Source organism: Ranitomeya variabilis, chromosome 2, assembly GCF_051348905.1.
Source record: "Ranitomeya variabilis isolate aRanVar5 chromosome 2, aRanVar5.hap1, whole genome shotgun sequence".
Taxonomy (NCBI): Eukaryota; Metazoa; Chordata; class Amphibia; order Anura; family Dendrobatidae; genus Ranitomeya; species Ranitomeya variabilis.
The window spans coordinates 1,096,162,563-1,096,306,741 of record NC_135233.1 but is presented as its reverse complement, the minus strand read 5'-3'; positions in this window follow the sequence as shown (position 1 = coordinate 1,096,306,741).

The window sequence follows — 144,179 nt, the reverse complement described above, 5'->3', positions numbered from 1 at the left end:
AATCCAAACCCTAACCCTAACTTTAGCCCCAACCCTAACCCTAGCCCTAACCCTAGCCCTAGCCCTAGCCCTAACCCTAACCCTAGCCCTAACCCTAACACTAACCCTAATGGGAAAATGGAAATAAATACATTTTTTAAATTTTTTAATTTTTCCCTAACTAAGCGGGTGATGAAGGGGGGTTTGATTTACTTTTATAGCGGGTTTTTTTAGCGGATTTTTATGATTGGCAGCCGTCGCACACTGACAGACGCTTTTTATTGCAAAAAAATATTTTTTGCGGTACCACATTTTGAAAGCTATAATTTTTCCATATTATGGTCCACAGAGTCATGTGAGGTCTTGTTTTTTTCGGGATGAGTTGACGTTTTTATTGGTAACATGTTCGGGCACGGGAGATTTTTTGATCGCTTTTTATTTCGATTTTTGTGAGGCAGAATGAACAAAAACCAGCTATTCATGAATTTCTTTTGGGGGAGGCATTTATACCATTCAGCGTTTGGTAAAATTGATAAAGCAGTTTTATTCTTCGGGTCAGTACGATTACAGCGATATCTCATTTATATCATTTTTTTATGTTTTGGTGCTTTTATATGATAAAAACTATTTTATAGAAAAAATAATTATTTTGGCATCGCTTTATTCTGAGGTCTATAACTTTTTTTCGCTGATGATGCTGTATGGCAGCTTGTTTTTTGCGGGACAAGATGGCGTTTTCAGCGGTACCATGGTTATTTATATCCGTCTTTTTGATCGCGCGTTATTCCACTTTTTGTTTGGCGGTATGAGAATAAAGCGTTGTTTTTTTGCCTCGTTTTTTTTTTTTTTACGGTGTTCACTGAAGGGGTTAACTAGTAATATAGTTTTATAGGTGGGGTCGTTTCAGACGCGGCGATACTAAATATGTGTACTTTTATTGTTTGATTTTTTTATTTAGATAAATAAATGTATTTATGGGAATAATATTATTTTTCTTTATTTAGGAATTTTTTTTTCTTTTTTTTTTTACACATGTGGAAATTTTTTTTTTTACTTTTTTACTTTGTCCCAGGGGGGGACATCACAGATCGCTGATCTGACAGTTTGCACAGCACTCTGTCAGATCACCGATCTGAGTTCCAGTGCTGAAGGCTTACCACAGCCTGGTCTACACCTGGAAGTAATCCCTGCAGGACCCGGATGCAGCCCCGCGTCCATTCTGGATCCGGGGCCTGCAGGGATAGGAGGTAAGAGACCCTCGCAGCAACGCGATCACATCACGTTGCTCCGGGGGTCTCAGGGAAGCCCGCAGGGAGCCCCCTTCCTGCGCGATGCTTCCCTGTACCGCCGGCACATCGCGATCATGTTCGATCGCGGTGTGCCGGGGGTTAATGTCCCGGGGGCGGTCCGTGACCGCTCCTGGCACATAGTGCCAGATGTCAGCTGCGATAGGGCCGATTGCGTGGCCGATTGCGCTGGACGTACTATTCCGTCCTTGGGAATTAGGGCCCACCCCACATGGACGGAATAGTACGTCCAATGGCAGAAAGGGGTTAAGATACATCATAAGTCTGGCCCAAGAGGGTTTAAGGTCAGGGGAATTGATAGGGTCCATTGTGGCATTGGGGGAGGAAATACCAACCAGACCCTAGCACAACTTGAATCTAGGTGGATAGTAGAATTAGGGACCATGTCCCCTGATGGATTGAATGAAAAATTTAGCTTTGTACCTTCCTTGTGATACCCCGCTTCTTAATTATGTTTTAGTGTGTTTTCAATCTTCTTCTTTACTTTAATTAGCAGTAAGCCTATCTTTTGTTCGGCATGTGAGGCCTTGGATGATGTTTGTTCTAATCCTTTGTCTGAAGAAGAACCCCTTCTCTTCATTTCCTGAAGAATATATTAATTGTGGGAGCAACTATCAATTATACTGAAGTCTATGGTCTATAACAAATGATTAGTCTCCTATATATTTGGGGGGTTTGTTTGAAGATCTTATATTATCAATTTTGTTTATTATTGTTTCATTTATTAATTATTAATATATGTGTATTTTCTGTTATATTTATGAATTATTTTCCCATCATTTTTTCTGTATTTTGGTTGTATGGTATTTGCATATTTATTATATTAACACCTATAATATCGCCTTTAATCAAAATTAAGCCAAGTGATAATTATTATCAACACCAAGAATGGACACCAGGCCATAAAATATGAAAAAGTACAAACTTTATTTTGAACATATCTAAAACCATATACCACACATAAAATTATGGAGCAACCAAAATACAGAGACAACCAACAGGTATGACTGGAACAGTGGCAAAGAACTATATATATATAAAAGGAGTAACCTTCCAATCATTCATATAGTACGTATATACATACCCGCAAAGAATCCTGCAAGTATAACCAGCAGTATCCCCAATGCAGCGGTCATAGATGACAATGCACAAAAATTATTTAAATAGAATATAAGAAATATGTATGTATTAGTGTTTATTGTTAATATATAAAAAGACAAATGAGGAATAAATATATCTTAATAACGAGTGCAATGTCACCGACAACCGCAGCATCATGGACAACCGCCGTACGGTCACCAAAATGTTCACAGTACATATAAAGGAAGGACCATAGTTACCAAATATAAGCCATCAGTCAGAGACCCACGACACCCGACGTACGTTTCGCTGAGGAAAGCTTCGTCCAGGGGTGGTGGGTAGCTGAAAAAGAGGCTTATTTATACTTGTCATTGGCCAATGACAGAGAGGCTCACTGACTCTCCGTAAAATATACCCCAAAAGAACCATTACTAAGTATCTTACTAATCGCACATGCCAAACATGTTGTACAAATATTTTAAATACATAATGACAGCATTATCCCTCATATTATGATGAAATTCTCACTGATACTAGGAAATCCCTTCCGGGGCCTGCCGCTTTACTTCCGGGTTATGGGCATCTGGTTGTTGATGTAACTATGGCGATGAAACACCAATCACATGATTAAAATGTTAACCGTTCATACACCATCTCCGGATGACCAGCTAATAATGGAGCATGGAGCAAAGCATATCACTCTGAGACATCCACCGTTCTCAGCGGGCAATAATAAGCAAATTCAAAAGTCTTCACAGCAGCCCAGCTCCAATCATATACGCCGTATAGATATAAAATTCAACGTATCTTCTGACAAGGAGAAATACATGATGACGCCAGTTGTCATAGGGACAAGGCACGCTTGCATTTAGGAATCAGAAGCCAAAATACAGGGTCCCATTCATCTTACCCAAGGCGGCTTATATCCACTGTGTTACCCAACGACAGTTGGTTCGAGTCCAACCTGAGAATAAACCATATAGGTAAGACAAATAGATAGATAATGCGATCAGCTTGTACTTAATTCCTAAAAGAATTAATTTAGTACATATAACAATTTTGTCACAGAAATATACCATTGTGTAGACACCAAAAACACAAGTGAAAAAATAATATTATATTGAAAATAGAGAATAAATATAGCAACCAGCACTATAGAAGTGGTAAGATCATAACCATGAACATATACATGAAAAAATCATGAATAAAAAACATTACATTATATTAAAGTGCGAGTAAAACAGTGAACAAAATAAACAAATAAAAAATAAAAAATCATTATATAAGTGAAAAATAAACGACAGTGATAAAAAATATCAAGGAATTATACTAATATGTATGACACGTGACATCTTGATAATAGGACTGTAGCGATCATCCCAGGATCAACTTGTGGGGTACAGCAGCAAATGACAAAAATATGCCTCTATGAAAATAGACCAAAAACAGCAACATTAAGAAAAAAACAACATAAACCAGTATAGAAATGTATAAACAACTACCCACAAAACAGAGGACTAGCCATAAACATTCAAAGGTGACAATCATACACATACATTCATTCTCACATACATAGCTTAAAAACCAATTAAACATATATATATATATATATATATATATATATATATATATATATATATATATATATACATAAAATACTACAACCGTGAAGCCGCACAAGGAAAAACTAGGACGTCCACAGATGGAAACAACCATCAAGTGAGAAAAATGTTACAAGGGCATAATAACCCATAAAAGAGGAAAAAGGAATATAGGATGGCCAATTTACATAGGAAAGAAGGGGACAAAACTATTATGGTCATTCAGACCATGTGGGGCAATTGTGTTCAATTTGAAAATCCATGATGATTCTCTTTGTGCCAGAATCCTCTTCCAATTGCTTCCTCGTGTACCTGGAAAGACTGTCGATACCTCTAATCAAAAATTTAGATGCATCACTGCCGTGATACTTCTTGAAATGATGCGGGATTGTTTTGAGACTACCAATGTCTTTAACTTCAACTGCAGCTTCAATGTCCAGGATATGTTCCCGGACACGACACCGTAATTCTCTTGATGTCATGCCAATGTATATAAGGTTGCATGGGCATGTACCATGATATATAACTCCCTTGGTAGTACAATTGATACAATGCGTGATAATAAATTTTTTAGAACCAGAGGAGTCAATAAAATCCTTGACCGTCAGATTATTCTTGCATGCGACGCATTTCCCGCATACGGTACATCCCCAGGAGGGGCCTTTTGATTTGAAAAGGTATTTAGTATTTTCCTTTTTATAGTGACTATGAACTAGTTTGTCACGGAGATTACTCGCCCTTCTGTATGTAACCGACGGAACAGTATCAATAACTTTGGCAATGGTATTATCCATTCGTAGGACATTCCAGTGTTTGGCTAAGATATTGTTCACCTCATCACTTATAGAGTGAAAGTCCAGCATGCATCTTACCTTTAAATCACTCTTAGATTTCGCTGCCCGCTTTTTCAAGAGATCAGATCGATTGCTCATAAGTGCTCGTCTGTGAGCCTGCTGAATACATCGAGGTTGATAGCCACTGTCCAAAAAACGTTGTTGGAGATCAGCTGCTTGTTTAGCAAAATTGAATTCATTGGAACATATCCTTCGTGCTCTCAGGAATTGTCCTACTGGAATTTTCCTGACAAGATGTCTAGGATGCTGTGACGAGGCATGTAACAAGGTGTTTGTGGAGGTAGGCTTCCTGAATACGTCCGTCTGCAAATATCCATCATGGTCCACCTAAATAAAAACATCCAGAAAATCGATTTCCGTCTTACTCAATTTATGTGTAAGTCTAACATTAATGGTGTTTTGATTCAAAGCTACCAAAAATTCCTCCAATTCTGACTGGGATCCATGCCAGATCATCAGCACATCATCAATATACCGGCCCCCAAAAATGTCCTTCTCACACAAGGCTACTGGATCAGTCTGGAAGATAGCCCTCTCCCACAGCCCCAGGAAGAGATTAGCATACCAGGGCGCACAAGACGCCCCCATAGCTGTCCCCTGGAGCTGTAGGTAGAGGGCATCACCAAACATGAAAACATTGTGGGTGAGTATGAACCTTAGCGCAATCAAGATGAATTGACATAGCTCCCTATCCAGATCACTCATATCCAAGTAAAATTTCACAGCATTTAGCCCATCCTCATGACGAATTGAGGTATATAGAGCCTCGACATCACAAGTCACTAGATACATGTCTGGCTCCATCTGAATCCCATCTAATCTTCTCAAAACATCAGAAGTATCATGGAGGTAAGACGGAAGGGTATCCACCATGGGTCTTAAATAATGGTCAATCCATTTACACAGGGGGATCACAGATATTATTCATCCCTTATACAATTGGCCTACCTGGTGGTGTAACTGCATCCTTATGGATCGTCGGAAGGAAGTAAATAGTTGCAATGGTAGGTTCATCAATCCAAAGTCCTCTTCTTTGTTCATCTGTTAATATCCCTCTATCTACAGCCTCCGATAATATAATCTGTAGTTCAGTTCTGAATTTAGACAGGGGATTGAATGTTAGTTTACGATAACAATCCGTTTTAAGCTGTCTATACATTTCTTTTTCGTACATCCATGATGGCCAGATTACAATGTTCCCACCCTTATCTGAGGGTTTCACAATCACTTCTTTCATTTGTTCAAGTTCCTTCAAGGCACCTCTTTCCCTCTGATTTAAATTGTCCCATTTAATGGTTTCAGGGATCGCCTGGATCTCCTGTGTCACTAGTTTAACAAATAAATCTACTTCTGGATAAGCAGAAATCTGTGGGAACTTCTTAGATTTAGGCAATAAATTAGATGGAAACTTACTTATGACAGGAGCCTCAGATTCTGCCGCCAATTCCTCCAAATCTCTTAATGTTTCTTTTTCTGCTGCCGATGGAAACATATTATCAATTGTGTGATCAAAAAACATATTTTTATAGATTAATTTTCTGGCAAAAAGGTGTAAATCTTTCACCACAGAGAAACAATTGAACTTAGATGCTGGCGAAAAAGACAAGCCTTTATAAAGTACAGAAAGTTGGTCTGATGTAAGAATTACATTAGATAGGTTAATTACCTTGGAGGTATTGTCCATCTGATTATCCATGGCATTGCCCTTCCCAGAGCGCTTCTTATTGTCATAACCAGGGCCGTATTTAGGGTTTCTGCTGCCCTAGGCACTTTTAGTGCTCCCCCCCCCCATTGGTGAGTATGACACTATAGGCAGTGACTTTAGCAAGAATCGCTGATGTGAAAGTCGCCTTTTGCAGCAGATTGGGAAGTTTTTCTGCATGTGCCGCGTAACGGATCACTTACGGCAACACAGCGTTCGGCCTCATTCATTCCTTATGGTATTTGTGGCACTTGCCATGATCTGGCAAATGCGATACCATACCTCCCAACTTTTGAAGAAGGGAAGGAGGTACAAAGTGTGCGGCGCGCTACGCGTGCCGCAGCAAATTTTAGGCCATGCCTCTGACCACACCCATTTCACAACTAGTCACACCCATATCCACGTCCCAACCACAGCCATTTAGCACTGCTGATCACACTGTTTTATATACAATAATTATAAACGAAAAAATATGGCCACAGTGCTCCATACTGTATAATGACCACACATGATGCTCCATACTGTATAATGACCACACATGATGCTCCATACTGTATAATGACCACATGATGCTCCATACTGTATAATGACCACATGATGCTCCATATTGTATAATGGCCACACATGATGCTCAATACTGTACAATGGCCACACACAGTTCTCCATGATACTGTATAATGACCCCCCCTCCTGTATGCATGGCTCATATTCCCCCCCTGTATACATGGCTCACACTCCCCCCCCCTGTATGCATGGCTCACACTCCCCCCCCCCCCGTGTGCATGGCTCATATTCCCCCCCCCCCGTATACATGGCTCATATTCACCCCCCTGTATGGATGGCTCATATACACCCCCCCTCTGTATGCATGGCTCATATTCACCCCCCCCTGTATGCATGGCTCATATTCATCCCCCCGTGTGCATGGCTCATATACACCCCCCTGTATGCATGGCTCATATACACCCCCCCCTGTATGCATGGGTCATATTCACCCCCCCCTGTATGCATGGCTCATATTCACCCCCCCCTCTGTATGCATGGCTCATATTCACCCCCCCTGTATGCATGGCTCATATTCACCCCCCCCCCCCCGTATGCATGGCTCATATTCACCCCCCCACCGAATGCTTGGCTCAAATTCACCCCCCCTGTATGCATGGCTCATATTCATCCCCCCCGTATGCATGGCTCATATTTATCCCCCCCCGTATGCATGGCTCATATTCATCCCCCCCCGTATGCATGGCTCATATACACCCCCCCTGTATGCATGGCTCATATACACCCCCCCCCATATGCATGGCTCATATACGCCCCCCCCCCCGTATGCATGGCTCATATACACCCCCCTGTATGCATGGCTCATATACACCCCCCCGTATGCATGGCTCATATACACCCCCCCTGTATGCATGGGTCATCTCTCCACCCCTCCCTCTGTATGCATGGCTCATATTCCACCCCCCCTGTATGCATGGCTGATGGCCCATCAGCCATGCATACAGGGGGGGTGGAATATGAGTCATGCATATGGCTCATATATTCCCCCGTAGGGCCAGGTATATACCGTGCCGTGGCATACACAGGGGTGGCAGAGCAGGACTTGGATGGCGTGCGGGGAGTTTGCCAGCCAGCCGGACCGGGACCCGCACGGCTCTGCTATATCTGCGCAGCACTCACCTTCAGGTCGTGCGGGTCCCGGTCCGGCTGACTGTCATACGATTTCTCCGGCGTAAGCCTCGGGGCAGAGGAGCCGTTGAACTCGTCCATGAAGATGCGAGCGTCAGCTTCCACCTTAGGGGGAGACGGCCGCCCACGACTGCTCCAAGCTGCGGCGCGAGAAGACACTTACTGGCTGGATAGTGCACCTGCTCTCCGTGCCCCCCTCCTACCTGCCCGGTGTGAGTTGTGAGTATTGTTTTCAAGGAGGGCGGGAGGTGGGGGGGCGGGGCGGGGCGGTCGGTCGCTTGTGACCTGGGACTTAAAAAAAAAACAAAAAAAAACCTTGCTCAGGTGTCGCCCCCCCGCAATGTCGCCGCTCTAGGCACGTGCCCTCGAGTGCCTAGTGGCAAATACGGCCCTGGTCATAACGGCGATACGGTTCAAATCTCCGTTTTCCATATCTTAGTGGATATCTACCATTAACCGAAAAAGAGCTCTGAGAAGTGCCGGCGGTAGATGTTGCAGTGGACTCAGACATCATTTTATCCATGTTAGAATTTTTCCCATGCTGCCATCTGAAAATCCTGTTATTTTCTTTATCACTCAAGTCCCTTTGGAATTTTTTGGTCTTCGTTTCAGAAATTTGTGTTTCCCATTCAACAAACCATTTGTCCATTTCAATTTTATATTCGTTAATTTCTTCAGCAGTACATTGTGCTTGTAATTTGTTCTGTATCTCGTCTATCTCTATATTCAAATTTTCCAAGCTCTTACTATTCATCTCAACTAGTAACTGCATAAATGTAATTGAACATAAATTGCATGCTGATTCCCACCTCAGCCTCAGACTATCATCCTCAACTGGGAACGAGGGGAAAATCTGCACACGAAGACCTCTGGGTACCAGCCCCTTACTAATATAATTCTCATTGAACGTCCTGTTCCACCATATGTGAGTTCGACGGTTCAGCAAATTTTTTAAAACCTTTTTAAAAGCAGTCTTCTGAGCGGTTTCCTGAACTATTGGAGCCCCATTGGAAAAGACATTTTGAGCCCGTACAGCCCAGGAAGCATCTCTGCTCCTGTAATCCATAGCGACATAGGGGTGCCGTGGGTCTCTGACTGGTGGCTTATATTTGGTAACTATGGTCCTCCCTTTATATGTACTTTGAACATTTTGGTGACCGTACGGCGGTTGTCCATGATGCTGCGGTTGTCGGTGACATTGCACTCGTTATTAAGATATATTTATTTCTCATTAGTCTTTTTATATATTAACAATAAACACTAATACATACATATTTCTTATATTCTATTTAAATAATTTTTGTGCATTGTCATCTATGACCGCTGCATTGGGGATACTGCTGGTTATACTTGCAGGATTCTTTGCGGGTATGTATATACGTATTATATGAATGATTGGAAGGTTACTCCTTTTATATATATATAGTTCTTTGCCACTGTTCCAGTCATACCTGTTGGTTGTCTCTGTATTTTGGTTGCTCCATAATTTTATGTGTGGTATATGGTTTTAGATATGTTCAAAATAAAGATTGTACTTTTTCATATTTTATGGCCTGGTGTCCATTCTTGGTGTTGATATTTATTATATTAGCTTCATGTAATTGAAATTATTATATATCTATTTATGATTATTATATTTATTGCTATATTTTTTATTTATGTATGTTCTCTTTTTCTCTTATTCTTGCACGTCGGCACTTTTTCCTGCAGCACGTTGGCACTTTGCTTCAATAATAGTATTATTAATATCTTTACCGTATAATGACTTCGAACCAAATGATCTTTCAAGTTCTTACTATGTCTAGCTGTCATTAAAGGGGCAGGAGAGATCTCTTTCTGAAGTACAGGGTCCGTCATCAATACTGGCCAGTGTTTCGTAAGGATTTGTCGGATTGAATGCCATCGGCAGTTAAAAGTTGAAATAAATCTAGTTTTTAAATCCTTCTCTTTGACTTTTCGGACTGGAACTAGAAGTTTCTCTCTCCGGGTACCCTTTGCCCTACAGTATCCATTCTTAAGCATTCTATGGCTATACCCTCTATCCAAAAATCTATTCTTCAAATCTAGGGCCTGTTGTGCAAAAAGTGCGCTTTGCCCTTAACCCCTTCGCGCCACACGCCATACTAGTACTGCGCTGCCGGCACTGCATTTGTGCCAGCAGCAGTACTAGTACGGCTGACACCCCGCAGCAATGCCCACGATCAGCGCTAGCGCCGATCGCAGGCATTTAACCCCTCTGATGCTGCTGTCAGTAGTGACAGCGGCATAGAGGGGGATCGCGCAGGGACGGGGGCTCCCTGCGCTCTCCCACCGGAGCAACGCAATGAGATCGCATTGCCCCGGTGATCCGGAAGGAGTCCCTGGATCCAAGATGGCCGCGGGACTCCTTCAGGGTCATAAAATGACCTGGCTTGCCGGTGCCTGCAAGAGCTGCTGAGAGCAGGCGCCGGAAAGCCTCCCTACACTTGCCTGTCAGATTGTTGATCTGACAGAGTGCTATGCACACTGTCAGATCAACGATCTGATGTAATACTGTGATGTCCCACCCTGGGACAACAGTAGAACGTAAAAAAAAAAAATAGAATGTATAAAAAAAAATTAAAAAAAAATCCCCAAATAAAGAAAAAAAAAAAACATTTCCCAGTAAATCCATTTATTTATGTAAATTAAATAAAACAATAAAAGTACACATATTTGGTATCGCCGCGTCCATAACGACCCGCTCTATAAAACTATACCACTAGTTAACCCCTTCAGTGAAAACCGCAAAAAAAAAAAAAAAAACCAAGGCAAAAACCAACGCTTTATTATCATACAGGCGAACAAAAAGTGGAATAACACGCGATCAAAAAGACACATATAAATAACCATGGTACCGCTGAAAACGTCATCTTGTCCCGCAAAAAAAATCCACCATACAGCATCATCAGCAGAAAAATAAAAAAGTTATAGCTCTCAGAATAAAGCGATGCAAAAACAATTATTTTTTTATATAAAATAGTTTTTATTGTGTAAAAGCGCCAAAACATAAAAAAATTATATAAATGAGGTATCGCTGTAATCGTACTGACCTGAAGAATATAGCTGCTTTATCAATTTTACCACACGTGGAACGCTATAAACGCCCCCCCCTAAAAGAATTTCAGGAATTGCTGGTTTTTGTTCATTCCGCCTCACAAAAATCGGAATAAAAAGTGATCAAAAAATGTCATGTGCCCGAAAATGTTACCAGTAAAAACGTTAAATCGTCCCGCAAAAAACAAGATCTCACATGACTCTGTGGACCAAAATTTGGAAAAATTATAGCTCTCAAAATGTGGTGATGCAAAAACAGTTTTTTTCCAATAAAAAGCATCTTTTAGTGTGTGACGACTGCCAATCGTAAAAATCCGCCAAAAAAACGCTATAAATGTAAATCAAACCCCCCTTCATCACCCCCTTAGTTAGGGAAAAATAATAAAATTTTAAAAAATGTATTTATTTCCATTTTCCCATTAGGGTTAGGGTTAGGGCTGGGGTTAGGGTTGGGGTTTCAGTTAGAATTGGGGGGTTTCCACTGTTTAGGCACATCAGGGGCTCTCCAAACGCGACATGGCGTCTGATCTCAATTCCAGCCAATTCTGCTTTGAACAAGTAAAACAGTGCTCCGTCCCTTCCGAGCTCTGCCGTGCGCCAAACAGTGGTTCCCCCCCATATACGGGGTATCAGCGTACTCAGCACAAATTGGACAACAACTTTTGTGGTCCAATTTCTCCTGTTACCCTTGGGAAAAAAAATGTGGGTGCTAAATTATCATTTTCGTGGAAAAAAATATTTTTTATTTTCACGGCTCTGCGTTATAAACTGTAGTGAAACACTTGTTGGTTCAAAGTTCTCACAACACATCTAGATAAGTTCCTTGGGGGGTCTAGTTTCCAATATGGGGTCACTTGTGGGGGGTTTCTACTGTTTAGGTACATCAGGGACTCTGCATATGCAACATGACGCCTGCAGACCAATCCATCTAAGTCTGCATTTCAAACGGCGCTCCTTCCCTTCCGAGCTCTGCCATGCGCCCAAACAGTGGTTCCCCCCATATATGGGGTATCAGCGTACTCAGCACAAATTGGACAACAACTTTTGTGGTCCAACTTCTCCTGTTACCCTTGGGAAAAAAAAATTGCGGGCTAAAACATCATTTTGTGGAAAGAAAAAATGATTTTTTAATTTTCACGGCTCTGCGTTATAAACTGTAGTGAAACACTTGTTGGTTCAAAGTTTTCACAACACATCTAGATAAGTTCCTTAGGGGGTCTTCTTTCCAAAATGGGGTCTCTTGTTGGGGGTTTCCACTGTTTAGGCACGTCAGGGGCTCTCCAAACGCGACATGGGTTCCGATCTGAATTCCAGCCAATTTTGCATTGAAAAGTCAAATGGCGCTCCTTCCCTTCCGAGCTCTGCCATGCGCTCAAACAGTGGTTTATCCCCATATATGAAGTATCAGTGTACTCAGGACTAATTGCACAACAACATTTGGGGTCCAATTTATCCTGTTACCCTTGGGAAAATAAAAAATTTGGGGCGAAAAGATCATTTTTTGTGAAAATTAATATGACATTTTTTTTATGGCTCTACATTGTAAACTTCTGTGAAGCACTTGGAGGTTCAAAGTGCTCACCACACATCTAGATAAGTTCTTTAGGGGGTCTACTTTCCAAAATGGTGTCACTTGTGGGGGTTTCCACTGTTTAGGCATGTCAGGGGCTCTCCAATCGGGACATGGGTTCCGATCTCAATTCCAGCAAATCTTGCATTGAAAAGTCAAATGGTGCTCCTTCCCTTCTGAGCTCTGCCATGTGCCCAAACATTGGTTTACCCCAACATGTGGGGTATCGGCGTACTCAAGATAAATTGTACAACGACTTTTGTGGTCCAATTTCTCCTGTTACCCTTGCTAAGATGAAACAAATTGGATCTGAAGTAAAAATTTTGTAAAAAAAAAGTTAAATGTTCAATTTTTTTTAAACATTCCAAAAATTCCTGTGAAGTACCTGAAGGGTTAATACAATTTTTGAATGTGGTTTTGAGTACCTTGAGGGGTGCAGTTTGTAGAATGGTGTCACTTTTGGGTATTTTCTGTCATATAGACCCCTCAAAGTCACTTCAAGTGTGAGGTGGTCCGTAAAAAAAATGGTTTTGGAAATTTTGTTGTAAAAATGAGAAATCGCTGGTCAACTTTTAACCCTTATAACTCCCTAACAAAAAAAATTATGTTTCCAAAATTGTGCTGATGTAAAGCAGACATGTGGGAAATGTTGTTTATTAACTATATTATGTGATATAACTCTCTAATTTAAGGGCATAAAAACGAAAAATTTTAAAGTTGCTACATTTTCATAATTTTCGACAAATTTCTGTTTTTTTCACAAATAAATGCAAGTCATATCGAAGAAGTTTTACCACTATCATGAAGTACAATATGTCACGAGAAAACAATGTCAGAATCACCAGGATCCGTTGAAGCGTTTCAGAGTTATGACCTCATAAATTGACAGTGGTCAGAATTGTAAAAATTGGCCCTGTCACTTAGGTGAAAACAGGCTTCGGGGTGAAGGGGTTAAATATTGGCCAATAGGGATGGCTTTTTTCGTTGCATGTGTGTGTGATGATAACGCATGCAACACTGAATTAACCGATGTTTCCTTGCGAAAAATACCTGTTTGTATAGTTCCATCCAGACTCACAGATATCGAAATATCCAAAAAATCTATCACACTTTTTTCAATTCTGTGCGTCAATTTGATATATGGATTCTGATTAAGTCCAGTCACAAAATTTTCAAAATCAATTTTGGACCCATTCCAAAAAATCAAGAGATTGTCAATATAGCGGAGCCAGCACTGCACATGGTTGGCGGCACACGCACCGTCACAATGGATAACCTTCCTCTCCCACTACCCGGTAAAGAGGTTAGCATACGACGGCGCGCATGCCGCACCCATGGCAGTGCCGCGCTCCTGCAAGTAAAAGCGATCCTTGAAAGTAAAAAAATTATGTTTCAAAACAAAATCCAATAATTCCAAAATCAGTTTGATCAACAAATGGTCCAGATTACTCATTTCAAGAAAAAAGCGAACAGCTCTTTTCCCATCCTCATGGCCAATAGAAGTATATAGGGACTCGATGTCCACGGTCACCAACCACACATCAGTCTCCTGAACAATGCCGTCAATTCTCACCAAGACGTCCGAAGAGTCTCTGACATTGGAGGGCAAGGTCTCTACAAGTGGTTTCAAATAGTGATCGATAAACTTACAGACCGGATCACATAGCCCTCCCATGCCGGAGACTATCGGACGTCCCGGTGGATCCACAGGGTCCTTAAGAATCTTAGGCAGCCAGTATAATGTTGGAATTTTGGGATATTTTACAACTAATCCCTCAAACACTTTTTTAGGGATTATGCCCATTTCAAAGGCCTGTTGTAAGATACACTGTAAAGTGCAGGAAAATTCCTGCAGTGGGTTATTAGGGAGAGTTGAATAGCTGTCTCTATTTCTCAATTGTCTATACACCTCCCGTTCATATTGATCAACAGGCCAGATCACGACATTCCCCCCCTTGTCGGCTGCTTTGATTACGACGTCATCCAAGGCCTTCAGCTCTTTAAGAGCTCGCCTTTGTGAGGAGTTCAAGTTGTCATGCTTGATGTTTCGTGTATATGTTGTATATTATTTGCATATTTATTATATTAGTTTCATGTAACTTAAATTTTTATTATATATCTATTTATGATTATTATATTTATTGCTATATGTTTTATTTATGTATGTTCTCTTTTTTTATGTTTTCTTTTTCCTGCAGCACGTTGGCACTTTGCTTCAATAATAGTATTATTAATATCTTTATATTTACCTTAATGTGGCATTACTTTATGCCCTTAATAATGTTACTCAGGCACTCCAGCACTTTTTACATTGGATACATGGATGATGGGAATAATTCTTAATATTCTGAGCCAGGAAATATGGTATCCCCCGTAGGACGTCTTATAGATGGCGCCCATGTGCACATGCGCATTCACTTACCCATTGCTCCTGCATTGATGAAGGCCTCTGTAAACTTCCGGTATGCGTCAAATGACGTCAGGCAGGCATTTCGTCCCCTGACGTGTGCCAGGAGTGAGTGTCGGAATCGATGCACCTGTGAATAATTTTCACATGCGCGACATCTCACTGGCTGATTTGTAAATAGTTTAGGGATATTTAGGAAGGAGAGGTGGGCGTAAGAGACACACTCCCCTTGAGAAAGGACGTGGGTGAAACGCACGTTGGGGCGCTTTGTGCAGTGGTGTTTGTGACTTATAATGGGTAAGCATTGATTTACAATCTCTATATGGATATCCCTAATGCTAAGTTCCCCTCATCCGGGTATGAATATGTATATGAGACTGTGACCTTATAGGATGTTTTGTGAACCTCATATGGGATTAGAATATATGTATGCACTATACAATGCTATGTGATATATGTATATGTATCACCACTGCTGTACATGGATTTTGACTTAGTCTTTTGAGATCCTCATATGTTATGATGTGTTTTTAAGATAGATGTTCAATAAACTTTATTGATTTGATATCTTGAGTGCTATAGTGGTCTATGAGTACTTTGCGCTCATCTTTAGGTGATGTAGTTTATTCGTCCATTATTTTTTATTTTGCTATATAATCAATGGAGAAGCAGGCATAGCAATGCTTCTAGCTGGTGGTATTTATTTATGCTGTTGGAATCTTTATTTTGATTTAAGACTTTAATTATCCAGACAATTTTTGCAAAGGTCATAGGATTCCTAGGACTTTATTGAACTTTCTTTGACCTCTTTAGCGCAACCACAGCCTTCGAAATGTCTAAACGGTATAACAATATATGGCAATGTTTAAATGGATGGCAATCAATGGTAATCAACAGCCTGAGTAGCATTACACTGTATTAACAGACTTTTCAGGCTTCTTAAATTGTAAAAGTGTTTCAAAAATGATTTCTTTTTGGATGCAGATGCCTGCTAACTGGTGTTTATATACGAGTGATGCACGCTGAAGAAGCCAAGAGAGGTGTTGCAAAAATTTTTGAGGAGTAGCATTAAATGTCTTGTCTGCTAAATCGAAAAATGTCATTACTTTGGGACCAACAGGAGGTTCATTATTTTGAAAATTAAGAAACAATGATATTCTATGAAGCGTTGAAAAAACTGTCCCAATATTCTGTAAACAGGAAAGCTGTCCTGAAGAAGCAATGGCTTTCGTAACAAGCAGCAGGTGAGGGACATCAGCTCTGGTGGCAACAGTGTAGGATGTAATGGACAGGCAGGAATATGCTACAACTAATATAATCATTGGCATCAGTTGTAAATTACAGAAAGTCGGCACCCATGTATGCCTGATTTATTTTGATAAATGTACATTTTCTCCTCACTTGCAGAGGATAGTCATGTCCACTTTGGCATGGTATAGAGGAAAATCTAGGTTGTCCTACACCTGGCACAACATACATAACTATGCGTCACTTAAATGGTTTGCGTAGTCATCTTCTGACTTACAGTCATGTGCCAACAAGCTGCTCTTCTTATTCTCTCATTGGTTAGGGAAAAATCTACAGCCCCTGTTTCATTGACAGAAGCAGGAAAAGAAGCTAGGTGACACATGACTAAAGATGAGCAAATATTTCAATGTTCGGTTCAGATTACGTTCTCCAAATCTGCAATACTCGCCTATTAATTAGTCGAATATTCACCGAACATTGTCGAACGCCATTCACATCAATGGGAGGCAGAAACAAACGCATGCACAACACCTTATAATGGCCCCAAATGCTGCCAAAACACATCAAATGAGGGACAGACACCAGGAAAGACACATCTCCTGCTACAGCCAACCCAGCAGATGTAGACCAACCATGACTGTTTACATTTCCACAATTTTCTGTTAACATCAGCATCAGCAGTCACAGCAGGCACAGAAGCCACACTGAAGATATCACAGATTTAGGTTACGTGACATTGATTCATCACACCAAAATAAGCAATATCACCTCATCTGTACATTCTGCGCTTGGGGTGCAAAAGTCCTTGGAGATCCATGACTTGTTCATCTTGATGAAAGGTAGGCATTCTACACTTTCAGGAGACAGCAGGCTGCTATTATCTACAGTACCTGGACACCACCAGCAGCACTGATGACACATTCAAAGAGAACGCTGGCTGCCGGGCACGATAAAACCTCCAAGGCATGTGAGGGAGCTCAGGCTACTCATCCATTTTGGAAGACCAAAATGTGAAAGGATCGAAACCCCCCTGATGGTATTGATATTCAATTCTAGATACTCTACACCATCCTCTCCATTCGTTGACCACATGTAAGGCTTGGACTCTGTTGTGTTGGTGCAGGAGCTGGTCTAAAAAAAGTGTCAAACGACTCACAGAATTTACTTAATCCACTTACACTACTGCTGCTGCTATTGTTTTGGCATTGACGAATTGATGTGCCAGAGGTTGGAAGTCTAGAGCTGAAATGCGAACTGTGTGCTTCACTGCTGTCTGGGGGAAAGCTCTCTTAAGGATGCCTAAAAGCGTGTTTCGATACTCCAGCGTTCGCGGGTCCCTTCCTGTTATGACCCCAATGGCAGAGGGTCTCAGAAATAATAACTAAGTCTGCAAACACAAAAACCAGCTCATAGGGCAGTGGTAACTGGGCTGACCATATATCTAATCCTAGCACCACAAATAACAGCAGCCGGGGAACGTGCCTACGTTGATTCTAGACGTCTCGCGCCAGCCGGAGAACTAACTAACCCTAGAAGGGAAAAGAAAGACCTTTCTTGCCTCCAGAGAAAAGACCCCAAAAGTTGGATACAAGCCCTCAACAAATAATAACGGTGAGGTAAGAGGAAAAGACAAACGTAAGAATGAGCTAGGTATTTAGCAAAGAGAGGCCCACTAGCTAATAGCAGAATATAGAAAGATAACTTATATGGTCAGCAAAAACCCTATCGAAATATCCACGCTGGAAATTCAAGAACCCCCGAACCGTCTAACGGCCCGGGGGGAGAACACCAGCCCCCTAGAGCTTCCAGCAAGGTCAGGAATCACATTTAGTACAAGCTGGACAAAAAATGAGAGCAAGCAAATAACCCAAAAAACAAAGAAGCAGGACTTAGCTTAATTTTGCACGAACCAGGACTAGCAGATAGGAGCAAACAGAAAGGATCTGATTACAACGATGCCAGGCACTGGACTAAGGATCCAGAAGGTTTATATAGCAACACCCCTGGACTAACAACCCAGGTGGGTGCAAACTGAGGGAAGAAAATCCCAGAGTCATATCACTAGTAACCACAAGAGGGAGCCAAAAAGTCTAATTCACAACAGTACACCCCCCTTAAGGAGGGGTCACCGAACCCTCACCAACACCACCAGGGCGATCAGGATGAGCAGCGTGAAAGGCACGAACTAAATCGGCCGCATGCACATCAGAGGCAACCACCCAGGAATTATCCTCCTGACCATAGCCCTTCCACTTGACCAGATACTGAAGCCTCCGTCTGGAGAGACGAGAATCCAAGATCTTCTCCACCACGTACTCCAACTCACCCTCAACCAACACCAGAGCAGGAGGCTCAGCAGAAGGAACCACAGGCACAACTTAGCGTCGCAACAAAGACCTATGGAACACGTTGTGGATGGCAAACGACACCGGAAGATCCAAGCGAAAGGACACTGGATTAAGGATTTCCAATATCTTGTAAGGACCGATGAAGCGAGGCTTAAATTTAGGAGAGGAGACCTTCATAGGAACAAATCGAGAAGACAGCCACACCAAATCCCCAACACGAAGTCGGGGACCCACACCGCGGCGGCGGTTGGCAAAGCACTGAGCCTTCTCCTGTGACAATTTTAAGTTGTCCACCACATGATTCCAGATCTGCTGCAACCTATCCACCACAGAATCTACCCCAGGACAGTCAGAAGGCTCCACATGTCCCGAGGAAAAACGAGGATGGAAACCAGAGTTGCAGAAAAATGGCGAAACCAAAGTAGCGGAACTAGCCCGATTATTAAGGGCAAACTCAGCCAACGGCAAGAATGTCACCCAATCATCCTGATCTGCCGAAACAAAACACCTCAAATAAGCCTCCAGAGTCTGATTAGTTTGCTCCACTTGTCCATTAGTCTGAGGATGAAAGGCAGATGAGAATGACAAATCAATGCCAATCCTAGCACAAAAGGATCGCCAGAACCTGGAAACAAACTGGGATCCTCTGTCAGACACAATATTCTCAGGAATGCCGTGCAAACGAACCACATTCTGAAAGAACACAGGAACCAGATCGGAAGAGGAAGGCAGCTTAGGCAAAGGCACCAAATGGACCATTTTAGAAAAGCGATCACATATCACCCAAATGACAGACATACCCTGAGACACCGGGAGATCAGAAATGAAATCCATGGAAATGTGTGTCCAAGGCCTCTTCGGGACAGGCAAGGGCAAGAGCAACCCGCTGGCACGAGAACAGCAAGGCTTAGCTCGAGCACAAGTCCCACAGGACTGCACAAATGACCGCACATCCCGTGACAAGGAAGGCCACCAAAAGGACCTAGCCACCAGATCTCTGGTGCCAAAAATTCCCGGATGACCTGCCAACACCGAGGAATGAACCTCGGAAATGACTCTGCTGGTCCATTTATCAGGAACAAACAGTCTGTCAGGTGGACAAGAGTCAGGTCTACCAGCCTGAAATCTCTGCAACACGCGTCGCAAATCAGGAGAAATGGCTGACAAGATAACTCCCTCTTTAAGAATACCAACTGGTTCTGCGACTCCAGGAGAGTCAGGCACAAAGCTCCTTGAAAGAGCATCAGCCTTCACATTCTTTGAACCTGGTAAATACGAGACCACAAAGTCAAAACGGGAGAAAAACAATGACCAGCGGGCCTGTCTAGGATTCAGGCGTTTAGCAGACTCGAGATACATCAAATTTTTGTGATCAGTCAAGACCACCACACGATGCTTAGCACCCTCGAGCCAATGACGCCACTCCTCAAATGCCCACTTCATGGCCAGCAACTCCCGATTGCCAACATCATAATTCCGCTCAGCAGGCGAAAACTTCCTAGAGAAGAAAGCACATGGTCTCATTACCGAGCAACCAGGGCCTCTCTGTGACAAAACGGCCCCTGCCCCAATCTCAGAAGCATCTACTTTGACCTGAAAGGGAAGTGAGACATCAGGCTGGCACAAAACAGGCGCCGAAGTAAACCGGCGCTTCAACTCTTGGAACGCCTCCACAGCTGCAGGAGCCCAGTTAGCAACATCAGAACCTTTCTTGGTCATATCCGTCAAAGGTTTAACAACGCTAGAAAAATTAGCGATAAAACGACGGTAGAAGTTAGCAAAACCCAAGAACTTCTGAAGACTCTTAACTGACGTGGGTTGAGTCCACTCATGAATCGCTCGGACCTTGACTGGGTCCATCTCCACAGCAGAAGGGGAAAAAATAAACCCCAAAAAGGGAACCTTCTGTACTCCAAAGAGACACTTTGAGCCCTTAACAAACAAAGCATTCTCACGCAAAACCTGAAACACCATCCTGACCTGCTCCACATGTGAGTCCCAATCTTCAGAGAAAACCAGAATATCATCCAGATAAACAATCGTAAATTTATCCAGATACTCCCGGAAAATATCATGCATAAAGGACTGAAACACTGAGGGAGCATTAGAGAGCCCAAAAGGCATCACCAAGTACTCAAAATGACCTTCGGGCGTATTAAATGCAGTCTTCCATTCATCTCCTTGCTTAATGCGCACAAGGTTGTACGCACCACGAAGATCTATCTTGGTGAACCACTTGGCACCCTTAATCCGGGCAAACAAGTCCGACAACAGAGGCAAAGGATACTGAAATTTAACAGTGATTTTATTCAGAAGCCGATAGTCAAAACAAGGTCTCAAAGATCCGTCCTTCTTGGCCACAAAAAAGAATCCCGCACCAAGAGGGGAAGAGGATGGACGGATATGCCCCTTCTCCAGAGACTCCTTGATATACGAACGCATTGCGGCATGCTCAGGTACAGACAGATTAAATAATCTTCCCTTAGGAAATTTACTACCTGGAATCAAATCTATGGCGCAGTCACAGTCCCTATGAGGAGGCAGAGCACTGGATCTGGACTCGCTGAATACATCCTGATAATCAGACAAATACTCAGGAACTTCCGAAGGAGTAGAGGAAGCAATAGACACCGGCGGGGAATCAGCATGAATTCCCTGACAGCCCCAACTTGACAGACATTGCCTTCCAATCCAAGACTGGATTGTGGGTCTGTAACCATGGCAGACCCAAAACGACCAAATCATGCATTTTATGCAGAACAAGAAAACGAATCACCTCCCGATGTTCAGGAGTCATGCACATGGTTACCTGCGTCCAAAACTGCGGTTTATTTTCCGCCAATGGCGTAGCATCAATACCTCTCAGAGGAATAGGATTTACCAACGGTTCAAGAACAAAACCACAGCGCTTGGCAAATGACAGATCCATAAGACTCAGGGCAGCACCTGAATCCACAAACGCCATAACAGGGTAAGAAGACAATGAGCAAATTAAAGTCACAGACAAAATAAATTTAGGTTGCAAATTACCAATGGCGACAGGACTAACAACCCTTGTTAGGCGTTTAGAGCATGCTGATATAACATGTGTAGAATCACCACAGTAAAAACACAACCCATTCTGACGTCTATGATTTTTCCACTCGTTTCTAGTCTGAATTCTATCACATTGCATTAAATCAGGTGTTTGTTCAGACAACACCACCAGAGGATTAGCGGTTTTGCGCTCCCGCAAATGCCGGTCAATTTGAATAGCCAGCGCCATGGAATCATTAAGACTTGTAGGAATGGGGAAACCCACCATCACATTTTTAATGGCTTCAGAAAGGCCATTTCTGAAATTTGCAGCCAGAGCACACTCATTCCACTGAGTAAGCACGGACCATTTCCGAAATTTTTGGCAATACACTTCAGCTTCATCCTGACCCTGAGAAATAGCCAGCAAGGCTTTTTCTGCCTGAACTTCAAGATTAGGTTCCTCGTAAAGCAGTCCGAGCGCCAGAAAAAACGCATCAATATTTGCCAATGCCGGATCTCCTGGCGCTAGCGAGAAAGCCCAATCCTGAGGGTCGCCCCGTAAAAAAGAAATAACAATTTTAACTTGCTGAGCTGAATCTCCAGATGAACGGGGTCTCAGAGAAAGAAACAATTTACAATTATTCTTGAAATTCCTAAACCTAAATCGGTCTCCAGAAAACAGTTCAGGAATAGGTATTTTAGGTTCAGACATAGGACTACTGGTAACAAAATCTTGTATGCCCTGCACACGAGCAGCAAGCTGGTCTACACTTGTAATCAAGGTCTGGACATTCATGTCTGCAGCAAGCACAAGCCACTCAAAGGTAAAGGGGAGGAAGAGAGGAAAAAAAAAAAAAAAACTCAACTCAGAATTTCCTTTCTTATTATCCCACTTCTGCAATGCATTAAACATTCAATGTTGGCCTGGCATACTGTTATGACCCCAATGGCAGAGGGTCTCAGAAATAATAACTAAGCCTGCAAACACAAAAACCAGCTCATAGGGCAGTGGTAACTGGGCTGACCATATATCTAATCCTAGCACCACAAATAACAGCAGCCGGGGAACGTGCCTACGTTGATTCTAGACGTCTCGCGCCAGCCGGAGAACTAACTAACCCTAGAAGGGAAAAGAAAGACCTTTCTTGCCTCCAGAGAAAAGACCCCAAAAGTTGGATACAAGCCCCAAACAAATAATAACGGTGAGGTAAGAGGAAAAGACAAACGTAAGAATGAGCTAGGTATTTAGCAAAGAGAGGCCCACTAGCTAATAGCAGAATATAGAAAGATAACTTATATGGTCAGCAAAAACCCTATCGAAATATCCACGCTGGAAATTCAAGAACCCCCGAACCGTCTAACGGCCCGGGGGGAGAACACCAGCCCCCTAGAGCTTTCAGCAAGGTCAGGAATCACATTTAGTACAAGCTGGACAAAAAATGAGAGCAAGCAAATAACCCAAAAAACAAAGAAGCAGGACTTAGCTTAATTTTGCACGAACCAGGACTAGCAGATAGGAGCAAACAGAAAGGATCTGATTACAACAATGCCAGGCACTGGACTAAGGATCCAGAAGGTTTATATAGCAACACCCCTGGACTAACAACCCAGGTGGGTGCAAACTGAGGGAAGAAAATCCCAGAGTCATATCACTAGTAACCACAAGAGGGAGCCAAAAAGTCTAATTCACAACACCTTCCCAGGGTGGGAAGCATCTGGAAAAATTGGTTTTAGAATGTGGATCTAACAGAGTGGCAACCCAGTAGTCAATATTAGTCCTAATCATAACTGGGGATATGGGGATAATGTTGCAGCAAGAAGGCACTCGTATGTCGGTCTCTTCTATGAGATCCAAGCCCATGCTGTGTAGGTGGCTGGGTAACAGTGATGCTTGTTTCCTCTGTTTCTTCCCACCAACCTTGAACAACAGAAAGGGGAGGATTATACTCTTTATCTGACAGTCGCTCACTCATCACTTCTTCTGTCTCCATTTGTTCCTCGGATATTGCACCTTCGATAACAGTTTGTCTATTATCACCAACCCCTCTTGATCGCAGTAATCCACCCTCCCTTGGAACCCGCCTGGGTGATGACAGTCTGGAACATAGGGAAAAATTCTATCCCTTCCGCAGTCTCCTCTGCTTCCTCCTCTTCCTCTGGGACTACCATCTCCTCCACCTAGGCTATTCGAAGTCTGCTCCAGCATAAAGATGACTAGAATAGTGATGCTGCTGTTGATGGCGTCGTCAGCACTAGCCATCTTAGTAGCCATTTCAAAAAAGTGCAGAAGGGTGCAGAGTTCTTTAATCTGTGCCCACTCTGTAAACGTAATATGTGCCACGTCCGTACTTCACTGGCCCAGGCTATGTGACATCGCATACTGCGTCAGAGCTAGAGATGAGACAATATTTCAATGTTCGATTTGGATTACGATTGTCGAATTTGCAATATTCGCCGATTAATTGCCAAACACAACTGAACACCATTATAGTCAGTGGGAGGCAAAAACACACGCATGCACAACACATGAAATGAGGGACAGACACCAGGAAAGTGGCTTCATTTCACCCACAGTACAAATTGCAGAATGGAACTGCAGCAATCAGCCAGGCGTGGGATATCGGGGTCTAGGACAGCATTTACAGCTTTCCAATGAACCTCACAGTAAGACGAGGTGAGTGAGGGATTGGTGTGGTGCCTCTTTGCTGGGAGCCCTGATAATACATGCAACACCTCTACCTGCTTTCATTCTTAGCCACACTCAGGTGGCACAAATATCAGTTTTCTAGACTACCATTGTCAGAAAAATTTAAGGATAGTAACATGGGTAGTTGAGTGCAAGGAAGTGGAGATCTGACCGTCTCGGAGGCCTACTGCTACAGGCAACACGCATGAAGGACACCTAACCAGGAGTGTTCACATTTCCAAAAAATATTGGCAGAGACCACCAAAGTGGCATCAATTTCACCACAGTAGAAGTAGTAGAATAGGGACCAACAGGTCTTTATCTAAACCCAATCTAGCAGATGAACACCCTACAAGGTGTGTTCACATTTAAAGAAATGAGGGCCTGACACCACCGAAGTGACATCAATTTCACCACAGTAGAATTAGTCTAATAGGAACCAATAGATTTTTCTCTACACTTAATCCAGCAGATGGACACTCAAAAAGATGTGTTCTCATTTCCAAAAGTTATTGGCATACACCACCAAAGTGGAATCAATTTCACTACAGTAGAAATAGTAGAATAGGGACCAACAGGTCTTTCTCTACACCCAATCCAGCAGATGAACACCCTACAAGATGTGTTCACATTTAAAGAAATGAGGGCCTTACACCACAGAAGTGGCAACAGTTTCACCACAGTAGAAATAGTAGAATAGAGACAGACAGGTCTTTCACTATACCCAATCCAGCATATGGACACTCAACCATGAGTGTTCACATTTCCAAAAATTATTGTCAGAAACCACCAAATTGGCATCAATTTCAACACAGTAGAAATATTGTAATAGGGACCGTCAGGTCTTTCACTACACTCAGTTCATTTTAAAAAAATGAGGGCCTAACACCACTGAAGTGGAATAACTTTCACGAGAATAGAAATAGTATAATTGGGACCGACAAGTCTTCCAATACAGTGAACTCAGCAGATGTTGACCAACCATGACTGTTCATGGGGCGCCCCGCCTGGGCCGTGGGGAACTCTTAAAGGGGATGTCACGGTGGCTGCAACCCGGTCCGTGGCCCTGAGCGTCCAATTAAAGGGGAAAGGTCTTTTAAGGGGAATTGTGGTAAAGTCTTTCATAACGCCACCTGTGGTGTTCGGTCAATAGGGGGACTGACGCTGCTTTAAAGGGGATGTTGTTGCAGAAATGATGGTGACCCTTCCCACAGGTGAAGGGGGGTCCCCAGGGCTCCCACGGTGTGTGGGCCAGATGGTATAAGCCGACAAATAAGGGAAGGACACAAGCTGTTTTCTATAACCCTGTATGTAACCCCTTTCCCATGTACAGCACCATGGAATTAATGGTGCTATTTAAATAAATAATAGTAATAATAATAATAATAATAATAATAAAGTTGTAAAGTCTTTACCTGGTTTACTGTAGATGTAACAGGCCTCAGTCCAGGGAACCAGGTACAGGTGTAGTTAGGGTCCGGTCGGCTTGGAGGCAATTGGGGAATCCCTCTCCCAGGTGAGGTCCGTAAGCCTTTCCAACTAGCTCTGTCCTATGAGGTCCCTGCTGCTTTAAGCTGATTAGCAAAGTCCTCTTTCCCCCTGTCCTAAGACAGGTACCTGCATGACGGGCAGCTTGAGCCATTTTACAGGGACTCTATCATGCCCCGGGCTCTTCAGGTGCTGCTTCATCTCAGGTGTGGTGTGGGTCAATCACATACAGTTCTTAGTCCTTCGCTTCTACCAAGTGTCCTACAGTTCCACTAAGGCCTCGGGCTCCCGGTACCCAGCTGCTGCGTTCTGGCTCTGAGGGTGTCCTGATGTTGTTCCCCTGCTGAGCCTTGTCCCACTCCCGTGCTCCTTTACTTAATGCTCCACTGCATGCAACAACCCTTCAGGTTCTCCTCTTCCCAGAGGCTGCAGCTCCCACATGGCTGATGACCTCCCTGTCAGTTCCAGATATCATTCCTCTATCTCTCCCTCCAGGAGACCAACTGTCTCCGTTAACTGTCTCTCCCAGACTGTCCAACTCCTCCTCCAGACCAGGACATCTATCCATATTTGAGGTAAGCTCCCCTGAATCCATGTCCTGAGCTCCCCCTCCTGGCCTGGAGTCAGAAAGTGTTGCATGTGTGCGCTTACCTGGTAAAGAGAATCCCCTTTGCCTCCACGCATCATATCGCCCACCCCGAAAGGAAGGCAACATCACTGTAACAACTGGTTACCTGGGGTGTTACATTCACATTTCCACAAATTTGTGTTAACATCAGCAGCAGCAGCCACAGAAGCGACATCAACGATATCACAGAGTGCAGTTACGTGACATTAATGCATCTCACTAAAAATGCAATATCACCTATACTGTACAGTCTGTGATTGGGGTGGAAAAGTCCTTGGAGATCCATGACTTGTTCATCTTAATGAAAATTAGATGATCAACACTTTCAGGGGACAACCGTATGCCCTTATTCGTCAGGACACTACCAGCAGCACTGATGACACATTCTGAGAGAACGCTGGCTGCTGGGCACGATAAAACCTCCAAGGCATGTGAGGCGAGCTCAGGCCACTCTTCCATTTGGGAAGACCAAAATGTGAAAGGGTCCAAACCCTCCCTGCTGGTATTGATATTTAGTTCTAGATACTCCTGCACCATCCTCTCCAATCGTACACCATGTGTAAGACCTGGACTCTGTTGTCCTGGTGCATGAGTTGGTCTAAAAAAAGTGTCAAAAGACTGACAGAAATTGCTTCTTCCACTTCCACCACTGCTGCTGCTGCTAATGTTTTGGCATTGATGAATTGACATGCCGGAGGTTGCAAGTCCACATCTGTGATGCAAACTGTGTACTTCACTGCTGTCTTGGAAAACGCTCTCTTTAGGTTGTATAAAAGCGTGTTCCGATACTCCAGCATTAGCAGGTCCCTTTCTAGGGCGGGAATCATCTGCCAAAATTTGGTTTTTTAATGTGGATCTAACAGAGTGGCAACCCAGTAGTCAGCATTATTCCTAATCATTACTAAACTGGGATCATGTTGCAGATAGTGCAGCAAGATGGCACACATATGTCGGGCTCTACCATGAAGTCTGAGCCCATGCTGTGTTGGTGGCTGTGTAACTATAAGGCTCGTTTCCTTCATCCACCCCAACCAACCCCAAACAACAAAGAGGGGAGGATTTTCCTCTTCATCTGAGAGTTGCTTGCCCATCACATCTTCCTCCTCCATTTGTTCCTTGGATCTTGCACCTTCAATAACAGTTTGTCTGTTATCATGACCAGCCCCCTTCAATCACAGTTCTCAACCCTCCTTTGGCACTCACCTGTGTGACATCAATCTTAAACTTCAAGACAATGTTATCCCTTTTGCAGCCTCCTCTGCTTCCTCCTCTTCTTCTGGGACCACCATCTCCTCCCGAAGGCTATTCAAAGTCTGCTCCAGCATATAAATGACTGAAATAGGGATGCTCATGACGTCGTCGTCAGCACTAACCATCTTAGTAGCCATTTCAAAACTTTGCAGAAGGATGCAGAGGTCCTTAATCTGTGCCCACTCTGTAAACCTGATATGTGCCAACTCCATACTGCGTTGGCCAAGGCTATTCAACATGACATACTGCGTCTGGGCTCATTTCTGCTGCCACAGTTGTTGCAACATGTGCAGAGTGGAATTCCACTGTGTTGGTACATCGCATATCAACCTGTTAACTGGCATGGACAAAGACCTCTGTATCGATGTCGAAGTCGATGAGCAGAGGGGTGCAAACAGCAGAAATGAGCACACAGCTTATGTGCTTTCTGGAGCAGGTCACCCAGGCCAGGATAGTTGCTGAGAAAACGCTGCACCACCAGGATGAGGACGTGAGACACACAATGCACTTGTGTGAGCTTGCCTCACCTTAGGGCCGCCGCAAGGTTTGCGCCATTATTGGACACAGTCTTCCCTGGATGCAGGTTCAGTGGAGACAGCCATTGATCAAATTCAGCCTGGAGAGCTGTCCACAACTCTTCAGGTGTATGACTGTGATCTCCAAGGTATATAAATTATTAGATTGCATGAGTGCGTTGACCCCTGGCTGCGCAATACGGAGGTGGTGGGGGTTCTCTATGCACTATTGGAACGTGTGTCTCGTGAAGGCAGAGGTTGAGGGTGCAGGTGAAGGTTCTAGAGGAGATAGAGGAGGCAGAAGCAGTGAAGGAAATGTTAAATGTAGAGGTTTGGCCTGCAAGTCTTGGGGATTCCAAGACTTGGGGAGCAGCGCCTGTCCCAACAGTCACCAGAGTCACCCAATGTCCAGTCAGCAAGATGTAACGCCCTTAACCATGCTTACTCGTCCAAGTGTCTGTGGTGAAATGCACCCTGGCAGACAGAGATTTTGTCAAGGAATGGATGATGTTGTGTAACGCCTCCGACCCGTTCCCGGTCGGCTCTTCGGTCCTCATCTGTTGCCTCGGGGCTGCCGCTTTGGCTCGGTGCCTGGTGGGGATGTCAGTCTCCTGGGGATCATCTCCCATGTCCCACGCTTCCTGCTCCTGCTGCTGCTTCCAGGATGCTGCTCGTGTCCCGCAAGTTTCCTAGCACCCTATTAGGGGGCACTTGCGCACACTCCCGGTCTCTTAAAGAGACAGCATGCCATTTTCAAAAGATACATCTCAGCGAATGGCTGAGTGTCTTGTACTATTTCAGGCCCCTCTGCCCACTGGTTCCCTGTGCCTGTGTGTTATGCTCTGCTTGCACCTCCCTAATTCTGTTTTTTTTCCTCAGTGTACCTACCGTGCTTTCCCATGCCTTCTGGGACTACACCTGCACCACCTGCTTCTCTCTGTGCCAGCTGTCGCCTGCTACCCGCTTGAGCCACTTATCTCTTGCCTGGCTCTCCGCTACGCTGTTTGGTTCTGCACCCTTTCCTCCGAGCTGTCCTGGAATGAAGAGACATTGGTGGCTGCCTTCTGGGAGGGTCTGTCCAGTAGAATCAAGAAAGAACTGGGAGGCTGGGATGTTCCTACCTCCTTGGATGACCTGATATCCTTGGCGACTCGGATAGATCTCCACTTTGAAGAATGCTCCAGGGATACAAAGCGGGAGAAGAGACTTTTTCACTTGGCTTCTAGTTCCCAGAGGTCAGTTTTTCCTCAGTACTTTGCTTCTTCCCCAGAGCCTATGCAGGTAGACAGAGTGAGCTTGTCCAAACAGCGCCAGGAGGAGCACCGCTGAAAGGGAAGATGTTTCTACTGTGGCAGTCCTGAGCATTTCAGGCACCTCTGCCCACCGGTTCCCTGTGCCTGCGTGTTATGCTCTGCTTGCACCTCGCTAATTCTGTTTTTTTTCCTCAGTGTACCTACCGTGCTTTCCCATGCCTTCTGGGACTACACCTGCACCACCTGCTTCTCTCTGTGCCAGCTGTCGCCTGCTACCCGCTTGAGCCACTTATCTCTTGCCTGGCTCTCCGCTCCGCTGTTTGGTTCTGCACCCTTTCCTCCGAGCTGTCCTGGAATGAAGAGGCATTGGTGGCTGCCTTCTGGGAGGGTCTGTCCGGTAGAATCAAGAAAGAACTGGCAGGCTGGGACGTTCCTACCTCCTTGGATGACCTGATATCCTTGGCAACTCGGATAGATCTCCACTTTGAAGAATGCTCCAGGGATACAAAGCGGGAGAGGAGACTTTTTCACTTAGCTTCTAGTTCCCAGAAGTCAGTTTTTCCTCAGTACTTTGCTTCTTCCCCAGAGCCTATGCAGGTAGACAGAGTGAGCTTGTCCAAAGCAGCGCCAGGAGGAGCACTGCTGAAAGGGAAGATGTTTCTACTGTGGCAGTCCTGAGCATTTGATCTACTCTTGTCCAGAGAGGCTCGGAAACTCCAGAGCCTAGGGTCTGCAGGAGAGGCTTCCCTAGGTGAGGATCATTCCTCTCATTCTCTGCTGATGACTAGGGTTGAGCGACTTTCATTTTTTTAAGATCGAGTCGGGTTTTGTGAAACCCGACTTTGTCCAGAGTCGAGTCGAGTGCAGTCGGCCGATTATCGCTAAAAGTCGGGGATCGACCGAAACACGAAACCCAATACAAGTCAATGGGGAAGCATAGTCGGCAGTGAGTGGAGGCCAGGAAAACACCTACAGTGCCCATTTTAATGCCAAAAACATCCATTCTTGTTTCTGAAGCTTGTCAATCTTAATTAACTTTATAATAATAGTTGGGCATAGGAAATTGGGGGTCATTTGGCAAAAGTTGTGGGGGGAGTAGGGCTAGCTCAAGTTTTTTGTGGGCCCAGGAAATGCGGACTACGTCACGGCGGTGTTGCAGGGAGAGGTAAGTATTTCAACGTTGCAAGTGCTGTGATCCTGAGCAAGCAGGGGGGGCCCACTCGTTCGCATTGGCACTGGCACAGGGCCCCTCAAAGTACGGCGGTGTGTTTGCATGGCGGGGGCGCCTCCCACCAGCAGCGACACTTTTGCGTACTCTGAGGGGCCCTGTGCCAGTGACGTCGCCAACGAGTATGCCCCCCCACCTGATGAAGGAACCTGCACTTTCATCTGCACCTTCCTCTTTGTCCCTGTGTAAGGTGGTATAACATGCGGGAAGGGGAACCTTACTTTCAGGGTCACATTCTGGCTGTGTAGAGTACAAGGGGAATGTAGTGGTCTAGGTCAATGTACCAGCAGACTCATCTAGCAGTGGCTGGGCAATGGGCAGGATGAGGAGGAAACAGATATAGGGCCAAAGAATAAAGTAGGCTAAATGCAGTTCAAAATTGGTAACAGGACTAAACAGGCGGCATTGCTTTGTTCAGTGGAGTAGCAAACCCAGGAGCAGCAGACACTGTTTCAAGGGCCTAACCACACTAGTAGGCCAAATGCAGTTTAATATCTGATAGTATAGGCCGAAAGCCAGAATGTGGAAGCTCAGCTTTGTTCAGTTGGGGACAACACCAGGGAGGGGCAGACACCGTTAGTAGGCCGGAACAGCCAATTTAAAAAAAAAAACAGCAGTTAATAAGAGCCAGAAGGTAGAAGCTCAGCTTTATTCAGTTGAGGACAACACCAGGGAGGGGCAGACACCGTTAGTAGGCCGGAACAGCCAATTTTTTTAAAAAACAGCAGTTAATAAGAGGCAGAAGGTAGAAGCACAGCTTTATTCAGTTGAGGACAACACCAGGCAGGGGCAGACACCTTTAGTAGGCCGGAACAGCCAAGTTCATTTTTAAAAATTGTAATTTGGAACAGAAGGTTGAAGCACAGCTTTATTCAGTTGAGGACAACACCAGGCAGGGGCAGACACCTTTAGTAGGCCGGAACAGCCAAGTTCATTTTTAAAAATCGTAATTTGGAACAGAAGGTTGAAGCACAGCTTTATTCAGTTGAGGACAACACCAGGCAGGGGCAGACACCTTTAGTAGGCCGGAACAGCCAAGTTCATTTTTAAAAATCGTAATTTGGAACAGAAGGTTGAAGCACAGCTTTATTCAGTTGAGGACAACACCAGGCAGGGGCAGACACCTTTAGTAGGCCGGAACAGCCAATTTCATTTTTAAAAATCGTAATTTGGAACAGAAGGTTGAAGCACAGCTTTATTCAGTTGAGGACAACACCAGGCAGGGGCAGACATCTTTAGTAGGCCGGAACAGCCAAGTTCATTTTTAAAAATCGTAATTTGGAACAGAAGGTTGAAGCACAGCTTTATTCAGTTGAGGACAACACCAGGCAGGGGCAGACACCATTAGTAGGCCGGAACAGCCAAGTTCATTTTTAAAAATCGTAATTTGGAACAGAAGGTTGAAGCACAGCTTTATTCAGTTGAGGACAACAACAGGGAGGGGCAGACACCGTTAGTAGGCCGGAACAGCCAATTTTTTTAAAAAACAGCAGTTAATAAGAGGCAGAAGGTAGAAGCACAGCTTTGTTCAGTTGAGGACAACACCAGGCAGGGGCAGACAGCTTTAGTAGGCCGGAACAGCCAAGTTATTTTTTAAAAATCGTAATTTGGAACAGAAGGTTGAAGCACAGCTTTATTCAGTTGAGGACAACACCAGGCAGGGGCAGACACCTTTAGTAGGCCGGAACAGCCAAGTTCATTTTTAAAAATCGTAATTTGGAACAGAAGGTTGAAGCACAGCTTTATTCAGTTGAGGACAACACCAGGCAGGGGCAGACACCTTTAGTAGGCCGGAACAGCCAAGTTCATTTTTAAAAATCGTAATTTGGAACAGAAGGTTGAAGCACAGCTTTATTCAGTTGAGGACAACACCAGGCAGGGGCAGACACCTTTAGTAGGCCGGAACAGCCAATTTCATTTTTAAAAATCGTAATTTGGAACAGAAGGTTGAAGCACAGCTTTATTCAGTTGAGGACAACACCAGGCAGGGGCAGACACCTTTAGTAGGCCGGAACAGCCAAGTTCATTTTTAAAAATCGTAATTTGGAACAGAAGGTTGAAGCACAGCTTTATTCAGTTGAGGACAACACCAGGCAGGGGCAGACACCTTTAGTAGGCCGGAACAGCCAAGTTCATTTTTAAAAATCGTAATTTGGAACAGAAGGTTGAAGCACAGCTTTATTCAGTTGAGGACAACACCAGGCAGGGGCAGACACCTTTAGTAGGCCGGAACAGCCAAGTTCATTTTTAAAAATCGTAATTTGGAACAGAAGGTTGAAGCACAGCTTTATTCAGTTGAGGACAACACCAGGCAGGGGCAGACACCTTTAGTAGGCCGGAACAGCCAAGTTCATTTTTAAAAATCGTAATTTGGAACAGAAGGTTGAAGCACAGCTTTATTCAGTTGAGGACAACACCAGGGAGGGGCAGACACCTTTAGTAGGCCGGAACAGCCAATTTTTTAAAACAACAGCAGTTAATAAGAGGCACAAGGTAGAAGCACAGCTTTATTCAGTTGAGGACAACACCAGGCAGGGGCAGACACCTTTAGTAGGCCGGAACAGCCAAGTTCATTTTTAAAAATCGTAATTTGGAACAGAAGGTTGAAGCACAGCTTTATTCAGTTGAGGACAACACCAGGCAGGGGCAGACACCTTTAGTAGGCCGGAACAGCCAATTTCATTTTTAAAAATCGTAATTTGGAACAGAAGGTTGAAGCACAGCTTTATTCAGTTGACAACAACACCAGGCAGGGGCAGACACCTTTAGTAGGCCGGAACAGCCAAGTTCATTTTTAAAAATCGTAATTTGGAGCAGAAGGTTGAAGCACAGCTTTATTCAGTTAAGGACAACACCAGGCAGGGGCAGACACCTTTAGTACTCCGGAACAGCCAAGTTCATTTTTAAAAATCGTAATTTGGAACAAAAGGTAGAAGCACAGCTTTATTCAGTTGAGGACAACACCAGGGAGAGGCAGACACCGTTAGTAGGCCGTAACCAAAGTTGAAGGCCAAATGCAGTTTAACCCTCCGTCACGCGCAATACATCTGACAGGCACACAGTAATTAGTTTGACTTCTCTCTCCTTGCCCACTTATCAGAAAACCCCACCAATCCTAGTTATCTCCTGACTCTACAGGCTCTGTGAAACCTGATATCACAGTGACTCAGCAGACCTTCTAGTGAGCAGATATCAACACTTTGGCTTCTCAGGCACATTGCGCCTGATTTCAACACAAATTGAAAGGTTAGTATTTTCTTTTTTTATTCATCACGATTGTGTATTTAGCTTGTTTTATGAAGGATTAATGCTAAGTTAGTGTACATAAGTACTGTTTTCTTATACAAAAGGAGGGTGGCTTCTAAGGCACATTGCGCCCTAACACATACTCTTTCTCTCTTGCTTCAGATTTTCTGCTGCAATGGCCAGAAAACAGTATGATTCATCTAAACCCCTTCATTTAGAAGAAATGAAGATTTTTTTGTTAGAAGATGATGAGGAAGAACCGGCAGTAACTGAGGATTTAGAGGAATCTAGTGACATTTCATCTGAAGATGAGGTAGCAGAATGTAACACTGATTCTGGAACAGAGCAGGATGGTGATGACACTGATACAGAGGAAACAGACACAGATCTAGCTTATTATTTGGGCAAAGATAAAAATACAAAGTGGAACAAAAAGGCACCCAAGAACAAACAGCGCAGAGAATCCCACAATATTATTACACACCTTCCTGGAGTTATTGGAAGTGCTAGAAAAGCTAAAACTGCAGTGGAATGTTGGAGTAATCTAATTACAGATAGCATGTTGGAAACTATTGTTCGGTTCACTAACCAGTATATTGACACAATCAAAGAGCAATTCTCCAGAGAGAGGGACATCAAAAACACTGATGTGCTTGAAATCAAGGCATTTATTGGCTTGTTATACCTAGCTGGTGCTTTCACAGCAAATAGGCAAAGTGTGGCGGAGCTGTGGGGGACAGACGGTGATGGCATCGAAAAATTCAGCCTTGTGATGAATCTGAAACGATTCAAAGTCCTGATCCCTTGCCTCCGTTTCGATGATCGAAGTACCCGGACAGAACAAAAAGGTTATGACCGGCTTGCACCAATTCGGGACATATTTCAACAATTTATTATGAATTTTCAAAAAAGCTATTGCCCGGGGCAAAACCTCACTATTGATGAGATGCTTCCAGTTTTCCGTGGAAGATGTGGTTTTCGGCAATATATACCATCGAAGCCAAACAAATATGGAATTAAAATTTTTGCCATGGTTGATGCAAGGATGATGTACACTATGAACATGGAAGTTTATTGTGGAAGACAGCCACCAGGTCCTTTCAATGTGAGCAACAAGCCTAGTGATGTGGTAAAGAGAATTGCTGAGCCAATGTTTGGATCTGGTCGAAATATCACTGCTGACAACTGGTTTACTGATTTTGATCTGATTGATTTTTTAAAAACGAAAAAGCTGTCATATGTGGGAACAGTTAGAAAAAACAAAAGGCAGTTGCCGCCAGATTTTCTATATACAAAAGGCAAACCACAGTATAGCACTATGTTTGGGTTCAGTAATGGAAAGATTTTAGTTTCTTACATCCCACGCGAGAGGAAAAATGTGATTTTGGTCTCTTCATTACATAATGATTACACCATTGATCCAGAGTCTGGGGAGCTAAGGAAACCAGAAATCATAACTTTTTATAATTTGACCAAAAGCGGCGTTGACACTGCTGACCAAATGTGTGGCAATTTCAATGTAAGTCGAAATACCAAACGCTGGCCGATGGTAATCTTCTTTACAATGCTGAATGTGGGTGGCATCAACTCACAAGTAATTTACCTCGGTAATGAACTTAAACAAATGCGCAGAAGAATGTAACTAAAACAATTGGCTAATGAACTGGTGAGTGGAGAGCTAAGCCTAAGAAGTACAAAGACGGTTGGAATGCCCCTTGCCCTGCAACACCGGTTGAAGAGATATCGTCCCACGGACGATGAAGAACAAACACCGACTCTACCACCTTCTAAAAGACGCAGTTGTACTACCTGCTCATTTGTATCTGGTTTCAGAAGGCTTTCTAAATATGACTGCAAAATATGTAAAGAATCAATCTGCCTTTCCCATGCAACTTTCGTCTGCCAGCCTTGCTTTTCTAAGTGTACCTGTGCTGCTTCTGCTGCAATTGAAACCACTGAAGATGAGTAGAAAATAATTAAGTAACATCTAAGGGCAATATCCTTTAAGTTTTTTGCCATAATTTAATATTTAAGCAATAGTTAAGTAAAGATAACTGGAGCCTATTTGGCGTTACTACCGAAAAGTGGTACTTTTAGTTTTAATAAGTTTATGGTTAATAAATGGGGTTTTTTGCATCTGATTTGGTGTAATCTCTTTTAATACATTCCTATGAAGGTCACTGACTACTTCTATAGTCCTGAAATTGAAATATGTAGCTACTATAGGTGGTTTTCTGACCTGTGCTTGTCAGGCACATTGTGCCTGAACTGACGAGAATCTATATTGCGCCTGACGGAGGGTTAATATCTGATACTATAGGCGGAAAGCCATAAGGTTGAAGCACAGCTTTATTCAGTTGCAGCTTCTTGGCAATAATATAAAGAAGACGCGACAGGACAACACTCGGTGGATGCCATATCTGTGTTTTCAATGGAAAAAAACCTTTCAGTTAACTACTCGCAGGAGAAAGTTTTTGTAGCTGGTGGCCAATTTTTGTACTGTACCAGTTTTTTGTTGTATGTGTTTTTGTTTTTAATGTTAAAATGTCTGCATTTGATATCTCTCCAGTATTTTCTTTTTTATAAGCAAAATACTTCTTTTTATATTTTCTGATGTTTTATACCGGAGTGTTCCTCGGGACACGCTTATAAAGTGTCTTATATATGTGTTTCTAATGAGTCACATTATATATTTTTTGTAATTGTGGCTCTAAGAGATCTCAAAGATTTCATGGTTTGGAAATGATTGTTATGCCTTTACTGTTATATTATATACTAAAAACTGAATGGACACTTGTCAGCTCTTCTCAGGTGAAATGTTATCAAGTTCCGTCTGTTGGGCCATTATTCTAGGTCATACCCCCAGATCTGTGAACTGAGCAGTAAGGAAAATTAGCTGGTCTAAGAAGCATATCCATCTTTCCTACTTAAACACTTTCTTCATTGCTACTTAATGTGTTATATTTTAAAGCCATTGCAAGATTTTATAGAAGGAACTGATTGTAATTATCACCATAGGTATCATCATCACCTTTTAAGGACAGTGGGCAATCATTCAGCACTTTTTTGTAGGCATACATCCTCTCCCCAGCAACCTGTATGCATTTGACATGACATTATTTGTTCCTTTTATTGCATTACTTTCTTCATTGATTCCTTTTGCATAATTTATATGTAGTTTTAGTGCTGGTTTTGTACTCTGAGCTTGTTGCCCTGTGCACAATATTTTAAGACAGACTGAAATGTCAAGTTTGTTCTGTCAAAAGCAGTAGTGTTTCAAAATAGATAAAAAAAAACATAAAGACAACATTCTAGAGCTGCTGTTATACTTATAAAGACAGTAAAATGTGATAACAACTATTAGCAGGTCATCTTTAGTATGTAGGTTTGATGAATCGGTGAGTGGTTGTATTGTATTGTGTGTGGTATTGTTATTAGTATTGTGAATTTTATTAAAATGTTTGCCTTCTGATTCAGTGTTTACTTTTCTTAATTTCCAAAATGCATGATTTCTTTGAAGGTTGTGTCTTCTGTCTTTACACACTTCTTTCTTAACCCCTTCCCAACATGCGCCATATATGTACAGTGCTGTGGGATCATATGAGCTCACACAAAGCACCGTCACGATCAAATGTGGGTGTCAACTCAATATGAGAGGTGACGCCCTGCTAGCATTGATCGTGGGCGTTTAGCCCCTCTGATGCTGCTGTCAATATGGGGAGAACTACGTCCATGCATAGACTACTGGGGTCTTAACACCATTACTTAAGAATAAGTATCCTTTGCCCTTGATATCTGAGCTCTTTGATAGACTCTGTAATGCCCCAGCCGTTTTCCAAGACTTTGTGAACGACATCTTCCGGGTGATGCTCACCACCTCGGTCGTAGTCTATCTGGATGATATTCTCATCTACTCTCCAGATATTGACTCCAATCAGAGAGATGTTTGCAAATTTTTTTGACCTCTTACGGGCAAACTGAAGTGTGTGTTTGAGCAGGAGTCTTTGCCTTTCCTTGGCTATATCATCTCTGACCAGGGATTGGCTATGGATCCTGCCAAGCTACAGGCTGTAATGGGCTTGGAAGAACCCCATTCTCTTAAAGCAGTGCAGCGCTTTATGGGGTTCATTAATTACTATCGCCAGTTCATCTCACACTTCTCATCTTTGGTAGCTCCCTTGGTTGCCCTCACCAAGAAGGGAGCAAATCCCAAGTTGTGGTCGGAGGAGGTCTCCAAGGCCCTACTCACTATTAAGTCACACTTCGCTAGCACTTCCATCCTACATCGCCCCGATGTAGATAAGCCATTTATAATAGAGGTGGATGCCTCATCCGTTGGTGCTGGAGCAGTCCTCTTCCAAAAGGATGCTCAAGGTCGGAAGCATCCTTGCTTCTTCTACAAGACCTTCTCACCAGCGGAGAGGAATTATTCCATCGTGGACAGGGAGTTGCTAGCCATGATGTTGGCTTTCTCAGAGTGGAGACACCTCCTAAAGTTGTTACAGACCAAAAAAATTTTGTGTACTAACAGACAGCCCAGCGGCAAAATGCTCGCCAGGCCAGATGGTCCCTGTTCTTCTCCCGGTTCCATTTCACCCAAACTTTTTTCTCCAGGTTGAAGAACATTCGTGCCGACGCTCTCTCCCGCTCCGTAGTGTCATCAGAGGAGGAGGAGCCTTGGCTTATTGTCCCTTCTGAGAGCCTGAGAACCGTGGCTCCGGATTCACTAGAGTCTGTTCCCCCGGGCAAGACTTTTGTACCATCAAATTTGCGACCGGAGTTTCTCTGTTGGGCTCCTTTGTCCAAGGAGGGTACACATTTCGGGATCAAGAGGACATTTGAGCTTCTGGCGAGAACATACTGGTGGCCGCATATGGCTCGTGACGTCGGGGATAATATTCAGGCATGTGTCTCCTGCGCCAAGAATCGGTCTACTCGGCAACGGCCTGCTGGGCTCCTTTACCCCCTGCCAGTGGCAGACAGGCCCTGGGAGATGGTCGGGATGGACTTCGTGGTGGTCTTACTTAAGTGTCGTAGCTGCACCGTTATCTGGGTAGTCACCGATCAAAGTACAGCGGTATGTTTGCACGGCGGGGGCGCCTCCCACCGTTAGCAACACTTTTGCGTACTATGAGGGGCCCTGTGGCAGTGACGTCGCCAACGAGTATTCCTCCCCCCACCTGATGAAGGAACCTGCACCTTCATCTGCACCTTCCTCTTTGTCCCCGTGTAAGGTGGTATTTTATGCGGGAAGGGGGACCTGACTTTCAGCAGGGTCACAATCTTGCAGTGTAGCGTGCACGGGGAATGTTGCATTATGGGTCAATGTACCAGCAGACTCATCTATCACTGGCTGGGCAATGGGCAGGATGAGGGGGAAACAGGTATGGGCCCAAAGAATAAAGTGGGCTAAATGCAGTTCAAAATTGGTAACAGGACTAAACAGGTGTCATTGCTTTGTTCAGTGGAGTAGCAAACCCAGGAGCAGCAGACACTGTTTTAAGGGCCCAACCACACTAGTAGGCCAAATGCAGTTTAATATCTGATACTATAGGCCCAAAGCCAGAAGGTTGAAGCTCAGCTTTATTAAGTTGAGGACAACACCAGGCAGGGGCAGGCAGACACCTTTAGTAGGCCGGAACAACCAATTTTTTAAAAAACAGCAGTTAATCAAAGCCAGAAGGTAGAAGCTCCGCTTTATTCAGTTGAGGACAACTTCAATTAGGGACTGCAGACAGACTTATCAGGCTGTCCCCTGTGTGGACCATGCATCCAATACATTAACCCATTGCGCCACAAAGGACACGTAACCTTCCGTGGCCATGCCTACCGCTCCATGTGTCTGTTGTCAGGTGTACCTTTGGACTCACAGATTGACAGAATGCAAGGACAATGTGGTCTTTAACATGCTGGTGGAGGGGTGGGATGGCTTTTCTCGCAAAAGAATTGTCAACTGGGTAGCTCATAGCATGGTACAGCGTAGTCCATCATGGCTTTATTAATATTAAATCAAATTAAAAAATAGGCTCTATGCACTGTAAAATAGGTTCCAGGGGTACACGGGCAGCAGTGGTCTGGTCAGTGGAGGCCTAGTGGAAGGAGGGACCGCAGACAGGCTTCCAAGGCCTAACACAATAAAATGGGCTGGCTGGAGGCACTTTATAATTGGTTCCAGGGGTACACGGGCAGCAGTGGTCAGGTGAGTGGAGGCCTAGTGGAAGGAGGGACCGCAGACAGGCGTCGAAGGCCTAACACAATAAAATGTGCTGGCTGTAGGCACTTTATAATTGGTTCCAGGGGTACACGGGCAGCAGTGGTCAGGTGAGTGGAGGCCTAGTGGAAGGAGGGACCGCAGACAGGCTTCGAAGGCCTAACATAATAAAATGGGCTGGCTGTAGGCACGGTAACATAGGTTCCAGGGGTACATGCGCAGCAGTGGTCAGGTGAGTGGAGGCCTAGTGGAAGGAGGGACCGCAGACAGGCGTCAAAGGCCTAACATAATAAAATGGGCTGGCTGTAGGCACTTTATAATTGGTTCCAGGGGTACACGGGCAGCAGTGGTCTGGTCAGTGGAGGCCTAGTGGAAGGAGGGACCGCAGACAGGCTTCCAAGGCCTAACACAATAAAATGGGCTGGCTGGAGGCACTTTATAATTGGTTCCAGGGGTACACGGGCAGCAGTGGTCTGGTCAGTGGAGGCCTAGTGGAAGGAGGGACCGCAGACAGGCTTCCAAGGCCTAACACAATAAAATGGGCTGGCTTGAGGCACTTTATAATTGGTTCCAGGGGTACACGGGCAGCAGTGGTCAGGTGAGTGGAGGCCTAGTGGAAGGAGGGACCGCAGACAGGCTTCCAAGGCCTAACACAATAAAATGTGCTGGCTGTAGGCACTTTATAATTGGTTCCAGGGGTACACGGGCAGCAGTGGTCAGGTGAGTGGAGGCCTAGTGGAAGGAGGGACCGCAGACAGGCGTCGAAGGCCTAACATAATAAAATGGGCTGGCTGTAGGCACTTTATAATTGGTTCCAGGGGTACACGGGCAGCAGTGGTCTGGTCAGTGGAGGCCTAGTGGAAGGAGGGACCGCAGACAGGCTTCCAAGGCCTAACACAATAAAATGGGCTGGCTGGAGGCACTTTATAATTGGTTCCAGGGGTACACGGGCAGCAGTGGTCTGGTCAGTGGAGGCCTAGTGGAAGGAGGGACCGCAGACAGGCTTCCAAGGCCTAACACAATAAAATGGGCTGGCTGGAGGCACTTTATAATTGGTTCCAGGGGTACACGGGCAGCAGTGGTCTGGTCAGTGGAGGCCTAGTGGAAGGAGGGACCGCAGACAGGCTTCCAAGGCCTAACACAATAAAATGGGCTGGCTGGAGGCACTTTATAATTGGTTCCAGGGGTACACGGGCAGCAGTGGTCTGGTCAACGGAGGCCGATTGTAATGAGTGTCTGCCAGTTAGTAGTCAAAAACAACAATTAAATGTGAATGTCTCGCATTAAAACAAAACAAAAACACTAAAGGGTGCAATCATTAGGTTCAGGGGTGGGATCCTCTGCGTTGTTTCAGACCTACTAATTTAGCGCAAAGTATTTACTGTGGTAAATAGAGGACACTGCCCCTGACTATGTTAAGAACCATCATACATGTCAACACAATGGTATTGTCAGTGGCAGGTATGGAAGGATGTCAGCGCATAGACTAAACATTGGTGGAAGTGTGAGAGATAACTGTGGAAGTGGTAGAGCAATGTTTGGCCTGGGGGTGGGTGAACTCTCTTGTGGCCGGCGGTACAGGCCCAGGGCCCCTCATGTTACAACAGTGTGTCTGACGTTGGGTGCGCACCACCACCGCCAGAGACACTTTATTGTACTATGAGGGACCCAGTAGCAATGCCGTCGACCAAAAGCGAGCACACCCACCTCTTCAGACAAACAGCAGTCTCACGGGTGCTTGCGCCAAGTCGCGATACCACGGCCCCGTGTGGGGAGTTTGGCCATTTAGGGAGGTGTAAACATGTCGTATGCTGGACAATCAGCTGCAGAAAATTAGACATTAGAAAAGTAATTCACAGTAGTCCACAGGCAAGAGCTTTTCATAGGAAAGCTAGGTGTCGCCCGGGCAAGGTGGGGCAAAAGATTTCGAAATCCAGTTGTGGTTCATTTTAATGAATGTTAGATCGTCAACATTTTGGGTAGCCAGACGAGTCCTTTTTTCGGTTAATATTGAACCTGCAGCACTGAATACTCTTTCTGATAGGACACTTGCTGCCGGGCAAGCAAGCTCCTGCAATGCATATTCTGCCAATTCTGGCCAGGTGTCTAATTTTGATGCCCAGTAATCAAATGGGAATGACGGTTGAGGGATAACATCGATAAGGGATGAAAAATAGTTAGTAACCATACTGGACAAATGTTGTCGCCTGTCACTTTCAATTGATGCAGCAGTACCTGTCCTGTCTGCGGTCATAGCAAAATCACTCCACAACCTGGTCAGAAAACCCCTCTGTCCAACGCCACTTCTGATATGTGCACCCCTAACACTCCTAGTCTGCTGCCCCCTGGAGCTCGTGTGAGAACGATCACGTGCGCTGTGTGCTGGGAATGCCTGAAGCAAACAGTCAACAAGAGTTGGTTGTTTGGTTGCTAATATTAGTTCAAAGTTCTCATGTGGCATAATATTTTGCAATTTGCCTTTATAGCGTGGATCAAGGAGGCAGGCCAACCAGTAATCGTCATCGTTCATCATTTTCGTAATGCGTGTGTCCCTTTTTAGGATACGTAAGGCATAATCCGCCATGTGGGCCAAAGTTCCAGTTGTCAAATCTCCGGTTGTGATTGGTTGAGGGGCAGTTTCAGGCAAATCGACGTCACTTGTGTCCCTCAAAAAACCAGAACCCGGCCTTGCCACGCAACCAATTTCCAGTGCCCCCGGGAAAGGTTCGGCATTAAAAATATACTCATCCCCATCTTCCTCCTCGTCCTCCACCTCCTCTTCGCCCGCTACCTCGTCCTGTACACTGCCCTGACCAGACATAGGCTGACTGTCATCAAGGCTTTCCTCTTCCTCTGGTGCAGATGCCTGATCCTTTATGTGCGTCAAACTTTGCATCAGCAGACGCATTAGGGGGATGCTCATGCTTATTATGGCGTTGTCTGCACTAACCAGCCGTGTGCATTCCTCAAAACACTGAAGGACTTGACACATGTCTTGTATCTTCGACCACTGCACACCTGACAACTCCATGTCTGCCATCCTACTGCCTGCCCGTGTATGTGTATCCTCCCACAAAAACATAACAGCCCGCCTCTGTTGGCACAGTCTCTGAAGCATGTGCAGTGTTGAGTTCCACCTTGTTGCAACGTCTATGATTAGGCGATGCTGGGGAAGGTTCAAAGACCGCTGATAGGTCTGCATACGGCTGGAGTGTACAGGCGAACGTCGGATATGTGAGCAAAGTCCACGCACTTTGAGGAGCAGGTCGGAGAACCCAGGATAAGTTTTCAATAAGCACTGCACCACCAGGTTTAAGGTGTGAGCCAGGCAAGGAATGTGTTTCAGTTGGGAAAGGCAGATGGCAGCCATGAAATTCCTTCCGTTATCACTCACTACCTTGCCTGCCTCAAGATCTACTGTGCCCAGCCACGACTGCGTTTCTTGTTGCAAGAACTCGGACAGAACTTCCACGGTGTGTCTGTTGTCGCCCAAACACTTCATAGCCAATACAGCCTGCTGACGCTTGCCAGTAGCTGGCCCATAATGGGACAACTGGTGTGCAACAGTGTCATCTGCCGATGGAATGGTTGGCCGACTGCGGTCTGTGGAAGAGCTGTAGCTTCTGCAGGAGGACGAGGAGGAGGAGGAGGAGGAGGGGGTGCGAACGCCTACAGCCAACTGTTTCCTAGACCGTGGGCTAGGCACAACTGTCCCGAAATTGATGTCCCCTGTGGACCCTGCATCCACCACATTCACCCAGTGTGCCGTGATGGACACATAACGTCCCTGGCCATGCCTACTGGTCCATGCATCTGTAGTCAAGTGCACCTTTGTACTCACAGATTGCCTGAGTGCATGGACGATGCGCTGTTTAACATGCTGGTGCAGGGCTGGGATGGCTTTTCTGGAAAAAAAGTGTCGACTGGGTAGCTCGTATCGTGGTTCAGCGTACTCCATCAGGGCTTTGAAAGCTTCGCTTTCAACTAACCGGTAGGGCATCATCTCTAACGAGATTAGTCTAGCTATGTGGGCGTTAAAACCCTGTGTACGCGGATGCGAGGATAAGTACTTCCTTTTTCTAACCAGAGTCTCATGTAGTGTGAGCTGGACTGGAGAGCTGGAGATCGTGGAACTTTCGGGTGTGCCGGTGGACATGGCAGACTGAGAGACGGTTGGAGACGATATTGTTTCCGCCGGTGCCCTAGATGCAATATTTCCTCCTACAAAACTGGTGATTCCCTGACCCTGACTGCTTTTGGCTGGCAAAGAAACCTGCACAGATACTGCCGGTGGTGCGGAAAATGGTGGCCTTACAGTGCCGGAAGGGATGTTGCGTTGCTGACTAGCTTCATTGGCCGAGGGTGCTACAACCTTAAGGGACGTTTGGTAGTTAGTCCAGGCTTGAAAATGCATGGTGGTTAAGTGTCTATGCATGCAACTAGTATTTAGACTTTTCAGATTCTGACCTCTGCTTAAGCTAGTTGAACATTTTTGACAGATGACTTTGCGCTGATCTATTGGATGTTGTTTAAAAAAATGCCAGACTGCACTCTTCCTAGCATCGGATCCCTTTTCAGGGATTGCAGACTGAGCTTTAACCGGATGGCCACGCTGTCCTCCAACAGGTTTTGGCTTTGACACGCGTTTTGGGCCAGATACGGGCCCGGCAGATGGAACCTGTTGCGATGTTGATGCCTGCTGCAGCCCCTCCTCCACCTCCACTTCTGAACTACTGCCGCCTGCACCCTGTTCCCCCAATGGCTGCCAATCGGGGTCAACAACTGGGTCATCTATTACCTCCTCTTCGAGCTCGTGTGCAACTTCATCTGTGTCACTGTGTCGGTCAGTGGTATAGCGTTCATGGCGGGGCAACATAGTCTCATCAGGGTCTGATTGTGGATCAGTACCCTGAGAGGGCAATGTGGTGGTCTGAGTCAAAGGAGCAGCAAAGTACTCTGGCTGTGGCTGTGCATCAGTGCACTCCATGTCAGAATCTACTTGTAATGGGCATGGCCAGTTAAGTGTTTCACTTTCTAAGCCAGGGACGGTATGTGTAAAGAGCTCCATGGAGTTACCCGTTGTGTCGCCTGCTGCATCCTTCTCTCTTGTTGTAGTTTTTGCTGAAGAGGACAAGGAAGCGACTTGTCCCTGACCGTGAACATCCACAAGCGACGCGCTGCTTTTACATTTACCAGTTTCAGAAGAGGAGGCAAAAGAGCTAGAGGCTGAGTCTGCAATGTAAGCCAAAACTTGCTGTTGCTGCTCCGCCTTTAAAAGCGGTTTTCCTACTCCCAGAAAAGAGAGCGTTCGAGGCCTTGTGTAGCCAGATGACGAAACTGGCTCCACAGCTCCAGACTTAGGTGGAATATTTTTATCCCCACGACCACCTGATGCTCCTCTACCACTACCATCATTACCAGCTGACAATGAACGCCCACGGCCACGACGACCTCTTGCACCAGACTTCCTCATTGTTTTAAAAACTTAACCAAAGTAACTTTATTTGTTGCTGTCAAACAACTTACACGGTGAGCTATAACTTCAGTAAGATTTCAATATCCCTTAACAGGTTGGTGAAACCACAAGGAAAATCAGGCACAATGTTACACACTCTGTTTTCTGTGGCACCAAATCACAGAGATGCCACACACGCAGGACTGTCACTCAAGCACAAATGTCAATATTAATCTCCCACTGTTTTCTTTTTTTTTTCTTTTTCAGGGAGACTTTAGAAACCAAATAATAAAAAAAAGGCTTTCTATGGCCCACTGAGTGAGACATGCCACACACAGGAGTCAGGAGTGGCGCACAAGCCCTGAGGCCAATATTTTTCTCCCACTGATTGATGTAGTGATTTTTTTCCAGGTAGATTTTAGAACCCAAATCAGGCAAAAAAATTAATAGGCTTTCTATGGCCCACTGAGTGAGAGATGGCACACACAGGAGTCAGGAGTGGCACACAAGCCCTGAGGCCAATATTTTTCTCCCACTGATTGATGTAGTGATTTTTTTCCAGGTAGATTTTAGAACCCAAATCAAGCAAAAAAATTAATAGACTTTCTATGGCCCACTGAGTGAGAGATGGCACACACAGGAGTCAGGAGTGGCACACAAGCCCTGAGGCCAATATTTTTCTCCCACTGATTGATGTAGTGTTTTTTTTTCAGGTAGATTTTAGAACCCAAATCAAGCAAAAAAATTAATAAGCTTTCTATGGCCCACTGAGTGAGAGATGGCACACACAGGAGTCAGGAGTGGCACACAATCCCTGAGGCCAATATTTTTCTCCCACTGATTGATGTAGTGTTTTTTTTTCAGGTAGATTTTAGAACCCAAATCAAGCAAAAAAAAAAAAGTCAGGAGTGGCACACAAGCAGAAAGGGCAATATTAATCTCCCACTGTTTGAATTTTTTTTTTTTTTTTTCAGGGAGACTTTAGAAACCAAATAATAAAAAAAAGGCTTTCTATGGCCCACTGAGTGAGAGATGGCACACACAGGAGTCAGGAGTGGCACACAAGCCCTGAGGCCAATATTTTTCTCCCACTGATTGATGTAGTGTTTTTTTTTCAGGTAGATTTTAGAACCCAAATCAAGGAAAAAAATAAATAGGCTTTCTATGGCCCACAATTTGAGAGAGAGAGGTGGCACACCCAGGAGTCAAGACTGGCACACAAGCTGAAAGGGCAATATTAATCTCCCATTGTTTTTTTATTTATTTTTTTTTTCAGGGAGACTTTAGAAGCCAAATAATTAAAAAAAAAAGAAAAAGAAAAAAAAGGCTTTCTATGGCCCACTGAATGAGAGATGGCACACACAGGAGTGGCACACAAGCCCTGACTGAGGCCAATATTTTTCTCCCACTGATTGATGTAGTGTTTTTTTTTAAGGTAGATTTTAGAACCCAAATCAAGGAAAAAAATTAATAGGCTTTCTATGGCCCACTGAGTGAGAGATGGCACACACAGGAGTCAGGAGTGGCACACAAGCCCTGAGGCCAATATTTTTCTCCCACTGATTGATGTAGTGGTTTTTTTTCAGGTAGATTTTAGAACCCAAATCAAGCAAAAAAATGAATAGGCTTTCTATGGCCCACTGAGTGAGAGATGGCACACACAGGAGTCAGGAGTGGCACACAAGCCCTGAGGCCAATATTTTTCTCCCACTGATTGATGTAGTGATTTTTTTTCAGGTAGATTTTAGAACCCAAATCAAGCAAAAAAATAAATAGGCTTTCTATGGCCCACTGAGTGAGAGATGGCACACACAGGAGTCAGGAGTGGCACACAAGCCCTGAGGCCAATATTTTTCTCCCACTGATTGATGTAGTGTTTTTTTTTCAGGTAGATTTTAGAACCCAAATCAAACAAAAAAATGAATAGGCTTTCTATGGCCCACTGAGTGAGAGATGGCACACACAGGAGTCAGGAGTGGCACACAAGCAGAAAGGGCAATATTAATCTCCCACTGTTTGAATTTTTTTTTTTTTGTTCAGGGAGACTTTAGAAACCAAATAATAAAAAAAAAGGCTTTCTATGGCCCACTGAGTGAGAGATGGCACACACAGGAGTCAGGAGTGGCACACAAGCAGAAAGGGCAATATTAATCTTCCACTGTTTGAATTTTTTTTTTTTTTTCAAGGAGACTTTAGAAACCAAATAATAAAAAAAAGGCTTTCTATGGCCCACTGAGTGAGAGATGGCACACACAGGAGTCAGGAGTGGCGCACAAGCAGAAAGGGCAATATTAATCTCCCACTGTTTGATTTTTTTTTTTTTTTTCAGGGAGACTTTAGAAACCAAATAATAAAAAAAAGGCTTTCTATGGCCCACTGAGTGAGAGATGGCACACACAGGAGTCAGGAGTGGCACACAAGCCCTGAGGCCAATATTTTTCTCCCACTGATTGATGTAGTGTTTTTTTTTCAGGTAGATTTTAGAACCCAAATCAAGGAAAAAAATAAATAGGCTTTCTATGGCCCACAATTTGAGAGAGAGAGGTGGCACACCCAGGAGTCAAGACTGGCACACAAGCTGAAAGGGCAATATTAATCTCCCACTGTTTTTTTATTTATTTATTTAGACTTTAGAAACCAAATAATAATAATAAAAAAAAAGGCTTTCTATGGCCCACTGAATGAGAGATGGCACACACAGGAGTGGCACACAAGCCCTGACTGAGGCCAATATTTTTCTCCCACTGATTGATGTAGTGTTTTTTTTTAAGGTAGATTTTAGAACCCAAATCAAGGAAAAAAATAAATAGGCTTTCTATGGCCCACTGAGTGAGAGATGGCACACACAGGAGTGGCACTCTAGCAGAAATGCCAATCTTAATCTCCCACAAAAAAAACAAAAAAAAACAGGGACTGTCCTACAATTACTATCTCCCTGCAGTAATCTCAGCCAGGTATGGCAGGCAGCAATAAGGAGTGGACTGATGCACAAATTAAATAATAAGTGTGGACAAACAAAAAAGATAGCTGTGCAGAAAGGAAGGAACAAGAGGATATGTGCTTTGAAAAAAGCAGTTGGTTTCCACAGTGGCGTACACACAGCAATACAGCTATCAGGGAGCCGTCTAGGGCAGCCCAATGAGCTACAGCGCTGAGAGAAAAAAAAAAATGTAGCTTCCACTGTCCCTGCACACTGAAGGTGGTGTTGGACAGTGGAAATCGCTACAGCACAAGCGGTTTGGTGGTTAGTGGACCCTGCCTAACGCTCTCCCTGCTTCTGACGAAGCGGCAGCAACCTCTCCCTAAGCTCAGATCAGCAGCAGTGAGATGGCGGTCGGCGGGAACGCCCCTTTATAGCCCTTGTGACGCCGCAGACAGCAAGCCAATCACTGCAATGCCCTTCTCTAAGATGGTTGGGACCAGGACCTATGTCATCACGCTGCCCACACTCTGCATTCACCTTCATTGGCTGAGAAATGGCGCTTTTTGCGTCATTGAAACACGACTTTGGCGTGAAAGTCGCGTACCGCATGGCCGATGCAACGCTGGGATCGGCTCGGTTTCATGAGATGCCGACTTTGCCAAAAGTCGGCGACTTTTGAAAAGGAACGACCCGTTTCGCTCAACCCTACTGATGACTATGTTGCTGTCCTTCGGCATTGTGAACTTTTCTGTGTCAGGTTGCATGGATTCCGGGTCCGGTGGTTATTTCATTCAACAAGCCCTGGTGGATCGTTACCGGATTCCAGTCTGACGTCTCCAGAACCCTGTACAGGTGATCTCCATGGATGGCAAAGCCCTGACTGAGCCCATTCATTTCCAGACTGTACTAGTAGAACTTTGGGTAGGTTTGACGCACTCAGAAAGAATCTGTTTTCATGTGTTGCCTGGTTTGTCTCACCCCTTGCTCCTAGGTTTCCAATGGCTTCAAGCGCACGAGCCTGTGTTAAATTGGAGGACTGGTGAAATTCTGCGCTGGAGAGATTCTTGTTTTAACAGATGTCTCTCTTCCATCCATCCAGTTCACCGTCCTGTGGTAACATCTACCCTGTGGAGTTTACCACCATCCTTGTGGTCCTTTTCTGACATCCTAGATAAGAAAGAAGTGGGGACGTTACCACCCCACATGCCACATGACTGCCCCATTGACCTGCTCCCTGGGACGTCTCCTCCTCGGGGTCGAATTTATCATTTATCCCAGGCTGAGACCCAAGCCATGTCAGAGTACATCAAGGAAAACCAGGCTAGAGGATTCATCCAGAAGTCCTCTTCTCCAGAGAGTGCGGGTTTCTTTTTTGTCAAGAAGAAGGATAGATCTTTATGGCCTTGTATTGACTATAGAGGTTTAAACCAAATCATGGTAAAGAACCGATACCCATTGCCACTTATTTCAGAGTTGTTTGACCATCTCAGAGGGGCCAAGATCATCACCAAATTGGATCTTAAAGGGGTCTATAACCTGATTTGCATACTCCACGGAGATGAGTGGAAGACGGCCTTCAACACCCGAGATGGGAACTATGAGTATCGGATTATGCCGTTCAGGCTCAGCAATGCTCCTGCAGTGTGTCAGGAGTTTGTGAATGACATTTTTAGGGATCTTCTGTATTCTTGTGTTGTTGTCTACCTGGATGACATCTTGCTCTACTCTCCAGACTTGGCCACACATCAGAGAGATGCCCGTCTGGTTTTGCAGAGACTCAGACTGTACACCAAGTTTGAGAAGTGTGCCTTCGAGAAATCCACTCTGCCATTCCTTGGTTACATTGTCTCATCCTGTGGTCTGAGGAAGGATCCAGAAAAGTTAGCCTCTATCCTCAAATGGCCTCACCCGACCGGGCATAAAACTATACAATGCTTCCCGGGAGTCGCTAACTATTACGGTCAATTTATTCCACGTTTCTCATCTCGGGTGGATCCCATATCTGCTCTGACCTAAAAAGGTGCCAATTCTAAGAATTGGTGTTCTTAAGCAAAGGAGGCATTTACTTCTCTAAAATATAGCTTTCTCTTCTGTGCCCGTGCTCCATCAGCTAATTGCAGATTAACAGTTCTTCCTCGAGGTGGATGCCTCCTCCATAGGCGCTGGAGCGGTTCTTACCCAGATGTTTTCCTCCAGGCAAATGGTCACTTGTGGCTTCTTCTCGAAGGTTTTTTCTTCTTCCGAAAGAAATTATTCCATCGGAGATCGGGAGTTACTGGCCATAAAGCTGGCTCTGCAAGAGTCGCGTCATCTTCTCGAGGGAGCAGTTCACTAGGTTGTTATTTTCACCGACCATAAGAATCTTGCCTATCTCCAGTCTGCACAGAGGCTGAACACACGCCATGCAAGGTGGTCTCTGTTCTTTGCTTGATTTATCTTTGTTCTTCATTTTTGCCCTGCTAGCAAGAACATCAAGGCCAACGTCCTTTCTGCCTCCTGACTTGGAAGAGGAACCTCAACACATCATCGAGCCCTCCCGAATGGTGATAGTCGCCTCTGTCAATCTGTCTTGTAGTCCTTCCAGTAAGACATTGGTAGCTAGTTTGGACAGGAGACGGGCCTTTGAGGTCTTAAAGCAAATGAATGCTGTCTCTTATAAGTTGAAATTGCCTGCTTCTTTGCGTGTGCCTAACTCTTTTCATGTTTCCCTTCTCAAATCGGTAATCTTGAGCTCTTTTTCTAAGGACCTGGGTAGCACTCCTGATCCCGTCAGTGAGGAGGATGTATTTGAAGTAGAAAATATTTTGGCCACAAAAAGGGTAAGGAAAAAGACACTTTTTTGGTGAATTGGAAGGGCTTCGGGCCTGAGGAGTGGTAGTGGGAGCCCAAAGAAAATATCCGGTCCCCTATCCTACTGGGTAGATTTTATGCAGGATTGAAAAACAGGGGGTGTAAAGGAAATGGGTACTGTAGCACCTCCGTCCCACTCCCGGTCCACTCCTGGGTCCTCAGCTGTTTCCTTGGGGCTGCCGCTTCGGCACTGTGCCCGGCAGGGGCACCCGCCTCCTGGGATTATCTCCCATGTCTCGTGCTGCCTGCTCCTGCTGCTGCTTCCGGGACATTGCGTGCATCCTGCAGGTCTCCTAGCACACCACTAAGGGTGCGTGCACACACTCCCAGTCTCTTAAAGAGAGAATGCACCATTTTCAAAAGATATCTCTCAGCCAATGGCTGAGTGTCTCATACTATTTCAGGCACTTCTGCTCTTAGGTAGGTGCCTGAGCAATAAGTGTTTCCTGTTGCTAGTTCCTAGGTTCATTGAGCCTGTGTGTTATGCTCTGCTTGCACCTCGCTAATTCTGGTTTGTTTCCTTAGTATACTTACCGTGCTTTCCCACGCCTTCTGGGAATTCGCCTTCACCACCTGCTTCTGTCCATGCCAGCTGTCACCCGCTACCCACTTGAGCCTCTTATCTCCTGCCTGGTTCTCCGCTACTTGCAGTACCTGCCTGCCCGCCAGTCCAGCTGAGTCAGCTGACACATACCCCAAGATCAAACTGGATGTAGCACCCTGTGTCCCATGAACTTCCATTCCAGCCCTGTTTGAGGGGTCTTAATATGGGAGTCCAGGGTTTGCATAGTCACACCCCCTTTGTAGCCCCCTGGGTAGTGGTCCCGTGGTTTCACAAAAATGTCAATAAATGAATATGCACTTCAGTATCTGTGCCTCCGTTTCCATTCGTTACATGTTGTCTGCTACATGCTGTCGTAGCGCAGGCACAGCTTTCTTCGAAAAACAATGGTGACTGCGTAATTGGTACTGGGGACTGCATCGGCCATCAGCTTTTGGAAACCGTTGGTATCCACCAGGCGGAAAGGCTGCATTTTTGTGGCCAACAAATTGGAGATGCTGAAGATTAACCTCTTAGCTTTCTCATGTGTAGGAGGAAACAATCTTTACCATGACAACAACTGCAGAACTGTGGGCTGGTTGCTGTGCTGTAAGAGGGCAGAGTATGGTGAACCAGACAAACTGCTGGACCGTGAAAGGTGCAGGTGGATATGTTACTGTGGATTGAGACACTTGTGGTGTGATCGTTCTCTGAGATCGGTCAAAAATAGAAAGCATGATGTGACTCGATCGCATAAAGATCTCGAGGTTCTACGGTCAAAGACCTGAGTCACAATAGTTGGCATGGTAACAGAGGAGGAGGAAGAAGCGGCAGATGTGATGGATGAGGCGGCTGATGGTGGTTGATGTCCACTGGTCTGCATTTTTGTGCAGTGGGATTCACACACTAAAGCACACTAAATGTTGATTGCGCATGTAATGGTTAATACATGTAGTAGTCAAATTATTGCATTCTTACCTCTACTCAGTTTTTGTGCAAAATTGACAGATTATGTGATTTGGCCAATCCTTTTCAGAGTCACAAAAGGCCCAGGCTAGGCAACCCTTGCCACCCCTCTGAGATGTAGACCCATGGATGATGCTGTTCAGAGGCACAGTTTTGGCTTAAGATGTATCACTTGTCCTGGCTGCACCACTCTGTGTCTGCGATGGATGGCGCAACATAGCCTCCTCGTCTTCATCCTCAGATGACCTACTCAGCTGTGTTCCTCAATGTTCATGCCAACTGGGAACTAACACCTCATCATCCTCAGTGTTATCACATTCCTGGCCATTGGAGTCACTCTCCTCCTCTTCTTGCCCTGACAGCACAGTACAGTCCGTGTGAGCATCAGATATCTGAGTCTCATCAGATCACCTCCCCCCAGGGGTTAATGTCTGATGATGAGGGTCAGGATGCTGTTGGGACCATACTTTTACCTGCACCAGATCCAAGCTAAAATAATTTTGCACATTGGTGCAGATTCCCTCATCTTGACTCTGCAAAGCTTTTGAGTACACTTCTGATGAACATGGCATAGAATGTGTGAACAGCTCTTCAGAATCACCCATCTGTGGTTCTGTGCAGTCAGTTGAACGTTTAGATAGTTGAGACATGGGAGGAAGCAAGGGGAATTTGGGTGCCACATCTGTGGACTGTACTGTGTGTGATGTTGACATGGAGGAAGAGGAGGAGAGGCCAATTGAAGCTGCATTTGTCATCCACTCAAGTACATGCTCTTTCTGGGCATCATCGACAAGGCACACCGCTGTGTACCTGCCAAAGAAAGGTAGTGGTGTAGCCTGTCCAGTAACATAAGTTGTTAGTTGTCTTTGCATAGGATATGTCGGTGCTTCACTAGTGCTTTCACAAACATTACTACCTACCCCACGTACACCTTGAACACCATGATGAGAGCCATGTTCAGCACCCGGCGCCGGGGAACAGCGCTAACTGTAACGCTTCTTCCCTGGTGCCAATGTATGTCACACAGATGACATCCATGTGTGTTATGCGTATGCACGTGTGCAGGATGTTTTATGGCTTGTGCTGACAATAAAAAACTGACATGTCAGTGTGTTTTGCCCACGAACACATGGTCAGTGGAAACACACAGACATGTGCACAGACCCATTCACTTGAATAGGCAAATAGCGCTCCGTTCCTCCCGAGTATCTCTGTATGGCTAAGTAGTACTGTACAGCCACATATGGGGTATTGCCACGTTCTGTAGAAATTGTCGGACAAATTATGGTGCCATTTTTATCCACTTTTTGTGTGAAAATGTAAAATCTTTGGCTAAAACAAAATTATGGTGGTAAAAATGTAGTTATTTTGTCTTCACTTCTCAATGGTATAAAATTCTGTGACACACCCATGGAGCCGTAGTTCGTAAAATGTGGTCATTTATGGGGGTTCTGCAGTTCTGGCACCTCATGGGCTCTCCCAGTGGTTATGGCACCTGCAAACCATAACAGTAAAATCTGGCGCTCCTTGCCTTCTCTGCGTGAAAAATATTTCCAGATTACATGTAGATTATTGGCACATTCAGGAAAAAAATGGACCTCAATTTGCTGTTAAAAAAATTTCCTATTAGCCCTTATAAAAATTAAAAACTTGGGGCTAAAACATTTTAGTGGTAGAAATGTAACTTATTCTTTCTTCACCGCTCAGAGACATAAAATTCTATGAGGCAAATGTGGTGTTAATATGACCTCTTCTGAACAACTACAAACGGGTCTCCTAGTGGTGCACACATTGGCCATTGTAAGGGAAGGAACTGTTCCGGTGCGGTGCATTATCTTAGGAGATCAGGACATTACTGTTGTTCTCAGAAGTGTGGTGGCCCGAATCATGAACCTACCTGAAGAAGTAATGTCCCCCCAAACAGTGCAATTGGAGGTACAACCCAGAGACCCCTGGACTGTGTCAGTGAACTCCATTTCAGATTCAGAACCTCATTACATCAAGGCGGGCGGAATCATATTGGAACTAGAGTTGAGCGACTTTTACTTTTTTCGGATCGAGTCGGGTTTCGCGAAACCCGACTTTGTCAAAAGTCGGGTCGGGTGAAATCGGCCGATTATTGCGAAAAGTCGGGGGCCGACTGAAACACGAAACCCAATGCAAGTCAATGGGGAATCAAAGTCGGCAGTGAGTGGAGTGTGATCCTGAGCAAGCAGGGGGGGGCCCACTCATTCGTAGGAAGGTGCAGATGAAAGTGCAGGTTCCTTCATCAGGTGGGGGGCATACTCGTTGGCGACGTCACTGGCACAGGGCCCCTCATAGTATGGTGGTGTGTTTGACGGCGGGTGGCGCCTCCCACTGGCAGAGACACTTTTGCGTACTATGAGGGGCCCTGTGCCAGTGACGTCACCAATGAGTATGCCCCCCCCACCTGATGAAGGAACCTGCACTTTCATCTGCACCTTCCTCTTTGTCCCCGAGTAAGGTGGTATAGTATGCGGGAAGGGGAACCTGACTTTCAGCAGGGTCAGATTCAGGCTGTGTAGCATGCAAGGGCAATGTAGTGATCTGAGTCAATGGAACAGCATAATAATCTACCTGTGGCTGTGCATCAGTGCACTCCATGTCCAAATCATCTTGTAATGGGCAGTGAACAGTTTCCCCTTCTAACCCAGGCACGGTATGTGTAAAGAGCTCCATGGAGTAACCTGTAGTGTCACCTGACGCATCCTTCACTTTTGGTTTGGGTGAAGGACACAAGGAAACGTCTTGTTCCTGACCGGGAGCATCCACTGACGACTCACTGCTTTTATATTTGGAACTTTCTGAAGAGGAGGCGAAAGAGCTAGAGGCTGAGTCAGCAAGGAAAGCCAAAACTTTTTCCTGCTGCTCTGGCTTTAAAAGCTGTTTTCCTACTCCCAGATAAGGGAGCCTTCGAGGCCTTGTGTAGCCAGACGAAGACGCTGGCTCAACAACTCGAGACTTAGGTGCTATTGCGCTTTTGCCACTCCCACCAGATGCTCCACCACCACCACCATCAGTACCAGCTGGCAACCACCACCCACGGGCTCTTCCACCAGACTTCCTCATTTTTTGGAAAATCTAACCAAAATAACAACCATTATATGGTACTGTAAAACAAGGTAGAAGGTGTATATGAACTTGATGAGAATTTAAATCTCCCTTTTTTTGGAGACTGAACCAAAACTCAGGCCCTGTGCATAAAACAACATAATGTAAATGGCAGAAAGTGGCTGGCTGATATACGACAAACTAACAGGACTGAAGTATATCCACTTTGTGAGAATTTGAATCTCACATTTTTTGGGGGGAGACTGAACCAAAACTCAGGCCCAGTGTATAAAACAACACAATGTACATGGCAGAAAGTGGCTGGCTGATATACGACAAACTAACAGGACTGAAGTATATCCACTTTGTGAGAATTTGAATCTCCCTTTTTTGGGGGGAGACTGAACCAAAACTCAGGCCCTGTGCATAAAACAACACAATGTAAGTGGCAGAAAATGGCTGGCTGATATACAACAAACTAACAGGACTGAAGTATATCCACTTTGTGAGAATTTGAATCTCAATTTTTTTTTTGGGAGACTGAACCAAAACTCAGGCCCAGTGTATAAAACAACACAATGTAAGTGGCAGAAAGTGGCTGGAAGATATATGAAAAAATACAAGGACTGTAGTACAATTTCAAATTCCCTACAATGACCTCAGGACAAGTATGGCAGCAATAAAAAGGACTGCTGCACACAAAAGTGTGGACACATAAACAAGATATCTGTGCAGAAAGGAGCAACAGGATTTTTGCTTTTAAAAAAGCAGTTGGTTTGCACAGCAGCGTGCAAACAGCAATGCAGCTATCAGGGAGCCTAATAACCTACAGAGCTGATGCACAAAAATATAGCCTCCACTGTCCCTGCAAAAGAAAGGTGGAGTTGGACAGTGGAAATCGCTACAGCACAAGCGGTTTGGGGGTTAATCTTCCCTCCCTAACTATATCCCTTCTTCTGACGAAGCTGCAGCAACCTCTCCCTATGCTAAGATCGGCAGAAGTAAGATGGCGGTCGGCGTGCACTCCCCATTATAGCCCCTGTGACGCAACAGAAAGCAAGCCAATCACTGTCATGCCCTTCTCTAAGATGGTGGGGACCGAGACCTATGTCATCACGCTGCCCACACTCTGCGTCCTCCTTCATTGGCTGAAAAATGGCGCTGAAAGCGTCATATGAAACGTGACTTTTGCGCTCAGATCGCCGACCTCATGGCCGATCCCACACTAGGATCGGGTCGGGTTTCATGAAACTCGACTTTGCTGAAAGTCGGCGATTTTTGAATTTGTCCGATCTGTTTCGCTCAACCCTAATTGGAACAAATGTGGGCTGAACTGGCCGAACTCGAACCTGCTCAGGTGCAACAGGTAGAAGCTCTTCTGGGGAAGTATAAGGAAGTCTTCGCCCTCCACGAGGATGATTTTGGCTGCACCGCAGCCATTATGCATGAAATACGAACTGGAAGCACCCCGCCCATATGGGAGCATTACCGGCAAATTCCCCCACAGATGTACCAGGAAGTGAAAAACATGCTGAATCAGATGTTGCAGGCCGGTGTGATCCAGGAGAGCCAGAGTCCATGGGCTGCCACAATTATGTTGGTACAAAAGAAATATGGCACCTTGCGGTTTTGTGTGGATTACCGAAAACTCAATGCCTGTACGGTGAGGAACTCGTACCCGCTGCCCCAGATTGAGGAGTCCCTGTCTGCTCTGGGGAAAGCCAGGTTCTTTGCTACGCTGGATTTCACCAGTGGCTAATGGCAAGTCCCCATGTCTGAACAAGATCGAGCAAAGACTGCCTTCATTCTCCTCATGGGTCTGTATGAGTTTAACCACATGCTGTTCGGCATATCCAACGCTCCCGGAACTTTCCAACGTCTCATGTAGAGATGTCTATGGGATTTGAACTTTGAGTTGATGCTCATCTACCTGGATGACATTATAGTCTTTTCAGCTTCATTCGAGGAAGATCTGCAACACCTGGAACAAGTGTTGGCCCACCTTCAGAAGCATGGACTGAAGGTGAAGCCCCAGAAATGCCATTTGTTCCGCACACAGATTGAATACCTGGGTCATGTCGTTTCTACCGAAGGGGTGGAACCCTCCAGAGAGAAGGTCACCATGATTCAAGACTAACCCAATCCAGGGACCATGAAAGGTGTGTGGGCGTTCCTGGGACTGACCGGTTATTACAGGCGGTTTGTGATGAATTTTGCTCAACGGGCGAAGCCCTTAAAGGAACTTTTGAAAAAAGTACCCTCTGGTGCCAAGAACTGGAAAATCTGTTGGCATGAGACCCAAGAAGAAGCCTATCAAGATCTCAAAAGGGCACTCACCGAAGAGAGAGGGTGATCGCTTATGCTAATTGCTCCTTTCACGATTCCGAAAGCAATCCAGACAATTACAGTTCTTTCAAGTTGGAGATGCTAGCGTTGGTGTCAGGTATGACGGAGAGATTCGTGGAATATCTGTCCAACTCTGAAGTGTTGGTGCTTACTGATAACAACCCGCTTGTGCACCTGGAGAATGCGAGACTGGGGGCCTTAGAACAGCGATGGGTAGCCAGAATGGGGGCAGAAAATACCCATGCCGATGCCCTGTCCAGGAGGAATAGTACCAAACCCAAGCGGGACAGAGATGAAGAGCTAGAGGATAGAGAGGTCCCTAGATTCTGGAGGTCCACCAGGATGGTGGTGGCAATGCAGGGACAGATACATTCCTCAGTCCAAGATGACATACTGGGACGAACTCGAGATGAGTGGATTCAGCTTCAACAGGAAGATGGTGAACTGGCTTTGTTAAGACGATGTATGGCTTCTCATTGACTTCCACGCTTGTCAGAAAGGGGTACCTTGTCCCCGGAGGTGTTGCGGCTCATACGACAGTGGGAACAACTACGGATGAAGAATGGCTTACTATATCGGAAAGAACAACTGCGGACTGAGCCAAATGTTACCTGGCAAGTCCTCATTCCAACAACTTAATTAACTGAAATAGCTGTGGCTGCACACGTGCAAGGAGCTCACTTTGGTTCAGAAAAAACCTCCCAATGGCTACAACAGTTCATCTTCCATCCTCAGTTGAAGGCAAAAGTGGACGAGGCTTGCAGGAAGTGCCGGACATGTAAGCTGGCTAAGCCGCCAGAACAGAAGGCTCCCGTTCAGTCTATTATAACCTCCGCTCCTCTGGAAGTCTTAAAAATAGACTATCTAACCATCGGCACGGCCCATCAGGGCTACGAACATTGCCTGGTAATGATGGATCATTTTACAAAATTTGTCATGGTGACTCCGACATGGGATCAGACTGCAGAGTCCACTGCGTTTGCAATATGTAAGAACTTCATTCAACCCTATAGGTTTCCAAAGAGAATTCACTCCGATCAGGAAGCTTGTTTCTTGGGAAAAGTAATGGATGAGATGCAACATCAGTACCGGATTGACTAATCCCACACCACACCGTACCACCTTCAAGGTTATGTTGCATGTGAATGATTCAACCAAACATTGATTCAGATGTTAAGAACTCTAGAGAAAGATTGGAAGGCCCAGTGGCAAGAGTACATTTCTGAACTGGTGTGGGTATATAATAATTGAATACACAAAACCATGGGATATACATCTTGCTCTCTTCTCTTCGGCCGAGAAGAAAAAGGAAACACCGAGTTGGCGTTGGACCCAGAAGTGGACTACCCACAGACAGAGGTGTCCTCCTGGGTTCGAGAACATCGACACGCCTGCAGACATTACACCGATTGGTCCAGACCAGGTTACAGGAGCTAGAACATGCAGAGAGGACCTCGTCCGGAGCAACAGAGTTTTGAGCTGGAGACCGTGTCTTAGTACGGGAGAAGCGCCCTCGAGACAAGCTGGAAAATTGTTGGGAGAAAGACCTGTATTGGGTGAAGATAAGAGTTAGTCCAGAGGGACCTGTCTACGAAGTCTAGCCTGAAGGAAAAGAAGATACCCCCACTCGAATTCTTCATCGGAATATGCTCCAATCCTGCTTGTCTAAGAACCCTGTACGAGTAGAATGGGAGCCCGAGGCTCAGGTTAGAACCAGAGGATGTAAGCTCCACCATGGCTCCTCCCCACAGCTGGATTCGGCCTCACAAGAGAACTCCACTACTTATCGTAATCAGCAGGAAAAAAAAACAATCGCTATGACCAAGAGAATTTAATCTAGCAACAATTTGCACAGAAAAAGAGAAGATGGTCACACACTTCTTGAAGAGTCTTGCCCGTGGAATGGGGAGGAAAAAGAGCAGGGGAGTGTAAGGTGGACAGCCAAGCTAACGGTCTCTCATGCGTATCTGGGCCGGAACCATCTGGGTTGTCACCAGTGTTTCAGGGGAAGAGATTGCGAACCGGAGCAGTTCAGGGCATCTGACTGATGAAGGCGGGTCCGACATAAATAGCAGTTTGAGCGGGAAGATGGGACACTTGGTGGGGAACGAGCTTGTGAGCAGTGAGACGGTTAACTCCCTCTCCATGGACACACGCCTGCTAGCTGTGCCTATACCCCCAGCTAGCCAGACTGCCGACACATCCTACCCTCAGCCAAGAGAGACTTCCGCACCAGGTAGAGACCAGTACCTTGGCTACTGTCAGGACTCTGAACATTTTTTATTACCTTTTTGTGCATTACTGCCCTTTTCCAAGATGGCGTCTTTGGTCTCATGTGCACTGTGTCTTCCTGCTATTAAACTCCACCCCAGCCTTCAGTCTGTGCTAGAGTATTCTACCTTGCATCCAGCTCCTGACCTCTGGTGACTCCCTGGCTATATACCTGCTCCTGTGAACCTGTGGGGTTATCCTGCTACTCTGCTCTGTGTTCCTGCTGCATACACCAGTTCCAGTAATCCTCCTTCATATGCTGCTCGTGTTTACTTCCATCTGCATTTGCTGTACATGTAAGCTGTTGCTGCTTTGCAAGAACCTGAGACTATTACCCAGACCTCCCTGGTTGAGCTAAGATATTATTTGAACTGCCTTATAAGCATATCTATCTGTGTTTTGGACTAAGCAAGGACTTATGCGTGTCAAGTATCCTCGAGAATAATTGTGCTTCATAGACTTTCTGCGTGATTGCATTTTCCTCTGAAGTTTCCTTTACGATGTGGGAGACAAGGAATTGCTGGCTATTATTGAAGCTTTCAAAGAATAGAGGCATCATCTGCAAGAGCTGCACAACAGATCATAGTGCTAACTGACCATCGCAATTTAGAGTTCCTTAGATCCGCTAGATGTCTTTCTCCTCGTCAGGCTCGTTGGAACTTATTTTTAAATCAATTTAACTTTGTTATCTCGTACCGTCCAGGTTCTCATAATGGGAAGGCTGATGCTTTATCCCGAATCCATGCTGCAGATTCCGTACCTGGAGCCCCATACAAGACCATTCTATCGGATGCCAATTTCATCGGAGTTATCCACGATCAGGACTTGTGGAAGGAGTGCAGAGAGGCTTATGATGGTGATGTATTTCTGGCCAACCCACCTGTGGATATTAATCTTGTCTTTAAGGGTGGCATGTGGTTCAGAGATCAACGTATCTACGTCCCTGAGGTCGTCCGTCTGCAGATCCTCAAGTTGGTACCTGACTCCAAGTTGGCTGGTCACAAGGGTTACAGAAGATACGAGAGTTCCTGGGCCGATTCTTCTGGTGGCCAACTTGCCTGAAGGATACCAAGGACTATGTTCTCTCTTGCGAGGTATGTGCCCATTACAAGACTCCTCGTGTGGCACCTACGGGTCTTCTACAACCATTACCTGTTCCGTCCCGCCCTTGGGTGTCTATATCAATGGACTTAATTGTGGAGCTGCCTACGTCGGGGGCATGAATACAATCATGGTGGTAGTTGATCGCCTGACTAAAGCTGCTCATTGTGTTCCATGCACCGGCCTCCCCTCAGCTAAAGATACAGTGAACTTGGTTATTCAGAATGTCGGTTGCATGGGGTTTCCGGATGAGATCATCTCTGACCGTGGAGGGCAGTTCACTTCAAGATTCTGGAAGGGGTTTTGCTCTGCACTCAATATTAATGTCTGTCTCTCTTCCGCTTACCATCCCCAGACAAATGGTCAGACTGAGCGTACCAACCAGACGCTGGAACAATATCTAAGATGCTATGTCAGCCATCTCCAGGATGATTGGTTGGAGTTGCTGCCGTTAGCCGAATTTTCATATAACAATTCTCAGAGCGCCTCCACTAAATTTACACCTTTCTTTGCCAATCTGGGTTATCATCTGTGTATCTTACCTAGGTCTCCAATTAATTCTCTGGTTCCGGCAGTGGAGGAAAGGCTGACTGGGATGAGGCAAAATCTGGAGGTTCTGAAGGAATCCCTGACCACAGCTCAAGAACGTTATAAGAGATCGGCTGATAGATGCCGTAAACCTGCACCCATGTGCAAGGTAGGAGATTAGCAACTAAGAATCTGAAGTTAAACATTCCTTCACAAAAACTTGGACAGAAATTCATTGGCCCTTTCAAGATCAACGGTATTGTGAGCTCTGTGGCTTGCCGGCTGAAGCTGCCTAGGACTATGAAGGTACACCCAGTTTTTCATGTATCTTTACTAAAGCCTGTATCTCCTAATACCTTCCAGGGACGTGTTGTGCCACCTCCACAGCCTGTGGTGATTGATGGGCAAGAACAATTTGTGGTGGAGGAAATTGTTGATTCCAGGATTCGCAGGAATCAGCTCCAATATCTGATAAGATGGCAGGGATATCCCCCTGAGGAAGACTCTTGGGAACCTGTGGAAAACATCAATGCCCAGCAGAAGATTTCTCGTTTTCATCAGAGATTCCCTGAGAAACAAGGTCCAGGATCGTCCTGAGGCCGCTTCTAAGGAGGGAGTAATGTCAGGACTCTGAACATGTTTTATTACCTTTTTGTGCATTACTGCCCTTTTCCAAGATTGCGTCTTTGGTCTCATGTGCACTGTGTCTTCCTGCTATAAAACTCCACCCCAGCCTTCAGTCTGTGCTAGAGTATTCTGCCTTGCATCCAGCTCCTGACCTCTGGTGACTCCCTGGCTATATAGCTGCTCCTGTGAACCTGTGGGGTTATCCTTCTACTATGCTCTGAGTTCCTGCTGCATACACCAGTTCCAGTAATCCTTCTTCATCTTCTGCTCATGTTTACTTCCATCTGCATTTGCTGGACATGTAAGCTGTTGCTGCTTTGCAAGAACCTGAGACTATTACCCAGACCTCCCTGGTTGAGCTAAGATATTATTTGAACTGCCTTATAAGCATATCTATCTGTGTTTTGGACTAAGCAAGGACTTATGCATGTCAAGTATCCTCAAGAATAATTGTGCTTCATAGACTTTCTGCGTGATTGCATTTTCCTCTGAAGTTTCCTATAGACTGCTGAGCTGCATTTGATATTTGCACCAAGTGTTGTGGACTTGAGTTTCTCTCTGCACCTGTTTGAATCACCGTGTGATAATATAGACGTTACCACTTATAAAACTGTGTCCTGTAGTTGTCTTTTTCCATGCAATGAGTCTCCTGAGTTATCCCCTATAATTATTACAGCTCCACTCACCACCGTGGAGGCACCCCTTAGTCCCATCCTTGCGGTGTCTGCTAAGGACCATTCTGTGCCTGTGGCTGTGTCTGCTGGACTGTGTGTTTCTACTGCAGCCTTGCCTACTGAACTCCTGCATTTTCTTCTGTGCCCACGAACATCACTTCTACTTCACCATGTGCATGAATCAGGAGACCACGTGCCGAAGAACCTGTTGGATTCATCATCACAATAAGAAAGTGCACCGCTCATCTGCGGGACCGGATCGGACACATCTCGCGCCGTCTGCGGCGCCGCCGAGGAATCTTCCAGCCACCTTCCTCCAGCACTCAGAGACTGATAAGTTAATCCGTTATATTCTATTGCATTTGACTTTCCCCCTATCCTCCATTCACATCCTTTACCCCCCCGTTTGTACCATTACTGTTCCTATATATAAACAACCTGTTAACCCTTGCTCTGCCTCCTGTGTGTCACTGCATTCTACGCACCTGCTAGCATCCTACAACATCCTGCAACAGCAACAGCAGAATAGTGAGTGCAGCTCTGGAGTATAATACAGGATGTAACTCAGGATCAGTAATGTAATGTATGTACACAGTGACTGCACCAGCAGAATAGTGAGTGCAGCTCTGGAGTATAATACAGGATGTAACTCAGTATCAGTAATGTAATGTATGTACACAGAGACTGCACCAGCAGAATAGTGAGTGCAGCTCTGGAGTATAATACAGGATGTAACTCAGGATCAGTAATGTAATGTATGTACACAGTGACTGCACCAGCAGAATAGTGAGTGCAGCTCTGGTGTATAAAACAGGATGTAACTCAGGATCGGTAATGTAATGTATGTGCACAGTGACTGCATCAGCAGAATAGTGAGTGCAGCTCTGGAGTATAATACAGGATGTAACTCAGGATCAGTAATGTAATGTATGTACACAGTGACTGCACCAGCAGAATAGTAAGAACAGGTTTGCTGTCAAGCATGTAGCATGAAACTCATATTCAGGAAAATTAATGTCAGATACAGTATTTACAAATTTATTTTGCAGGTGAATATGCAAGTGCTTCTCACAAAATAAGAATATCACCAAAAACTTAATGTATATCAGTTTTTCTATACAAAAAGTAAATCTCATATATTATATAGAGTCATTACAGAGTGATCAATTTCACGTGTTTATTTCTGTTAATGTTGATGATTATGGCTTACAGCCAATTAAAACCCAAAAGTAACACCAGCTTGAAAAATTATTTTAAAATCTGAAATGTTGGGCTACTGAAATGTAAGTTTAGTAAATGCACACAATACTTGGTCGGGCCTTTTGCATCAATTACTGCATCAATGCGGCGTGGCATGGAGGCCATCAGCCTGTGGCGCTGCTGAGGGGTTATGGAAGCCCAGGTTGCTTTGATAGCAGCCTTCAGTTCGTCTGCATTGTTGGGTCTGGTGTCTCATCTTCCTCTTGACAATACTCCATAGATTGTCTATGGGGTTAAGGTCAGTTGAGCTTGCTGCCAATCAAGCCCAGTGATACTGTTGTTTGTAAACCAGGTATTGGTACTTTTGGCAGTGTGGACAGGTGTCAAGTCCTGCTGGAGAATGAAATATCCATCTCCAAAAAGCTTGTTGGCAGAGAAAAGTATGAAATAAAATTTACTGGTAGACGGCTGCGCTGACTTTGGTCTTGATAAAATACAGTGGACCTACACCAGCAGATGACATGGCTCCCTAAACCATCACTGATTGTGGAGACTTCACACTAAACCTCCAGCAGCTTGGATTGTGGCCTCTCCACTCTTCCTCCAGACTCTGGGACCTTGATTTCCAAATGAAATGCAAAATTTACTTTAACCCCTAAACGACCGCCGATACGCCTTTTATCGGCGGCAGTTAAGGATACTTAAACCACAGCGCCATTAAGGCACTATGGAAAAAGTGAATAGCGCCCCCCAGAGTCAGATTTTCTCTGGGTTCTCGGTTGCAGAGGGTAGCCGAGACCCCAGAGAACATGATTGTGTATTGGGGTTAGGGTTTTGATTAGGGTTATGGATTGGGTTGGGATTAGTGTTAGGGGTGTGTTGAGATTATGTTTTTTTTATTTTCATGGCTCTGTCAAACTTCTGTGGATCACTTGGGCATTCAAAGTGCTCGCCACACATCTAGATAAGTTCCTTGGGGGGTCTATTTTCCAAAATGGCGTCACTTGTTGGGGGGTTCTACTGTTTAGGTACATCAGGAGCTCTGCAAATGCAACATGATGCCCGCAGACCATTCCATCAAAGTCTGCAATTTAAAACGTCACTACTTCCCTTCTGAGCCCCGATGTGTGCCCAAACAGTGGTCTCCCCCCACATGTGGAGTATCAGCATACTCTGAACAAACTGGACAACAAATTTTGAGGTCCAATTTCTCCTGTTACCCTTGAGAAAATAAAAAATTGTGAGCTAAAAAAATCATTTTTGAGGAAAAAAAATATTTTTTTATTTTCACGGCTCTACATTATAAACTTCTGTGAAGCACTTAGGGGTTTAAAGTGCTCACCACACATCTAGATAAGTTCCTTAATGGGTGAACTCCTTCACTTCCAAGCTCTGCTGTGTGCCCAAACTGTGGTTTACCCCAGAATATGGAGTATTGGCGTACTCAGGAGAAATTGCACAACAACGTTTGGGGTCTAATTTCTCCTGTTACCCTTGTGAAAATAAAATTTTTGGGGTGAAAATACTTTTGCAGAAAAAATGCGATTTTTTATTTTCACGGCTCTACGTTATAAACTGCTGTGAAGCACCTGGGGGTTTAAAGTGCTCACCACACAGCTAGACAAGTTCCTTAAGGGGTCTAGTTTCCAAAATGGTATCACTTGTGGGGGATTTCCACTGTTAAGGCACATCAGGGGCTCTCCAAATGCGACATGGCGTCCGATCTCAATTCCAGCCAATTCTGCATTGAAAAAGTCAAACGGTGCTCCTTCTCTTCGAAGCCCTGCCGTGCGCCCAAACAGTGGTTTACCCCCACATATGGGGTATCGGTGTATTCAGGAGAAATTGCACAACAAATTTTGTGGTTCATTTTCTCTTTTTACCCTTGTAAAAATAAAAAAAATTGGTTCTCAAGTAAAATGTTTTAAAAAAAAGTTAAATGTTTATTTTTTCCTTCCACATTTTTTCAGTTGCTGTGAAGCATGTAAAGGGTTAATAAACTTCTTGAATGTGGTTTTGAGCACCTTGAGGGGTGTAGTTTTTAGAATGGTGTCAAGTTTCGGTATTTTTTGTCATGTACACCCCTTAAAGTGACTTTAAATGTGAGATGGTCCCTAAAAAAAATGGTTTTGTAAATTTTGTTGTAAAAATGAGAAATCGCTGGTCAAATTTAAACCCTTATAACTTCCTAACAAAGAAAAAATTTGTTTCCAAAATTGTGCTGATGTAAAGTAGATATGTGGGAAATGTTATTTATTAACTATTTTGTGTGACATATTTCTCTGTTTTAAGGGCATTAAAAATTAAAATTTTGAAAATTGCAAAATTGTAAACATTTTCGCCATATTTCCATTTTTTTCATAAATAATCGCAACTAATATCGAAGAAATGTTACCACTAACATGAAGTACAATATGTCACAAAAAAACATTCTCAGAATCAGCGGGATCCGTTAAAGTGTTCCAGAGTTATAACCTCATAAAGTGACAGTGGTCAGAATTGTAAAAATTGGCTCGGTCATTAAGTACCAAATTGGCTCTGTCACTAAGGGGTTAATCTGAAAACAACCCCTTGGACCACTGACAACAGTCCAGTTCTTCTTCTCCTTGGCCCAGGTAAGACGCTTCTGGCATTGTCTATTGGTCATGAGTGGCTGACACTAGGAATGCGACACTTGTAGCTCATGTCCTGGATACGTCTGTGTGTGGTGAAGCAATGACTCCAGCAGCAGTCCACTCCTTGTCAATCTCCCTCACATTTTTTAATTGCCTTTTCTTAATAATCCTTTCAAGGCTGTGGTTATTCTGGTTGCTTGTGCACTTTTTTCTACCGCACTTTTTCCTTCCACTCCAATTTCCATTAATATGCTTGGATACAGCACTCTGTGATCAGCCGGCTTATTTTGCAATGACCTTTTGTGGCTTTCCCTCCTTGTGGAGTGTGCTAGTGACGCCTTCTGGACATCTGTCATGTCAGCAGTCTTCCCCATGATTGTGGAGCTACTGAAACAGTCTATAAACACTTAGGAAGCCTTTTCAGGTGTTTTTTGCTAATTATTCTAATTTACTGAGATAATGACTTTTGTGTTTTCATTTGCTGTAAGCCGTAATCATCAACATTAACAGAAATAAACACGTGAAATAGATCACTCTGTAATGACTATTTAATATATGAGTTTCACATTTTGTATTGAAGAACTGAAATAAATTAACTTTTTGATGATATTCTAATTTTGTGAGAAGCACCTGTATATTTCTCATTTCTCATTTTCAGTTTGTGAGAGATGCAAAATTAGTTTGTTATGTTATATGATCAGCTTTAGAGTTGTGAATCTGGTCGTGCTCGGATCCTATGTAATATAATTTGCATTTTACTGTATATTGTTGCAACATTTGAATAAATGTAAAAAAGTTTATCAGTCAGACTTAAGACGTGCTGTGTTATCAAGATCCACAAAGTGCAGGAGTGATGGCTGATACTACAGAGGGGCCTGCTCTTATCCAGTATCTTGCTCTCTTGGCCCTGGCACTAATTGTTCTCATAGCTGGACTAATAATACATTTATTTATTATAGGTGTCAATGTCAACGACTGGTGGAAAGGACGATCAGTGACCTCCATTGACCACATTATTACTTCTCTTGGGATTTCAAGGATGTGCGCTCAGTGTACTGGTATTTTATTTTTGTTTCTTGCTACATTGTTGCCGAGCAGCCTGGATTCACATGTGACTGTGTCTATCATCGATGCTGTTTATGTCTTCTTTATTCATGCCAATATTTGGTTAACATCTCTACTCTCCATTGTCTTCTGTCTGAAGATCTCCAACCTCCGCTCCAGACTGTTCCTGTATCTGAGGAGGGTGATATTACCCAGGACTGGTCATTTCATCGCAGCTTCCGGACTTCTCTCTGCTGTCAGTTGTTTGATGCCCTTTTGGATACCTTACACTGAGATCACAAATCACGGAATCTATAATAAGACTGTGGATAATATATTGTTCGATTGCACTTCTATTAATTTTATACTAAATTTTATAGCTGGAGTCTTCATCCCACTGCTTTTCTATTGTATCTCCTCCGTCCTCCTCTTCTCCTCATTGTATCATCACACAGTAAAGATGAAGATGAGCAGTAATTTATCCATCAACTTGGAGACGTATTATTCATTGATGACATTTATTTCTCTCACTTTCATTTATAAGACTAAATACTTTATTGGTCATTTTGTTTGCGTCATATACTACTGCCTTTACTGTGAGACCCTTCAATGGCTTTATATTTTCTCTGATTTTCTACCCGCTCTACATTCCTTTTACCTGATCTACCGAACAGCCAAACTCCGGAGTCGGATGTCCAAGGTTCTGCAGAATTTAATTGACTTGTTTTTCTGAACAAAAGATATAGAAACCAGAGAGAAAATAGAAGTAGTAATGTAAATAAACAGAATGGACCACCAATATATGTTAAATTAGGGTTCGGGACTCTTAGTGAGCGGCATAGTAAAGGACCATGACCAAAGTAGTGAATTGATCCACTTCACTATTTTTCCAGCTACTGTTTTGACTGTTACTATGAAGTTCAAGTGAAAGGACCTAAGTTGGGCTGAGCTGTATGTTGATGTACATAAACATTTAAGCTTCTGGCTCCTTTATTCTGCTGATTGTTGTCCAGGAAGTTAGACCCCAATCAAAGGTTGGCGGGAATATGGAACATTGGAAATAAAGGAATTCGCTTCTATTTTTACTGCCTTATGTTCGCTCGGTGTTTTCAGCTAACCAAAGAGATGTGGAGGGGTGATCACTGATCAGGCATGCATTTTTATCTTAAAAAATCAAAAGTAGTAATTGGCTTGGCTACCTCTATTACTCCCATCAGGACCTTTGTTCTTCTTCAATATGTTGGTGTAGTCGGAGGTCTTGTGGATTCTGGATCCCAGAGAAAGGATGGGAACTTCCACCTACTCTGGTCCTAACCTACTTCTTCAGATTGTACAATGAAGACTGATGTAAACATTTTGACTTTTATTTCATATAGATAGTGGGAAAGCAAAATCTTTGGTTATAAATTGTAACCGATTATCGCCTGCTTTTGACAAATCTATTGTTTCTATTGTTAATCTCCAATGATACATTTTGTGTATGATACTCTGTTGGTTTCATTGGCTCAAGTTTGCTGTAATTTATAGATTTTTTTTACATTCAGATATATTTTGGGGGGGTTTGGATCCTGATATCACACAAGAAAATAAAGTAATATATTCTGGGAAAAAATAATAATTTCTATAACACTTTCCAACAATTTTTTAAAAATAGTAAATATATATTGTCACTAAGACCCTTATAAAGAATCAGAGCTAATTGTCTCTCCATTTAGAGGAGAAATGGGAAATTGCAATCAATCTTCAAAAATCTTCCCCATGCATATGTGCTAAATATTCATGCCGTCATTTATTTTTACAATTTTACAGCGTTATATATGTGAATGGTAAAATCAATGTCACTGCATTACACATAAAGAAGGCGAGTAGGTTAAAACTATTTAATTTAAAAGAAAACATAGAATTTTTTTTTATTTAAAGGGTATTGGACTTCTGGAAAAATGCTGCTTACCTGCAGATATAGGGTTAATCTATAAGTTAATAGCATTGTAAAGCTGCCTGTCCGACTTACTGAAACTGCCGCTATCAGGAGAAAATTGATTTATTTTATCCCAGGAGCCACCGGATTTCAGTTTTGGTGTCGTTAATCGTGCAGATACAATTACCACTACTTATTGTACTGTGAGTGGCAGCTGTACGCATGCCCCAGCAATTTGATTGACAGTTCACCCTACACATAAACGTTCAATAGCCGTCTTTCAATAAAAATGCTGGGATGTGCATGTATATATTGCTGACAGTATAGTGTGTGATGGTATGAGTTCTAATGGCATCTGCTCCATGCACACCCCTATAACTAAAAGCCAGCGGCTCCAGGAGTTAAATAAACTAATTTTATCTTGGTAGCTGCACTTTCAGGAATGAGTCCAAGCAGATTTGTAATGATATTACCTGAAGATGAAGCCCATTTCCACAGGGAATTAGCATTTTCCAGAGTGACTTGTTCATTTTTAATATTATTAATAATAATTATTTAAGGATTATTATTACAATATGTTCATATAGGTTCTTATTGTCCTGTCCTTCAAACCGCACTTCCAATCTCTTTCCATCTCCTTTTGCCTCCAACTCTAAAATATTTCCAGAATCCGTTCCTTCCTCATCCCTCGCTCTACTAAAACTCTTGTGCATGCCCTCATCATCTCCCGCCTTGATTACTGCAACACTCTCCTCTGTGGCCTCCCCGCTAACACCCTTGCACCTCCCTAGTCTGTCCTCAGCTCTGCTGCCTGATTAATCCACCTCTTTCTGGAGGGGATACAGCCAGAGTGTATAGTCACATCAATGACAAGTGACTTTTAACGTCAATACTGAATATTAGTCTCTTTCAGGCTGCAGTTAAGGCAGTCGTGTATAAATCTATTGCACATACCCATAATAATCCCATAGATACCAGAAATAGTTCCCACTTAATCTCAGAGAACAGCAATCAAGTGGGTGCGAAGTTAAGTATAAGCATCAATGGTCACAAGAAAAAATCCCACATAGTCGTGGTACTTATCAGCCATTAGCTCTTTCTTGTTCCCATAGTCCAATAGCCAAGTTCCAAAGATAGTTCCCTCTTGTTTCCAGAGAGCAACAGCAAAGCAGATACAGAGTTAAATATCAAAAAGCCATAAGAAAAAGTCCCACACAATTGTGGTGTTAATCATAAGCCATAAGCTCCCTCTTGTTCTCTTTCACTCTTAATCAAAGTTAAATATCAGTAGCCATAAGAAAACAACCCCACACAACTGCGGGACTTATTTATATAGCAATATGGTTACAGATAGGTCCAGCATGCTTTATGTTTATACAGTAGGCTCGTTTTGAGCCATTATTATAGAATTGCTGCAACTATTATGGTTGTTTCATTGATTTTTGGCTTATTATATCAAACATACTTTCATATGTTTTCTGCACTATTTATGTTATTGTACTGTGCTTGTGATCAATTCTTATATCAATTGGGTATCGACAGATAAAAGTAACTCGCCACAGTCCCCACCTGTTTTTTTTAACCCCATTGTCATTTCCCTTTAGGAAGAGGGTAGAGTTTTGGACATACTTGCACCCTTTTATTTATTGCGCCCTTTTGAGAGGTGGGAGGAGCGCATTTACACTCTCCCTGTAATTATTTCCTGTGATTCTAAAAGAACACGGACTTATTTTTGAGTAATTTCATTTTGTTAAATTTATTCATGCTGGTTGCTTCAGATTTATTTCAGATTTTGCCTTTTATTATTTAATTATTCCTATCAGTTTTATTAGATACTATAGGAAATATTATGGAATGTGTGCTGCTGTTATGTGTGATGTTCCACTTTATAAAAAATAGTTGCATCTTGTATAAAAACAATAAATGTTTATGCGTATAGCTTACTTCTGAGATATTAGCCTTCCTTTGTAGGTCTTTACTAGTGATGGGTGAGCACTAAAATGCTCGGGTGCTTGTTGCTCAGGTTGAGCAAATTGGAATACTTGGGTGCTTGATCCGAGCAACGAGCCCAATGTAAGTCTATGGGAGACCCGAGCATTTTTCCAGCGGTCTGCAGAGAGACTTAAAATTGTGGAAATCGATGGGAACAGTGCTCAAATGATATGGGAACATCATGGGGAAGACACCTGGAAGAATTTCTGACTCCCAGGTAACTGCTGTGAACAATGTTGCCAGAGTTTTACGCCACTTTTACCCACTCAATAAAACATACAAAAACGGAACCAAAATGGATTTTCCTGGGAAATATGTTAAGAAACATCCTTTCCAGGGTAATGACTTGTATGTAAGGCAAAATAAATAACCCAGAACAAAAATGCTCCTCCACACCATGGGCTATGTTCACACGTAGCATTTTTGATGTGTTTTTGAACTTTAGCATTTCTTTCAACCAAGACAAATGCATTTGGAGCGCCCCCACTGTCGCAGGGCCGAGGGGTACCTGGTACCGGGCCTCTCTGTCTCAGTTCTGGGATTGTCACAGTGGCTAGACCCGGTCCGTGACCCTGCTAAGGGGCGTCCAATGAAAGTTGAGGATGATGGTGTGTGGTGCAGGTCACGATGAATAACGAGGACACAGGGTTGCAGTCTCTTTGCCTCTTTACTGAAGGCTTCAGGATTCTCAATCCAGAGTACTGCTAACAGGGCTGGCTGAGACCGGCCGGTCCGATGGCACCTCCAGAGTTCCCTTTGCAGGTGGAAATCTGTGCCTTCCTTCTAGCGCCTGTGTGTTGTAGTACTTCCCTGCTGAGCTCACGGGATAGTCCTCACAACTGTTGTGTCTGTTCTGGTGTTCTCTCTCTCTCTCTCTGATGTTCTCGTTCTCTTCTCTTTCTCTGATGTTCTCTTTCTCGCACAACTATTCTATTATTCTTCTCCGTCCCCCAGATGATATGGAGAGGACGCACCCGTATGACGGGTAGGCCTTGAGTTCTTCCGGGACCCTAGTGACGCCCCTCTCCCACAGTTGCCCTCTATGTCTGCTTAGGTGATTTAAGTGAGACAGCCCGCCTATAACTGACTGTCCTGCCGTTGGTTTGAAGTAAGGCTTGGAGCCAATACTTCCTCGGCATTTCCGGCCACCGGCTACGCGCCTCAGTAGGATGTTGCCTCGATCTTACAGCACGACTCCTACTCGTGTTATCTCCTTGTTGCTATGATCTCGTTTCTCACTTTTCACAATAAACCTCGCTTCTTGTCCTTTCTTGGGGTACCGCCGCAATGAAGTGCAGGCGCGGTCCTGTAACGTTCTTCCTGTTCGCTAAGCCTCTGTCAGGATCCCACCCCTGACAGAGACCCCCCTGAATCTTCCCCTGCAACACCCTCTGCCACAGGATGTTGCCTGGTTCCAACCCAGTCAGCTTCTCTCCTAACTTTCTATCTAACCCCCAGTTTTACCAGATTGTGAGGAGTGGCCTAATGCATAGCACCCTTAGCTCCCCCTGGAGGCCAGACTGTGAAGTGTATTGGTGTCTGTGATACCTGGTCAGGTGAACTCCTTCAGTGCCATCAGACATACCATCGCTCCCCTTAGCGGCGGAGCAACAGTACTGCAACGACCAGGACTCTGGGGCGCTGCACATTCACTAGGAAATATCATTGTAACATTTTACAACCTTATCTGGCCATGTGGTGTGTGACACATCATCTGACACATCTTGTTTCATTTATGAAGGAGGGACTTTGAAAGTCACAAAGCCTATTTTTATAGGGCCATCAGGCAACCTTTACTATTCTTAAAGGGCCAGCAGTTGTCCCTCTCTATTCTTAGAGAGCCATTAGCCGGCTATGCTTTGTTGTTCCCATTATTAAACAGTGGGTCTCCTATACTGTTATTACCTATGTAGTGAGAGGCTGGGCTGCCAAAAATTTGGACGCATCCCAATACCACTTTGACGAGATGTACAGGAGTGACTCCTCAAAAAATTGTTCCCATTATTAGGAACTGGGTCTCCCATAGTGTTTGCCTATGCAGTGAATGCAAGGGCTGCCAAAAATATGGACGCACCCCAATACCCCTTTGACGAGACGTACAGGAGAGCCTCATGAAAAAATGTTCCCATAATTAGGAGGTGGGTCTCTCATAGTGTTTGCCTAGGCAGTGAGTGGCAGAGCTGCCTAAAATTTGGATGCACCCCAATACCCCTTTGAAGAGACGTACAGGACAGCCTCCTCTAAACAATGTTCCCATTATTAGGAAGTGGGTCTCCCATAGTGTTTGCCTATGCAGTAAATGCAAAGGCTGCCAAAAATTTGGAGGTACTCCAATGCCCCTTGGAAGAGACGTGGAGGAGGGCCTCATAAAAAAATGTTTCAATTCCTATACTTGTAATGCTCATGCACTAATTGTATGGGCTGACTAACATTTACCCCTGGGGGGTATACATGAACATACTGCATAATAATTTTTTTTTACGGGCATCATAAACACTCTTTAAAGAAATTATGTGGGTGTTGCATCACGGACCATGGCCACACTGATGTTGATATAGTGGTGGAGAATGAGAATGAGCAGAAGGAGGAGGATAACAGCAAATAGCCCAAATCAGGAAGCATATACCCATGTGTGGGTGTGAAGAGGTGCATGGAAATAGAACTCCCAAAAAAAAGACAATGGATTTGAGTTTGTTATGCTGTTTTCATTCGGTGGTGTTGAGAAGTCTGGCCCAATCCAGCCCTTGTTCATTTTTACAAGAGTCAGGCTGCCAGCATTTTCAGTTGACAGGTGGATGCGCTTAGCAGTTAAAATTTTACCAGCGGCACTAAAAACCCACTGTGACAAAACACTAGCGGCAGGGCAGGACCTCCAAGGCGTAGAGAGCCAGTTCATGCCACATGTCCAGCTTGGATACCCAATAATTATAAAGCACAGAAGAATCACGGAGGATGTGGTACAGTCAGGAAGGTACTCCCTCAGCATCTTCAAAAATTTTGCACTCTTTGTGAGATACCCCACGCCTCAAGGCCTGTGGGTTGGGAGGGTCTGAGAAAACTCTCCCAGAACTTTGCCAGTGTTCCCCTGCCTCTGCTGGATTGGAGTTGTGTCTTTCTCGCCTGTACTCATTGGTTGTCCAACTAACTGTGACCGCTGTTGCCAGCATTTTCAGATGGGTATTTTTTGTAATAATTCGGCAACAAGGGCCCTCTGGTACTGCCCTATTTTAGTAGACCTGTCCGCCTCAGGAATAAGAGATAGAAAGTTCTCTTTGTAGCATGGATTTGGAAGTGTCACCAACCAGTAATGACTGTCACCCGAAATTTGGAGAATGCAAGGATCATGCGTGCCAGACTATTAACAGGCACGACTTCCATGTCCTCACCAAGAGGACGACTGTCCCTGCTCTCCTCCTCCCCCTCCCCTTCCTCCTCCCTGTTCTCAGGCCACCCACGCTGAACAGATGGTATGACAGTTGTGCAGGTAGTACCATCTATAGCGCATGAAACTAGCTCCTATTCTTCCTCCTCCTCTTCCTCAATGCATCATCTTTGATTGTGAGCAGAGATCGTTTCAGAACACCGAGAAGCAAGATGGTGATGATAATTATGGTGTCATCGCTGCTCACCATCTTGGTGGAGTACTCAAAGTTTTGGAGGATGGTACACATGTCTGACATCCATGTCCACTCATGAGATCTTATGTGTGAGGTCTAAACTGAATACTGACATCCTTGTTGACGCTGGTAGTCAACAACTGCCCTCTTCTGCTCACAAATCCTTTCCAACATCTGCAATGTAGAGTTCCAATGCATGGGAACATCACACTCCAGTCTGTGAGCCGGAAGCTGCAAATGCTGCTGAAGCACAGAAAGGATGGCGGAAGCTGGAGCTGACTTTCTAAAATGGGCACACAGGCGGCATACTTTGAAAAGCAGATCCAGCAGCTCCGGGTAGGTTTTTAGATAAGGCTGAACCATGAGGTTAAGCATATGGGCCAGGCATTGTACGTGTGTGAGCTCGCCTCATCTCAGAGCTGCCATCAGGTTCCGGCCATTGTCACTCACGACCATGCCTAGCTGTAGGTTCAGCGGTATGTAATAGTAGAACAACACGGCACTCGTAGTAGTGTATAGAGCAAGTGCTCAAGTAGGGTATCCAGCCCAACCAATCCAAATCCATAAAAACTTGGCACTCTAGATGAATAATTATCATATGCAAAAAGGTTTATTGATCTGTATCCATAAAGGCAAGTTGAACGTTTTCGGTCCACATCCGAACCTTCATCAGAACAAATATAAGAGATCTGGTGCAGCGAGAAACGTTTATCCTGTTTCTATAAATTCCAATAATGGTAGGGTAGCCTGGATGCAGCAAGAAGTCCTGTCCTCTTCGGCGCACATGTAATGCGACCGGAGTCGCTGGGTAAATGGCCGGATGTGGACCAAAAATGTTCAACTTGCCTTTATGGATGCACATCAATAAACCTTTTTGCATATGATAATTATTCATCTAGAGTGCCAAGTTTTTTCAGATTTGTAGGTTCTGCGGTGTTAGGCACAGATCTGCCTGCTATTTCAGAGCAGTCCACAGCTATTCAGCATTGTGTGGTTTGTCACCTAAGCATATTAGCTTCAGCAAAGCCTGTTGCCGCTTGGCTGACGCAGTGCTGAATTGCTTCCAGCTTGTGACTGGTTTGGTCATTTCAGATATGGAGGCTGAAGAGGAGGAGGAGGTGGTGCAGGAGCTGTAGATTGTGGGGGCATCCCTGATTGACATAGGGCCTGCAATCCTCGGCATCGGGAGGACGTGTTCCATCCCAATTTCCGACTGGGTCCCGGATTCTACTATGTTAACCCAGTGTTCTGTCAGCAAGATATACCGTCCCTGCCCATAAGCACTTGTCCACGTGTCCGTGGTTAGGTGGACTTTCCCAGTAACTGCATTGTTGAGTGCACTGCTAATGTTGTGGGACATGTGCTTGTGTAATGCAGGGATGGCACAATGGGAGAAATAGTAACATGGTAACATATAGTAACATAGTTATTAAGGTTGAAGGAAGACTTTAAGTCCATCTAGTTCAACCCATAGTCTAACCTAACATGTCCTAGCATGTTGATCAAGAGGAAGGCAAAAAAAAACCATATGGCAAACAGTAAGCTCCACATTGGGGAAAAAAATTCCCTTCCGATTCCACATACAGCAATCAGACTAGTTTCCTGGATCAACACCCTTTCAGTGGTGACTGGGGACCGAGTACCGAGGGATGGCCGCTGCCATCAGGTTGCAAAAAGCTTCCATCTCCACAAGCCTAAAAGGCAACATTTTAAGCGCAAACAGTCACGAAATGTATGAATTTAGGAGTGCGGCCTGTGTGGCATTGGCTGCGCATTTGTGCTTGCATTCCAAGGACTGGGGTATGGACACCTGAACGCTGTGCTGGGACAAGGACATGGACGTACTTGCTGATGGTTCTAGTTGAGTGTGTGCAATGACAGTAGCAGGGCAGGAGGCATCTTCTCATGCACCATGGACAGGAGATAGGCTTACATGCACAACAGCAGAAGAAGCAGTGGTGTTACCTGCAGACAGTATTCCTGGAGCCTGGGGTTCGGCCAACAAAGTCGGGTGCTTTGCTACCATGTGGCTGATCATGCTAGTGGTGGTCAGGCTACTTGTTTAGCTACCCCTGCGGATGCTGATCTGGCAGGTGGTGCAAAAGGCCTTTTGGGGGTTTTCAGCAGAGTCTTTAAAAAACAATCAGACTCAGGAAGAACTAACATTTGGACTGTCAACTTTCGTAGTGTTGGTGTTTTGGGGAATGGTTGGCCGCCTTCTGTCTGTGGCCACCACACTGCTTCTTCCTGCCTGTTGGGGTGCTATGCCTCCCTTCTCCTGTGTGCTGCTTTCTTCACTCTGCATGTCCTCCTGCCAGCTTGGGTCAGTTACTATATCATCCACCACCTCGTCCTCCACTTCCGCACCCTGGTCCTCCTCTTGACTTTCTGGCAATTGTGTCTCATCATTGTCCACCTCTTGTGACACTTTCCCACTGTTGCCTTCGTGTGACCATGGCTGCTCAAATATTTGGACAACTCTACATTCGATCTCCTCTTGCCCCGCTTCAAGTGGAACGGGCGAGTGGCCCAAATCTATAAATGGAAAAGTGAACAGCTCTTCAAAGTGTCCAAGTGTGGGATCAGTTGTCTCTGGGCACTTGGCATGGTGGGAGGAAGGAGGATCAGGGTGAGGAATATGCGGTCCAGACTCATGGCTACTGAGACTTGACCATGTGGAAGACTTGGTGGTGGTGGTGGCAAAGTGACTGGAAGTATTATCCACTATCCGACCAACAACCTTTTCACACTGGGTTCAATAGTGGTGTGCTTCGGTCCCTTAGTAATTCAGACAGGATGGTCAGGTGAGAAGGTGTGGGTGTTTGTTGTGGCACAATTTCAGCTTGCCCACAGCCTTGGCCTTGACCTCTGCATGCACCATCACGTCCTTTTTTAAGTGCAGGACAATATTTTCTACGTTCATTACAAATGGCTGAGGGGATGAAAACTAAATCTCTGAGCACTAACAAATACTCGGAGATCACCCGAGCATGCTCAGGGAGACCCGAGCAACAATGCTATTCGCTCATCACTAATCCTATGTGATGTGTATGTAAATCTCTGTGTATCATATGTGATGTACATACAGCAGTATAAATGTATCCTTTGTGATGTATAGTCTTTGTGTGTACCTTGTAATGTGTATGCGGCGGGTGTCTTGATGTATCTTATGTGAGGTCTATATAGCAATCTCAATGTTTCCTAAATGATCTGTTTACAATAACCTCAGTGTATCCTATGTGATTATAAACCAGAATCTTTTTGTATGCTATGTGATGTGTGTGGCAACACAGCTTTTTAGCTTAATTATGCCAGACGTACATTTTCAGTAGGTCAAGTGTTCAATATTAATTATTGGTTATTGATTTATGCTTATTACACTCAATTCTGTACTGAGCCTCATGGAAGTTTTGGCAGACATTACATGTGCTATTCCTGTATATTTAGCTCAGAGTAAACGTTAACACCATATAGAGAGAACACGTGCTCTATGAGACATATATATCCACCACTCACAGGAGGGAGGGGCTGTCACTTGGGGGTTCTTTTTCACACTCTGCGAACTTCACACATGGCATTCAGACTTCAGACGAGATGAACAGCTGTGAGTTAGCCATGTGCTTTTTGATGGCTTCTACCATACATCATGACAGAGACAGACGCCATTTACCATTCAGAATCTCAGGAAAGATGGGGAGCCAACTTTAATATGGACAAATGGACATTCTCTTTGTCACTATTTCACCTATTTTATGTTTTGCTGCAATGATGCTTTTTGGTGAACAATCCAATAAACCACTATATTTTTTAAGATAAATATCATGACATTTTCTTTAGAGTATCGCATCTGGTAAAGAGTCCTGAATAATTAAATATAAGAAATAGCTATTTTTAACATCAAGAAACACAGGCTATTGTTCGTTTGACTCTGAACTTTGATTCCTGAATTGATGTTTGTGAATTGATGAATCGCTACTGTTTACCTCTTATACCAGCTCCTACAGGTTATTGTCTGCTATCTTTGGAGAACAGGTTTGCAGGGTCATTGAACAACCAATGTTTGCTAATATATTACCCATTGTATAAATCCATGTAGCTTGTTGACCTGCAAAACAGAGGAGAACACACTACGCAGATTAATTATATTCTCAAACAATGATAATTAATCTAATCCCACCTCCTACTGACCTATGAATGATGACTGAAGGAGAGTTGTGTACTATAAAAGGTGAATTTGCCTCTGTTCCCTGACACATTCTACAAGTTTCCAGCTTAAGGGACCACAGCCGCAGGTTGAGGAATACAGATCTGCTCCATTGAGCATCATTGAACCCTCAAAGATGTTTGAAGAATCCAGGTTGGGACAGTCAGGTCACCAGGCCGCGTACCTCAATTGACTGTCAGCTTTCTAAGCTTGTTGTTACCTCCTCTCTGTGGTTGTCTTTTGGTGGTTCAATAAATGATTGCCACACTGTCTTAACCTCACCTACTATTGTTGAGTAGTGTTCTGCCCACACGAAATGAGTGAGAACATTCAGTGGGATGACCCTTGGTCCATGCAGTCTTTCTAAAGACAGCTATGCCAGCGGATGATATCACCCACTGAACCTTGTGTCTCCACACTTGGTGACAGGAGTGGAGTACTGCTCAGTCTTCTGGAGACGGGGGAGCTTCAGGGGGCTAGTGTTTGTAGACACTGTCCAAGGACTCCACAACCAGGGAGGCATATAGACAGACACTAGCAGACAATAATCGAGGGATACACAGCAGGTTTTGGATGCCACAATGTCCAACCCCATCAGCTCTGTCTTCTGCCTTGGGAAGAGGACTGGAGTGGATGTACAGCCGTAACAAGAAATGGCAAATACAGTAGCTGTGCCAGCTTTGACAAATTTAATACTGCACCAAAGACACTTGGTCGGATTTGAAAAAGGAATTGGTCCATTGGGATGGCCATATCATCATAGCAGATGACAAAAACTCTGCTGAGATAGACCCAGAGGGATTAAATTGCTTCCTAGAGCCAGGATCCAGTGACGGTCTCGAATCAATCAGCAGCCAAAATCCATTAGTTGTTGCTTGCATTGGGACCTGGAGCGTCAACAGGCCAAATGGCCTCTGTTATGGATCAGTTTTGGGAGTTCAAGTACCTCTACCATCAGCGTTGGATCCTCCCCCATGATTGTCCCCCACCAAGAAACTCATCTCCACTACAGAGATGTGCCAGTGTTTAAAAAGTTTGAAGGCGAAAAACATCTGCAAGATTTTAAGACTCTGATGCTGATGCACCGGGTGCCGACAGCTGTTTGGGCTAAATACCTGTGGACTAGTTTGACTGGCCGGGCACAGGTTGCTGACTTGTCGCTTAGGCCTCTGGACTGCCTAGATTATGGAACTATTAAGGACATCTTGTTGGCTTTTTTTACCATACCTGGAAAATGTCCCCAGAAATACGAGAGTGAGCAGTTGACTGAAAGCCTGACACCACAGAACAAGTAGCCCATCACATCACATTTGAAGTCACTTTGAGGGGTCTATATGATAGAAAATATCAAAAAGTGACACCATTCTAAAAACTGCACCCGTCAAGGTGCTCAAAACCACATGTTAGAAGCTTATTAACCCTTCAGGTGCTTCACAGGAATTTTTGGATTGTTTAAAAAAAATGAACATTTAACTTTTTTTCACAAAAAAATTACTTCAGATCCAATTTGCTTTATTTTAACAAGGCAATAGGAGAAATTGGACCCGAAAAGTTGTTTTACAATTTGTCCTGAGTATGACGATACCCCATATGTGGGGGTAAACCACTGTTTGGGCGCATGGCAGAGCTCAAAAGCGAAGGAGCACTATTTGACTCTTCAATGCAAAATTAGCTGGAATTGAGATAGAATGCCATGTTGCGTTTGCAGAGCCCCTGATGTGCCTAAACAGTGGAAACTCCCCACAAGTGAAACTATTTTGTAAAGTAGACCCCCTAAGGAACTTATCTAGATGTGTGTTGAGCACTTTGAACCCCAAGTGCTTCACAGAAGTTTATAATGTTGAGCCGTAAAAATGAAAAAATCATATTTTTTTCGCCCCCAATTTTTTATTTTCCCAAGGGTAATAGGAGAAAATGGACCCCAAAGTTGTTGTGCAATTTTTCCTGAGTACAATGATACCCCACATGTTTCGCTGTAAACCACTGTTGGGGCGCATGGTAGAGCTCGGAAAGGAAGGAGCACCGTTTGACTTTTTCAACGCAGAATTGGCTGGAATTGAGATCAGATGCCATGTCGTGTTTGGAGAGCCCCTGATGTGCCTAAACAGTGGATGTTTTCCATAAGTGACCCCATTTTGGAAACTAGACCATATAAGGAACTTATCTAGTCTTGTGTGCACTTTGAACCCCCAATTGTTTCACTAAAGTTTATACTATGGAACCGTGAAAATTAAAAAAATCATTTTTTTTCCACAAAAATTATCTTTTTGCCCCAAAATTTGCATTTTCCCAAAGATATCCAGAGAAATTCAGACACCAAAAGTTGTTGTACAATTTGTCCTAAGTACGCTGATACCCTAAATGTGGGGGATCCACCGTTTGGGCACATGGCAGAGCTCGGAAGGGAAGGAGTGCGAATTTGGAATGCAGGCTTTGATGGAATGGTCTGCGGGTGTCACGTTTAGTGTTGAGCATTCCGATACTGCAAATATTGGGTATCGGCCGATATTCGCTGTATCGGAATTCCGATACCGAGTTCCGATATTTTTGTGATATCGGAAATCGGAATCGGAAGTTCCTATAAGTTCCCAGGCGTGTGCGGTGCGTATGGTTCCCAGGGTCTGGAGGAGAGGACACTCTCCTTCAGGCCCTGGGATCCATATTCATGTAAAAAATTAAGAATAAAAATAAAAAATATGGATATACTCACCCCTCGGATGGACCCTGGACCTCAGCGGTGCAACCGGTAGTCTCCGTTCCTAAGAATGCAGTGAGTGTAGGGCCTGCGATGACGTCGCAGCTTGTGATTGGTCGCGTGAGCGGTCACATGAGTGGTCACGCGACCAATCACAAGCCGCATCATCGAAGGTCCTTCACTCTGCATTCTTAGGAATGGAGGCAGATGCTTGCAGCGGTGAGGTCCAGGGGCCATCGGAGGGGTGAGTATATCCATATTTTTTATTTTTATTCTTTATTTTTTACATGAATATGGATCCCAGGGCCTGAAGGAGAGTTTCCTCTCCTTCAGACCCTGGGAACCATCCAGGATCACTTCCGATATTTGTGTCCCATTGACTTGTATTAGTATGGGTATCGGTATCGGCGATATCCGATATTTTTTGGATATCGGCCGATCCAATCCAATACCGATACTTTCAAATATCGGAAGGTATCGCTCAACACTAGTCACGTTGCATTTGCAGAGCCCCTGATGTACCTCAACAGTAGAAACCCCCCACAAGTGACTTCATATAGGAAACTAGACGCCCAAAGGAACTTATCTAGATGTGTTGTGAGAACATTCAAACCACAAAAATGATTTTTTAACCTCCAATTTTGTATTTTCCCAAGGGTAACAGGAGAAATTGGACCCCAAAAGTTGTTGTCCAATTTGTCCTGAGTAAAATGATTATCCATATGTGGGAGAAAACTACTGTTTGAGCACACATCGGGGCTCGGAAGGGAAGAAGTGGCATTTTGGAAAGCAGACTTTGATGGAATGGTCTGTGGGCTTCACGTTGCACTTGCAGAGCCCCTAAACAGTAGAAACCCCCCACAAGTGACCCCATATTGGAAAATAGATCCCCCAAGTAACTAGGAACTTATCTAGATGTGTTGTGAGAACTTTGAACCCCCAAGTGTTTCACTAAAGTATATTATAATGCAGAGCCCTGAAAATGAAAAATCATTTTTCCCACAAAAATAATTTTTAGCCCCCAAATTTTTATTTTGCCAAGGGTAACAGGAGAAATTGGACCACAGAAGTTGTAGTCCAATTTATCCTGAGTACGCTTATACACCATATGTGGGGGTAAACCACTGTTTGGGCGCACATTGGGGCTCGGAAGGGAAGAAGTGGCATTTTGGAATGCAGACTTTGATTGAATGGTCTGCGGGGGTCATGTTGCATTTGCAGAGCCCCTGATGTGCTTAAACAGTGGAAACCCCCAATTCTAACCCTAATCCAAATACACCCCATACCCTATTCCCAACCCTAACCCTATCCCTAACCACACCCCTAACCCGAACACACCCCTAACCCTGATCCCAATTCTAACACACCCCTAACCCCAACACACCCCTAGCCCTAATCACAAGCCTATCCATAACCCTAACCACACCCCTATCCCTAGCACACCCCTAACCCAACCGTAAACGTAATCCAAACCCTAACCCCAACTCTAGCCCCAACCGTAACCCTAGCTTTAGCCCCAACCCTAACCCAACCCTAATGGGAAAATGGAAATAAATACTTTTTTTATTTTATTATTTTTCCCTAACAAAGGTGGTGATAAAGGGGGTTTGATTTACTATTTTTAGCGGGGTTTTATAGCAGATTTTTATGTTTGCCAGCTGTCACACAGTAAAAAAATGCCTTTTATTGCAAAAAATAAATTTTGCGTCACCACATTTTGAGAGCTATATTTTTACTATATTTTGGTCCACAGAGTCATGTGAGATCTTGTTTTTTGCGGGACTAGTTGATGTTTTTATTGATACCCCTTTCAGGCACATGACATTTTTTTATCGCTTTTTATTGTGATTTTTGTTAGGCAGAATGAACAAAAACCAGCAAAACATGAATTTCTTTTTGGGGGGGCGTTTATACCTCTGTTGTGAATTCTGCTTTTGGGCTCCCTCCGGTGGTTGTAGGTGGTAATACAGTTGTCCCTGGGTTGCAGTCCTGGTCAGGTGTATCTGCTGATTGCAGTTCTGACTGGGGTATTTAGGCGTGCAGGATTCATTAGTCCATGCCAGTTGTCCATGGTTGTTGGGAGGTTTTGGTCCTTGTTTGGTTCCTTCTGCCTTACTGCCAAATCAGCAAAGATAAGTGTCTGGTTTTGTTTCTTTGGCACACATGCTGTGTGCTTAACGCCTTCACCCCCAAGGGTGGTTTGCACGTTAATGACCAGGCCAATTTTTACAATTCTGACCACTGTCCATTTATGAGGTTATAACTCTGGAACGCTTCAACGGATCTTGGTGATTCTGACACTGTTTTCTCGTGACATATTGTACTTCATGATAGTGGTAAAATTTCTTCGATATAACTTGCGTTTATTTGTGAAAAAAACGGATATTTGGCAAAAATTTTGAAAATTTCACAATTTTCCAACTTTGAATTTTTATGCCCTTAAACCACAGACATTTGTCATGCAAAATACTTAATAAGTAACATTTCCCACATGTCTACTTTACATCAGCACAATTTTGGAACCAAATTTTTTTTTTGTTAGGGAGTTATAAGGGTTAAAAGTTGACCAGAAATTTCTCATTTTTACAACACCATTTTTTTTTAGGGACCACATCTCATTTGAAGTCATTTTGAGGGGTCTATATGACAGAAAATACCCAAGTGTGACACCATTCTAAAAACTGCACCCCTCAAGGTGCTCAAAACCACATTCAAGAAATTTATTAACCCTTCAAGTGTTTCACAGGAATTTTTGGAATGTTTAAATAAAAATGAACATTTAACTTTTTTTCACACAAAATTTATTTCAGCTCGAATTTGTTTTATTTTACCAAGCGTAACAGGAGAAAATGGACACCAAAAGTTGTTGTACAATTTGTCCTGAGTACGCTGATACCCCATATGTGGGGGTAAAGCACTGTTTGGGCGCATGGCAGAGCTCGGAAGGAAAGGAGCGCCATTTGACTTTTCAATGCAAAATTGACTGGAATTGACATGGGACGCCATGTTGCGTTTGGAGAGCCCCTGATGTGCCTAAACATTGAAACCCCCCACAAGTGACACCATTTTGGAAAGTAGACCCCCTAAGGAACTTATCTAGATGTGTGGTGAGCACTTTGACCCAAGTGCTTCACAGAAGTTTATAATGCAGAGCCGTAAAAATAAAAAATCATATTTTTTCACAAAAATGATTTTTCACCCCCATTTTTTTATTTTCCCAAGGGTAAGAGAAGAAATTAGACCACAAAAGTTGTTGTGCAATTTGTCCTGAGTGCGACGATACCCCATATGTGGGTGTAAACCATTGTTTGGGTGCAGGGCAGAGCTCGGAAGGGAAGGAGCGCCATTTGACTTTTCAATGCAAAATTGACTGGAATTGAGATGGGACGCCATGTTGCGTTTGAAGAGCCCCTGATGTGCCTAAACATTGAAACCCCCCACAAGTGACACCATTTTGGAAAGTAGACCCCTTATGGAACTTATCTAGATGTGTGTTGAGCACTTTGACCCAACAAGTGCTTCACAGAAGTTTATAATGCAGAGCCGTAAAAATAAAAAATCATATTTTTTCACAAAAATGATCTTTTGCCCCCATTTTTTTATTTTCCCAAGGGTAAGAAAAGAAATTAGACCACAAAAGTTGTTGTGCAATTTGTCCTGAGTACGACGATACCCCATATGTGGGGGTAAACCACTGTTTGGGCGCATAGCAGAGCTCGGAAGGGAAGGAGCGCTATTTTACTTTTCAATGCAAAATTGACTGGAATTAAGATGGGACGCCATGTTGCGTTTGGAGAGCCCCTGATGTGCCTAAACATTAAAACCCCCCACAAGTGACACCATTTTGGAAAGTAGATCCCCTAAGTAACTTATCTAGATGTGTTTTGAGAGCTTTGAACCCCCAAGTGTTTCACTACAGTTTATAACGCACAGCCGTGAAAATAAAAATTCCTCTTTTTTTTCACAGAAATGATTTTTTAGCCCCCAGCTTTGTATTTTTACAAGGGTAACATAATAAATTGGACCCTAAAAGTTGTTGTCCAATTTGTCCTGAGCATGACAGAGCTCGGAAGGGAAGGAGCGCCATTTGGAATGCAGACTTAAATAGATTGGTCTGCAGGCGTCACGTTGCATTTGCAGAGCCCCTGATGTACCCAAACAGTAGAATCCCCCCACAAGTGACCCCAAATTGGAAACTAGACCTCCCAAGGAACTTATCTAGATGTGTTGTGAGAACGTTGAACACCCAAGTGTTTCACTACAGTTTATAACGCAGAGCCGTGAAAATAAAAATTCCTCTTTTTTTCACAGAAATGATTTTTTAGCCCCCAGCTTTGTATTTTTACAAGGGTAACATAATAAATTGGACCCCAAAAGTTGTTGTCCAATTTGTCCTGAGTACGCTGATACCCCATATGTGGGGGGGAACCACTGTTTGGGCGCATGACAGAGCTCGGAAGGGAAGGAGCGCCATTTGGAATGCAGACTTAAATAGATTGGTCTGCAGGCGTCACGTTGCATTTGCAGAGCCCCTGATGTACAAAAATGATTTTTTAGCCCTCAGTTTTGTATTTTCACAAGGGTAACAGGATAAATTGGACCCCAAAGGATGTTGTCCAATTTGTCCTGAGTACGCCGATACCCCATATGTTGGGGTAAACCCCTGTTTGGGTACACGGGAGAGCTCTGAAGGGAAGGAGCACTGTTTTACTTTTTCAACGCAGAATTGTCTGGAATTGAGATCGGATGCCATGTCCCGTTTGGAGAGCCCGTGATGTGCCTAAACAGTGGAAACCCCCCAATTATAACTGAAACCCTAATCCAAACACACCCCTTACCCTAGTCCCAATGGTAACCCTAACCACACCCCTAACCCTGACACACCCCTAACCCTAATCCCAACCCTATTCCCAACCGTAAATGTAATCCAAACCCTAACCCTACCTTTAGCCCCAACCCTAACTGTAGCCTTAACCCTAGCCCTAACCCTAACCCTAGCCCTAACCCTAGCCCTAACCCTAGCCCTAACCCTAGCAATAACCCTAACCCTAGCCCTAACCCTAGCCCTAACCCTAGCCCTAACCCTTACCCTAGCAATAACCCTAGCAATAACCCTAGCCCTAACCCTAGCCCTAACCCTAGCAATAACCCTAGCCCTAACCCTAGCCCTAACCCTAGCCCTAACCCTAGCCCTAACCCTAGCCCTAACCCTAACCCTAACCCTAGCCCTAACCCTAACCCTAATGGGAAAATGGAAATAAATACTTTTTTTTAATTTTTTTATTTTTCCCTAACTAAGGGGGTGATGAAGGGGGGTTTGATTTACTTTTATAGCGGGTTATTTAGCGGATTTTTGTGATTGGCAGCTGTCACACACTGAAAGACGCTTTTTATTGCAAACGATATTTTTTGCGTTACCACATTTTGAGAGCAGTTTTATTCTTCGGGTCAGTATGATTACAGCGATACCTCATTTATATCTTTTTTTTATGTTTTGGCGCTTTTATACGATAAAAGCTATTTTATAGAAAAAATAATTATTTTGGTATCACTTTATTCTCAGGACTATAACTTTTTTTTTTTTTTGCTGATGATGCTGTATGGTGGCTCGTTTTTTGCGGGACAAGATGACGTTTTCAGCGGTACCATGGTTATTTATATTTGTCTTTTTGATCGCGTGTTATTCTACTTTTTGTTCGGCGGTATGATAATAAAGCGTCGTTTTTTGCCTCTTTTTTTTTTTTTTCTCACGGTGTTTACTGAAGGGGTTAACTAGTGGGGCAGTTTTATAGGTTGGGTCGTTACGGACGCGGCGATACTAAATATGTGTACTTTTATTGTTTTTTTTTTATTTAGATAAAGAAATGTATTTATGGGAATAATATATTTTTTTTTCTTTATTTAGGAATTTATTTTTTATTTATTTTTTTACACATGTGGAAATTTTTTTTTTTTACTTTTTTACTTTGTCCCAGGGGGGGACATTACAGATCAGTGATCTGACAGTGTGCACAGCACTCTGTCAGATCGGCGATCTGCTGTGCAGGGCTGCAGGCTTACCAGCGCTTGCTCTGAGCAGGCACTCGGTAAGCCACCTCCCTCCCTGCAGGACCTGGATGCCGCGGCCATCTTGGATCCGGGACCTGCGGCGAGGAGGGAGGTAGGAGACCCTCGGAGCAACGCGATCACATCGCGTTGCTCCGGGGGTCTCAGGGAAGCCCGCAGGGAGCCCCCTCCCTGCGCGATGCTTCCCTATACCGCCGGTACACCGCGATCATGTTTGATCGTGGTGTGCCGGGGGTTAATGTGCTGCGATATGCAGCTGACACCCGGCCGCGATCGGCCGCACTCCCCCCGTGAGCATGGCCGATCGCGTATGACGTACTATCCCGTCGGTGGTCATACGGGCCCACCCCACCTCGACGGGATAGTACGTCAGATGTCAGAAAGGGGTTAATAATTCTATGCTATTCATTGTTTTTTTGTCCAGCTTAGATTGTGTCAGTATTTTCTCAGTCTTGTTGGATTCTCAGGAGAGGCAGATATACATTCCATGTCTTTAGTTTAGTTTGTAGATTGTAAGCTCTCACGAGCAGGGTCATCTTATTTTGCTTTATTGCTGTATGGTTAACATTGTTACCTATGACTGTTGTGTTTGAAACTGTTAAACTGTAAAGCGCTGCGGAATATGTTGGTGCTATATAAATAAAGATTATTATTATTATTTAGTTAGATTGTGGAACTTTTTGTATTATCTGCTGTGGATATTTTTGGAAGGGTTTTACTACTGACCGCTTAGTATTCTGTCCTATCTTTCCCTATTTAGCTAGAGTGGCCTCTTTTGCTGAATCTGTTTTCTGCCTGCGTGTGTCTTTCCTCTCCTACTCACAGTCAATATTCGTGGGGGGCTGCCTATCCTTTGGGGTTCTGCTCTGAGGCAAGGTAGTATTCCTATTTCCATCTATAGGGGTATTTAGTCCTCCGGCTGTGTCGAGGTGTCTAGGGTTTGTTTGGCACACCCCACGGTTACTTCTAGTTGCGGTGTTACTCCAGAGAAAGTTCATGTGGCTCCAAAGTCACCGGATCATAACAGTACAACTGGCCTTCAATGAGTTAAATGCATCTCAGAAGAAGGGAAGAAAGGTGTTGAGTCATTTTTTATTTTTTTTTCTGCAGTTTGCTTTACCTTTTCTTCCCTCTTTTTCTCTGGGTGGCTAAGGAGTCTTGTGTTAGCGTGGATGTTCAGGAATTAGCTTCTCGTGTAGACCAGCTAGCTGCTAGGGTACAGGGAATTTCTGATTATATTGTTCAGACTCCTGTTTTAGAGCCGAAGTTTCCTACTCCTGATTTGTTTTTTGGTGACAGGTCCAAATTTTAGAGTTTTAAAAACAACTGTAAACTGTTTGTTCCTGACTAGTGTTGAGCGATACCGTCCGATACTTGAAAGTATCGGTATCGGAAAGTATCGGCCGATACCGGCAAAGTATCGGATCTGATCCGATACCGATACCCGATACCAATACAAGTCAATGGGACTCAAGTATTGGAAGGTATCCCTGATGGTTCCCAGGGTCTGAAGGAGAGGAAACTCTCCTTCAGGCCCTGGGATCCATATGAATGTGTAAAATAAAGAATTAAAATAAAAAATATTGATATACTCACCTCTCCGACGCAGCCTGGACCTTACCGCTGTGAACCGGCAGCCTTCTTTGCTTAAAATGAGCGCGTTCAGTACCTTCCATGATGTCACGGCTTCTGATTGGTCGCGTGGCGGTCACATGAGCGGCACGCGACCAATCAGAAGCCGTGACGTCATGGAAGGTGCTGAACGCGCTCATTTTAAACAAAGAAGGCTGCCGATTACCAGCGGTGATGTCCAGGGGCCTCCGGACAGGTGAGTATATCAATATTTTTTATTTTAATTCTTTATTTTACACATTCATATGGATCCCAGGGCCTGAAGGAGAGTTTCCTCTCCTTCAGACCCTGGGAACCATACACTGGAAACTTCCAATTCCGATTCCACAAAAGTATCGGATCTCGGTATCGGAATTCCGATACCGCAAGTATCGGCCGATACCCGATACTTGCAGTATCGGAATGCTCAACACTATTCCTGACAGATGGACTAGTAGAGTGATTTCTGAGGTTCACTGTTCTGTGTTGGCTGGTCATCCTGGTATTTTTGGTACCAGAGACTTGGTTGGTAGGTTCTTTTGGTGGCCTTCTTTATCACGTGATGTGCGTTCTTTTGTGCAGTCCTGTGGGACTTGTGCGCGGGCCAAGCCTTGTTGTTCCAGTGCTAGTGGGTTGCTTTTGCCATTGCCGGTCCCTGAGAGGCCCTGGACGCATATTTCTATGGATTTTATTTCTGATCTTCCGGTTTCCCAGAGGATGTCGGTTATCTGGGTTGTTTGTGACCGGTTCTCTAAGATGGTTCATTTGGTGCCTTTGCCTAAATTGCCTTCCTCTTCAGATTTGGTTTCGTTGTTTTTTCAGCATGTGGTTCGTTTGCATGGTATTCCGGAGAATATTGTGTCCGACAGAGGTTCCCAGTTTCTAGGTTTTGGCGGGCCTTTTGTGCTAGGCTGGGCATTGATTTATCTTTTTGCCCTGCATTTCATCCTCAGACAAATGGCCAAACCAAGCGAACTAATCAGACCTTGGAGACTTATTTGAGATGCTTTGTGCTGCTGATCAGGATGATTGGGTGGCCTTTTTGCCATTGGCCAAGTTTGCCCTTAATTTTCGGGCTAGTTCGGCTACTTTGGTTTCGCCTTTTTTTTGTAATTTTGGTTTTCATCCTCGTGTTTCTTCTGGGCAGGTTGAGCCTTCTGACTGTCCTGGTGTGGATTCTGTAGTTGACAGGTTGCAGCAGATTTGGGCTCATGAGGTGGACAATTTGGTGTTGTCTCAGGAGGAGGCTCAACGTTTTGCTAACCGTCGTCGGTGTGTTGGCTCCCGGCTTCAGGTTGGGGATCTGGTCTGGTTGTCTTCCCGTCATGTTCCTATGAAGGTTTCTTCTCCTAAGTTTAAGCCTCGGTTTATTGGTCCTTATAGGATTTCTGGGATTAATCCGGTGTCTTTTCGATTGCCGCTTCCGGCCTCTTTTGCTATCCATAATGTCTTCCATAGATCTTTACTGCGGAAATATGTGGTACCCGTTGTTCCCTTTGTTGATCCTCCGGCCCCTGTGTTGGTTGATGGGGAGTTGGAGTATGTGGTTGAGAAGATTTTGGATTCTCGTTTTTCGAGGTGGAGGCTTCAGTATCTTGTCAAATGGAAGGGTTATGGCCAGGAGGATAATTCTAGGGTGTCTAGGGTTTGTTAGGCACACCCCACGGCTACTTCTAGTTGCGGTGTTAGTTCAGGTTTTGCGGTCAGTACAGTTTCCACCTACTCCAGAGAAAGTTCATGCGGCTCCAAAGTCACCGGATCATAACATACCTCACCGCGTTTAGTAAAATTGATAAAGCAGTTTTATTCTTCGGGTTAGTATGATTACAGTGATACCTCATTTATATCAGGGCTATAACTTTTTTTTGTTCACTGATGACGCTGTATGGTGGCTTGTTTTTTGTGGGACAAGATGCCATTTTCAGCGGTACCATATTTATTTATATCCATCTTTTTGATCGCATGTTATTCCACTTTTTGTTCGGCTGTATGATAATAGTTAATTGTTTTTTGCCTCATTTTTAATTATTTTTTTTTAACGGTGTTCACTGAAGGGGTTAACTAGTGGGACAGTGTTATAGATCAGGTCGTTACGGACGCGGTGATACTAAATATGTGTACTTTTATTGTTTTTTTAATCTACATAAGCAAATGTATTTATTAGAACAATATTTATTTTAATTTTTTTCTTTATTTAGGAATTAAAAAAAAAAAATTACACAGTGTAATTTTTTTTAACTTTGTTACTTTGTCCCAGGGTGGGACATCACTAAGTAGTGTCAGATTGCTGATCTGATAGTTTGCACAGCACTGTGTCAGAACAGCGATCTGACATGCAGTGCTGGAGGCTTGCCGGCGCCTGCTCTTAGCAGGCACTGACAAGCCACCTCCATGCAGGACCCGGAAGGATCCCCGTGGCCATCTTAAATCCGGGGCCTGCAGGGAAGAGAATGGAAGAGACGCTCAGAATAATGCGATCACATCGCATTGTTCCGAGGGTCTCAGGGATGCTTCCCTATGGCTAGTTTCACATTAGCATTTAAATCTGCAGCGTTTAATCCGCATACGCAAGTGGTGGAAAAACGCATATAAATGCGTACAAACGCGGTGTTTTTTAGACTCATGTGTTACCGCATGCGGTTAAAAAAACGCCGCATTTGTACGTGTTTATATGTGTTTTTTCATGCGTTTGCGTTTTTGGTGCGCATGGTGAGAAATTTCACAAGAGAAAAATCAAGATAACCAGACACCGCCAATGGGACTACAGAGGGCGTGTATTATGGGATTTCTTTATATAGACCCCTGAACAGCTGGAATCTTCAGATTTTGCTCCTGTATCCTGTGTCATGATGGATCTTTGCATGGAGAGCTTTTATTTCAACCTGGATTTAAGCATCAAGCTGTTTCTTGCCTGTGCTTTAGCTTGGGAGCAAGACAGAAATCGTGAAAGGTGGAGAAGGAGACAACATAGGCGTTTTTGGAGACACCTCATTATCGAACTACGTGAGAGCCGTGGAGCCTATCACACGCTGTATGGTGAGCTTAATGCCAACCGGGAGAAATTCCATGAACATACAAGGATGTCGCAAGACTCGTTCCGGGATTTGCTGTCTCGTGTCCAAGGAGCCATACGGAGACAGGACACCCAGCTCCCTAGAGCGATTCCACCGGAGGAACGTCTGCTGGTTACATTAAGGTACGTTCCAAATCTAAAACAATGACAGTCCAACTTTTGTGTTTTCTGACATGTATGTTTTGGGTATTTTCCTTTCTTTCTCTAGTGTAACCACACCATAAATAGAATAGTTTGTAATTTTTGGGGGGTTTCTTTTTCTTACAGATTTCTGGCAACTGGAGAGAGTTTATCATTCCTTCACTTCCAATACCGGCTTGGAATATCCACCCTGTCCGGAATAGTTGTGGACACCTGTCGGGCTTTGAGGAATGTACTCTGGGATGAATTTATACCCCTACCCACCGTCGACATGTGGCTTGAAATTTCGGAAAAATTCTGGAGTGTGTGTGATTTCCCCAACTGTTTAGGAGCGGTGGATGGAAAGCACATCCGCATTATCACACCTGCCAGAACAGGATCGGAGTATTTCAACTATAAAAAATATTTTTCTGTTGTGCTCATGGCAATAGCCGATGCGAACTGTCACTTCATTGCCGTGGACATTGGAGCTTTTGGCCGTGGCAACGATTCCCAGACTGTCAAGAAATCGGATATGGGCCGCCATGTGTATGGCAACAATTTCAATTTTCCCCCGCCACAACCTCTCCCCAACACTCAATGCCATTTGTTATGGTTGGGGATGAGGCCTTTCAGATGTGTGAAAACCTACTGAAGCCCTATTCCAGTCGGAACTTGAACCACACTAGAAGGATCTTTATCTACAGACTGACCAGGGCCCGAAGAACAGTAGAGTGTACCTTTGGCATTCTGGTCTCTAAATGGTGCATTCTTGCATCAGCCATAAATCTAAAAGTGGAAACAGTCGACCCAACATTGAACTGGATGAACCAGTTGCACACCCACTGCCCGATTTCCAGCATCACCCGCTGCGGTCAACTGCAGCCGTTGGCCACATGCGGGACCAATTTGCTGCCTTTTTTGATTCAGATATTGGATGTGTGTCATGGCAGGACAATGTTGTGTAATGTCCTGTTGTAATTCGATCTGTACCAGTAATTTTCTGAAATGATAATATTTCTCATTAATAAACTTTAGTTTTGGTTGTGTTGACCGTGTCTCCTATGTTTTTCCTGTACAAACCAAGGCTGTCCTAAAACTAGCAGTATTTGGTCTGTATTTAATATCAGTATTTGTATCCAAGACCCGGAGTGGGTGATAAAGGCAGAGGGGATAGTTATTATAACAATATCATAATTTACCTCTAATTGTTCCACTCCTTGTTTTGGCTAACAAATACTGATATAAAACACTGGCCACATACTGCTAGTGTTATGGCAGCCAAGTTGCTTTATTGGTAAGCTTGTTGACGTCATTGCGTGCTGATTCTGTTCTGCTTTATCCATTGGACACATACTGAAGAGACAATGACTGTCACACTATCTATACTCATCAAGTCAGGTGTCAGAAATAATGAATTCATGATGCACATACAGCTTCATGAATTCACTACTTCTGACACCTGTACAGGTGAGCATAGATATGCTGTGTGTGACCACCATTGTCCCTTCAATTTGTGTGTAATAGATTATGTACACAGAAGAGAAAATGGAGGTTATACAAGGCAGTTCTATACTCACCAGGTCAGGTGTCCCAACTAATGAGTTTTTTGACACCTGACATGTTCAGTAGAGTTCTGCACTGTATGTCCGCCATTTTCTCTTTTGACTGCAACACTAGTCACAGACAAAGTAGAAAGAAGAGATTTTGGAGATAATACAGATATACATTTTTTGGCCCACCTCATATCTGTATACAAAAGACACACAAAACTGCAGTCTTTTTTTATAACTACTGGAGATATGATGTGGCCAAAAAATAAAGTGTGTGGCGAAGTTTCTTATTTGGCGCACGGTGTGTTGCCGGCGGCGGAAGACACAATAAAACAAACATAATTGGGGCAAATCAATTTTTTTAAAAAAAATTTTCACAACCAAAAAATTTATTTAACTGCGCTGGCTTGGGGTAGAGTGATGTAAACGGGGGTGTGAAGCACTGAGGCCTGGCTAACCGTGGACGACGCAGAGGTGGCAGGAGAAGGGGCAATGAAACTAGTAGGGTCTGGAAGTTCGGGGATGGGACTTGACACATGAGAGGCTTGAGACGCACTGGAAGGGTGAGACAAACCTGACATTACAGACACATTGGGAGGTGAAGGGGGAGGAATACTAAGAGGCCTCTGTATTTTTTTTTTTGCTTTTTTGGGGGGGTTTGCCGGGTTCTGGGAAGCCTTGGTGGGCTCATATGGCGTGGCGTAGTAGTGGGTGACCTGTGAGGGTCCGGCTGCACCATGCCAGAGTCCATAGTGCTCACAGAGCGTAAGGCCATGCCAGAGTCCCTAGTGCTCGTAGAGCGTAAGGCCATGCCAGAGTCCATAGTGCTCGTAGAGAGTAAGGCCATGCCAGAGTCCATAGTGCTCGTTGAACTTGCAGCCATTCCAGAGTCCATAGCGCTTGTAGAGCGTAAGGCCATGCCAGGTTCCTGCTGCAACGTGGTGGTGGTGGTACAGAAGGCCATGCCAGGGTCCTGCTGCATCGTGGTGGTGGCGGTACGGAAGGCCATGCCAAGGTCCTGCTGCATTGTGGTGTCAGTGGAGGAGGTCCAAGCAGGAGCAGCGGTTGTCATGGTGGTGGCGGTGGGATGTCCAACTGCACTCGGCATGGTGGTGGTGCTGTAGTGGTGTCCGGCAGTGCTAGGAATTGAGGTGGCCATGCACCGGTATGCAGCCGAGATCGGCATTGAGGTTAATTGTGACAGTGAAGGCACAGGTGGATATGTCGACACTGTCTGCTGGAAATATCGACTCTGCTGCATAGCCTGCACATAAGCAGCATTGCAGGCCTGCATGACACTCAGCTGGAGATCAGGAGTAAGGTGTTCCGACATGCCCTGCTCAATTTGTTTAAAAAAATGATGTGCTGGCCTCTGGAGGTCGGCTTTCACTTGGTCAAGGCTTTTGGTGACCTCCTGGATACATGCATTCAAGAGGTTATGTGAAATATCCATTCGGTCACTCAAAGCCTTGATTGCGTCGTGTAAAACCGAGCTCAAGTGCAAAAACTCGGGCATGGGTGATCTGTCCAATGCCCTCTGCCGCTGCCGGGAGGTGCCCCCAAAAAAAGGGGCAATGGAAGAGGACTGCGAAAGGGGAAGACCTGATGGACCAGCTTCCTGGTCTGCAGTTAGTGTGGAAGGCCCACTTGCTGCAGCGCTGCTGGATGGCTGGGATGGGTCCGTGGCTGTCAGATGAAGGACCATTCCAGAACCTGGGCCAACAGTTGTGCTCCATGTGCTGTGAAAAAAGGAAAAAAAAATTAATACCAAAAATTAACCAGATGCAAAATCCTGTGGAATACAAATTTACAGATTATGGCAATACAATACAACCTAATGCAAGGGCAAAATACTTATGTTCTCTGGGCAAGGACCGGTCTTAAAAATGCCAGAACTCGATGGTATTTGTATCATCTGATCCTTGCTCCTGAACCACTGGGAACATGGCTCTCTTGACGCAGGTCCTTGTTGAAGCGGTCCTTCATCGAACGCCAACGTGTTTTGACTTTGGCCACTGTTAAAAAAAATAAATTAAAAAATGGTAAGAAAATGGACTTTTGGCCGTGCTCACACAACTGTGTGTGATGAGAGAAACTCCTGAGAGTTTCTTTCATCACACACAGTTGTGTGAGCATGGCCAAGGTCTCTGCTGCTTCACACTGCAGTGCAATACTCACCAAATGCATTTCGGACCCGAGTCGGGGCATTGTCCCAGCCATCCCACATCTCTTTGGCCACCTCATTCCATAGGCGCCGGATCGTGACGTTGTTTGAGTGCAGTGGATCCCGGGTGTCCCACAATGGGTCTCGCTCCTGGATCAGGGAAATGAGGAGGTCATTTTCAATTAGTTCATCCTCCCATTGTGGAACCTAAAAATTAAATAAAGTCATTAAAGTTTAGTGAATTAACATAAGGAAAAAAAAGAAAAAGATGCTGAGAAATGGCATGAATAGGAAAGTCAACATACAAAAGGATTCCAGAAGAAAAAAGTTAAGAAATAGGAATGGAAAGAAAAGAAGATTCAAGAATATTAGACTGAGGATACAGTAAACAGTCAGCATTGTATACGTACCCGCTGCCGTCTTTCCACCCGACCTTGACTCCACTGCTCCTGCCCAGTTTGTGCCGCAGTTGAAGAAGAGCTCTAAAAAAATGAAAAATTCAAATTGTCACATGTGTAGATGGGACAGTGAATACTTACCAATCTGACGAGGCAAGTACTCACCTCACTGACATGCTCGACTTCTGACTGCCGAGGACAAAACTCCTCATCAGAAGAAGAAGCAGAAGACATTCTGATGCATGTAGAAAGAAAGAAATGGCATAAATTAGGACATGTAGAGATAGAAAATAGAAAATTAAGGCATTGGCTAGGATATACTCACATTGTTCAGGGTCTTGTTTTCCTCCAAGATGTAGCCTGTGTCTCGTCTGCTTCAGTGTCTGCTGAGTAGTGACCTGCAAATGTCCACTACCTCCCTTTATCACCTTGTATGTGGGGGGTGGCTTATCGGTGTCTAGACATGTTTTTCTCTATTGAAACGCATGCGTTCACGAATGCAAGCAAACGCATGTGCTTGTGAACGCATGCGTTCATATAAACAGCAATGCGTATTTTTGCCGCAATCTTTGCTCAATCGACCGCATGCGTTTCCAGGCGGCAAATTGACGCCTCTAAAAATTACTACATGTTGTATTTCCGCGCCAAGTCACAAACGACGAAACGACGCATGCATCGTCAAACGCGGAAAAACGTGAAAAATCAAAAACGCATGGGTCCCTAATGTTAAATATAGGAATACATAATGCATGCGGATATATGCGGTAGAAACACTGCGGACACAACCGCAAATATGAAACCAGCCTATGCCACCGGAATGCTGCAATCATGTTTGATCGCAGTGTTAAAGGGAACCTGTCACCACGTTTTTGGAAGATGGGATAAAAATAGCGTTAAATAGGGGCAGAGGTGGGCATTACATTAGTGTGTTTGTTATGCGTTTATTACCCACCTAAGTTGCCGAAATACCTTTGCAAAGTCTCCGTTTTCGCCTGTCAATCAGGCTGGTCTGGTCAAAAGGGCGTCTTGTCTTCCCCCAGATTTTGCGTAGTTTTCCGTTGGTGGCATAGTGGTGTGCGCATGCCCAAAGTCCTGAATCCTCTGCCATGGGATTTAAAAGAGCGCGCTGTTCGTTTTCATTGGTGATCGGTGGGCGTGGCCATCTTCCTTTGGCCGCGCGTGCGCAGAAGCGGCGCTCTGCTGGCCGCGGCTTCAGGAAAATGGCCGCGGGATGCCGCGCGTGCGCAGATGGATATCGCGGCGGCCATTTTCCTGAAGCCGCGGCCAGCAGAGCGCCGCTTCTGCGCACGCGCGGCCAAAGGAAGATGGCCGCGCCCACCGATCACCAATGAAAACGAACAGCGCGCTCTTTTAAATCCCCTGGCAGAGGATTCGGGACCTTGGGCATGCACACACCACTATGCCACCAACGGAAAACTACGCAAAATCTGGGGGAAGACAACGCCCTTTTGACCAGACCAGCCTGATTGACAGGCGAAAACGGAGACTTTGCAAAGGTATTTCGGCAACTTAGGTGGGTAATAAACGCATAACAAACACACTAATGTAATGCCCACCTCTGCCCCTATTTAACGCTATTTTTATCCCATCTTCCAAAAACGTGGTGACAGGTTCCCTTTAAGGGGGTTAATGTGCCGGGAGTGGTCGATGACTGCTCCTGGCACATAGTGCCGGATGTCATAATCAGCTCACACCCAGCCACGATCAGCCGCGCTCCCCCAGTGAGCACGGCTGACTGCCTATGACGTACTATCCCGTCCATGGGAGTTAAGTCCCAGGTCACATGGACGGGATAGTACGTCCAATGGCAGAAAGGGGTTAAGGAAATACTACTAGAATCCTGCAGAAAACATATCCTCTGGTAATAAAATGTCAAGGAATATAAAGAAAACATTATGGATGAATAAGACAGTACAAAGTTTAATAAGACAAAAATAAAGGGCATTCAAAATCTTGAAAGACGAGAATACTGAAATAGCATTTCAAGAGCATAAAGGTCTAATTAAGAAATGTAAAAGAGAAATCAAGCTACAAAGTTATCTTCAGAGAAACAAATCGCCAACGACATTAGAATAAATCCCAATTTTTTTTTAAATACATCAATGCCAAAAAGAAAACAATTGATGGTATTGGCCCGTTAAAAGACAATAACAACAAGATAATTATGGAGGACAAAGAAAAGGCAGAGATATTAAAGAAGCACTTTTCATCTGAGTTCACCAATGAATAGTAATGAGCGAACGTGCTCACTAGGGTTGAGCGACTTTTACTTTTTCAGGGTCGAGTCGGGTTTCGCGACACCCGACTTTGTCAAAAGTCGGGTCGGGTGAAATCCGCCGATTATTTCGAAAAGCCGGGGATCCGACCAAAACACGAAATCCAATGCAAGTCAATGGAGAATTAAAGTCGGCAGTGAGTGGAGGACAGGAAAACACCAACAGAGCCCATTGTAATGCCAAAAACATCAATTATTGTTACTTAAGCTTGTCAATCTTAATTTACCTTATAATAATAGTTAGCCATTGAAAATTTGGGGGTCATTTGGCAACAGTTGTGGTGGGAGTAGGGCTGGCTCAAGTTTTTAGTGGGCCCAGGAAACGTGGACTACGTCACGGCGGTGGAGCAGTGAGAGGTCAGTATTTCAACTTTGCAAGTGCTGTGATCCTGAGCAAGCAGGGGGGGGCCCACTCGTTCGCATTGGCACTGGCACAGGGCCCCTCAAAGTACGGCGGTGTGTTTGCATGGCGGGGGCGCCTCCCACTGGCAGCGACACTTTTGCGTACTCTGAGGGGCCCTGTGCCTGTGACGTCGCCAACGAGTATGCCCCCCACCTGTTGAAGGAACCTGCACTTTCATCTGCACCTTCCTCTTTGTCCCCGTGTAAGGTGATATAGTATGCGTGAAGGGGAACCAGACTTTCTGCAGGGTCAGATACTGGCTATGTAGAGTGCAAGGGGAATGTAGTGGTCTGGGTCAATGTACCGGCAGACTCATCTAGCAGTGGCTGGGCAATGGGCAGGATGAGGAGGAAACACAGATATAGGCCCAAAGAATAAAGTAGGCTAAATTCAGTTCAAAATTGGTAACAGGAGTAAACAGGCAGCACTGCTTTGTTCAGTGGAGGAGAACAGCAAGGAGCGGCAGACACCGTTAGAAGGCCCAACCAAACCAGTAGGCCAAATGCAGTTTTAAAATTCCTATAGGCCGAAAGCCTGAAGATTGAAGCTCAGGAGAAAACCACAGGAGAATACCAAGGAGCGGCAGACACCGTTAGTAGGCCCAACCAAACTAGTAGGCCAAATGCACTTTAATATGTGATATCGGCTGCAAATTGAGGCTCTGCTTTGTGCAGTGAAGGACAGCTGTATTGAGTGGCGCAGACAGACACAGGTAGTAGGCCTAAATTAAAAAAGTTGGCTCAATGCAGTTTAAAATTGGTTACAGGGGTACACAGGCAGCACTGGTTTGGTCAGCGGAGGACGATTGCTAGGAGTGGCGCAGACAGACTTACTAGGCCTAAAATAAAAAAGTTGGCTCAATGCAGTTTAAAATGGGTAACAGGGGTACACAGGCAGCACTGGTTTGGTCGGTGGAGGACAACTGGAATAAGTGGCTGACACAGTACCCTGGCCGAAATAGTAAAGCGGGCTAAATGTCTGCAAAAAAAATGTTCGTAAATAAACAGGTGGCAAAGCAACGTTCAGGGGTTGGTTCCTCTGCTGAGTACCAGATAGTGATAGTTAGCGCACAGTATTCACAGGTCAAAATGGAGGGCATGGTCCCTGTATATATTTACTATCATCTCTCAATTTGTATTGGCAGTGCCATTGAAGGACCGACTAAACAGTGGTGGAGCACTGTTTGAGCTTTCGGGGGGGAACACTCTCTCGTGGGCGGCGGTACTGGCCCAGGGCCCCTCATATTACGACGGTGTGTCTGGCATTGGGTGTGCACCCCCACCGCCAGAGAGACTTAATTGTACTATGAGGGACCCTGTGCCAGTGCCGTCGGCCAAAAGTGGACACACCCACTTGTCCAGGCAAATGGCACTCGCACCGGTGCTTGCGCCAAGTGGTGACCACGGGCCCATGGGGGGAGTCAGCCCACTTAGGGAGGTGTTAAAAATGGCCTATGGTGGACATTCATCAGCAGCAAATGGAGGAATTGGAGCAGTCAGTAAGAGTCCAAAAGTAAGACCTTTTTAAAGAAAAGCTACGTGTCAGCAGGGGAAGGTGGGGCAAAAGAATTTGAAATCCATGATTGGTTCATTTTAATGAAGGTTAGATCATCAACATTTTGGGTAGCCAGACGTGTCCTTTTTTCAGTCAGTATTGAACCAGCAGCACTGAAGACTCTTTCTGATAGCACACTGGCAGCAGGGCAAGCGAGCTCCTGTAATGCATATTCTGCCAATTCAGGCCAGGTGTCTAGTTTAGATGCCCCGTAATCAAAGGGGAATGACCTGTGAGGGAGAACATCAATAAGGGAGGAAAAGTAGTTTGTAACCATACTGGACAAATGCTGTCTCCTGTCACTTTGAATCGATGCAGCTGTCCCTGTCGTGTCAGCGGTCATTGAAAAATCACTCCACAACCTTGTCATAAAACGCCTCTGTCTAACGCCACTTTGGATTTCTGCACCGCTAGCACCTCTGCCATGTTGCCCCCTAAGGCTCGTGTGAGAACCATCACCGCCGCTGTGTGCTGGGAATGCCAGAACCAAACGGTCTACAAGAGTTGCTTGTTTGGTAGCCAATATTTGCTCTAGGTTCTCATGTGGCATGATATTTTGCAATTTCCCTTTGTAGCGTGGATCCAGTAGGCAGGCCAACCAGTAATCGTCATCGGTCATCATTTTGACAATGCGGGGGTCCCTTTTTAAGATACGCAAGGCATACTCAGCCATGTGGGCCAATGTTCCAGGTGTAAATTCACTGCTTCTGCTGGGTTGAGGAGCACTTTCTTGCAAATCTACATCACAAGTGTCCCGCAAGAAACCTGTACCAGACCTTGCAACGGCACCAGTTTCTATTGCCCCCCTGAGATGCTCCCTCCTCCCATACATATTCATCCCCATCATCCTCCTCCTCATCCTCTTCGTCCGCCACCTCGTCCTGGACAGTTCCCTGACCAGACAATGGCTGATGTTGTGATTTTGCTTTTTGCTCCCTCTAGTGGTCATTAGTGATTTGACTCTGGAGCGTCTGTCTTTTCCTATATCCTCACCTGGGCCGTTAGTTCAGGGGCGTTGCTATATAAGCTCCCTGGACCTTCAGTTCAATGCCTGGCATCGTTGAAATCAGAGCTAATCTGTTGTGCTCTTGTCCTCTGATCCTGGTTCCTGTTTTTCAAGCTAAGTCTGCTTCTTTGCCTTTTGCTTTTGTTTTGTTTGGTATTTTTTGTCCAGCTTGTTCCTATCTGTATCCTGACCTTTGCTGGAAGCTCTAGGGGGCTGGTGTTCTCCCCCCGGACCGTTAGACGGTTCGGGGGTTCTTGAATCTCCAGCGTGGATTTTTATAGGGTTTTTGTTGACCAGATAAGTTATCTTGCTATATTCTGCTATTAGTAAGCTGGCCTCTCTTTGCTGAACCTGGTTCATTTCTGTGTTTGTCATTTCCTCTTACCTCACCGTTATTATTTGTGGGGGGCTTGTATCTTGCTTTGGGGTCCCTTTCTCTGGAGGCAAGAGAGGTCTTTGTTTTCTTCTCCTAGGGGTAGTTAGATTCTCCGGCTGGCGCGAGTCATCTAGCGATCACTGTAGGCATGATCCCCGGCTACTTCTAGTGTTGGCGTTAGGAGTAGCTATTTGGTCAACCCAGTTACCACAGCCCTATGAGCTGGATTTTTGTATCTTGCAGACTTACACGTTCCTCTGAGACCCTGTCCACTGGGGTCATAACAGTATGCCAGGCCAGTATTAAATGTTTAATGCATTGCAGAAGTGGGATTATAAGATAGAAAATTTTGAGTTTTTTTTTTCCCTCTCTCATTTTTTTTTTTTCTTTTCCCCTTTACCTCAGAGTGGCTTAAGCTTGCTGCAGACATGAATGTCCAGACCTTGATTACAAGTGTGGACCAGCTTGCCGCTCGTGTGCAGGGTATACAAGATTATGTTACCAGAAATCCTAGGTCTGAACCCAAGATTCCGATTCCTGAAATGTTTTCAGGAGACCGATTTAAGTTTAGGAATTTCAGGAATAATTGTAAATTATTTTTGTCCCTGAAACCTTGTTCGTCTGGAGACTCTGCTCAACAAGTAAAAATTGTTATTTCATTCTTACGGGGTGACCCTCAGGATTGGTCTTTTTCGTTGGCGCCAGGAGATCCGGCATTGGCTGATATTGATGCGTTTTTTCTGGCGCTCGGTTTACTTTATGAGGAACCCAATCTTGAGATTCAGGCAGAGAAAGCCTTGCTGGCTATGTCTCAGGGCCAGGACGAGGCTGAGGTGTATTGCCAAAAATTTCGGAAATGGTCCGTGCTGACACATTGGAACAAGTGTGCACTGGCCGCTAATTTTAGAAATGGCCTTTCTGAGGCCATTAAGAATGTTATGGTGGGTTTTCCCATTCCCACAGGTCTGAATGATACCATGTCCCTGGCTATTCAAATTGACCGGCGGTTGCGGGAGCGCAAAACTGCAAATTCCCTCATGTTGTTGTCTGAACAGACACCTGATGTGATGCAATGTGATAGAAAAACCGCAAATTCCCTCATGGTGTTGTCTGAACGGACACCTGATTTGATGCAATGTGATAGAATCCTGACTAGAAATGAGAGGAAAATTCATAGACGCCGGAATGGCTTGTGCTACTACTGTGGTGATTCTACACATGTTATCTCAGCATGCTCTAAAAGAATATCTAAGGTTGTTAGTCCTGTCACCATTGGTAATTTGCATCCTAAGTTTATTCTGTCTGTAACTTTGATTTGCTCACTGTCATCTTATCCTGTCATGGCGTTTGTAGATTCAGGTGCTGCCCTGAGTCTTATGGATCTCTCATTTGCTAAGCGCTGTGGTTTTATTCTTGAACCATTAGAAAATCCTATCCCTCTTAGGGGTATTGATGCTACGCCATTGGCAGAAAATAAGCCGCAGTATTGGACACAGGTTACCATGTGCATGACTCCTGAACACCGCGAGGTGATACGTTTTCTCGTTCTACATAAAATGCATGATTTGGTTGTTTTGGGGCTGCCATGGTTACAGACCCATAATCCAGTCCTTGACTGGAAGGCTATGTCAGTGTCTAGTTGGGGCTGTCGTGGTATTCATGAGGATTCCCTGCCTGTGTCTATTGCTTCTTCTACGCCTTCGGAAGTTCCGGAGTACTTGTCTGATTATCAGGATGTCTTTAGCGAGTCCAGGTCCAGTGCATTGCCTCCTCATAGGGAATGTGACTGTGCAATAGATTTGATTCCAGGCAGTAAATTTCCTAAGGGAAGACTGTTTAATCTGTCGATACCTGAACATACCGCTATGCGTTCATATATCAAGGAGTCTCTGGAGAAAGGACACATCCGTCCGTCTTCTTCCCCTCTTGGTGCGGGATTCTTTTTTGTGGCTAAAAAGGACGGATCTTTGAGGCCTTGTATTGACTATCGGCTTTTAAATAAGATCACTGTCAAATTTCAGTATCCTTTGCCGCTGTTGTCTGACTTGTTTGCCTGGATTAAAGGTGCCAAGTGGTTTACCAAGATAGACCTTCGTGGTGCGTACAACCTTGTGCGCATTAAGCAAGGGGATGAATGGAAAACCGCATTCAATACGCCCGAAGGTCATTTTGAGTACTTGGTGATGCCTTTTGGGCTCTCTAATGCCCCTTCAGTTTTTCAGTCCTTTATGCATGACATTTTCCGGAACTATCTGGATAAATTTCTGATCGTTTATCTGGATGATATTCTGTTTTTTTCTGATAATTGGGACTCGCATGTGGAGCAGGTCAGGATGGTGTTTAAAATTTTGCGTGAAAATTCTTTATTTGTCAAGGGCTCAAAGTGTCTTTTTGGTGTACAGAAGGTTCCCTTTTTGGGGTTCATTTTTTCCCCTTCTGCTGTGGAGATGGACCCAGTCAAGGTCCGAGCTATTCTTGATTGGACTCAGCCCTCGTCAGTTAAGAGTCTTCAGAAGTTCTTGGGTTTCGCTAACTTCTACCGTCGTTTTATCGCTAACTTTTCTAGCATTGTGAAACCTTTGACGGATATGACCAAGAAGGGCTCCGATGTGGTTAATTGGGCTCCTGCTGCCGTGGAGGCTTTCCAGGAGTTGAAACGTCGGTTTACTTCGGCGCCTGTTTTGTGCCAGCCTGATGTCTCGCTTCCCTTTCAAGTTGAGGTGGATGCTTCAGAGATTGGAGCAGGGGCCGTTTTGTCGCAGAGAGGCCCTGGTTGCTCTGTTATGAGACCTTGCGCCGTTTTCTCTAGGAAGTTTTCGCCTGCGGAGCGAAATTATGATGTGGGCAATCGGGAGTTGTTGGCCATGAAATGGGCATTTGAGGAGTGGCGTCATTGGCTCGAGGGTGCTAAGCATCGTGTGGTGGTCTTGACTGATCACAAAAATCTGATGTATCTCGAGTCTGCTAAACGCCTGAATCCTAGACAGGCCCGCTGGTCATTGTTTTTCTCCCGTTTTGACTTTATTGTCTCGTATTTACCAGGTTCAAAGAATGTGAAGGCCGATGCTCTTTCCAGGAGCTTTGTGCCTGATGCTCCTGGAGTCGCTGAACCTGTTGGTATTCTTAAGGATGGTATTATCTTGTCAGCTATTTCTCCTGATCTGCGACGTGTGTTGCAGAGATTTCAGGCTGATAGGCCTGATTCTTGTCCACCTGACAGACTGTTTGTGCCTGATAAGTGGACCAGCAGAGTCATTTCCGAGGTTCATTCCTCGGTGTTGGCAGGTCACCCAGGAATTTTTGGCACCAGAGATCTGGTGGCCAGATCCTTTTGGTGGCCTTCCTTGTCTAGGGATGTGCGGTCATTTGTACAGTCCTGTGGGACTTGTGCTCGAGCTAAGCCTTGCTGTTCTCGTGCCAGCGGGTTGCTCTTGCCCTTGCCTGTCCCTAAGAGACCTTGGACACATATCTCCATGGATTTCATTTCTGATCTTCCGGTGTCTCAGGGCATGTCTGTTATCTGGGTGATATGTGATCGCTTCTCCAAGATGGTCCATTTGGTTCCTTTGCCTAAACTGCCTTCCTCTTCCGATCTGGTTCCTGTGTTTTTCCAGAACGTGGTTCATTTGCACGGCATCCCTGAGAATATTGTGTCAGACAGAGGATCCCAGTTCGTTTCCAGATTCTGGCGATCCTTTTGTAGTAGGATGGGCATTGACTTGTCGTTTTCGTCTGCTTTCCATCCTCAGACTAATGGACAGACGGAGCGAACTAATCAGATTTGGAGGCTTATTTGAGGTGTTTTGTCTCTGCTGATCAGGACGATTGGGTGACCTTCTTGCCGTTAGCTGAGTTTGCCCTTAATAATCGGGCTAGTTCCGCCACCTTGGTTTCGCCGTTTTTCTGCAACTCTGGTTTCCACCCTCGTTTTTCTTCGGGTCATGTGGAACCTTCTGACTGCCCTGGGGTGGATTCTGTGGTGGATAGGTTGCAGCGGATCTGGAATCTTGTGGTGGACAACTTGAAGTTGTCACAGGAGAGGGCTCAGCGCTTTGCCAACCGCCGCCGCGGTGTGGGTCCCCGACTACGTGTTGGGGATTTGGTGTGGCTTTCTTCCCGCTTTGTTCCTATGAAGGTTTCCTCTCCCAAATTTAAACCTCGTTTTATTGGTCCTTACAAGATATTGGAAATTCTTAATCCTGTATCCTTTCGCCTGGATCTACCTGTGTCGTTTGCTATCCACAACGTGTTTCATAGGTCCTTGTTGCGGCGGTACGTTGTGCCTGTGGTTCCTTCTGCTGAGCTTCCTGCTCCGGTGTTGGTTGAGGGCGAGTTGGAGTACGTGGTGGAGAAGATCTTGGATTCTCGTCTCTCCAGGCGGAGGCTTCAGTACCTGGTCAAGTGGAAGGGCTATGGTCAGGAAGATAATTCCTGGGTGGTCGCCTCTGATGTTCATGCGGCCGATTTAGTTCGTGCCTTTCATGCCGCTCATCCTGATCACCCTGGTGGTCGTGGTGAGGGTTCGGTGACCCCTCACTAAGGGGGGGGTACTGTTGTGATTTTGCTTTTTGCTCCCTCTAGTGGTCATTAGTGATTTGACTCTGGAGCGTCTGTCTTTTCCTATATCCTCACCTGGGCCGTTAGTTCAGGGGCGTTGCTATATAAGCTCCCTGGACCTTCAGTTCAATGCCTGGCATCGTTGAAATCAGAGCTAATCTGTTGTGCTCTTGTCCTCTGATCCTGGTTCCTGTTTTTCAAGCTAAGTCTGCTTCTTTGCCTTTTGCTTTTGTTTTGTTTGGTATTTTTTGTCCAGCTTGTTCCTATCTGTATCCTGACCTTTGCTGGAAGCTCTAGGGGGCTGGTGTTCTCCCCCCGGACCGTTAGACGGTTCGGGGGTTCTTGAATCTCCAGCGTGGATTTTTATAGGGTTTTTGTTGACCAGATAAGTTATCTTGCTATATTCTGCTATTAGTAAGCTGGCCTCTCTTTGCTGAACCTGGTTCATTTCTGTGTTTGTCATTTCCTCTTACCTCACCGTTATTATTTGTAGGGGGCTTGTATCTTGCTTTGGGGTCCCTTTCTCTGGAGGCAAGAGAGGTCTTTGTTTTCTTCTCCTAGGGGTAGTTAGATTCTCCGGCTGGCGCGAGTCATCTAGCGATCACCGTAGGCATGATCCCCGGCTACTTCTAGTGTTGGCGTTAGGAGTAGCTATTTGGTCAACCCAGTTACCACAGCCCTATGAGCTGGATTTTTGTATCTTGCAGACTTACACGTTCCTCTGAGACCCTGTCCACTGGGGTCATAACAGGCTGACTGTCATCAAGGCTTCCCTCCTCCTCGGCTGCAGATGCCTGCTCCTTAATGTGCACCAAACTTTGCATCAGCAAACGCATTAGTGGAATGCTCATGCTTATGATGGCGTCATCCGCACTGACCAGCCGTGTGCATTCCTCAAAACACTGAAGGACTTGACAGAGGTCTTGGAGCTTCGACCACTGCACAGCAGACAACTCCATGTCTGCCATCCAACTGCCTGCCCATGTATGTGTATCCTCCCACAAATACATGACAGCACGCCTCTGTTCGCACAGCCTCTGAAGCATGTGCAGTGTAGAGTTCCACCTTGTTGCAACGTTAATTATTAGGCGGTGCTGGGGAAGCTTCAACGATCGCTGATGGTTCTGCATACGGCTGGAGTGTACGGGCGACCGGCGGATGTGCGAGCAAAGTCTTCGCACCTTCAGGAGCAGGTCTGGTAACCACGGATAACTTTTCAGGAAGCACTGCACCACCAGGTTCAAAGTGTGAGCCAAGCAAGGTATGTGTTTAAGTTGTGAAAAGGCTATGGCAGCCATAAAATTCCTTCCGTTATCACTGACTACCTTGCTTGCCTCAAGATGTACACTGCCCAGCCATGACTCACTTTCTTGCTGAAAGAACTCGGCCAGTACTTCCGCGGTGTGTCTGTTGTCGCCCAAACACTTCATTTCCAACACAGCCTGCTGACGCTTACCACTAGCTGTTCCATAATGAGACACCTCGTGTGCAACACTGGCAGCTGCGGATGGAGTTGCCAGGCGACTGCGCTCTGTGGACGAGCTGTCGCTTCTGGAGGAGGAGGAGCAGGAGGGGTATCGAACGCCTACTGCCAACTGTTTCCTAGACTGTGGGCTAGGCAAAACTGTCCCACTATGGCTGTCCCCTGTAGACCCTGCATCCACCACATTAACCCAGTGCGCCGTGATGGACACATAACGTCCCTGGCCATGCCTACTGGTCCATGCATCTGTGGTGAGGTGCAGCTTTCCACTGACAGACTGCCTCAGTGAATGGACAATGCGGTCTTTGACATGCTGGTGGAGGGCTGGGATGGCTTTTCTCGCAAAGAAGTGTCTACTGGGTAGGTCATAGCGTGGTACTGTGTAGGCCATCAGGTCTTTGAAAGCTTTGCTTTCGACCAACCGGTAGGGCATCATCTCTAACGAGAGTAATCTGGCAATGTGGGCATTCAAACCCTGTGTACGCGGATGAGAGGATAAGTACTTTCTTTTCCTCACGAGAGTCTCTTCTAGGGTGAGCTGGACAGGAGACCTGCAGATGGTGGAACTAGCGGTGGTGGCGGGGGTGGACATGGCGGATTGAGAGACAGTTGGTGATGTTGGCCTACATACAGTGCTTCCTACAAATAACCTTCTGATTCCCTGCCTGCTTTGGCCTTGCGACGATCCCTCCACATTTGCTGCTGGTGGTGTCCGAACCGGTGGGCTTACAGTGAGGGAAGCAATGTAGTGTTGCTGACTACCTTCATTCTGACCAGGTGCACCAACGGTACAGGACGTTTGGTAATTAGTCCAGGCTTGCAAGTGTATGCTGTTTAAATGTCTACGCATGCACGTTGTATATAAATTTTGAAGAATCTTCCCTCTGCTAAAGGTCTTTGAGCATTTCTTACAGATCACTTTAGAATGATCATTGGGATCTTGGTCAAAAAAATGCCACACTGCACTCTTCCTACTATGGAATTCCTTTTCAGGCATTGCATGCTGTGCAGCTTTCAGCGGTTGGCCACGCTGTCCTAAAACTGTTTTTGTCACACGTTTTGGGCCTGATACGGGCCTGGCTGATGACAGCTGTTGCGATGTAGATTGGTGTTGCTGTGGATAACCCTCCTCCGCTTGTCAGCTAGTGCCAGTGGAGCGCCCCCACACCGCCGCAGGGCCGAGGGGTACCCGGAGCCGGGCCTCTGGGTCTCAGTCCTGGGGTTGTCACGGTGGCTAGACCCGGTCCGTGGCCCTGTCTGTCAGTGGGGGACGTCCGGTGAAATAAGTGGTGTTGTAACGGTGCAGTTGTGGGGTGCAGGTCACGGTAAATAACGAGGACACCAGGTTGCAGTCTCTTTACCTCTTTCCTGAAGATCTCTGAGTCCTCAGTCCAGAATACGGTTCACCGGGCTGCGCAAGTCCGGCCGGTCCAATGGCACTTCCAGAGTTCTCTTCACAGGAGGAAATCTGTGCCTTCCCCCTAGCGCTATGTGTTGTAGTCCTTCCCTGCTGTGCTTACGGAAAGTACCCCACAACTGTTGTGTCTGTTTCTGATGTTCCCTCACAACTCGATTAGATGATGTTCTGCTAATCTTCCGTCCCTCCCTGAGGTTCGGGTAGGAACGGCACCCGTTTGACGGGTAGGCCTGGAGTTCTTCCGGGACCCTAGAGACGCCCCTCTCCCGCAATTGCCTCCCAAGACTTCATACGTGATTTGAGTTAGACAGCCCGCCTGAGACTGACTGCCCTGCCGCTGTTTAGAGTATTGCTTGAAGTTGAATGTTATAATACTCCCTCGGCGTTCCGGCCACCGGTAGTGCGCCTCAGTAGGATGTTGCTTCGGTCTTACAGCACGACTCCTACTGGTATTTCTCCTTTGCGTGATCCCGTTTCTCACTCAGCACAATCTATCTCGCTTCTAGTCCTTTCTTGGGTACCGCCGCTACCCGGAGCAGGCACGGTCCCGTTACGTTCGTTCTCGTTGCCAAGCCTCTGTCAGGATCCCACCCCTGACAGAGACCCTACTGTATCTTACCCTACAACACCCTCTGCCACAAGGTGTTGCCTGGTTCCAACCCAGTCAGCTTTCTGATCTAACTTCCTGCCTGACCCCCAGTTTACCCACTATGGTGGGGAGTGGCCTAATGAATAGCACCCTTAGCTCCCCCCGGAGGCCCGGCTGTGAAATGTATTGGTGTCTGTGATACCTGATCAGATGAACTCCTTCAGTGCCATCAGACGCACCATAGCTCCCCATAGTGGCGGAGCCACAGTACTGCAACGACCAGGACTCTGGGGCGCTGCACTCCCCCCTGGTTAAACACAGTACTCCGGGACTGGGAAGAAAACAACAATACAAGTTTAGCAAAAAGACATACAATTTTGTTTGAGTGCAATAACAGTAAGTATACTTGAACAGGCTTCCCTTTATGGGAGGTAAGGACACTTTGAACGTTACAAACATGGTTAGATAACATAGCAACATGCTATAAATAACTCTTCTTACCCAACCGGGTATTTTACTAAGTGCAAAAACTGCTGAACAATACTTTAACATTGTCTTTAAGGACATACACTCTGTATCCACTAAAGACCTTCCTATAATCACATTATAAGGTAATTTTAACTTTTTCATTCTCCTTCTTTAAATCTGCAGGACCGCCTGTCCTATCGGCACCAGACCTACTGCCTCTCCTTTCTGTTACAGGACCGTCCCGTTCAGCCAGGACCTACTGCCTTTTCAACTGCTATACATAGTATAGGACATAACATACATTCAGTTTTAGAAGCTTTGAGCCATCTACGTATGGCTCCTAGGAGGACTCACTACCTAACCCCTACGGGTTCACTTTCTGTCCTCTGTAACACATTACTAACTCTTTCTTAACTTTCTATGGAGGACTCAGGGTTTACCTTCTATCCCCATTTTCTTATCAACATTATCAACTATCTTCTTAGATCATCAACCTTCATTAATACTTTCTTACTTCCGACTATGCAGGACACTCTGTCTACCCCTAGGGGCCTACTGCACCTTCCTTCTGTCTCTCAATCTTTCTTCTAAGGAACATTATCAGCACTTCTTTACAGTTAACCAGTTGGATACATATAACTTTTACATGTAAGTATCATCATTTTCTCTTATCAAACATCATTGCTATCTATCAGTCTTAAAGCAATACCATTTCTTTAAGTGCAACACGTGAACATCCCCTTTAAGAGGGGACCAAGTCTTTAGGAGGTAGCATTTGTTCTCTAGCTACCAGTCCTTTCTCAGCAAAAGCTCCGGTATGGTATCTTCACAAAGAGTCTTTAAGTAAAACCAGTAGGAAACACCCTTTAATAAGGTGCGATCTATTTACAAGGAAAAGTTTGTATCATGCACGGTCCATGATTACTGCAGTTCTTAAGACTGATGCAAAAACTTAGAAAAAATAAACAAAACAACAAGGATCCCGGGTCAACAAAGGGATCCATAAGAAGTTAACCCTGGACGGGTTTAGCAGCAACAGTAAACAAACAGTTAAAGGAAAGAACTATTTACATTATCATGGTTTCGAGGTTTATTCTTATTCTGGCGGTCTTGGTTCCGGGCCCCCGACTACTGTGTCACGGATACCAGCGGCAGGCCCCGCAGGGACCACCAGGTCTCCCGGTGTCTGAATTTGAAGACTGACCCTGCTGGCAAGTTCGGGGGCTACTACAAAGCGCACAGTGGAGACAGTAACAAGATCGGGCAAACCTGGATCAACCACGGTCGGGGCCACAGGTGACACTCCTTCAGGCTCACATCGCTGAACATTCCGGGCACGCCACCCCTGTTCATTCCAGTGACGGGTGTACGTCACCTGATCCCCCTCTCGCAATGGTTCGCCATCCCGATCACAGCAGGGAGTTTCCACGTCATAGCTGGCAACGAAGACGTCAGTCGATAGGCCCGGTTCCTGTATTGAGCCCCATCCTTTCTTTGGGTGGAAGGCCGACACCCTTCCTCGCTGTACCACGTCTTTCCTGCCATGCACAGACTTCTTGCGTTGCGTCTCCCGTGGTTCAACTTCATTTCGCTGTTTCCAGTGCTGGAGCACGCATTGATTGTACTGGTCCCAGGTAAGTATCGCGATGGTGAGACCATCCACCGGAATCCCATCCTGCTCCACACAGGGGGTGTCCCACCGGAACATCACTCCATCCGGGCCCATCTCTATGGGCTCCCCCCACCTGGTTGGTAGTGGCGGCAACAACTTCCCGATCGCGCTGGGGCCGAGGACCACCCGCTCGATGGTGAACGAAGGATTACTGCTGCGGGGAGGATCGGTCGCGGGAGCGGGATCGAGCGTTGGGGCAGGGGTATCTGTCGTACCTGCGCCTGATGTGGTTCCACCGGTGTCGATCCGGTCCGCTGACAAGAACACTGGAGTCGGCTGCTGCCCGGAATGCGGCTCCTCCCATACGGTCCCCGGACGCGGCTCCGCTCGCTGTGGTTCTTCCTCCGCTGACTCCGAGGTCGGGATTGGTGGACTCGGCTCCGCTATCTGTTCCAAGGACTTCGGCTCCTCCGGCTGCAGGGAGCACGGGTCCGCCTCCGACAAGCGAGGGCATCCCGGGACTGCTCCTTCCCTGCTCCAGCACTCGCTGTTCTTCATCATGATCTGCTGATCGGTGGCAGTGCATGCATCGGACTCCGCCATTTCTCCAGGGCCGAGCTTCTCCATCTCCGGCTTCCCGCTGTTGCAAATCAGGGGGTCGTCCTCTGCTTGAGGGCAGGTCCTCACCTTGCAGCCAGAAGCGCAGGGGGCGGTAGCCATTTCTCGCGCCACCCTGGTAGTCTCCTCCCATGGCACACCCTCCTTCTTCTCTGGCATAGCAATGGCGGCGGCTTTTGGCGCGAACTTTTGGCGGCAAGTGACAATCCACAGTCTTTGCAATAAAGTACAGTCCAAGCACAATAAATCACAGTTCCAAGGCACACATGACCTGATTCTTCAGGCTTAAGTAGATCCTGTTCGTGACGCCAAGTTTGGAGCGCCCCCACACCGCCGCAGGGCTGAGGGGTACCCGGAGCCGGGCCTCTGGGTCTCAGTCCTGGGGTTGTCACAGTGGCTAGACCCGGTCCGTGGCCCTGTCTGTCAGTGGGGGACGTCCGGTGAAATAAGTGGTGTTGTAACGGTGCAGTTGTGGGGTGCAGGTCGCGGTAAATAACGAGGACACCAGGTTGCAGTCTCTTTACCTCTTTCCTGAAGATCTCTGAGTCCTCAGTCCAGAATACGGTTCACCAGGCTGCTCAAGTCCGGCCGGTCCAATGGCACTTCCAGAGTTCTCTTCACAGGAGGAAATCTGTGCCTTCCCCCTAGCGCTATGTGTTGTAGTCCTTCCCTGCTGTGCTTACGGAAAGTACCCCACAACTGTTGTGTCTGTTTCTGATGTTCCCTCACAACTCGATTAGATGATGTTCTGCTAATCTTCCGTCCCTCCCTGAGGTTCGGGTAGGAACGGCACCCGTTTGACGGGTAGGCCTGGAGTTCTTCCGGGACCCTAGAGACGCCCCTCTCCCGCAATTGCCTCCCAAGACTTCATAGGTGATTTGAGTTAGACAGCCCGCCTGAGACTGACTGCCCTGCCGCTGTTTAGAGTATTGCTTGAAGCTGAATGTTATAATACTCCCTCGGCGTTCCGGCCACCGGTAGTGCGCCTCAGTAGGATGTTGCTTCGGTCTTACAGCACGACTCCTACTGGTATTTCTCCTTTGTGTGATCCCGTTTCTCACTCAGCACAATCTATCTCGCTTCTAGTCCTTTCTTGGGTACCGCCGCTACCCGGAGCAGGCACGGTCCCGTTACGTTCGTTCTCGTTGCCAAGCCTCTGTCAGGATCCCACCCCTGACAGAGACCCTACTGTATCTTCCCCTACAACACCCTCTGCCACAAGGTGTTGCCTGGTTCCAACCCAGTCAGCTTTCTGATCTAACTTCCTGCCTGACCCCCAGTTTACCCACTATGGTGGGGAGTGGCCTAATGAATAGCACCCTTAGCTCCCCCCGGAGGCCCGGCTGTGGAATGTATTGGTGTCTGTGATACCTGATCAGATGAACTCCTTCAGTGCCATCAGACGCACCATAGCTCCCCATAGTGGCGGAGCCACAGTACTGCAACGACCAGGACTCTGGGGCGCTGCACTAGCAGCACCCTCTTCCCCCAATGGCTGCCAATCTGGGTCAAGAACTGGGTCATCTATCACCTCCTCCTCCACAATGTCATGTGCACCTTCCTCAGTGTCACCGTGTAAGCCGGTGCTATAGCGTTCGGGACAGGGCACCATAGTCTCATCAGGGACAGATTCTGGCTCAGGAAACTGCGAGGTCAATGTAGTGATCTGAGTCAATGGAACAGCATCATAATCTAGCTGTGGCTGTGCATCAGTGCACTCCATGTCCGATTCTTCTTGTACTGGGCAGTGTACAATTTCCCTTTCTAACCCTGGCACGGTATGGGTAAAGAGCTCCATGGAGTAACCTGTAGTGTCGCCTGACGCATCCTTCACTTTTGTTTTGGGAGAAGGACACAAGGAAACGTCTTTTTCCGGACCGGAAGCATCCACTGTTGACTGGCTGCTCTTAGATTTTGAACTTTGGGAAGAGGAGGCAAAAGATCTAGAGGCTGAGTCAGCAAGGAAAGACAAAACTTTTTCCTGCTGCTCCGGCTTTAAAAGCTGTTTTTCTACTGCCAGGTAAGGGAGCCTTCGAGGCCTTGTGTAGCCAGACGATGACACAGGCTCAACACCTCCAGCCTTAGGTGCTACTGTGCTTTTGCCACTACCACCAGATGCAGCACCACCACCACCATCAGTCCTAACTGGCAATCCCCGCCCACGGCCTCTTCCACCAGACTTCCTCATTTTTTGGGGGGAGACAATGAACCACAACTCTGGCCCAGTGGTATAACACAACACTATGAACATGGCAGAAAGTGGCTGCGTGATATACGACACACTAGCAGTACAGCAGAATATAAACTGTGTGAAAAATACTATCTCACTTTTGGGGGGAGACACTGAACCCCAACTCTGTCCCAGTGGTATAACACAACACTATGAACCTGGCAGAAAGTGGCTGCCTGATATATGACGCACTAGCAGTACAGCAGAATATAAACTGTGTGAGAATTACTATCTCACTTTTGGAGGTAGACACTGAACCACAACTCTGGCCCAGTGGTATAACACAACACTATGAACGTGGCAGAAAGTGGCTGTAATTATTATAAAAAAAAATGCAATAACAAGCTTCCTACAATGATCTCAGGACAAGTATGGCAGCAATAAAAAGGACTGCTGAACAAAAAACTTGGTAGACAAATAAACAAGACAGGTAACTGTGCAGAAAGGAGCAACAGGATTTTTGCTTTGAAAAAAGCAGTTGGTTTGCACAGCACCCTGCACACAGCTATGCAGCTACTGCACTAAAATACAACCTCCACTGTCCCTGCACAAAAATGTGGTGTGAGACAGTGAAAATCGCTCCAGCACAAGCGGTTTGGGGGTTTATATTTCCTCCCTAAGGCCGGCTCAGCATAAGACAATACGGTCCATTTTTTACGGCCGTAATACGGCCGTAATACGGAGAAATGTTCCCAAAATAGTGATCCGTATGTCATCCGTAGAAAGGGTGTGTCAGCGTATTTTGCGCATGGCATCCTCCGTATGTAATCAGTATCGCATCCGTCCTGCGATATTTTCTCGCAGGCTTGCAAAACCGACATCTAATGGATATATGTGCTCAAATGTCCGGAAAAACATATATACAGTATGCCAAGGTGGCATTAACCCTTCATTACCCCATATCCCACCGCTACACGGGAGTGGGAAGAGAGTGGCCAAGTGCCAGAATAGGCGCATCTTCCAGATGTGCCTTTTCTGGGGTGGCTGGGGGCAGATGTTTTTAGCCACTGGGGGGCCAATAACCATGGACCCTCTCCTGGCTATTAATATCTGCCCTCAGTCACTGGCTTTACCACTCTGGCGGAGAAAATTGCGCGGGAGCCCACGCCAATTTTTTCCGCGATTTAACCCTTTATTTTAGCAACTACAGCGCCCAAATTTTGCACATACACACTACTAACATTAGTAGTGTGGAATATGCAAAAAAAAAGGGGATATGAGATGGTTTACTGTATGTAATCATGTCTCATATCCTGTCGGGTTTGTGAAGGAGAAATGAAAAGCCGGCAATTGAATTACCGACTTTTCACTAACACCGCTGCGTATTTCTCGCAAGTCACACTGCTGGTCCGTGTGGAATCCGTATTTTTATCGCCCCATAGACTTTCATTGGCGTTTTTTTGCGCAATACGCTGACAAACGCAGCATGCTGCGATTTTGTATGGCCGTAGAAAGCCGTATAATACTGAACCGTAATATACGGCTGATAGGAGCAGCCCCATTGAGAATAATTGTGCCATTTGTTTGGCGAGTTTTACGGACGTATTTTCTGCGCTCTTACGTCCGTAAAACTCGCTAGTGTGATGCCGGCCTAACTCTGTCCCTGCTTGTGACTAACTGCAGCAACACCTCTCCCTATGCTCAGATTGGCAGAAGTAAGATGGCGGTCGGCGTGCACGCCCCTTTATAGCCCCTGTGACGCCGCAGACAGCAAGCCAATCACTGCCATGCCCTTGTCTAAGATGGTGGGGACCGAGACCTATGTCATCACACTGCCCACACTCTGCGTCCTCCTTTATTGGATGAAAAACGGCGGTAACAGCGTCTTACGAAACGTGACTTTGGCGCTCTGATCGTGTACCCGCATGGCCGATCCCACACTAGGATCGGTTCGGGTTTCATGAAACCTGACTTTGCCTAAAAGTCGTCGATTTCTGAAAATGACCGATCCGTTTCGCTCAACCCTAGTGCTCACCACTACTTGGTACTCGTCTGAGTATTACTGTGCTCAGTGTACTCGGCAAACGCTGAGCATTTCCAGGATTATTCGGCTGGAGCTCGGGGCTCCTCCTTTTAATTTTGGCTCTTTTTAGAGCACCAATGTACATGCAGGGATTGTCTGCCATGCACTGTAATGTTGCAGCCATCTTTGTTGTGGTATTACAGTGATTGGCTGGCTGCACAGCATCATCGGGTCTATAAGAGACCTGACGCCGCCCTGCTCGGCACATCCATCTCCGGAATCAGACAGTGTAGGGAGAGCTGCTGCTGAGATAGGGTCAGATTCATTCTTTTATTAGTTAGTGTTGGTCTACCATCACAGAATCCACAAATTCAGATAAACCAACAGTCCTTTTAGGGCTAATTCAGGGGGTATATAGATTGCAGGGCTAGGTAGGCAGGGGAGTCTATGTGCACATATCCACATCAGTGCGAGGCCTGCAGGCACTGTATGTGCGTACATAGCTCTCACTGCATACCTCACAAGGCTCCATTACTGTCTGCTGCTGCGTATTTTATATATACCTAGCTGCAGGTATCAGTGGCTAGGATTTTTTTTGTTTTGCACCTTATTTGTGTAATTTTATTACAAAGCTATCTATAGCCCCTTTTTTTCTACATTTATTTGCTTGGTCACACTGCAGACTACAGCCAGGTCAAATCAAACAATTTAAAATGTTTTTTTTTGTCCCAGGCATCAGATGTGACTGCACAGAAAATCCTGTCTTTTTTTTGGTGCTATAGTATTTTATGGAGTGTCTAACAACATTTCTGGACGCTATTTTGCTGACCAAAAAATCTTAAGCTGGCCCAAAAATATTTATCTACAGTTCTTATATTTATCACAGTGTAATTTGTATGCCACACGCATCGCATATCCTTGTGCTAAATATTTTACAATTTTAGTACTCCAATTTATTTTTTAGTGTCATAGCCTACATATTGACACAATTTTGGTGGGCTCAAAAAAATCAACGCCACATTTTGATCAGTCTGTTATCTCCGTCAGAGGCCCGGTCTATCTGTGGTCTACAAATACTTGCTTTTCAGGCATAAATTTCACTTTTTTGTCTGTCTGATACCCTAGGTCTATACAGTATTTTGGGGTAATTTTTTTTTAAAAAACTACAGGCCACATATTGAAACATGATAAGCATAACGCACCAGCCCATTTCCTTTAAGCTGAGGATGGGCAACACTCCAAAATTGATATAAACATACTGATTGTAAAGTTATTAAACTATACTTGGTCACAAAGTGTTTGTTAATTTAAGAAAGAACTTTATTCACGTAAACAATACACACAATTAAAATCAGTGCCTCAAAACCAGAACAAAATAGCATTATAGAGGCCAGCAAAGGAAACAGCAGGTATCCAGGCAGAAACAGCTACCTTTTCTGCTATACACATGTCCGTAGATGCTCATGGCAATTTCTTTAATTATTAAAGGCAGTCCTTTTCTTTTTCGCAGCAAATATTCCGAGTTTTAAAGTGACAGTGCAGAATAGTCACTACCAGGCCATACCACAAAAAGGTGCAAGTGCATAATATTCATAGATAACACAGGTCAACAAAAAAAAATTTTTTTTCTGGTGTCCAAAATATTTTAATGAATTTGGGGTATTTTTGGGGTGCTGATTCTGAATATGCTATCAGTTTTGCCAGATTGGCTCAAGTTTTTGAGATTTTTGGTATCTTATTTATAGCACTTGTTGGTAAATGCGACGCATCATCTCATTAATTTCTTTGGATTAGTACTTGAACTGAGCAGTTCTCAATATAGTTTTGTGTTAATTAGTGTTCTAAAAGTTTGTTCATAGCTTGATTTTTGCACTAACTTTATGTTGTTGGAGCAAAGGACAAAGAAAAAGCTTCAAATTTGGTGTTCCAATGGTGTGGAGAGAGCAAAAACATCATCATGATGACTGTTATTTCTGTGCAGTGCAAGTGCAAGGATTCAATAAGCATAAGAAACGAAAATGGGAGTAACATGGAATCTGCAAGAAGGCCTGTCCCTCATTGTGAAGATGTGCCTGTACCTGTGTTTACCATAAATAACAGTCATCATGATGATTTTTTGGCTCTCTCCACACCATTGGAACACCAAATTTGAAGCTTTTTCTTTGTCCTTTGCTCCATTTTCGTAATAATTTGATACATGCTTTGCACACTATGTGTGGTGCCCAAAACTTGTCTTGGTCCCCAAGCATAACCCCAAAATAGGCAAAATACACTTTTTGTACGAAGTCTGTTATGTTTCTTCTATGTTTTGGCAGTGTGTATTCACCACAAATGTAACAGAATGAGTCTGGATCGTTAAGACAACTTCTTCTTGATGAGTTCATGCTTTTCACTGGAAAACAGACAACAACATAAAGTTAGTGCAAAAATCAAGCTATGAACAAACTTTTAGAACACTAATTAACACAAAACTATATTGAGAACTGCTCAGTTCAAGTACTAATCCAAAGAAATTAATGAGATGATGCGTCGCATTTACCAACAAGTGCTATAAATAAGATACCAAAAATCTCAAAAACTTGAGCCAATCTGGCAAAACTGATGACATATTCAGAATCAGCACCCCAAAAATACCCTAAATTCGATGAAATATCTTTGGCACCAAAAATGCTGTTGACCAGTGTAATCATTATTCTAGTAAAACAGATGTCCATATCCAGAGAGAATGCATATTTCTCAACTATATAGGGCAATTGCCCATCCCTAGATGTTCCAAACGGAACCACCAGGCATCATGAACCCATATGTCCTGTAGCTGCCCTGTGATCAATAAGCCACAGAATTTTACCAACCTAATAGGTGCTGTTAACATAGGTATAATCACCCGAGCACCAGAAAACACGCCGCCCCAGGTTGTAACCCAAGGGGCTATTGCACCTCCAGTCGGCCTCATAAACAACACATGTGATGCATAACTAAGTAATGCATAAATACTATATATAATCTGCTCGGTACATATTACCTGAATGCCACTGCCATTCTCCTGCCTCGTGGCACGCTAGACCTCAGCTACCCTGACGCGCGTTTCGCATCTGCTTCCTCCTGGGGGCGTGTCTAAGGCTGGGCATCATAGCGTTCTTAAGATGTAAAGAGACCAATCAGGTTCTACACCCGGGGCTTCCACCGGCACGTCACACATTGACAGCGCCCTCCCACCAACCAATCAGAATCCATACACAGGGCTACCCCGGCGCGTCACCCAAAGACCACGCCTGCTCGTCAGCATAAACACTCCCGCTTCTCATGCGTCATGACACAACCGTGCCCACGGCCCATTCCTGATAGTCAACGCAGGCAAGCTCCAACCTGTGGCACCCGGCCAAGGGATCTCTACCCCAAAACAGTAGGTCATTAAGACCCCTCCTCCCTGTGCCACACCTCAGAGGACTGCCGCGTCAAGCCGATGATAACCATGGTGTCAAACCGAACATAAGGTGGGAGAGTGTGGACACTGCGCATGACACAGGCGATAGATGACTGGGTATACAAGCCCCCACCAGAAATAGTGAATAAAAAGGACACAAACAAACTAGGGACCGCACAATGGATAGCAAGGAGTGCCTGGGACCTCCCCTGCAGGATGAGGTACCAGCCAACACCATTGCCCTTATGCGATCCCAACAGAAAGGCGTGCACAGACCAGGTATACACCCAGAAGACCACAATCACCCAAACAGCGTCAATCCTTTATTGATTCAAATTGTGTGTATTGTTTATGTGAATAAAGTTCTTTCTTAAATTAACAAACACTTCGTGACCAAGTATAATTTAATAACTTTACAGTCAGTATGCTTATACACATATTGAAACAGTCTGTTAACTCAATCTGACACCCGGTCTATCTGTGCTGTATAAATACTTGCTTTTCAGGCATACATTCCACTTTTTTTGTCTGTCTGCTACCCTCTGTCTATAGAATAATTTTGGGGTAAAACATTTTTTTTTTTAAAACTCCAGGCCACATATTGAAACAGTCTGTCATCTCTATCTGACGCCTGGTCTATCTGTGCTCTACAAATACTTGCTTTTCAGGCATACATTCCACTTTTTTTGTCTGTCTGCTACCCTAGGTCTATAAAGTTTCTTGGCGTGCGCACACCATAGAGACCAGGTGAACCTTAAACGTATAGACCCCTAATTTGTATTTTCACCTGCTTTTGTCACATTGCACTTTCCTCCTATATGGAAACCACAATTTGTTTTTTTCTTTCCTAATGTGACACTTCTTGCACTTTATCTCGTCACAATTATAGGAATTTTTTCCACACACATATATATATATATATATATATATATATATATATATATATATGAGATAGTGCTCACTAGCGTGTATTGGGGGACACTCGTTTGGCACGGGATTCAAACACACGGGCATGTTTTTTTTTCAAACAAAGCAGTCCATACGGTTTATTAAGCCTCATAAATAGTGTTGAGCGATACTTTCCGATATCGGAAAGTATCGGTATCGGAAAGTATCGGCCGATACCGTCACAGTATCGGAATCCAATCCGATACCGATACCCGATCCCAATGCAAGTCAATGGGACGAAAATATCGGAATTAAAATAAACCCTTTCTTTCCTTGTAGGTTCATTCTACATGAAGGAAAACAACTAAGAATAATGTAGGATGTATTGGGGGAGGTGGCGGAGACATTAAAGGCACAGGGGTTTATCCCAATCAAATAGAATAGCAGTATTTTTAATTTTTTTATGACGTTCGGCGTTAGAAAGAATTTGACTATGTTAATTTTTTATTTATTTTGTCAGATATTGATGTTTCACTACTTCCACGCCCTTCACCCTATTTTTTACTTCTCCCACACTTTCTTCTTCATTATCCTCATCATCAGCTTCTGTGACATCAACTTCTTCACCTTATTCATCTTCTTCTTTTCTACGTATATATATATATTTTTTTTTACATTGTTCATATTCTTTTTATTTAACTATTATCTTTTTTATATTCAACTTCTTCATCATATTCTTATTTGTGACAGGCATTCCCGTAGTTGTTATCTATAAAAGTTTGAAGATTACACCTTCCGTTCTGCCTGTCACAAAACAGTTACATTTGTCCGCGTTCAGTTTGGCCTGCAGCATCAGGCTTTATCCAGGGGCACCACGAGGAGGAACGGACTCACCCCCATACAATGCTTAGTCTTCTTCTGCTTATAATTTAGATAATATCTTTTGCTCTGATATTTAGTCTTATGCTTAATGTTCTTCTGCTCTTTGTTCTGCAGCCTCTTGTTCTTCTGCTTCTCGGTCTTCCAGGTTGTCGTCGTCATCTCCAGGGTCGTCATCTCCAGGGTCGTCGTCATCGGGGTCGTCGTCATCGGGGTCGTCGTCATCGGGGTCGTCTTCAGGGTCATCGTCTCCAGGGTCATCGTCATCTCGGTGGTTGTCGTCTCTGGTGTCGTCATCATCTTAGGGGTGGTCTTCCGGGTCATCGTCTTTCGGGTCTTGAACTTGGAAATGTAGCAGAAGGTACAAGAAGGCTGAGAAAATGCCGAGAAACAGCTGATGGAACTGGAACTCGGATGGCTACCCGAAGGTCCAAGAGCCAATGGAACTACCGAGGACCAGCTGACGTTACTGGAACCCGGTTACTAAGCAGGAGGTACCCGTGCCTGAAAGCACTACCAAGGACCACCTGACGTTGGTGGAACTCGGATACCCAGAAGGAGGCACCTAAGCCAAAGGCTCTGCCCGGAACCAGCTGATGGTACTGGAACCAGGATGGGGAGCAGAAGGTACAAGAGCAAAAGACACTGCCGAGAACCAGCTGACGGTACTGGAACCCGGATGGGTAGCCGAAGGTCCAAGAGCCAATGGAACTACCGAGGACCAGCTGACGTTACTGGAACCCGGTTACTAAGCAGGAGGTACCCGTGCCTGAAAGCACTACCAAGGACCACCTGACGTTGGTGGAACTCGGATACCCAGAGGGAGGCACCTAAGCCAAAGGCTCTGCCCGGAACCAGCTGACGGTACTGGAACCAGGATGGGGAGCAGAAGGTACAAGAGCAAAAGACACTGCCGAGAACCAGCTGACGGTACTGGAACCCGGATGGGGACCTATTCAAGCTTGTCTTCCTAGGGCCCCAACTGGCGGTGTGTTAGAGCCCAGGGACAGCAGGAGGAGGAGCAGGGGGAGGGGAGTGTAGGCCGAAGCCTGCACAGGCGGCAGCTTTGGGTGTGTTGTGTCTGCGTGGCTTTTGCAGGACACGTTGCCGGCTACACAGCAGGGGAACAGCTGGCGGTGCTGGACCCCACTGACACATTGGCGAGGTGTTTGGCTCTGTGCAGCCAGCACTTCCGGACAGCAACTAGCGTTGTTGGAGCCCGGGCTCTGCAGGTGGAGCAGAGTGTAGGCCGAAGCCTAATTGAACCGATTTCAAAAGTCACCTTTAACCCCCCCTCAGGGGTTACAAAGTAGAAGAGCCACAGCTTATGCAGCAGCAGTGCTGCGCAAGTCAAAGGTTGCTCTTGTAATTTTTCTCCTTGCACACGCTGAATGGAACACGTATAACATTTAGCCCTTTATACAGTCAAACTGTGTAATGGAGGCGAGAGTTCCCTTTGTAATGAGACGCAGCACAGGTGTCAAGAATCCCACCTTGGTGCTGGGTGCAGCCTCCCGAGCGTTGTTATTTGCTGTACAGGAGTCTGCGCTGTCGTGTTATCCCCTGGCCTAGCGCCGTTAGCGCTGCCCATCTTCTGGCATCATGTAATGTCGGCCGGTGCGGTTCGCGATGCCCATGAATCCCAGCCCCGCAGTGTCTTAACATTGTTAAAACACTGCGGGGCTGGGATTCAGGGCCTGGCGCAGCACATATGTTCGCCTCTCACACTCGGGTCCTTACACCCGCTTCAGACTGTGCGGCGTCATCTGATCCCTTATCGCATGCCACGGCCATGAAGCCGCACAGTCCGAAGAAGGCGGAAGGAGAGGAGGGACAGGCGAACTGATGCACTGATCCTGCCCATGAATCACACCCTCGCAGTCCCAATAAATAAGACACCGAGGGGCGTTGTGTGGGTCAGGGCGGCCGCAGAGGCGCAGCCAGCCAAACAATGATGCCAGAAGACGGGCAGCGCTACCAAGGGGGTTGCAGCGTGTCATTACAAAGGAAAGTCACACCACCGGGACGGTTAAATGGTCACACAGAGGACACATTTCAGACGTGTTTTCAGTTCCACATGTGCGAGGAGGATACGTTTCTGAGCCACCTTGCACACATGCAGCATTACCGCTGTACAAGGTGCCTGGATAACGTAAAAACGCCTGGGGGAGGGGGGACAGGTTCCCTTCAATTTCAGTTCTTGTGTCTGCGTGGCTTTTGCAGGACACGTTGCCGGCTGCACAGCAGGGGAACAGCTGGCGGTGCTGGACCCCACTGACACATTGGCTGGTGTTTTTCTCTGTGCAGCTAGCACATCTGGGCCCCAACTGGCGGTGTGTTAGAGCCCAGGGACAGCAGGAGGAGGAGCAGGAGGAGGAGGAGCAGGGGGAGGGGAGTGTAGGCCGAAGCCTGCACAGGCGGCAGCTTTGGGTGTGTTGTGTCTGCGTGGCTTTTGCAGGACACGTTGCCGGCTACACAGCAGGGGAACAGCTGGCGGTGCTGGACCCCACTGACACATTGGCGAGGTGTTTGGCTCTGTGCAGCCAGCACTTCCGGACAGCAACTAGCGTTGTTGGAGCCCGGGCTCTGCAGGTGGAGCAGAGTGTAGGCCGAAGCCTAATTGAACCGATTTCAAAAGTCACCTTTAACCCCCCCTCAGGGGTTACAAAGTAGAAGAGCCACAGCTTATGCAGCAGCAGTGCTGCGCAAGTCAAAGGTTGCTCTTGTAATTTTTCTCCTTGCACACGCTGAATGGAACACGTATAACATTTAGCCCTTTATACAGTCAAACTGTGTAATGGAGGCGAGAGTTCCCTTTGTAATGAGACGCAGCACAGGTGTCAAGAATCCCACCTTGGTGCTGGGTGCAGCCTCCCGAGCGTTGTTATTTGCTGTACAGGAGTCTGCGCTGTCGTGTTATCCCCTGGCCTAGCGCCGTTAGCGCTGCCCATCTTCTGGCATCATGTAATGTCGGCCGGTGCGGTTCGCGATGCCCATGAATCCCAGCCCCGCAGTGTCTTAACATTGTTAAAACACTGCGGGGCTGGGATTCAGGGCCTGGCGCAGCACATATGTTCGCCTCTCACACTCGGGTCCTTACACCCGCTTCAGACTGTGCGGCGTCATCTGATCCCTTATCGCATGCCACGGCCATGAAGCCGCACAGTCCGAAGAAGGCGGAAGGAGAGGAGGGACAGGCGAACTGATGCACTGATCCTGCCCATCAATCACACCCTCGCAGTCCCAATAAATAAGACACCGAGGGGCGTTGTGTGGGTCAGGGCGGCCGCAGAGGCGCAGCCAGCCAAACAATGATGCCAGAAGACGGGCAGCGCTACCAAGGGGGTTGCAGCGTGTCATTACAAAGGAAAGTCACACCACCGGGACGGTTAAATGGTCACACAGAGGACACATTTTAGACGTGTTTTCAGTTCCACATGTGCGAGGAGAATACGTTTATGAGCCACCTTGCACACATGCAGCATTACCGCTGTACAAGGTGGCCTTTAAAACGTACAAACGCCTGGGGGAGGGGGGACAGGTTCCCTTCAATTTCAGTTCTTGTGTCTGCGTGGCTTTTGCAGGAAACGATGCCGGCTGCACAGCAGGGGAACAGCTGGCGGTGCTGAACCCCACTGACACATTGGCTGGTGTTTTTCTCTGTGCAGCTAGCAGTACCGGGCCCCAACTGGCGGTGTTGGAGCCCGGGGTCAGCAGGAGGAGGAGATGGAGCAGAGTGTAGGCCGAAGCCTGCACTGGCGGCAGCTTTTGGGTCTGTTGTGCCTGCGTGGCAGTTGCAGGACACGTTGCCGGCTGCACAGCAGGGGAACAGCTGGCGGTGCTGAACCCCACTGACACATTGGCTGGTGTTTTTCTCTGTGCAGCTAGCAGTACCGGGCCCCAACTGGCGGTGTTGGAGCCCAGGGCTCTGCAGGGGGAGCAGAGTGTAGGCCGAAGCCTAATTGAACCAATTTCAAAGGTAACCTTTAACCCCCCCTCAGGGGTTACAAAGTAGAAGAGCCACAGCTTATGCAGCAGTAGTGCTGCACAAGTCAAAGGTTGCTCTTTTAATTTCGCTCCTTGCACACGCTGAGTGAAACACGTATAACATTTAGCCCTTTATACAGTCAAACTGTGTTGGAGGCGCGAGTTCCCTTTGTAATGAGACGCAGCACAGATGTCAAGAATCCCACCTTGGTGCTGGGTGCAGCCTCCTGAGCGTTGTTATTTGCTGTACAGGAGTCTGCGCTGTCGTGTTATCCCCTGGCCTAGCGCTGTTAGCGCTGCCCATGTTCTGGCATCATTTAATGTCGGCCGGTGCGTTTCGCGATGACCATGAATCCCAGCCCCGCAGTGTCTTAACATTGTTAAAACACTGCGGGGCTGGGATTCAGGGCCTGGCGCAGCACATATGTTCGCCTCTCACACTCGGGTCCTTACACCCGCTTCAGACTGTGCGGCGTCATCTGATCCCTTATCGCATGCCACGGCCATGAAGCCGCACAGTCCGCAGAAGGCGGAAGGAGATGAGGGACAGGCGAACTGATGCACTGATCATGCCCATCAATCACACCCTCGCAGTCCCAATAACTAAGACAACGAGGGGCGTTGTGTGGGTCAGGGCGGCCGCAGAGGCGCAGCCAGCCAAACAATGATGCCAGAAGACGGGCAGCGCTACCAAGGGGGTTGCAGCGTGTCATTACAAAGGAAAGTCACACCACCGGGACGGTTAAATGGTCACACAGAGGACACATTTCAGACGTGTTTTCAGTTCCACATGTGCGAGGAGAATACGTTTCTGAGCCACCTTGCACACATGCAGCATTACCGCTGTACAAGGTGGCTGGATAACGTAAAAACGCCTGGGGGAGGGGGGACAGGTTCCCTTCAATTTCAGTTCTTGTGTCTGCGTGGCTTTTGCAGGACACGTTGCCGGCTGCACAGCAGGGGAACAGCTGGCGGTGCTGGACCCCACTGACACATTGGCTGGTGTTTTTCTCTGTGCAGCTAGCACATCTGGGCCCCAACTGGCGGTTTGTTAGAGCCCAGGGTCAGCAGGAGGAGGAGCAGGAGGAGGAGGAGCAGGGGGAGGGGAGTGTAGGCCGAAGCCTGCACTGGCGGCAGCTTTGGGTCTGTTGTGTCTGCGTGGCGGTCGCAGGACACGATGCCGGCTGCACAGCAGGGGAACAGCTGGCGGTGCTGAACCCCACTGACACATTGGCGAGGTGTTTTTCTCTGTGCAGCTAGCAGTACCGGGCCCCAACTGGCGGTGTTGGAGCCCAGGGTCAGCAGGAGGAGCAGGGGGAGCGGAGTGTAGGCCGAAGCCTGCACTCGAGCAAGTTGAAAGGAAACCTTTAACCCCCCCCCCCGCCCCAGGCGTTTGTAGCTGAAAGAGCCATTGTGTACAGCACTAATGCTGGAAAAGGTAAACTTAGCTCTTTTAATTATGGTCCTTGCACATGCGGAACCTAACAGTTATGAAATGCGTCCCCTCACAGCGTTAAACCGTCCGGTAGGTGGAACTTTCCTTTGTCGTGTGACGCAGCACAGCCATCATTTTTACCCCCTTGGCGCCGTGCGCCGCCTCCTCAGCGTTGTTTTAATCTGTCCCGGAGCCTGCGCTGTTAGGTTAGCCCTTGGCCATGCACACATTTTGCGCTGCCCGTCTTCTGACATCATTTGGTGTCAGGCTGGCTGCGCCTGTGCGGGTGCGCTGGCCGAGATCCCGCCTCGCAGTGTCGTCTAATGTAATCCCACCGCGGGCCTGTGATCCGTGCCCGTGCGCAGTGCATATCCTCTCCTCTCACTCCCCTCCCTACGGCTTTTTCAGACTGTGCACTTTTTCCCTTTGCATCATTATTACTGCTGCACAAGGTGGCTCCTTCAGTAACAAACGCCTGGGGGGGGGGGGGGGTCAGGTTCCCTTACATTTAACTTGTTGTGCCTGCGTGGCGGTCGCAGTACACGTTGCCGTATACACAGCAGGGGAACAGCTGGCGGTGCTGAACCCCACTAACACATTGGCGAGGTGTTTGGCTCTGTGCGTACAGCACTTCTGGACGGCAACTAGCGGTGTTGGAGCCCAGGGACAGGTGGAGGAGGAGGAGGTTGGAGGAGGTTGGAGGAGGTAGGAGGGATTGCCACACACACAGCAGGGGAACAGCTGACGTTACTGAACCCCAATAACAGAGGAGGGACTGTTGACTGTGCGTACAGCACTTCTGGACGGCAACTGGCGGTGTTGGAGCCCAGGGACAGGTGGAGGAGGAGGAGGTTGGAGGAGGTAGGAGGGATTGCCACACACACAGCAGGGGAACAGCTGACGTTACTGAACCCCAATAACAGAGGAGGGACTGTTGACTGTGCGTACAGCACTTCTGGACGGCAACTGGCGGTGTTGGAGCCCAGGGGCAGGTGGAGGAGGAGGAGGTTGGAGGAGGTTGGAGGAGGTAGGAGGGATTGCCACACACACAGCAGGGGAACAGCTGACGTTACTGAACCCCAATAACAGAGGAGGGACTGTTGACTGTGCGTACAGCACTTCTGGACGGCAACTGGCGGTGTTGGAGCCCAGGGGCAGGTGGAGGAGGAGGAGGTTGGAGGAGGTTGGAGGAGGTAGGAGGGATTGCCACACACACAGCAGGGGAACAGCTGACGTTACTGAACCCCAATAACAGAGGAGGGACTGTTGACTGTGCGTACAGCACTTCTGGACGGCAACTGGCGGTGTTGGAGCCCAGGGACAGGTGGAGGAGGAGGAGGTTGGAGGAGGTAGGAGGGATTGCCACACACACAGCAGGGGAACAGCTGACGTTACTGAACCCCAATAACAGAGGAGGGACTGTTGACTGTGCGTACAGCACTTCTGGACGGCAACTGGCGGTGTTGGAGCCCAGGGACAGGTGGAGGAGGAGGAGGTTGGAGGAGGTTGGAGGAGGTAGGAGGGATTGCCACACACACAGCAGGGGAACAGCTGACGTTACTGAACCCCAATAACAGAGGAGGGACTGTTGACTGTGCGTACAGCACTTCTGGACGGCAACTGGCGGTGTTGGAGCCCAGGGGCAGGTGGAGGAGGAGGAGGTTGGAGGAGGTTGGAGGAGGTAGGAGGGATTGCCACACACACAGCAGGGGAACAGCTGACGTTACTGAACCCCAATAACAGAGGAGGGACTGTTGACTGTGCGTACAGCACTTCTGGACGGCAACTGGCGGTGTTGGAGCCCAGGGGCAGGTGGAGGAGGAGGAGGTTGGAGGAGGTTGGAGGAGGTAGGAGGGATTGCCACACACACAGCAGGGGAACAGCTGACGTTACTGAACCCCAATAACAGAGGAGGGACTGTTGACTGTGCGTACAGCACTTCTGGACGGCAACTGGCGGTGTTGGAGCCCAGGGACAGGTGGAGGAGGAGGAGGTTGGAGGAGGTAGGAGGGATTGCCACACACACAGCAGGGGAACAGCTGACGTTACTGAACCCCAATAACAGAGGAGGGACTGTTGACTGTGCGTACAGCAATTCTGGACGGCAACTGGCGGTGTTGGAGCCCAGGGACAGGTGGAGGAGGAGGAGGTTGGAGGAGGTTGGAGGAGGTAGGAGGGATTGCCACACACACAGCAGGGGAACAGCTGACGTTACTGAACCCCAATAACAGAGGAGGGACTGTTGACTGTGCGTACAGCACTTCTGGACGGCAACTGGCGGTGTTGGAGCCCAGGGACAGGTGGAGGAGGAGGAGGTTGGAGGAGGTAGGAGGGATTGCCACACACACAGCAGGGGAACAGCTGACGTTACTGAACCCCAATAACAGAGGAGGGACTGTTGACTGTGCGTACAGCACTTCTGGACGGCAACTGGCGGTGTTGGAGCCCAGGGACAGGTGGAGGAGGAGGAGGTTGGAGGAGGTTGGAGGAGGTAGGAGGGATTGCCACACACACAGCAGGGGAACAGCTGACGTTACTGAACCCCAATAACAGAGGAGGGACTGTTGACTGTGCGTACAGCACTTCTGGACGGCAACTGGCGGTGTTGGAGCCCAGGGGCAGGTGGAGGAGGAGGAGGTTGGAGGAGGTTGGAGGAGGTAGGAGGGATTGCCACACACACAGCAGGGGAACAGCTGACGTTACTGAACCCCAATAACAGAGGAGGGACTGTTGACTGTGCGTACAGCACTTCTGGACGGCAACTGGCGGTGTTGGAGCCCAGGGACAGGTGGAGGAGGAGGAGGTTGGAGGAGGTAGGAGGGATTGCCACACACACAGCAGGGGAACAGCTGACGTTACTGAACCCCAATAACAGAGGAGGGACTGTTGACTGTGCGTACAGCACTTCTGGACGGCAACTGGCGGTGTTGGAGCCCAGGGACAGGTGGAGGAGGAGGAGGTTGGAGGAGGTTGGAGGAGGTAGGAGGGATTGCCACACACACAGCAGGGGAACAGCTGACGTTACTGAACCCCAATAACAGAGGAGGGACTGTTGACTGTGCGTACAGCACTTCTGGACGGCAACTGGCGGTGTTGGAGCCCAGGGACAGGTGGAGGAGGAGGAGGTTGGAGGAGGTAGGAGGGATTGCCACACACACAGCAGGGGAACAGCTGACGTTACTGAACCCCAATAACAGAGGAGGGACTGTTGACTGTGCGTACAGCACTTCTGGACGGCAACTGGCGGTGTTGGAGCCCAGGGACAGGTGGAGGAGGAGGAGGTTGGAGGAGGTTGGAGGAGGTAGGAGGGATTGCCACACACACAGCAGGGGAACAGCTGACGTTACTGAACCCCAATAACAGAGGAGGGACTGTTGACTGTGCGTACAGCACTTCTGGACGGCAACTGGCGGTGTTGGAGCCCAGGGGCAGGTGGAGGAGGAGGAGGTTGGAGGAGGTTGGAGGAGATAGGAGGGATTGCCACACACACAGCAGGGGAACAGCTGACGTTACTGAACCCCAATAACAGAGGAGGGACTGTTGACTGTGCGTACAGCACTTCTGGACGGCAACTGGCGGTGTTGGAGCCCAGGGACAGGTGGAGGAGGAGGAGGTTGGAGGAGGTAGGAGGGATTGCCACACACACAGCAGGGGAACAGCTGACGTTACTGAACCCCAATAACAGAGGAGGGACTGTTGACTGTGCGTACAGCACTTCTGGACGGCAACTGGCGGTGTTGGAGCCCAGGGACAGGTGGAGGAGGAGGAGGTTGGAGGAGGTAGGAGGGATTGCCACACACACAGCAGGGGAACAGCTGACGTTACTGAACCCCAATAACAGAGGAGGGACTGTTGACTGTGCGTACAGCACTTCTGGACGGCAACTGGCGGTGTTGGAGCCCAGGGACAGGTGGAGGAGGAGGAGGTTGGAGGAGGTTGGAGGAGGTAGGAGGGATTGCCACACACACAGCAGGGGAACAGCTGACGTTACTGAACCCCAATAACAGAGGAGGGACTGTTGACTGTGCGTACAGCACTTCTGGACGGCAACTGGCGGTGTTGGAGCCCAGGGACAGGTGGAGGAGGAGGAGGTTGGAGGAGGTTGGAGGAGGTAGGAGGGATTGCCACACACACAGCAGGGGAACAGCTGACGTTACTGAACCCCAATAACAGAGGAGGGACTGTTGACTGTGCGTACAGCACTTCTGGACGGCAACTGGCGGTGTTGGAGCCCAGGGGCAGGTGGAGGAGGAGGAGGTTGGAGGAGGTTGGAGGAGGTAGGAGGGATTGCCACACACACAGCAGGGGAACAGCTGACGTTACTGAACCCCAATAACAGAGGAGGGACTGTTGACTGTGCGTACAGCACTTCTGGACGGCAACTGGCGGTGTTGGAGCCCAGGGACAGGTGGAGGAGGAGGAGGTTGGAGGAGGTAGGAGGGATTGCCACACACACAGCAGGGGAACAGCTGACGTTACTGAACCCCAATAACAGAGGAGGGACTGTTGACTGTGCGTACAGCACTTCTGGACGGCAACTGGCGGTGTTGGAGCCCAGGGACAGGTGGAGGAGGAGGAGGTTGGAGGAGGTAGGAGGGATTGCCACACACACAGCAGGGGAACAGCTGACGTTACTGAACCCCAATAACAGAGGAGGGACTGTTGACTGTGCGTACAGCACTTCTGGACGGCAACTGGCGGTGTTGGAGCCCAGGGACAGGTGGAGGAGGAGGAGGTTGGAGGAGGTTGGAGGAGGTAGGAGGGATTGCCACACACACAGCAGGGGAACAGCTGACGTTACTGAACCCCAATAACAGAGGAGGGACTGTTGACTGTGCGTACAGCACTTCTGGACGGCAACTGGCGGTGTTGGAGCCCAGGGACAGGTGGAGGAGGAGGTTGGAGGAGGTAGGAGGGATTGCCACACACACAGCAGGGGAACAGCTGACGTTACTGAACCCCAATAACAGAGGAGGGACTGTTGACTGTGCGTACAGCACTTCTGGACGGCAACTGGCGGTGTTGGAGCCCAGGGGCAGGTGTGTCATGATCTCAATGGCAAGAGAACATAGCATCAGCATATATAGGAACTAGCTCTTGGAAGATGGGAACTGAGCTGACCATGAACTAAACCTAACGCACAACTAGCAGTGGCCGGGTAGCATGCCTACGTTGATTCTAGATGCCCAGCACCAGCCGGAGGACTAAACAAAGCTAGCAGAGGAAAATATTAGTCCTAGCTCACCTCTAGAGAAATACCCCGAAAGGAGACAAAGGCCCCCCACATGTATTGGCGGTGAGTTGAGATGAAATAACAAACGTAGTATGAAAATAGGTTTAGCAAATTTGAGGTCCACTTACTACATAGCAGAAGACAGAAAGGACACTTTCATGGTCAGCTGAAAACCCTATCAAAAACACCATCCAGAAATTACTTTAAAACTCTGGCATTAACTCATAACACCAGAGTGGCAATTCCTGTTCACAAGAGCTTTCCAGACACAGTAACGAAACTACAGCTGTGAACTGGAACAAAATGCAAAAACAAACATGGACAAGAGTCCAACTTATCTAGTAGTTGTCTAGGAGCAGGAACAAGCACAGAGAGGCTTCTGATAACATTGTTGACCGGCAAGCAACTAACAGAGCAGCAAGGTTATATAGCGACTCCCACATCTTGATGGGAACAGGTGAACAGAGAAGATGAAGACACCAGTTCAATTCCACCAGTAGCCACCGGGGGAGCCCAGAATCCAAATTCACAACACAGGTGGAAAAGCAGAGGAACACAATGTAGGCCGAAGCCTGAGAAAGTCGAAAGGGAACCTTTAACCCCCCCCCCAAGGCGTTTGTAGCTGAAAGAGCCAGCTTGTGCAGCACAAAAGATGCAAAAGGAAAAGGTGGCTCTTTTCATCATGCTCCTTGCAAACACAGAACTAAACACTTTTAAAATGTGTCCCCTGAAGCCGTGAAACCGTCCCGGAGGTGGGACTTTCCTTCGTAATATGACGCAGCACAGCCATCATTACTACCTCCCCGGCGCCGTGCCCCGGCTCCTCAGCGTTGTTTGATTCCGTCCCGGAGCCTGCGCTGTTATGTTATCCCGTGGCCAGGCACACTTAGCGCTGCCCATCTTCTGACATCATTTGGTGTCAGGCTGGCTGCGCCTGTGCGGCCGCGCTGGCCGAGAGCCCGCCTCGCAGTGTCTTCTGATGTAATCCCACTGGGGGCCTGGGATCCATGGCCATGCGCAGTGCATATCCTCGCCTCTCACTCCCCTCCCTACGGCTTCTTTTTCAGACTGTGCGGTGTCACGGCCGTGGCATGCTATTAGGGACCAGCTGACACCGAACAGTCTGAAGAAGCCATAGGGAGATGAGTGAGAGGTGGAGGTTCAGATATGCACTGCGCATGTCCATAGATCCCAGGCCCCCAGTGGGATTAAATCAGAAGACACTGCGAGGCGGGCTCTCGGCCAGCGTGGCCGCACAGGCGCAGCCAGCCTGACACCAAATGATGCCAGAAGACGGGCAGCGCTAAGTGTGCCTGGCCACGGGATAACATAACAGCGCAGGCTCCGGGACGGAATCAAACAACGCTGAGGAGCCGGGGCGCGGCGCCGGGGGGGTAGGAATGACGGCTGTGCTGCGTCATATTACGAAGGAAAGTCCCACCTCCGGGACGGTTTTACGGTATCAGTGGACACATTTTATAAGTGTTAAGTTTTGCGTGTGCAAGGAGCAAAACCAAAATAGCTACCTTTTTCCTTGTGCAGCATTACTGCTGCACAAGGTGGCTCTTTCAGTAACAAACGCCTTGGGGGGGGGGGGGGACAGATTCCCTTACATTTCAGTTGTTGTGTCAGCGTGGCGGTCGCATGACACATTGCCGGCTACACAGCTGGGGATCAGCTGACGTTACTGAAACCCAATAACACTGGGTCGTATGTTTTGACTGTGCAGACGGCACATCTGAGCCTCAACTGGCGGTGTTGGAGCCCAGGAATTTAAGTTCAGGTGGTAGAAAGATGAACACAACAGGAGACCTGGATAACGTATACAGTGACCTAATTATTTAATCAGGAGGAGGAGTGGCAAATTCCTGCGAGATCCAGGCCTTGTTCATTTTCAGGAAAGTAAGCCGGTCAACGTTATCGGAGAATAGTCGCATGCGACGGTCAAATAGTACACCACCTGCAGCACTAAAGATACGTTCCGATAATACACTGGCCGCAGGGCAAGACAGCACCTCCAATGCATACTGGCTTAGCTCTGGCCATGTATCCAGCTTTGAGACCCAAAACTTGAAAGGGGAAGAGCCGTCTGGGAGTACAGCAAGAGGGCAAGACATGTAGTCTGTCACCATCTGACGGAACCGTTGCCTCCTGCTGACTGGAGCCGTCTGTGATGGTGTAGACTTTTGTGGCGGGCACAGAAAACTGTGCCACAGTTCGGCCATACTGGTCTTGCCTTGGGCAGAGGCACTGCTTCTGCTCCCTCTTTGTGCAGAGCCTCCACCACTGCCTGGACGCACTGAGCTGCTTTGGAATGCACTAGCAGCACTTCTCTCAGTTGGAATGGAGAAGATGATGGAACTGACCAGTGTGTCTTGGTACTCCCGCATTTTTCGCTCCCGGTTCAACGGTGTGATGAGGCTTTCCACGTTGTCCCGGTAGCGAGGATCGAGGAGGGTGAACACCCAATAATCAGACATGTTGAGAATGTGGTCGATGCGGCGGTCGTTTCTCAGGCACTGCAGCATGTAATCCACCATGTGCTGCAGACTGCCAACTGCCCAAGAAACGCTGTCCCCAGCTGGAGGCGTGATCTCTGCCCGCTCGTCATCACCCCACCCTCGCTGTACACACTGAGTACTGGACAATTCGGGAACTCCCTCCTCTGGACGGATGTCTTCCTCCTCCATTGACTCCTCCTCATCCTCCTCACAAACTGTCCCCTGCCTACGCGTTTGTGAGGAACCACGTGGCGCTGACTGTCCAGAAGATGATGGAAGTGGTGAATCCTCATCCTCCACCTCTTCCACAACATCATCCCTTAGCGCTTGCAGTGATTTTTCAAGCAGGCAGATAAGGGGGACAGTCATGCTGACTAGTGCATCATCTGCACTCGCCATCCGCGTGGAATAATCAAAGGGACGCAAAACCTGGCAGACATCCTTCATAGTGGCCCACTCTGTGGTTGTGAAGTCTGTACGGCGCTGACTGCGACTTTTTTGCGCCTGATACAGCTGGTACTCCATTACAGCTTGCTGCTGCTCACACAACCGCTCCAACATATGTAACGTGGAATTCCACCTGGTAGGTAGGTCACATATGATGCGATGTTCCGGCAGGCGGTGTCGGCGCTGCAGAGCCGCAATGCGCGCTTTTGCCGTGCTGGAACGCCGCAAGTGAGCACACTCTAGGCGGACCTTGTGCAGCAGTGCATCAAGATCCGGATAGTCCCTCAAAAAACTCTGCACGACCAAATTGAGCACATGTGCCAGACATGGGATGTGAGTGAGGTTGCCGAGGCCCAGGGCTGCCACCAGATTTCGGCCATTATCACACACTACCATGCCTGGCTGGAGATTCGCTGGCTCAAACCACACATCGCTCTCCTGCTTGATGGCATTCCAGAGCTCCTGCGCTGTGTGGCTACGATTCCCCAAAAAAATTAATTTCAAGACGGCCTGTTGACGTTTGGCCACGGCTGTGCTCATGTCGGTCGTAACAGGTACACGTTCATCACGGGTCCATGTGGAGGTGGACTGTGACAGCTCCTGCAGCGATGATTCTGAGGAACTGGTGTAAGAGGAGGAGTCAATGCGTACAGAATGGATTCCTGCAATCCTTGGAGTGGGCAGGACACGTCCTGCGCCACTCGCACGGTCTGTACCCGGCTCAACGACATTAACCCAATGGGCAGTGAGGGAAAGGTATCGCCCCTGTCCATGTTGACTGGTCCACGCATCGGTGGTGAGGTGGACCTTGCTACTGACGGCGTTCAGTAGCGCGTGTTTTATGTGTCCCTCCACATGCTTGTACAGGGCAGGGACGGCTTGCCTGCTGAAGTAAAAGCGGCTGGGCACACTGTACTGTGGGACTGCCAATGACATCAAGTCACGGAAGCTGTCAGTCTCCACCAGCCTGAATGACAGCATTTCCAGTGACAGAAGTTTGGCAATGCCTGCAGTCAGAGCCTGTGCTCGTGGGTGGTTTGACGAGAAAGGCCGCCTTTTCTCCCATGCCTGTACTACCGATGGCTGTAGACTGGGCTGGGAGTGTGTGGTTGACTGGGAAAGTGGTGCTGCGGGTGGAATGACAGCGGGTCTCTGGACAACAGGGCCAGAGGTTCTTCCACGGCGATCCTGGGAGGAAGCCGAACCAGCTGCGTGTGAGCTAGAGGAAGAGGCAACACGAGCTGAAGAGGTGGTAGCTGCCGCTGTTGGTTGGCCTAGCTCTTCAGTGTGTTTGTCTAACTCCGCCGGGTGCCTGTTGCGCACATGTTTCCACATGTTGGAGGTATTGAGGTTGGCGACTTTTTGACCTCTTTTGATTTTTTGATGACACACCTTGCATCTGACATAGCAAATGTCATCTGCAACTGTGTCAAAAAAGGACCAGGCACTGCAAGTCTTGGGAGCCCCCCTTTTGACTTTTAACATAGTAACATAGTTAGTAAGGCCGAAAAAAAACATTTGTCCATCCAGTTCAGCCTATATTCCATCATAATAAATCCCCAGATCTACGTCCTTCTACAGAACCTAATAATTGTATGATACAATATTGTTCTGCTCCAGGAAGACATCCAGGCCTCTCTTGAACCCCTCGACTGAGTTCGCCATCACCACCTCCTCAGGCAAGCAATTCCAGATTCTCACTGCCCTAACAGTAAAGAATCCTCTTCTATGTTGGTGGAAAAACCTTCTCTCCTCCAGACGCAAAGAATGCCCCCTTGTGCCCGTCACCTTCCTTGGTATAAACAGATCCTCAGCGAGATATTTGTATTGTCCCCTTATATACTTATACATGGTTATTAGATCGCCCCTCAGTCGTCTTTTTTCTAGACTAAATAATCCTAATTTCGCTAATCTATCTGGGTATTGTAGTTCTCCCATCCCCTTTATTAATTTTGTTGCCCTCCTTTGTACTCTCTCTAGTTCCATTATATCCTTCCTGAGCACCGGTGCCCAAAACTGGACACAGTACTCCATGTGCGGTCTAACTAGGGATTGGTACAGAGGCAGTATAATGCTCTCATCATGTGTATCCAGACCTCTTTTAATGCACCCCATGATCCTGTTTGCCTTGGCAGCTGCTGCCTGGCACTGGCTGCTCCAGGTAAGTTTATCATTAACTAGGATCCCCAAGTCCTTCTCCATGTGAGATTTACCCAGTGGTTTCCCGTTCAGTGTGTAATGGTGATATTGATTCCTTCTTCCCATGTGTATAACCTTACATTTATCATTGTTAAACCTCATCTGCCACCTTTCAGCCCAAGTTTCCAACTTATCCAGATCCATCTGTAGCAGAATACTATCTTCTCTTGTATTAACTGCTTTACATAGTTTTGTATCATCTGCAAATATCAATATTTTACTGTGTAAACCTTCTACCAGATCATTAATGAATATGTTGAAGAGAACAGGTCCCAATACCGACCCCTGCGGTACCCCACTGGTCACAGTGACCCAGTTAGAGACTATACCATTTATAACCACCCTCTGCTTTCTATCACTAAGCCAGTTACTAACCCATTTACACACATTTTCCCCCAGACCAAGCATTCTCATTTTGTGTACCAACCTCTTGTGCGGTACGGTATCAAACGCTTTGGAAAAATCGAGATATACCACGTCCAATGACTCACCGTGGTCCAGCCTATAGCTTACCTCTTCATAAAAACTGATTAGATTGGTTTGACAGGAGCGATTTCTCATAAACCCATGCTGATATGGAGTTAAACAGTTATTCTCATTGAGATAATTTTGGAAGAGACATGCTCCTTACGGGTGCCAAAGCGGAGGCTGCAGGATCCGCAGTCTTCCCCCTCCCTCTCCCTCTTTGGGCCGTACGGGGAATCTCTTCCTCAGAGCTGCTCCCACCACCTTCCTGTCCCTGACGCCAAGATGGGTCGAGGACCTCATCATCTACACTACCCTCTGCCCCCAACTGCTCCTCCTGGGTAGTCTCAGCAGCAGAGCACGCACCAGTAAGTGGCACCTGAGTGTCATCATCAGCTGATGCGGCCTGCGAGGTGGTGACCGGAGCCACTGGCCCACCCGCCTCTTCAGAGGAAGACAGAAAAAGCTGTTGGGCATCACTGCACCCTGCCTCTTCTTCCATTTCTCCAATGCTGCTTGGCTGGCCCCCTGTTTCCAAGCCAAGAGATGATTCAGAGAACAGAAGTAGAGACTGCTCCTGTCCTGGGATCTCTGTCTGCCTGGGCAATTTTGCAGGTGGTGAAGAGACAGATGGCTGCTCTCCAGTGCTCTGTGTCTGAGAGGATGTGGCACTAATGGAAGTTGATGCATTAGCTGCCATCCATCCCACAACGGCTTCAATTTGGTCTTCACGCAGCAGCGGTGTACGGCGCTCGGCGACAAAGCTGCGCATGAACGACTGTTCCCTTGTGAAAGTGGGTGCTGATGACTCACCGGTGCCCGCAGCAGGCACAGAATCCCCACGTCCCCTCCCTGCTCCGCGCCCACGCCCACGCCCACGTGCCTTACTCACTGCCTTCTTCATCTTGGTTGACTGATAAAGATAAGCAGAAAAGTACTAACGGCTTTGTGTGCTTATTCCTGAGCAACTACTCCTAACAGGTATAAGACACACTAATTTTCTTAAGTGTGGACTAGACTTGAATATGAGCTAATGTGGCCTACACAAATGTAAAGTGGTGTGTAACTGGTGTGTTTGGTGAACTTTATTATTTATTTATTTTTTTGGGGCTGAACTGACAACGGATAGAGCTGCAATCACACGGAGACCGTGCAGACAGCCGTAAACGGCGCTGCAAGGCCCAAAAACCCTCCTCTACTTTATCCTATGTAGTGTTTTTCCACAAATTAGCTGGAGACGGGTGGAAAGACACTAATAGGATTTTTTAAAATAAATTAGCAGCAGACTACACTACTTTGAAAAAAAAGAAAATTGATTTGGCGGTATGACGCAGTGAAAAACCCTGAGCTGCAGACAACCAGGCTACGGCTGCTCACAGACTACAGGGCGAGCTGCAGTCACACGGAGACCGTGCAGACAGCCGTAAACGGCGCTGCAAGGCCCAAAAACCCTCCTCTACTTTATCCTATGTAGTGTTTTTCCACAAATTAGCTGGAGACGGGTGGAAAGACACTAATAGGATTTTTTAAAATAAATTAGCAGCAGACTACACTACTTTGAAAAAAAAGAAAATTGATTTGGCGGTATGACGCAGTGAAAAACCCTGAGCTGGAGACAACCAGGCTACGGCTGCTCACAGACTACAGGGCGAGCTGCAGTCACACGGAGACCGTGCAGACAGCCGTAAACGGCGCTGCAAGGCCCAAAAACCCTCCTCTACTTTATCCTATGTAGTGTTTTTCCACAAATTAGCTGGAGACGGGTGGAAAGACACTAATAGGATTTTTTAAAATAAATTAGCAGCAGACTACACTACTTTGAAAAAAAAGAAAATTGATTTGGCGGTATGACGCAGTGAAAAACCCTGAGCTGGAGACAACCAGGCTATAGCTGCTCACAGATTACAGGGCGAGCTGCAGTCACACGGAGACCGTGCAGACAGCCGTAAACGGCGCTGCAAGGCCCAAAAACCCTCCTCTACTTTATCCTATGTAGTGTTTTTCCACAAATTAGCTGGAGACGGGTGGAAAGACACTAATAGGAATTTTTGGAAAAAATGTGCAGCAGCCTGCACTACTTCAAAAAAAAAAAAAAAAAGGACAGTATGAGGCAATGAACCACCCTCCCTGAACTGAATACAACCAGCTATGGATGGCCTATGTGGCTGCACTCAGACTAGAGAGTGGGCTGCACTCACACACACACACACAGAGAGACCTTGCAGATCGCTGTGAAAACAGCGCTACAAGGCAAAAGGAAGGTGAATAGTAGGTGAACACAGCGGTTGCTAAATTAGCCTTTGGAAAGCACAAAGAAGCAAATCGCTATCTCTAAACTGTCCCTCAGTCAGCAAACAGCGTCCTGTCACTAACTGAATTCACAGCAGAGTGATCGCAAAATGGCGCCAGCGACTTTTAAACTGCATCATGACATCATTTCAGCAGCCAATCACAGCCTTGCCAGTACTTTCATGCCCTCCATGCTAAACAGGATGTGCCCACACTTGGAATCATTCTCATTGGCTGAATTTCTGAATTTTGAATCTTGGAACTTCCGATTCCGGTATCCGATACGCGGCAAGTATCGGAATCCCGGTATCGGAATTCCGATACCGCTAGTATCGGCCGATACCCGATACTTGCGGTATCGGAATGCTCAACACTACTCATAAACCATATCGTGAGCAGTCCATTTACACACTGAACCAGGACATCACATCAAGTTTCAGATCCTTAGTCTGTTCATGCAGCAGATAGGCTTCTCTGCTGTATATTATCATCCCCTTATCCAGGGGTTACCTTTCAGGAGTTCCACTCCTCACGCTGACTCCTCGTCAGTCCCAGGTCCTCAACACAGACCGTCCAGGTCCACGGTCTCTAGGTGCTTCCAGGATGTCTCACTCCCAGGAGACTCCAACACTGACCGTCCCGGACCTACAGCACACAGGCCACTCAGGTGCACACTCAGAGAGCATACAGGGATGCTCTGTAGTGTCCTGCCTGGACACATGGAAGTCTGTCCATCCTGACAGACTCACAGACACTCACCACCATGTGCTAACACACCTCCTTTAGGTAGCCTGTAACCACACCTACAGGTGAGGTAACATCACATGCACTGGTCACATGATCATGACATCACAGCAGGTCCTCAAACTACTGCAGGGAAAAAGGTACAGTGAGCACCCTCACCTAGTGGTGAGGTATGTGGGTAGCCAGACCCTCCCATCTCTCATAGCTACCTGCAACCCGGACCCAGGTGCACTAAGTGACATCTTCAGTGCTCTAAAGGCAAGATACTCCTTGTTGCATCGCAGGGAGCATCCATCCCTGTGACACATACCTCCCATTAACCCCTTCCCGACCTGTGACTCCACGTAGGCGTCATGAAAGTCGGTGCCAATCCGACCTGTGATGCCTATGTGGCGTCATGGAGGGATCGCGTCCCTGCAGATAGGGTGAAAGGGTTAACTCCAATTTCACCCGATCTGCAGGGACAGGGGGAGTGGTACTTTAGCCCGGGGGGTGGCTTTGCCCCCACGTGGCTATGATCGCTCTGATTGGCTGTTGAAAGTGCAACAGCCAATCAGAGCAATTTGTAATATTTCACCCATGAAATTTGGTGAAATATTACAATCCAGCCATGGCCGATGCTGCAATATCATCGGCCATGGCTGGTGACCGTGAACTGACCCCCCCACCGACTGACAGCGGCGATCTGCTGCCGCTGTCAGTCTTTCCTCCCCTCCGTTCGGTGTTTCGGTGCTCCGCTGCCCTCCGCTGCTTTCCTCTCCCCTCCTCTCCCCTCCGGTGCCCCCCCGCTGTCCGATCCCACCCCCCGTACCGCTGGAGTCCCAGGAGCTCCGTCCAGCATCTTTGATGGGCGCCGCCATCTTCCAAAATGGCGGGCGCATGCATAGTGTGCCCGCCGAATCTGCTGGCCGGCAGATTCGCTACGGGTACATTTTGATCACTGTGATAGGTTATATCACAGTGATCAAAATAAAAAAAATTGTAAATAAAGCCCCCCCTTATCACCCCCATAGGTAGGGAAAATAATGAAATAAATAAAATATATTTATTTTATTTTTCCACTTTAGGGTTAGAACTAGGTTTAGGGTTAGGGCAAGGGTTAGGG